At 39.7% G+C, this 125,511-nt stretch overlaps 3 protein-coding genes across 3 annotated transcripts; all 3 read right to left on the bottom strand.

Annotated features, from left to right (window-relative positions):
- Nucleotides 1-4,654: 4,654 nt before the first annotated feature.
- On the bottom strand, nucleotides 4,655-71,287 carry SLC6A2 (solute carrier family 6 member 2). The gene is given in 15 exon segments (XM_051805862.1): nucleotides 4,655-11,904; nucleotides 13,403-13,474; nucleotides 15,935-16,102; nucleotides 18,106-18,206; nucleotides 22,595-22,694; nucleotides 25,230-25,358; nucleotides 28,519-28,631; nucleotides 29,278-29,402; nucleotides 30,143-30,246; nucleotides 33,834-33,968; nucleotides 34,783-34,921; nucleotides 46,734-46,971; nucleotides 50,707-50,838; nucleotides 70,761-71,099; nucleotides 71,102-71,287. Coding segments are annotated over 15 exon segments (2,022 nt in total). The 5' UTR covers nucleotides 71,205-71,287; the 3' UTR covers nucleotides 4,655-11,880.
- Nucleotides 71,288-93,349: 22,062 nt separating this feature from the next.
- Nucleotides 93,350-125,150, bottom strand: LPCAT2 (lysophosphatidylcholine acyltransferase 2). The gene is made up of 14 exons (XM_051805880.1): nucleotides 124,872-125,150; nucleotides 118,844-118,983; nucleotides 117,662-117,879; nucleotides 116,283-116,395; nucleotides 113,847-113,907; nucleotides 112,832-112,890; nucleotides 111,598-111,632; nucleotides 109,240-109,294; nucleotides 105,880-105,962; nucleotides 105,240-105,365; nucleotides 103,959-104,112; nucleotides 97,108-97,206; nucleotides 95,226-95,367; nucleotides 93,350-94,975 (listed from the first exon to the last, which is right to left on the bottom strand). Exons 1-14 carry the CDS (start codon nucleotides 124,989-124,991, stop codon nucleotides 94,731-94,733), a joined length of 1,650 nt encoding a protein of 549 aa, XP_051661840.1. The 5' UTR covers nucleotides 124,992-125,150; the 3' UTR covers nucleotides 93,350-94,730.
- CAPNS2 (calpain small subunit 2) lies at nucleotides 99,819-103,947 on the bottom strand. Its single transcript, XM_051805921.1, has one exon. The coding sequence runs from the start codon at nucleotides 102,390-102,392 to the stop codon at nucleotides 101,643-101,645; it is 750 nt and encodes a 249-aa protein (XP_051661881.1). The 5' UTR covers nucleotides 102,393-103,947; the 3' UTR covers nucleotides 99,819-101,642.
- Nucleotides 125,151-125,511: the final 361 nt, after the last annotated feature.

Genomic DNA, 125,511 nt, shown 5'->3' with positions numbered 1-125,511 from the left:
CTAAACATGTACAGTAAGGATAACACCTTGAAATAAAACCATCCACTGATTTTTTTAAATACTTTACAAGAGACCAACTCCCTTAACATGATTAGCCATTGTGTTGAAACATGAGTTGATGAAGCATATGGCAACAAAAAAAAATATTTTGCTACTTGTGACTCCTTGTGTTCTTTCAGTTCTTTGGATGTTTGAAAACACACTCAGTGTTTCTTTAATTTGCAAGATACATCAAGCTTCTGAATTGCTGAAATACTTGATAAGGAGCTGTCCTTCCTTAGCCACTTATGTTTTTGCTTCCAAAAAAATTCAGGTTTTCAGGCTGGTTTAGGAGCTGTTAGGTATAAAGTCCTGCTGTTTTGAAAATTGTAGCAACTTGTAGTTATTTCAGTTCTGCAAGAAACTTTACGATGTCTCTATATGTTCTGGAATATCTCAATTGTTACCTGTTGTTCTGATTTCATAAGAAGCTGTGCCTTTCGAGTGTTTCACTGCCCAAAATTAGGTGAGGGCAGAGCAGGATTTGTCTTCAGTCTTGTAAGAGCTGAAAGAGCAGTTTCCAAAGGGACCAACACCTGCAGACTGATCTAAAATTGTTTGGTGGTTAAACTTCAAACCTGGTTTATTTTTGCCTTTGATTTGTTTTTAATCTGATTGAATAAAAGGAAAACCCTTTTAATTCTTAAAGGGTGACTATTTTGGTTTTGTTCTTTTACCTCTGCTTGTGGTGCAAGGTAACCAAGCTGGAAATTCTATTTGTTTATTTTATTGTGCATTTATTTTTTGTTTTGAAAGAAAAAAAGGTGTTAAATTTTGCTATGGAAATGTCTGGGCTTACCTTCCATTTTCTGTATTTTTTTACTTTGTCTTCAGCTGTATGAATACACAAATCTGGCCCCCCAGGATGGAGCACTTCCATGTATAAAACCTCAGCTTTTCTTTCCTTATGTGTTTCAAGTCTTTGGAATGGCAATGCCATGAGAATATGAGAATACGAGAATTTCTCAGTATTTTAAAGACATGTAAAACTTAGTGTTTAAGTCAGAAGAAAATAAATTTTCTAGCAAGATTGCCCTGCAAAAATAATTCTGAATATAATCTAGCACAATAATTTATTTAGTTATGACACCTGCTGGGTACATTTCTGTAACATTTCATCACATTCTGTTTGTAAATGTGCCCACGACTGATGCTTTTCAGTCCAAAGCAAAAGGAGCTGTGCAGATTGTGCTTGAATTAGGCATAAGGTTTATTTTTTTTTTTGTAAATATCAACTTTATGCAGCTCTAGACTGTGTCAATTTATTTTAAATGTGTATGTGGAAGATACAATGCCTGTTCCCTTCAGCAATTTACTAGTGTATGTTCATGCAAATGATATTACTTCTTTACCTGGATCCATGCTGGCTCCAGATTTCTGTTGTTGGCTGAGGTGGATAGTTAAATCTTATGAGCTTCTTATAAGACCAGAAGATTGGTTCTTTGACCTGTTACTTTGAAATTTGAGAACTGTGCTAAACATACTCTGCTATTGAGGATAATATGGTGGAAAATACTGAGTATTTGGATGTATGTTCTGCCTGGGCCTATAAATGTATGATATGCTGATATTCCTGTATGTTCTGAAGGAGCATAGTGGGCACTGACTGTTCTGCTGTGCCAAGGAATCATTAATCTTGTAGCAAGAGTATGAAGATGCTTTTATGGGAAATGGTGAGACTTGTGATAGCATAGGGAAAGCTTATATTGATGTAAGGGGAAAATTGAAATGGCCAGTGTCCTTTTTTAAATTCAGCTTCATCTTTTACAGTCACTGCACTTTACAAAGGTGGATACCTGATCTAATTTTTCCTGTCTCAGCTTGCATCTAGAAGCATAATGAGAAATAACAGAATATAACTTGGCAGCTGCAGTGATGCACTGGCTGAAGGGCTGTGACTGCCCTTTCTCTTCTCAGTCTGTGTTACACAATGGTTTTCCAGGTGTGTCACCAGCCTCATGAGAGAAATTCCCTCTTTTGCAACTTTGACCAAATTTGAGGGCAGGACCTGTGAGGGGGCTTGGCTTTCCAAGGCAAAGTTCTTCAGTTCTGGACTCTCAGACTGGAATCCACAGTCCTGAGTTAGGCAGCAACCTTCCTGAAAGTGTCTATGTGTGTGTGTAGAACCTTCTCAGAGAGGACTTGTGGGATTGTGGGCCAAGGCATCTCCAAAATATATCTTATGGATCTGGACCTTTGTCTGCCTGGGTCTTCTGTAAATGCCACTAATAACACGCCTTTAGGAGGATGTTGGGAAGATAAAGGCACTTGGTTGCTTTCAGGAGGGTACTAAAACCCCCACAAAATTCATAGGTAGCCTTGAAAATAGCACTGAAGAAAATAGGAGTGAGAGAAGTGGGGAGGGCTGCAGTGGGAGATGTGGAAGCAGGCAGCAGCAGAGAGTTTTGGCAGAAAAGATTGCTCAGGTTACTCTCAGAACCATGTAAAATACAAACCCTTTCAAAGGCAAAGGGCTTCTGCCACTTGAATGACTTAAAGTCCTTAACTGAAAATAAGTCTTCAATGCAGAAGTCAAAGAAAATTGAGGTACATTTCTTTCCAAACTATAGGAGAGAGTGCAACATTCTGTTTGTTTGTTTGTTTTTCTTGTGGGGGTTGGTTTTGTGCTTTAAAAAGTTTAACAACTGTAGGATTGAAGTGTTCTAATACTTGGCTTGTGTAATGCCATTGCTCTGGTCTGTCCAAGGTCTTTCAAAACTTTATGGAGATAAAGTTTTATTATCACTGTTTTTACAGCTGAGGAAGTGGAGGGCCTTTCTGTTCTCTAGGAATTGCTTTTGATTTATTGCTGGAATTACATGTTGGTGGATTATGCAAGTAGGCATTTCTGGATCTCTTTCAATTATAACAGTGCACTGTTTTAAAAAGGCTAAACCGATTTCTCTGAACTTTTTTAAAGAAGTGTTTGTTACTTTAGTTGCTACTTTTAAACACATCGTTTAATTTCCCTCTTTGTTCTCTTCGCATTTAGAAGAGCATTATATTTAAACTTTTTGGCAGCATTGTTGATTTGTTTTATAATAAGAAACAATCAGTTGTGTTTTGACTTTTCCTAGCCTTCAAATTTCTTTTCAAAGATTATTTTTTGTTACGCTTCTGCATTTTAAACTAACTTAGGTTATAAATATTAGCTTAGGTAAGAGGGCAAATTGAAATTTCATGTTTACTTGTATGAATCTGAGATGCTGAAGAATCAGGGATGCTGACACTGTTGTTGGTACCACTAACAGCACCCAGTACCTAATCTGCTTCTTCTGTTTTGGGTTTTGAAAGAAGTTGTTACTTACATTCCTGATTTTGGGGTAAATTAGGGGAATATCAGATGCAATGATGTAGGTATCCAAAATCAGATAGGAAACTTGGTTCCTCCTCTTTCCAGGAGGACAAAACTATTCTGGTATTTTAGGTAATCCCTGCCTAGTTTTACTTCCATAATAGTGTCCTAATGCTGAGTCTCAAAGACTTACCAGTTGACTGAAGCTTGGTGAAAATGGTTGATAGGAGAATGTCGTGGTAAAATTTTGTAAACAGATTTTTGCTGAACAGCAAATTGATTGAATGTTTCACAGAAGTTTCTTTTAAAGCATTTTGAAATGAATTAACTTTTAATTTTTTTAAAACTAATTTGTGGGTTCAGGTGTTTGACATTATTAAAAACTGACATCCAAAAATTTTGTTATTCAGTTTTTAGATGTATTAAAACAATTTAAACTGTGTTTTTCCTTGCTTGAGGAATATAAACAAGTGATGCTGTACCTTAATAATATTGAGATCTGCTTAAAAAAAAAAGCACTGAGGAAAGTTCAATTAGCTTCGGTACATGCCAAGGATCAAATTTGTATGTAGATAAGAGAGATTGCCTAACAAAATGCACCTTTGGAAATAGTGCTTCTCATAATTTTGTGATGTTCCATGTGGAAATATAAGAAGGTGGTGTAAGTTATAGTGTAAAAAATATAAAATAATCAGTTACCTATTCTTCCTTCATGTTGGATATGAACCTTTTCCTGGCTGATTCATAAATTAAGAATGATGTGCTTATGACTGCTACTACTTAGGGCAAAATTAATGGGCCAAAAGGCATTGCTTGTAAAAAGGAAAACAATGTAGCCTTGGGGAATTATATCTGCTGGGCTATGCATTTTGATTCGTGTTCCTAACAGGTCTTGATTATTTCCTTTCAATATGTGGTTCCCACTGCATTCCTGTAGTTACATTCCTGAGGGCAGTTCAGATGTAGAAATTCATCTGCCCACTGGACACCAAAAGATGTCAATGGGCTCCTGAGGGTTCAGCTACGTGGGTTTCCTCCCTTTTGGGTTTTTGCTTTTAGCTCTCTGCCAGTGTTCAGAGTCAGCTCCAGACTGGCTCCTGGAGGCCCTTTCCCTGCTGCTCTCAGATCCTGCCCCAGAGGTGCCTGTCCCTGGGAGTCAAGCACTCCAGCTCTGGGCAGAGATCAATGCTGAGCCAAGGACCAGCTGCCCCTGCAAAGCTTTAGCTGGGAATAGGATTGACAACAAGGAGAACTTTCATTTCACCTTTTAATTGACTGTCATGAGTAAATTTTTGGTACATAAGACTTTTCTTGATACTCTTTCTATGTGCATATTTGTCAGATTTTATTTAAATAATTTTATACACAATATTGGGATAATCTGTTACATTAATGCACAGCTTAAAACAGTTCTTATTTACACTGATCACAGAAAGACAGAGGTATGAGGACAAATACTTTACATTCACCATCTTTATCAGCATTTTAAGTATAGTTAACCAGCACACATCACACACATCCATATCCATATTTATAAGAAATGTACTTGTTTCTAATTATGCACATGGGCATGTAGGTGTCCCCCTTTGGAAAAAAAAAAAAACAAACAAACAAAAAAAAAGGAAAAAAAATTGTGGAATGCCATTTCCCCAGATAACCAAAGACTTAAAAAAAAAAAAAAATAAAAGGCAAAAAAAAAGTAAAGGTAAATGGCCCTGCAGATTCAGATTGCACAGTTCATGGAATCAGGCATGGACATATCATGTCTATGCTTGGACACTTTTGGTCACTGGGGCACTTTGGAGAGTATTTATACTACTGGCAAATTTTGAGCTCCTATGAAAACTTATTCCTGAAAACTGCAATGTGTTCTCTTGCTTTGGAAGTAGATCTACTGGACACTAACACATTTGGTTTGATGTTAAGTCATCTAACAACACAAAACGGCAGCCAAAGGATACTCTGGATTTTTTGGTTTTTTTTGGAATAGAAATTAAAAACACATGAGTTCATTTTATGAGATTAAGGCAGCAATGGAGAATATTGTGCTACAATGTGCATTAGCTGTAGGTAATATTCTATTCTCCTTTATCACATTTTTACATTTATAATCAAAGGCCAACATGTTATTGAACTAGACTGGCTGACTACAAAATCTTATGATGGAGAGATAGGTCTTGTGTGATACCCTTGTTACATCAAAGTTGAATTTCTCGCCTTACAATATACACATATTCTATGAAAATTAAAAAAAACCTGGTAAAAATATTAAAATAGTTCCTATACAGAGGAACTCTTATCTAAGGTAAATTCTAGTCACTGCTATAAAAAGGCATTAAAAATTAAGTAAAACACTGGTGTAAACCAAGTAAATGCTCACTATAAAGCTTTTATTTGTAAGGCAAATCTTTATCACACCTATTAGAATTTATTTTCCAAATGTACTATTTGGAGGTTCTCCCTTTTTAACTGATATTGCCCATCACAAAAGAGAGTTAAGTCTTGCAGACAGGTTCACAGAATGCAAGGTAAATTACAGATGTGGCTCACCTGCAAGTTTGAGGCCTCTTAGCAGTGACCAAGAAACAACATGACACCTTTAAAAGAGAGCCAGCTTAAGGCTTAGTAATTCTCTTAGTTCACTGCATTTGTTCTATTTCCTTATTAAAGAAATTAAGCAACTTATGTTTAGTATGGCAGCTAAAGAAACACCGAAAGAAAGGAGGAAAGCAAAGCACAGGTGGCTCAATCTTGCTGTCAGTGCTTGGGCAGAAAAGGCCCACAATTCTTCTGGAAACTAATTCAGTGTTAATGGACACGAATGCTGAGCTGCTGGACTGAGACTTAAACCTCTCAGTTTCTCCCTTTCTCTGCCAAACTACTTGGATCTGGACACCCACAGGTCCTTCTGAGCAGGACATTTTCACTGACCACAGCCACGATACCTGTCACTCATATTCTTCTGGTAGTCTTCTGTTTCTCTGCTTATTTCTGCTCCATCAGTCATACAGTGATTGCAGTTTGTCTAAGCAAATTTTCTTTTAAATGCAACTCTAATTACCCTGCTGTGTATTCCTAATGGTTGAAATGTTTGTATTGGCCTCCTAGTTCTCTATAGTAGTCTCTGATGCATGTAGATGCATCTGAATTCGGTCTTGGGCAGTGAAGAGTACCACTGTGCAAATTAATCACCAGCTGAGGATCCTGGTCCTATATTGAATTAATTTTTATTAGGAACAATGTGCAAAAATCTGGAATTTTTTGGTCTAGGAAAAGTTTCTCTGTGCATGGCATGGCTTACAAATCTTGTCATTCCACTGTTAAACTTAATCAGGCAGAACAAATAGGAACACGTGTTCCTGCTTGGTCAGTCTGAGTGCTCTTGGATGGTTGTCAGCAAAAACTGTTCTTTGAGAATATGGATTAGAGAGGGGCAAGTGCTTGGTGAAGTGTTCCAGTTGAGGTCTGAGTTACAACAGACTGAAATGGCTGAACAAAAAACTATTTTCCACGGCACAAAGACACTCAAACATGGATGTTTGACATAGAACAATTCCCTGCATATGATCCCTTCTGAAACTCAGTGATGGAAGGTCACAGATGTAACAGAGCTTAACTGCGTGCATAAATTAAGTTCTAAATTTTTTTTTCAGACTGTTTTGCAGTGTCATGTACTTGTGTACCTTTCTTCAGAAGGAAGCCAGCACATGGCTGGCCTTCTCATGTACCAGAGTAATATTAGTGTAGTAAATGAAGATCTGTAATAGCTCAGGTGTCCAAGCAGCTCAGAGATTCAGTCCTTTATGGTGATTTCTGGCCAGCTTTGTTTAAAATAGTCCATATGCTCCTTTCTGCTTTTATATAGATATGAACCTGGTATGGTCACTCCAAGGTCTGGTTTCTTACTTCATTAAACAGTTTAGCATCATCCTTTAACAGTTTGACTTTCCTCTGGTTAGTGGGGTGAGCCCACAGTCACCAGCAGGAACACTGTGTGAGTCAGAGGAAGGTAGACTGGAAAAGTCTCCCAGGTGATTCAAGGGTCTAATCCCAAACATCATCTTTGCCTTTACATTAAGAAAATTGAGTTCTTACACAAGGTGATCTGTGGACCATAAATATTCTTAGTACTGAGAAAATAAAGTGTGTTAGAACAAAATTATTTAGTGTTATATAAAGTGTGTTAGAACAAAATTTTACTGCTCTGAGAGGCTGAGTTCACAAATAACTTTTGCAGGTAGGCTATACACTGCTGTGTATTGAACTGTGATAACTTGCTAATGTCTGAGTCCTTCAGGTTCATTTTAAAATGTTTTAACAGGGCACTGCAAATAAAACATCTTTATGTCTTATCTCTTTTGAAATTGCTGATCTATGGTTTTAATTTGGTTCTTTGGAAAGAAATTCTTAAGCATTTGCCAATGCCTCATGGAGCTTAATGAAGCAGCCTAGGATATGAATGAAAGCTATCTCCTCCCATAAAAACAAGTATCTGCTATTTAATGCTGTATGAATTGGAAGAACTGCAAAAGAGACATTAACAGCGAAAGAACTTTTGATGTGGCCTCCTACAACCTAACAGTACAAAATGAACTTAATTCATGTCAAAACAATAGCATAAAAAGTTGGATGTATATACAAAATGTTTGGGTTTGACCTTTTTAAATAATAACACTCAAATGGTATTTTGCTGAGAAGAAATGACCAAGTATAGGAAATTTCCTCTGGGAAAATGACATACGACACACATTGCACGTGCAGTCAGGGAACACACACAATAGTAACACCCAAGCACTTCTCCTGCATTCTATATTTAAAATATCGCGTTTGATCCTGGATATCCTGCATTATCCCTCACTGGGGTAAGATGTCTTTCAAGTGTTGCCAGGGTGTGTGTCTCAGGATGTGATGGAACAACGAGAAGGACTGACAAAAAAGATGTGTGTCCAACAGAGGCCAGACACTAAATAGCACTAGTGCTTTTTGAACTATTGTGCATGAAAGACCCACTGTTTCTTCCAGAAATCTAAAACTGTGGAGTTTTAGTAATGTAGCTCTGGAACAATACCAACGACAAGAAGAATTGTCTTGCTGAATGAGAGCAGGGAGGGGTACAAAGAGAGAATGGAGGATCTCCTTCCTTGGTGCTAACTAAGTTTCTGTGGGTTGATGGAACACTGTGGTCACAGGCAGGTCCTTTTCACTCTTTGAAAGAAAGGTCAGAAGAGAGATGCTAATGTATGACAGCTGCTTCCTTTATCAGATTAAGAAAAGGCTTTTAAGGAAATATTTTCTAGAACTGCCAAATGAGCTATTTAATTGCTTCACTGAATTTTTCCCACTGGCTTGTTACCAAAACAACAAACACAATTAACAAGCAGATGATGTTGTGTCTTGAATAAGTTTGTACCAAACGTTTTCTTCTTCTGGAAGCAGGCTGCATACTCAACCAGCATTCACTTGCCATCCCACAGGGATATCTGGGAGAGCACCGTTCTCCAGAGTGGGTCTGTCCCTGTAATAAGTACAGCTGAGGGAGAAGGACTGAGCTGCTGGGTCAAAAATTCAAGACACAGTTAGAGGAAGACTTGCAGTTAAACCACAAGGGTGATAAGAACCTGACTGGGTGGTGTGTTTTTTGGTTTGGTTTTGTTTTGGTTTTTTTTTTTTTTTAAACTACAAACATGTGAACTGAAGGGAGATGAATAACTTAGTGGCATTTGATATTTTCCTACTGACAATGTATTTGGGAGCTCAAAGCAGGTCCCTAAGAGGAGGTGGGTGCCAGTGCTATGGCTTCTTTTTTGGACTGTCTGTACCATATCATTGAGTGGAGTAAAGAAAATACTTCACAAAAGTATTTGTCATTTGAATGGATGATAGTCTGTGTCTATTGGCATCATTTATCATCCAAGAAGCATGAGGTAGTTCATCGTCTTATCCTGTGGAGAACTGAAGACATTGTTCTTTTGTCTCTGGGATAGAAGTTGCATTATTTTGGGGGAGGCTTTCCTTGGGCAACATCCTGAACCTAAAGTCTAGGTATGCAGTCGTGCCCTGTGTATTGTCTTTTTCATTCAGGCCAATTGTGGCAGCAAGATTCCTGCTTTGTCTGATATGACTTCTGTGTTCTGTATAGATTGCAAGTTCTTTACCAACAAAACTTCAGAACAAGGTGGCAATAGTGCAATGGAGTCCTGAGCTATAAATACTACACTAAACCTAAGAGGTTACACAGTAACAGAAATAAAAATAATGTAGTAGCTCATTGCCTTGGGAGTTGGTATTAAAAATACAATCAAACCTGAACATGCTGGGTAAGGCTGACTTCCCTCCCATGCTAAGAGAGCTTTGCTCCTCTTTCAGAGCAGAGTGGTGATGAAATGTACCTTTTCCTACATGGGTTTTGCTGTATGGATTGGGGTGATTGGGTGTGTCACAAGTGAACATTAATGCAGGCTTTCAGCATTTCCAATCATGAACGAAGCAAGCAATGTGTGAAATGACAGACTATTAAAGCTCCAGGTTAAGCAGCCCTCAAGAGTTTCAGAACTTAGTCATCACATCTATGCTAAGAAGCTTTTGAGCCATGCCAAGCCAGTGACCGAAGCAGCTGTATTGTTGAAAAGTAAATTTATAACAATGAAAAGATTCTCATGTAGTTCAGCAAACAATAAAAATGGGATTAACTGTGAAATTGGTGGGATGACTTTTTTGAAGCCCTCAACATATTTTCACTGTTTAGCCTGTTGTGTACTTACAGCCTTAGAACCGTAACATTTGGAATTCCTTAATTATTGAAATATATTTAATAACAGGGTTTAAGCAGCCTTTGGCCAGCAGCTGGGCCAGAAAATATGACTTTCTTTATAATTAGAAGAAAACATTCTTTGAATTTAAAACCCTTTTTAAATAAAACTACTATTTGTCATGGAGACTCTTTAAGAAAAGGACAGTATTTGATACATTCTGAGTATTGAACATGTTGGAGGAAAAGGATCAATAAGGAGAGAAATTTCCCTTTCATTATTTGAACAGAAATCAATATTAGACAGGAAAAGCTAAAATCACTTGGGACTCTTAAACTGGTCTATTTTAAAAAAGAAAAAAACTCAATAAAAACGTTTTATAAATAAAAAAGGCCCATCCTTTTAAAATATCTCTTTAAAAAGAGGAAGCACTACATACATTTAAAAGACAAGCTGAATTGAATGTATAGAGACAAAAAAAATTCAGAGGTGATGTCCAGAGGTAAATGCTGGGTTGGATCCAGCTGAGAAGCTACGGCCTCTGAAAATTACTGTAGATCTAGTGGTAAATAATTACAAGAAATAACTCAGAGCTACCGAATGTAGTGATCACTGGAAAGGTACAACAGTGACAAGTGACCACAGAATAAGAACAGCACCCAAATGCGGAGTTTTTCTGTATCTTCTACTTTGCATAATACTACTAGAAAGAAGAGCTGGAATAGGATTAGAGAGCTGAGTGTGCCTAAAATATCCTTTTAAATTATTCAACGCAATCTTACTATTATTTGGTAGGTGAATTCAGGTTAAATTATAATAACAGCATGTTCATAGCAGGAGAATAAAGCCAGAGTCTGGTATTTTTGTGCCACTGGGTAATTATATAGTTCTAAAAATTATTATCTCTATATATTTTACATTCTTTATTTGGAACAAAATATAAAAAAAGATGAAAGTCTACTTGGATGTAACTTTCCTACTTAGCTGGAAAAGTCTGCGGAGTATGGATCATATGATAAAGCCATTTCATATGACAGAAGGGAATATATTTTTCATGAAGTACAGTGTGGTATTAAGTTGTGTTCTGTACTAGTAGCTGTAACAGGAATTCTGTTCCTGCTACTCTTCAGCTTGTGGAATTAAACTGGGCAGAAAATGGCATGGACATACACAGCAAGGACAAGGTTCTTCACTGAGAACAGAAACTAATAACAAACCACTGAAAATGAAGCACTGAGTCTTCACTTCAGTGGGATGCAAACTCATATCCCAATGGATAGTATGGCAAGAAAGCTAATGACAGGAGTACATAGTTAAAGTTGCTCTTTCCTCATAATTGAGATGTACTCTTTCCTTAGGCCTAAGAATGTCCAGGTGGTGTTTGTTTAAGATAGGTTGTGGCATGAGTGTCTGAAGTTATTATTACTGTCAGAAAAGTTTAATTCACTTCTTCACAATAAGAAAAGCATTTAACTTATGCTGATTGCTTTTTTTTTTTTTTCTCTGCTCCCCCCTCCTCCACTTCTGCCAATAGCAAAACTCACAAGTTTTGGTCATGTAGGGATTTCATGGCACCAAAGGATGCAAGAAAAATTAAACGGAGTCTTTAAAGATCACTTGAAGCCAAGTAATAGAAGGGAGGCATTGACAACAGAGAGCAGGTGTCTTCCCTCAAAGAGTCAGTAGATAAGCTCTGAGCCAGCCTGGGCCAAGCATGATGGAGGGAGCTTTGAACTTGACTTTTCCATATTTTCAGCTTAGCTTAACACGTGAGCTTTTTCCTTGACCTGTTGTCTGTCATATTGTTAGCCAGTGTTGGAGCTGTAAGGAAACAGAAATAGTGGTTAAATAACTTTCTTGACTCAGATGATGATAGTGAGAGATGCATTGGTTGACAAATCTAGAGCTACAAAGAGGTTTCAAAATAAAGGATAGGGTATCCATTATGTAACTAAATTTCTGTGCATTCCACTTTGCAGTGAAAAATATGCTGAATATAAAAGCTGCTTAGTCAGCTCTCAGCTCAGTTTTAGAATTTGGAACTGCTGAACATGTATGGTAATAAAATGTTTGTTCAGTTATGGGTAGGCAATGTTTTGTTTACAAAATGTTTTAAGCACTGCGAACAAAACATTAACTATGCTTTAGCACTAGCAAACCCATTCTTAGCTGTTAACTGAAGATGGCAACAAATTAAAATGCCCTTGTGTTTGGCATGGTTTGAGGTATAATTAGGAGTTTACTTCTGAGGGCAACCTCTTCAAATTTATGTGAAATTAATTTGCTTCCTCTTTGCCATTATAGATTTGGGTTCAGATGACCAGTGCTGCGTAGGAAAGGCTGTTTATAGCCCTCTCACACAGGAACATCTGCCTCTGGAAAAAACGAGTTATGTACAGCTGGAACTGTAAATCATCTGGCAGAAACAGGAGAAGGAGAAGGCAGGAAGAGGTGCTGTGCTATTACATATTCTTGGCCACATCAAATAAATTGTGGTCATGGAACAGGAAACCTTTTCTTCCTGCTTTCATTCTGCATCCCATAAATCCACACTTGGATTATTTCCTTTAAAATTACACTTCAAACAGTATTTTTCAGAATAAGCAAAAGGCAGATTTATTTTTTCAATATCAACATACAAACCACCCCTACAAAATCTGGGTCACGTTTTGCAGAGGTGTGCATAATTCTGGTTGCTTTCAACTTTGAAGACAGAAAGTGGTCCAGCATGAATGCTGATAAGTGTAACAAGCTTCATATTTGCATCCTTTTTATCTTCTACAAAAAAGAGTTTATTTCAATAAGCTCATTTTATTTGCTAAAAGGAAAGCAGTATTTGGAAACCTATAGTGTATTTGTCACAGTTTAAGAAGTCTCCAGCAGTGTTTTCAATCAGCTGCAGGCCTGTGGGGAAAGCCTGTTCCACATAACCTAGCACGTTTTTTCATCATGGCCATTATATGTAAGCTCTGACATTGGATACTTGTTTTGGTGTTTACCATGTGCTGTGGGATGTAACTGCAGTTTTGGAAACATGACTTCAGATTGCTGTGCAGTAACTGAGTGAGAGGCCATGACCTGTTCAAATGCATATGATAGCTTGGAAATACATTTGTCTCTTTGTGAGATCTCTGTATATTCAAATACAGCCCAAAATGATGCATGTGGTACTGAGCCTCAGTAACACAGACTAGTAGACTGTAAGAATACAGACCTGCAAAGGCAGTCACTATGAGGACACTGGTGCAAACCTGCAGTTGTTGCTAAAGACAGGAAAGGGTTGGTATCGGGAGAGGAGGCATGTGAAAGGAGTACAAACCTTAAATTGCCTGACATTTCCTTGGGCCACGAGTTGGTGCTCATTTTCAGGTGTGATGCAGTAAGCTAGTCTCTAAAGGAAGAAAAGGAAAAAGTCAGCCATATGAAGTGGGATTATGTATGTAATCCTCAATCTATAGTGGTAAAGTAGCATGAACTTTATTCAAAATGGTAACTTAAATCTTTAATATCACTGCATCCTGTGCCTTTACCTTAGTCACTGAGAGAATGAGCTTATTATAAGCCCTTGGGTGTTAGCCTTTAATATAAGAAACAACAGTAGAAAGTTTATGCAAATACTAAGTCCAAATATTTAGCAAGTGCATATGGAAAAGAACATCAGGAACAAATTGGTATCACAGGCCTTACATCTCCTAAATTCATGTTTTTCTGTTGGTGCTGTAACAGGGTTGACCAGTCCCAGAGAGGGAGAGGAAGGAGGTACTGGCTTTTCCCCAGCTCATTCCCTTGTCTACCCCATGCTGTGCCCTTTGAGATCATTAGTATTTGGTTTATCAGGGAGTTTTGACCAACTCAGGGAGTTCCCACTAGAATAAGAGCATACCTTTCCCCATACTTTTAAGTGCCACAATTTAGGGCATCATATCTTTTGATAGTTACTTGGCTGTGATATACTAGACTTTTGCTGCAGTTCTCATGGGAAAACTGGAGATTGCTGTTTACAGGAGCAGTAATAGACAAACTCAAACAATACAAAATGATAGAATGGTTTTGGCCAAAGACTTCTGCATCCCCCTACCAGTAAACTTGAGCAATCAGGGAAAAACCTGATGGGTCAGTACAAATTATTCTTTGAGACTTAGATGCTTCTAGAAAATGAGTTTGTAAACCCCCCAGAATGGAACAAAACAAAGGGCTTATAGAATTGCTGGAAATGAGATCCAGAAATTGTGTACAACATTGAGATGGTAGAGGCGATGAAAGCAGGGCAGCTGAAAAGGGGTTCCCACTTTGGGCTGCCTTTCTGAGGTGAACATTAAATGAGGTGACTGTAACGTTTCAGAAACAAGACCTTTGATCCTTTGGGTCTGCCAGGTCAATGTGAGGGGGTTGTGACCTATTTATGTAAAGGCTGAGATCCTATTTTATGCTTAATTATCTGTATGGTGATGGTTCAGTGATTTGCCTGAGTGTCAGTATCTTGCTACACCACTGTGTAACTCCAGCTGTAGGAAAGGAAAGCAATGCAATTAGGTGTAAAACAGGGAGTCTAGATTAGGTTATAAAATTATGACGTGATGGGGAAAAAAATGATGCTGTATAATAGTGAGGAGTCTTCTGAGCACTATTTAAGACTGTAGGTAATTTACTATGACAGTGATGGTGAAATAATTATGATGGTAAAAATGATATGGTTAGTGAACCTTAATCCTGTGCCTTTTTGAACAGATAAAGAAAAGTACAGGGGGGTGAACTTGAAGGAAATATGGATGCATTTTTCCTATAGAAAGAGGTTCTTTTCAATAGAATTAATACATTAATATTACACATAAGCATATAAATGAAATTAAAAGGACACTATTTAGGTTTTCTATGTTAATCCTCTTGCTGCTAGGCAAATCAATAGAATAAGATGATCACAATTTTTTTCCCTCTATTTCTACTTTATTCAGTGCAGAGTAGGCACATTATGCTTGAAGTGGGTTCATGTAGTGCAAGATGCTTCTGTCTGGTACCTTGGCTCTTCTACTGAAGTAGTTAAGAAGCAACAGGCTAGATGAGAACATAAGTGGGGCCTGTATCAGAATTTTCTTGATTTCCAGATCTATTTCACCACCTTGGTCTATACTGAATATTAAGTTTCTTCAAGCATTCTGATATTCAGAATGTTGAAATAATTCCAGTAAAACAGATGATAAGGATAAATATTGGCCAGAGAAAGTAAAATATGATGTCGTTGCTGTTAAAGAGAGAATACTGGGCTAAATGGATCTGTTGCTGTGACCCAGTAAGGCATTTCTTCTGGTTGTGCTGGATGCTCATTAACTGAAAAATGGCCAACCTGAACACAGAGCTACCTCATGGGCATATCTCACTCTCCCAGCGTGTGGATATATGTTTAGAGATTCTTAGAGTGCTAAAATAGGAGAATTCTAAATTAACTTTGTACACATAACAGTTTACATTCCAGTACAGAGTGATAAATCATACCTTGGACTGAACTCTGTTCAGGTAGAACTGTGTGAAGACCATGCCTCAGAGATGAAGACACCCTAATTTGTACGTTTTTTGCTAATAAGCAAAATTTAATCTCACCAATTGGATTAATTACAGGCATCAAAAATAATTTATCAAACTTATAATGGTGCTGTCTGGAAAGCCAATTTCTATCTAGAAACTCAGCCAGCACGCAGTAATCCTACCCCAAAACTCTGATCCGCCTGATGGACGGATTCAAAAGGTCACTCATAAGTAATAAGTTTGGGGAGTAAGAGAAATAAACTGCCAACTTAGATCCGGCCATTTCATTTCCCAGCAACGTTTCCTGACATTTGATTAGTGCTCCACTTACTTCTTTAAAGGTCCCACGCACATTCATAAATTTATAGATGATGTAGGCAGGCACAAGCACCATGGAAGACAATGCTATTCCCCAGCCAATGCGGTTTGCCCAGAGAGGGAAGGTGTAGTCGTCGTAGGTCAGAGGCTTGAAATTTATTATGCTGACTATCACGACAAACTGGGGGGAGAAACAATAACACAGGACATAGTTTTAAGATGAAGAAAGTTACTGGAAAACTGATTCCATGTGTTCTATTAGGTATATTTCAAACCAGCCCTGCTACTTACCTTCAGCCTATTTACTTTGTGCCTCTTACTGCTCAAGTTCTTGATGCACTTACTAGTGTTAACAGCTCACTTTAGTTACCTTAGACACAGACTATTTGAAGTTTTGATGGGAAGATCAGCTGATTGTCTGCTACTGACTCATTTAAACTAGTGTTACAGACATAAAAAAGGGATTCTGTGGTCAAGAAAAATCTCTGCAGGATGTACTGTTTTCCCCTTCTTTGTTTTCCAGGGACATTAGGCTTCATTTAGAAGCTTTGTACCTATTTTTCAATGAGAGGCATAATGCAAATTCCAGGGTGATGCATTTACTGAGGAAAAGCCAAGCAGCCTCAAGGCCTGGAAAACAAAGTTGTTGTTTAATTCCTGTGCTATCCTGTTCAGTGCTAGGTGCAAGAAGGAAAGAGTGGGGTGCCACCCTACTTCCCTCCTGTTAAATCCATATGTAACATGCAGAGTACCTTGATTTGGTTCTCTGGGTCTATACATTCTGCTCCATATATGCAATTTCAAATCAGAGTAATTCGAGCCTAGGGTTTCAAAGACTGCACAAGGAGACCAATGGTGTGGGTTAAAGGAAGCTGATAGTGTCAAATCTGCTTAGAAAAATACTAATTCCATTCAGAAATTTTTTCTTGGGTTTATGTACATAGCTGCAGACAGTATGGGGAAAGAGCTTTGAGCACTTACAGTGGTAAAAAACAAGTGTACATTGTGATGGCTGAAAGATGCATTATCTACTGCAGATAATGCAGTACCTTTATAGGCTTTGCTAGGAAGGTATTTAGGCCATTTCACCAAGAAATCTTAAGCTACCTGAAGGTTAGGCTGACAGACATCCCAACATTCTCTAGATAAATTGCTACAACTCTCTTCATAAAATTCAATTTTTTAAGTGTATCCTTGTGTGCAAAACCCAAGAATGCTTGCTGCAGCATTTTTCCTTTCTACTTAAGTCAGCCTTCTTGAAGTGCTGCAGGATAATATAGTTCCATACAAGTTTCTTTGTACAGCTGTCTTTAAAAGGATAATTAATACATGCTGGGGAGGTGCTTACGGATGAACTGGGGTCATAAGCTTTAATATTTAAAAAAAAAGGCAGACCTGGCATAAAAGCCTGCCCAGTGTATGTTTTCAATACCAGTACTGCTTTAAGAATGCACAGCTTTAATGTAATTAATAGTTTCCCAAAATCATACTGAGGTCAAATTTCCATGTTATTATCCTGACCTTTCATTTAAAAATATGCATAGGAAAAGATTCCAATATAAAACTGTAGTTTAGTGCTGAATCTAACCTTTACACAAAGCAACCAAATTCACACTTTGGGATTTTTTTTTTTCCCAAATGAAATGAAGAACTTGTGATTCACAACAGATAGCTTACAAGGTATATTTAATGTGTCGCTTCAGTGTTTCACAGAGCTAATTACTGGGTGCAGTCACATATTAGTTTTTCTAAGGTGTCATTCCACAATTTGGGGATCTTCGTATTCTCCAACGAAAAATACATTCTTGCTAACACAATCTCTTATCCCTGGCTAGTATATTTTCCCAGTAGAATGGTTTGTGTTTAATGTGTGTAGGAATTTGGGGGACAGGGATGTGTCTGCATAAGTGTTCCATGTTCCCTAAGAAAAGCTACTTTCTTAAAATCACGTTAAAATGAAGGAGCAGAAGAAGACCATAGCCACAATTAGCTTCTCTTTCATAACTGAAATGTATTATACAAAATATGACCAATGCAACTGAAAAGAATTAAATTGGAGTGTCTTCTGTTCCTCCCGACAATATCTGGCACAGCAATGGGTATCCTGCTCTTGGTATCTATTGTATATTCTGGGAAGCAAACCATTAGTATTCTTTCCATGATGAAATAATTCTCAACACTTACCAATAAAAAAGCAGGGCTAACAAATTTCCAGCACAATCTCCAGTAGAGGCCTGGTTTGAAGCCCATCATTTGTTGGATATCTTCACTGAATCTGTCCACACCTAGAATGGATGTGAACATGGGACTGATGTAAATCTCAACTGATGAGATGCTGGCATACCCAAAACATATTCTTTTTCAGAAAGCAGACAAGTATGACTTCCAAATTAGAAGATATATGAAATTCATCTCCTTTCAGTGACTAGATGAGTCTTTGACATCACTATGTCCAAGACTTAAATGCCTTTAAAGGCACTTCAGGCTTGTTGCAGACAAGCATTACTATTGAAAAGAGGCATTTGACAAATATCTAGAATTTAAATTGTAAATGGGACAAAATTTTTTTAATAGTTGTGGACTATTGTAACCTAATTACTCCATGCTATTATGAGTACACTGAAGGAAAATCTAGACCCTCACTCACACAAACTGCTTACTGATAATGAGGTAGATCCATATGATTCTTAATTTATCAAAGGAGATGTTCCACTTAATGGCATACTAACTTTTTGGTGTTTCACTGAATATCACAGAACTTTCATTATATCTATTACAAATAGAGTTTCATACTTTATCACTTTTCCAAGGAACTAGGGCAATGTTTCTTCTGTTCAGTGTAATTATGTACAAAACTACATCATTTTAGAATGGGATGATTATCCCTGATATAAAATGGGGAAGAAAGTTTCCTTCTCTGTTTTCTTTAAGAACAAAATCTCTGACTTTACACCTCTAGAGATGCTGGCTCACAGAGATCTCTAGTGCATTCTGTCATGTCAGACTACTTGTTTATAATTTATTATACTTTATGTGTTTGAGAAGTTTACTTTCAATCCTGAACCCCATCAGGTAAACAGTAGAAATGCAGCTTTTTGCCATGAATATTTCTTTATTAGAGAGGATGTATAATTTTCCATAATGATTGTTTCTCTTCATGTGGATTAGTTCAGTACAATTTATTTAATGTAAATAAATGGGACAGCTCAAGTTAATCCTTTACATGCAACAAGGATGCAAAATATTTACAGGGTCTGGACATCTGAGTGTAAATGTCTCTTTGATTTTTACAGCCCAAATATTACGTGCAGGTGAAGAGAAGTAGCCAAGAGGATCTGCAAATGCTCTTTAAATTTAATCTGATTCTATTTGCAGTGCCTTTTTGTGAACTTTAAAGTGACTGAATTTCTATTGCTATGAATACTGACTGAAATTTATCACTGTGTAGAAGGTCAAAGACAAGGACTAGATATCTAAAAAAATTTTATTCATGTGTTTCCAGACAGATGCAAGCAGAGCTCAAACAGTGCTTGGTGTTTGATTTCTGCTGAAAATGGGGGACAGGGAGGTCATGCTCTCAGACTGCCCTGTCCAACACCAGGATTTTCAGTACTACAGGTCTTCAAATAACTGTTCTAAGAATCAGTAAAGTAGAGCATAGTTATAGCTACAGATGATGGTACCTGTAGGGTTTGTTTTTTTACACTTCTTGAAAGTATTTACTCGGGTTATTTTGTGATTCTATGTGATAAACAAAAACTGTGGGTGATGTTTAGTTACAGGAACAAACTGATGTGACCACAAACAACACTCCAGATTACTTGCTGGAGACCTGGTGGGGAATATGGAAATAATCTCCTTTCTTTTCCAAGGAAAACTAAGTAAAAGATACTTAAAATTTATTGGGAGGTCCTGGTTAAACACACTGAACCCAAAGAGACTTTCAGTGTAATTTCTGAACTAATAAACACTGCAGCTGCCTGAGAATTGTCACCATTCTGTTATGTCGTGGTCTATTAAATGGCACAGAAAATTTGTACATAATATTGTGTTGTCAAGGGAATTAAATCAACATACAAAAAGCAACAGATTAGGAAGAGAATGAAAAGTAGATTTCTATGGCTATAAAGGCAAGTTAGCCTCCTCACATTGGGACAATCTTTTACCTGATGCAGAGATCAGAGCTCAGATAGAATGAAAGCCTACATGTTACCAGTAAGTCCTGCACCTGCTGCCAGCTAGAATTTGGTAAGTTATTCTGCCATACAGGCTCAGCCAGTGGCTTCAGAACCACTCACTTGCACAGAAGCCCTTGAGCAGGTCCTGGCCCTGAGGTGAAAGTGCTTAGTGGCTGCAGCTGAAATAATTTGTGGGCATATTTCCAAGAATTAGGGCATAGCTCCAACAGTCGTTTGGATCTCTGCAAGCAATCTTTGTATGGGTTGTTTTCCCCTCCTGTCTTGTTTAGCTATGTCATATATAGTATTCTTTTATGTGTTTGGAATTATTTTTTTTTTAATTTGGAAAGTAAAAATTAGTAATACTGCCTTTAATGCTATACATATGATTTACCTGGTCTGGTGGCAGGAAGGAAGTAAGCCATACCAGTGCCATTCCCAAAGAATGTGCTAGTGTAAAAGCCAACTGTGCTGATGTAAAAGCAAGCAGAACTGTAGCAAACATATCCCCCCGAGGCAGTGCAGTAAGCTTTCTAAGTTGGTTTGCCCCATCTGTGTTTTCATTTTGTGGAAATGTGCACGTTCATACTCCCTCATGCCAGCCACCCATCCACACAAAACAATCTGTGGGCAGAGGTGAGTATCAGCAGCCAGAGCCTGGTTAAGTTCTTTCCTTTCTGCAAAACCAAACAGCTGACCTTCAGCTGGGGTGGTTGCTTTGTTTGTTGGTTGGGTTTTTTCTGGGTTTTGGTGTTTTGGTTATTTTTTTCCAAATAAATTCAGCTTTTGGTCTGAAATTTCAGTCTGAGGGAAATTTTTTTTTTTTTAAATCATTTAAGTAACTGAAAACAATGAGGTTGCAGATGAGGATGAATATCATTGAGAGCTCATACTGAGCTTGTTCTCATTGTTCAGGGGGGTGTGGGTGTTCACAGTAAGGTCTGATTGAGTAAAGATTTTCCTATTTTCCTGCAACTGAAACCAAAGAGCAGTTTTGTGCCAGTGGGAGAGGTGTCTGGCTGCTTTTTTTTTTTTTTTTAGGATATTCATTAGAAAAATAGTATCAGGGTTACACATGAGGAAAATTGGGAACAAGCTCGCAGACATAACTAAAGTACATCTGCATAGCAGAACAAACTAGTTCTCCCTTCTCTTACATTCACAGTTGGCCTTTGCAAGGAGAAACTTCATAGTAAGTAGTCATAGGTAAAATTTGAACTAAATTTCCATGTTTTTAGTCTGTGCCAAAATGTCAATGCTTGCCTTCAGGCTGGCTTAATATTCAGCTGGGTCATTAAGGCAACTGGGGTCTATCAGAAAAAAGAGGTGGACAAGATCATGCCAGATTTAATCAGTTTAAATAGCACTTGGGGCTGTAATAAGTTCTTTATAAAGCAACAGGTCATGCTGTGTCAGTAAAAACATCTGTCAGTGCCTAAGAAAAACGAATAGATATTTTCCTCATCACAGGGAGGCAAGAGGGAGAAAGGAAAGAATGTTAAAGACAGAGGGTGTAAAATAAAATTTGACTAACCTTGGTTTAGTTTGTGAACCGCATACAAAGCTTAGCTATTGTAAAGTGCAGTAAATCCTGTTTTAATAGTAGCAGAAAATAATTTACCCTTCATAACTGAGGAAGCCTCTGCTGCTAAGCTATGAACACCCTTCTGCATTCAGCTCTTTTATGGGGATTAAAGACAGTTGTCTGTGAAATACAGTGCCTCTACTATTCTGAGAGACAACAGCATATGTACTGCTAGCTCCATGCTGATGTTGGGTGACACAATTAGTACATTAAAGCTAGAAACTCTTTCTTTAGTAGATAGAACAGTTTTATACATTAATGCCATTCTTTCACCTCATTCACTCTTCAATAATTTTTAGCTGCAAGATAAAGCTTGTTTGATTAGAAGAACATGGTGAGGCAAAATGGATGGATAAATAAGTGACTGAGGGAGGCAAATGGTAGTGAGAATCATGAGGTCTAAGAACCTTCTGAATCATACATTCATTATAAACACTACGTCTGAATAGAAATGAAGATGACTTTCAGGGGAAGAACAATCTTGCTGGGAATCAGGGCAGCAAGTTCCGTACAGACTTGAAGGCAAGAAGAAAAGGGGGAACAGGTGATTCTGTCTTTGGGTTAATCTACTTGCTTTGAAAGTACCAGGAATAAACCTGCTACTGCAAGTCATCAGCAATATTAAGAGTTGTTAAATACTGTCAGAAGTAGTAACTTCTCCATCCCATCACAATCTCTTTCACAAGACAAATTTCTTTGGCTCTGTGCAGAGTTTCAAAGCTTGTCCCACTCAAAGTCTGCATTCCTACTGTTCATGAATCAGGTGAAAATCACTCCATGAAACCTGATTTGTCTTGGTTTCAAGTGTACAAGGCTATGCTGTTTTCCCTTAAAACAATGTGTAAGTCTGTCACGAGCACTTGGAATTTTAGAAGAGGTTTATTTAGCACATGCAAAATGGAGTGCTTACCATAAAACCAGGAAACTCCGATTGCCTCCATAAGAACAGCAAACAATATTGAAGTCCCAGCTGCAAATGTGTCCAGAAGTGTGAGAACATAAATTCCACCCTGGCATGGGGGAGTTCAGAGATGCAACAAAACGAAGTTACAGATAGAATAATCCTGGTAGTTTAGTATCAACTTAATAGAAATCTGCTTTACTTGAAACATTATCTTAACCCAAGTCTTTTAATATGGATCTGTTGCTGCAGACACGAGTTCATATTTGCATGCAAAATAGTGGAATCAGGCTTGCAACTCTCCTAAAGAGGCTTCTTTTCATCCATGTCCTCACTTAACTGGCAAACAGAAGCCTTAGCTTAGCCTGATTAATGAGTTCTCTTGGCACTACTGTTCAGTGGGAGCTGAAGGCACTGCCTGTTTGGGGAAATATTCAGCAGCTTGTTGGGCAGGGCTTGTCTAGAGCAGTTAATGTAAAACTTCCTAAATTTATGGCAGGAATGGACCCCTACAAGTTTCCACAAGCCATTATCAGTCAGTTTGTTCCTGGCCATTTGTTCTGTAGTCCAGTGAATCTGCAGTCTTAGACCACTTTTTGCCTTGTTTTACAATGTGCTGTATATTTGTGTCATTGATGTATTTTGCTCATTTTACTGAGTTTGGGCTAACAAGGAATGGAAGACCATGCTATGTGTATTTGTTTTGAAATGAACCTGGGTAAAGTGTTTCAGGACATTCTTTGTCACTTGGAAACAACTGAAATGTTTGTAGTTGCAGGAAATTTTTGTTAAAATCTTCTTTTATAACCAAACTTAATCTGACTATGTCTGTTCAGAAGGAGAGGAACAAAGGAATCATTTTACGTGTTTTTACCCTAATGGTATAATTAACACTTGCACTATTTAGATTTGTAGGTGATTTTAATCTTTGCAATCACTTTCCTTTTTTTTTTTTCTTATAAAAAGATGTTTTTCTGAAACAGCTGTGCATATTTACAAAAATAGAGAGACCAGTACTTAGGCCTTGTCTAGGTTTTTAATTCTGTGGGGACTTGTCCGGAAGCTGAATGAACTTTGGTTGTTGTGTTAGAAAGAAAATGTTGCTCATTGAATGACATTTGAGTTTGACCTCTTGTTTTTGCTCTACACCTGCTCCAAACGAATGTCTTTGCTATCAAACTTGGTAAAGTGAATGACAAATATGACTTTGTAAGAAGCATATTTGTTTCAGAAACAGCTGCTTTTGAATATACAGCCTTAACATTTCAGAGGGCAAAATCAAACGTGAATTTCATGTGATGGTCTCACACCGGTTATTCTTTTTATTTTGTACTCTTTAGAAATGCTGTTCCTCAGTTATGTGTACTAATACATTTGGACAAGTCTGGGCAGTTTTGTGAATTCCAGCTGGAGGGATGAACTTAAATCTTAACAGCTTAAAAGCTGGAGCTAGGTTGTTATCTTGAACTACTTTAGTTCACTTGAAGGCAGAGGAATTGCACCCACTGGCACCTGGTCAGGCTTTTAACACTGAATTTCTTCTGATCTCATACTTCAGGAAATTTTATTTCAGTTGAAACTTAGATAAAGAAGGAGCATGTTCAGTTTTTAGGTATTAATAGAGGTAGCTTGGTATTAAAAGGATAGGTATTTTGCCTGATATATCTACTTTTAGTGTCTTAAATGTTTTTCAGTTTGAGGAAACTAGAGTAAAAATATTGGGGTATTCTTTTAGTGTGAGAAGAACTTTGATATTTATGAACTTATGCCATTTGAGTAGTCTTAGTAATAGATTTGGAAACCACTTCTAGGGATGGAGAGAGGTTCAGCACATCTGCTTTCACAGAGGCTACCTCAAGTTTTAGTTGTTTTCTAACACTTTTGGCATCTTTGCTTACAGGTCTTTCTTTTTTTGCTCAAATAAAGCAAAGTTCTCTCCAACCTAGAATGCTGTGATTCTCATTCCTTAATTAGTTGTCAAAAGCCAGATGAGGCAAATCATTCAGGGTGATGGTAGTGATAAACACAGTTACTAGATGTTCAGGATAAGTTATCTGTGTGTTTTTTTTATGGTGTTCAGAGTAAGAGATAAGATCTAGGTACATGAAGGAACATTAAGAAACATGTGGGTGAGAGAAGATCATTATTCTACACTCCTTTAACAAGGAGTGCTTCTTACTTGCTTCAAGAAGACAGCAGCCAGATGATGAAGGGTAGGGTCACTTGAAATTCTTAGTTCAAAGCAAAACCAAACCAAACAAAAAACCCCAAACAAACACAAAACAAACCACACAGAATCAAACAAAACCAATCGTAGCACAGTCAACTCTTTGGAACAAAGAGTTGGTTTGGTTGATAGCTAGTGATCTTGTGCCAAAAACCAGAGAAGCTTCATATATATATATATATATATATATATATATATATATATATATATATATATATATATATATATATATATATATATATATATATATATATATATATATATATATACACGAGATTAAAAGTGCTGTTCTGACCTTAAGTTAAAGAACTAACATTTATAACAAAAATAGTCACCTGAACCTATCCATAATTCTACCTGATAGGGTTAATTGCATTTTTAAGGTAGGATGTTGATGGCAACTTTTGTTGTACTTACATTGGTGATGCAAAAAAGGGCAAGTAGGAAAGTGCCAAAAGAAACACCAAAGGTGAAGAGCTTCCTGTGCTGCTTCAGAATGTGGAAATCATCTGCCAAGCCAGTGATGACAGCTTCCATTCCCCCCATCTGAGGGAGGGAAGGCAAGAGCTCTGGTTAAACCCTGCTGACTGTTGTAAATACAGACAAAGAATGTAAAGCAGCTGGTCTCATTAATACCCAACCCCTCTATGCTTGCTGACATTTCAGCTGCAAATCACTGCTGTTATGAGGCCTAATTTTCTAACTCTCTTCTTCACACAGGAGAGTGTCAGGGCACTCAAGTGTGATGGTTGTTGCCTCCACAGACATATCCTGTGCAGACTCTTTGCTGACTCAGGACAATAAGTACTTTGGGAAAAATAATATACATTTCAATATACATTGGAGAAAAAGCTGGTAGATTAAGTAACTAAACTCCTTAAGATATTTCTTATAAAAAGACAGGCACAAGAAGCATCTAGAGGAAGTGTGCTGAAGAAAGATTCACTTTAGCCATTTAACCAATTCCAGTTTGATGAAAATCTTTACACACTTGGAGGAATTACTACATAGGAAACTTGATGTAATGTTTTTTTGTTGACAACGTGAAAGAATTTGACTTTGTTTTCTAGAAGTTAATGGTGAACATTAGCCCTTGTTTTGCAACATAGGAAAAGTACTTTCCAAATTTTCACTGAAATTGCTGGGTTATGTATGTGGTTATGAATTTTAATTTCTTTCCATTAATGAAAACATTCTGTCCCCACTCACCAAGAAGCTATGAAAATTAATTTCAGTCTTTTGTCATAATAAATAAATTCATTTAATATTTTGGAGAGGCTGAATTCCATTACTTTTGTGATACTAGAAGACCATGGCAAGACCTGGAGTGCTTGGTGCAATACAATAGCTGGTTAGTAGGTGCTGACATAGCCTGTTCCTTTCCTGTAAGAATTTGATGAAACCAGCAGCTCTGGTTGAAATCAGCAGCAGAGAATTGTTTGTTTAGAATCTGAATAATTCCTACCTAGAGCCATGGAGCTGGGGGCAGTGGACCCAATTTTTCTTTAAAGGTAACTAATGTTTACAAGTAAAATGCCCCAAAACATTGTGTAGGTTTTTATTTCCTAGTGTCTTAGGGGGCATCAGTGGGTGACCTGCAGTTAAGATGGGTTAATGTTTGATCTCTTCAGAAGTTGCTACTGTGTTGGCACTTAATTGATCTTGGAGAAGTTGAAAATGGAAAGAGACAGCTTGAACTATTTCGGCAAAGGGCCATTTCTTAATGTGTCACTATTTACTCCCCTTGTTAATTCCCTATAACAAGCTAGATGCCTACTTCAAAAAATGTTTGCAAATATTTGTTCTGCTTTCTGCCCTTTTCACTGCTGCTTGTTTAAATTTGCATGGTCAGATTTCTCTTTCTTTTGCATTTTGACAGTTCCATTTTTGTACAGACCATTCAATTTTTTTGTATTTCTGTGCCAGTGGAGGCTTATGTGCATGAATAAAAGTAGTCATGTATAATTATTCTTCCCTAGCTTTGGGGTTATTTGATTTTTAGCTTTAAAAATTTTAATTTTCCCTTCAGGGACTTCATCAGTCAGATGTGGGGGGAGAGTTGAGAAGATCACCATAAATAGTATGGCATGACCTGAGTTTTCCTTGGGAAATGATGACAAATCCCTCCTCTTTTAGAAAGAAAGAGATAAACTTGGCCACAGTTCATTAGTTCACAGTATTTAATTAGCTCCACAAGAAAGACCTTTCTCCACTTGTAGGAAAAGTGTGTTCTGCAATTTCAAGCTGTGTCTTTGCCACTCAAATGTTTCTTTACATTGTCTTAAATTTACTGCTGTTGCAACATTAACAGTTTTGGATCTAAACACTTCTGAGCATTTTTTTTCTCCTTAATTCTGTCCTTTTCCTACTGGTCATTCTTGCTCTTTCACTGTGCTAAACTCTTCATTTCCATCCTCCATTTTTGCTTACAGTGGAAAAATGGCCAAGCTACAAACCCAGATATAATCTTCCCTCTAACTTTTGTATAAGGATTCAGATCTTAGTCTATAAAGTTCAAACTTCATTGAACCTGAGCTGGAATCCAAAAATCCAAACATTTCGGAAACATTTAGACTTGAATCTGACCTTTAGAGCTCAGCCCTCACTCCACAAGATCTCATGCAACTATTTGGTAATGAATATCAAAGCTTCCTGCTCCAACCTCATTTTTCTCAGTTTTGCTCTTCTCCTTGTCAACTCATTCTTTCCCTTTCTTGTCCTTGAAAATGAATGAATTTTCCTGAGGTTGTAAGCAATGGGAACACTCTGTTTTGCCATTTCCAGTAAGAAATTCCCAGATCAACTCTGTACGTTCAGAACTACAAAAGAGACTTCTATGCTTTGGAATAGTAAGAAACCCCTACCCTACTAAAGAGGATGAATGTTTGTTCATGGTTCACTATTCCTTAAAGACCCTATTTGGTATTCCCAGAAATTAATCAACCTTTAAGATAAATATAACAGGATGTCTTGATGCCTCTTTAGCAAGAACAAAGCAGAACAACAGTTGTTTGGGGGCTTCGAATATTTTGTGGGACGAAGTCTCTATGATCCTGGATATCATGGTGTAGTAAAACTTAGCACATTATGGAAAGAGCAAATACACTTGTTTGACTGGACATTTTACAGCAAGACTGTAGTAAAATGAAATCACTATGAAATATTTTGGTGGGATTTTTAAATTGTGGTTATATTTACAGGAAATTCTGTATCATTGTTTGTAGAAAAAAATGGGACTACCTTCAGACATTGTGTGTCTTGAGCAGATGGATGGACTTCAGCACATATAAAAATCCCTTCTAGAAACCACTTTACTCAATGTCTTACTGTGTTTTGCAAGCAGGGTTCCAAAACCTTATTGCAGGTTCATAGCAGTAATAGTTCATAGTAGTGTTGTTGGGTTATACCTTTAAACAGTAATAATTGTTGATGAACAGCCCCACTGTAAAAAAAGTAGCAGTGAGTAAATATTTTCTGGCTTGTAAAAGATGAGATATTTTCCTAAATCTCTTAATGATTGTGAGTCTTTAAATATAATACTGGGAGCAATGCTATTGCTATGTTGCCTGTGACTGTGAAAACAGATTCAGGGAATGTACAGAATGTTTATTTGAAATGTAATCCCCTGCTTAAGGTTGATACCTCTCCACTTAAGGAATATAACAGTAAAAGAAAAATGCCAAGGCTAGAAGGAAAAATTACTCACAGAACTGTCGATGCCAAGAGTAAGGAGCATGATGAAGAACACCACAGCCCAAAATGTAGATCCTGAAAGAGTTGAAATTGCCTCTGGGTAAAGGATGAAAACTAAACCAGCTCCTGGAATAGAAAACAGGAAAAAAAAAAGTATTATTAAATGATGTTTCTTATTGTAACAAAAGTGCTCATTTTAGTAAGATAAATTATGAGTAAGTTGACTTTTATTTCACTTCCCCTTATACTCTGAGTAGGTGTTAAAACAAAATTTGCATTTCACCAAAAATATATCCAAAATACTTTAATTATTTACTCATGACAGTTTGGTAATAATAAAAAAAAAAATGCCATTCTTTCTACTTCAAACAACCTTGTATGGGATTCGCAACCTTACTGGCTATTTTTCAGCAATGTGGGGGAGAAGGAACAACGTGGTGTGGACTCCACTGTCTGGCAGGAGAACTGTTGGGTGTGATGAGAGTTACCAGTGAAAGGACAAGAGAGCTGAGCTTACCAGAACCACCAAAACCAGTCAAAGGCCTGTTTGTTGGACAGGCAACACTTGTGGGGGGCCAAGATTTTGGGGAACCTCAGTTCAGTAGTGGTGAGATAAATCAAAGCCATTTAGAGTTTACATTTCAACAAGGCATTTAAAGACAGAGTTCTAGTTCCAAGCAAGTTAATTTGAACTAATATTAATATAAACACACTTGTGAAAAAAATGGTGGGAAAATAAAGGGGTAAAATTAGTATGAAATTAACTTCCTACCTTCAGTAGCTACATCCTCAATTTTAACTTTGTGCTCATGAGCCATGTACCCCAATATGGAGAAAATTGCGAATCCCGAGATGAAGCTTGTGACACAGTTAATGGTACTAGTCAGCAAAGCATCCCTAATTGTGGAAAGAGGAACAGCCCAGTGAGGAAAAAAAAAAAACAAAAACAAAAACACTTTAAGGACTAGATAGGGATTGTCTTTAACTTTTCTTTTTCCTTTCCATCCTTCAGTTCACAATGTATTTATAATACGTGTACTTCTTGAATTTATGTTTCACAGGAAAATTTTAAGTGATGCTTGTTTTCATTCCAAAATGGAATGTTAGCAAAACGTCTAAATGTTGGAATTTCTCAGAAGGTGCAGAGCAGTTCTGTTTGAATTTCCATGGCGGTGATTCAGCAAAGCACTTACCAACTGTCTTGATTTTAAAGTGCATTCCTAAATTTGAACTCAACATGAAATATCAGAAATATAATCCCAAAGCACAGAAACACTTCTGGAAACTGGAATCTTTCTGCTATTAGTTCCTGGACCAATGAGATTTCACCCTGTGCTCACTGTTGTGCTTAATGGTACTTTTGAAAGGCAAACACCAGCACAGTTTACACAGCTGTCTAAAGTCCAGACCTAATCCCATTCTGTTTTTGCAGTGCAGCAGATATCTTGGCAGGTCCCTGTTACTAAAATTTCAATAAGGAAGACAGTGTTACAAGATTTGGGTTGGTTGCTATGCCTATGCAAAACTCACTGTCATTAACAAATGACTGAAGATAAAGATAGCTCAGTACTTATTCCAGCTGCAGTCAGAATAAAACAGTGTAATTTTGCAGTAGTAATGAAAGAATAGGCTCTTACCTGTAACAGTTGTTGTCAAACTTATTGTAACTGGCAAATGCAATTAAAACACCAAACCCAGCTCCTAAGGAGTAAAATATCTGAGTAGCTGCATCAATCCACACCTGCATAACAACACCAACATGGTCAGTGTCAGTTCAGTCCACAGGGATACATCAGGAGAAAAGCAAGAGGAGTACAGAGCAACTGGCTTTTGGAAAACAATTGGCATTCATGCTTGTGGGAGTGTAAGAGCCTCCAGCCCCAGTGAGGTGTCAGATGGAGCATGGTCATGGTCTGGAATGGCTTAACCTCTGGCAAGTTCTTACTCTGTGCACCCTGCTACCTCTGGGGTGGACAGTGGTACCTCTGAGATTTTACTTACTACTGAAATGATTACATGTTTTTTCTCCTGGGTGGCAGAAATACACTTCCAATAGTCCTTGTTCCAAGTTAGTTTGGAATGTACAATCAGAAAACTAAAAATAGTTGATGGGTCAAGAGTTACAGGACATTTTCTTTCCCATAGTAAAGCTTTCTTTGTGTGACTTTATATGATGCTTTCTTGAATCAGACACTGAAGCACAGTTGATGTGCTGTGAACAGAACCAGGCAGGTTATCTGTCAGCTTTCTCACTTAGCTGGAGGAGTTGCAGAAGAAATTGCAGTTCATACAGGACTTCTAGGTATCATGGATTTCTTTCAATAATAGCAAGACAGTCCTGTAACACCAATTCCTTGCTCATTCTTTTTATATACCAGTTACATCTTAATATCATATTTTTGCACAGAGGTTGGTGTCTAATAGGGTTGTGGTCTCTTAAAAGTGTTTCTGTGGATAAGAATGCAGAAGGAGGGGTGCAAAACCTTCATATTTTGTCTTGTTTTTTAAAAACTTCAGATAACCCTTGTTGTTAACAAAATTCCTGAACAATTTTAACATGGATTTTGTTTAAACCATAACTAGGTCTGCATGGTGCCACCATAAAGCTCTTGTTTTTGTGGTTCTCTAGCTCTTTTGTGTCTTGCCAGTGCAATTGCATTCATTGTGCTTCCCCTTTCTTATTATTCAAGCACCCTTAAGCATGTGCTTAAGTCCTATCGATTGAAGTAAGACATTAGCACCTGCTGCCTCCCAAAGGACTTATGCACTGTGTCTGTTGAGTAAGAGTCTTGGCTCTTAGTAGCTGATTAGGAAACAAATTGAGAAGATCAAGGTGAAGGTTACAAAGAGCAGAAACCATAAATTCCTTTACAACTAAGATTAAATGCAAAACCTTCCTTTTGTTCTACCGAAGCAGGATGTGAAGCAGACAGTGGGGCTGGTTCTGCTGTTGATGCTCATGTTCTCTTTCACTGCAGCTGAATCTGATTGATGCATAGTCTAATATATTTTATGGTAGGATATTGCTTTTATACGCATGAAAAATGAAAAAAAAAAAGGCATTTTACAGGAGGCAGCCATCAGTCTTTCCAGCTTTCTTCAGTGTTTGTCATTTAACTTTTGTGCGTATTCTTTCTTGTGTATGTGGATTTAAAAAGTTACTGTACTGTGAGGAGAGGAAACATTGTGTGCAGCACCAGGTGTTATATAATCTTCAGGATATTTGCTAAGGTGAATGAAAGAGTGAGTGTCACCTCCACGTCTGACTTAAGTCCCTAATTAACACTGATGCCTTTAGCAGAACACAGGTTTTGTTTTACACAGATATTTAACATATCCATTTGTGCAGTGCAGATGAGCATTGTGACTTCGTAGCTCTTGGGCTTTCAGCAAGGAATATATGTAGTCGTTGGTCTAGTTAAAAGATCCTCAGCTGAATTTCTTTCTCCTTTTTATAGAGACCCAATTGTGGACTCAATATCCCTGAGAACTGAGGTGTCTTGGGGCTTGCTCAGTGCTGTGCAGGATGTGGCTCCCTAAAATGAGGCACACCTGGACATTGATCTGGGTGCTCTAAGGTCTTCTAGAAGAGCATTGGCAGAGGCCTCTGTATGTCATTACTCTTTGTGACTTACAATGTTTCTTTGTTTTCATTTGGAAGAAAAAAAAATCATAAATCAGATCCAGGGATGCACTGACATAGAACTGAAGTGGGATTCTATTCTTTGAAGCCTGAGAACTAAGATTAAACAAACAGGACTATTGCAGCAGCAGGTATCCCAGTCTCCAAGAGGGGAAAGGCTGACATGGCAAAGCAATTAGTGAAACTTCTCTGTATAACTGCTCTTTAGTCTTTCACTATTCTAGAGCAATTTTTTGTTGTTGTTGTCTGAAAAATTTCGTCTTAGCAACAAGTAACTTTAGGGTCACTTAAATAGCAGCTGCAGAAATAATAAGCTATGAAAGAGCAGTGGACAGAATATCCTTCCAGAAGCAGAGGGCAGCTATGGTCATGGGGGCCTAGATCCTGAGCTGGTGCAAGCAGGCACAGCCCCATAGACATCTAGTTGAACTTGTGATGCTTTTTTCCAAACAGCACTTAAAATATGTAAGAAAAATTTAATCACCTCCTTTGTTCATCCTTGCATCTTCGTATTTAAATGCATGAACTACTGGGGTGGCTACTGCCTTGTGATGAAAGTGCCATATTTGAAGTTTGGTTTCACTATTCCAAAATAGAGTGAGATGGGGTCTGGGTTCTGGTGAAAACTTCTGTTATTGAAGAAATGTCAGTTTTCAAATTTAGTATTAAAAAGCCAGGGAAGTATTGTTCTGCTAAAAGTATTTAAAATAGCTCTGTGTTCTTAACTCTCAAGGTCTTTTTTAATTATTCTGGAAAAATCAAGATAGGATTCACAGGAAAGGTACAGTGCAACTATGGACAGACTGCAGACCCTTCTGCAAATTTTCAAGATGATGCATTTACTTCTAGGAGAATGATGTCATTGCTTTTCAGTTTTATAACCATTTGAATGGTCTTGTGACCCATCCATCGAGATATCACTGTCTTATAAATGATTTATGATCTTTTTAGAATAGTACAGGTAAAATCTCTCTGTAATCACCAGATCTTTGTTTTTTGTAGGTCTGAAATGCCAGTAAATTCATGAGTTAGTGACTATACTTGTAGATCTTGTTTTAAAATGTACGAAATAAGTCTTAGTTCCAAGTTACTCCACAAAGTAAATTGGTATGGATATATTTATGTTGTTAAGTGATACAGTGAAATGTAGATTACTTTCAATAACAGGATAAGAACACCATACTATTGCAAATCTCCTTTGTATGAAGGACCATGGTTTAACAGGTGAGTTAGTCCTGACTTTATATGTTTAGCAAGATTTGCGTAGGCCAGAATTTTTGTTTACCAGGTTAATATTAAGCTAGTGATTAAAATAGCAAGGTTTTCTTCTTGAGGGAATTCTTAGCCTTTTGAGAAATAAGTTTTTGCATGACTCCATTTTCTTGTATAAAGAACACTGTAATTTACTGGGTGCACAGTCAAAACATGGACTTTTTAAAGGGTTTGCCACACCTATAACTGCCTTCAGACAAGTGTTTTGTGACCTGAACTGTTTGGGTTTAGTGTGAGATAGTGCTGTTATGGAGAGAGTGGGAAAGTTAGACTGTCAGAGACAGTGGACTAATGCTTATGCAGAAGCAGAAGTGTGGCTATACAAGTTCAGAAGTTAGCTGTAATATTTTCAGTTTTAATAACAAGGCAGCAGGTTTAATAATAAAGGAATGAGAGCAGAAAAGTACACTTACTGTGGCTTCTTTTAATCTTCTGAAATCTATGTGCAGGTATGCATTTATTCCATTGTATGCACCAGGGAGGGTTATTCCATGTATTAGTAAGACAAATAATACAACATAAGGCAAAGTGGCTGTTATCCAAACAACCTGCAGACAACAGAAATCCCAAAGACTGATGAGCTCTTACAGAAGATGTAAGAATGTGTGATAAGCACAACTGGCATTTTCTTGGTTTGGCCATTCAGTTTGATGGAGAAGCTCTTTACAGGACATCTTGGGGGAAAATGCTGTTATGTATCATGAGTCTTTTCAGATATAAGTTTACAGATGCCAGTAGGAGGCAGTTTTGACAAACAGAAAACATTACCAACACGTGTTAGACTGCCAATGAGCTGCTCAGCTCTGTATCATTTACTAAAAAAGTGCAGTCATCATATTAGGTGATACTGTCATGAAAATGTACAAAAAGCTCTCAGATGTATCCAACCCTAGAATTTCTCTTGAGGTGGTTTTTGAGGGATGTCAAAAAGCAACTTCAAGTGACTTTGACCAAGTCTTTCTCTTGACATGGCATTTTATATAATAAAACCAAAGCATTCAATGCCATTGAAGTATTAGTACATTTGGCTAAGAATAGGATGCACATTTAAGACAATTTTGAGTATTTAAAAATATTTTCTGGATGTGACCACTTTTCACAGTTCAGAGATTTTTGTTGAATTGAAAATAATATGCTAATAAAATCTCCACTTGTAACATCACACAAGCAAAGCTTGCAAATAAAATAAAGGCTGAATTGGGATTGTGTATTTTCATTGTACATATGTGAAGGTCTCTCACATGGTTTGGTCCCTGAGAATCCCTCAGAATCAGTCATTTACTTTCTTGCTTTCTAAAATTAGGGGACTTTTTAAAGGAGACAAAGAATGTAGCTGAGATAGAAGGACAATATTAGCTCTACCTTTCCCGAAGTCTTCACGCCTTTCCACAGACTAAAGAAAAGAATGATTACCACCACCAAGAGGCAGAGGGAAAGCTGCCAGCGAGGCAAGCCAAGGTCATGGATCCCACGGCTTTCGTGCAGGTGCAGAACTCCTCGCCTACACCAGATACACAGAAACAAAGCCAAGTCACTGCAGGAAAAAGGATTTTACATATCTCATGCTGTGGGCAGCAGGAATGGATGCTGCACTGCAGCAGGACTTGCTCTGCTGGCATCACTAGCAGTGAAAGCTGTTTTGTGAAGCCATGTACTGGCTTCTCCCCACAATGCCTTTATGGTCTCATGGCCCCATCACTGTCTGTTTAGCCCCACAGTACCATAATGATACCATGCTCTCCTTCACTGGAAGGAAGTATACTTGGAAGTATCATTGGCTTGTTCTTACTTGAACACTGAACAAGGTCCAGAGAGGGTGCAGAATCTCTGTCCTTGGAGATTTTTAAAACTTGGCCAATGAAGGCCTTTGGCAGACTGATTTACTTTTGAAGTTAGCCTTGTTTTTAGGTAGGGAGTTATATTAGATGACCTTCAGAGATGTCTTTCAATCTAAATTGTTTTGTGATTCTAGATAAGCAAACAACTGGCTTCCTGCAACTTTAGCAGTTCCAACTTTATTTTCGATTTCTTTTTGAAGGGGTTATCTTGAGGGTGCAAAAAAAGTGGATAGGAAAAGCAACAGTTGGTGAATTTAAATTGGATGTAGTGATCTGTGTTATTCACTGAGACAGTGGAGTCATAGCAGAGGAAATTCTGTTTCTTACCAGGGCAGGCTAACTCTTTTGAGACCTACACAGAGAAATGCGGTGTTGAAAAGAGCCTTTGTCCTGGAGACTGGTGATACGTAGTGAAGTTGTCAAACACATTGTGTGCAACAGGCACTGGGATATAGAAGAGATGTTACAGTGGATCTCTCTTCCTGTAACTCAGCTCTATGCTATAAAGTGTCTCTTGCTGCTTTTACAGATCTAAGAAATCCAGGAATATTTTGCTTCACAGAAAGCTGTATTTGCCAGGAGGAATGGCATTGTGGTTGGAGCCCTGGTCCAGAGGTGAACTGCAGAGTAAGCTCCTGGTTCTGATATGAACCTACAGGATATGTCTCAGGGATTCAATTTGTTAGTGTTTCATTGCCCATCCAGAAAAAATGGTCATGACCTTCCTTGTCTCCTTCCTTTCTCTGTCACCCTTTGTTTGCTATGGACTGCTTGGGCAAAATAGAAAGTTCATCTCTGTTGTCTTCTCTTAGGTCCACAACAGTACAAACAAATCAAATCAAAGAAGTCCTTTTCCCTGGAGGACCCTGACATGTTTAATGAAAATAAGTGCATTTTAGAGAAACTGCAGGACTGTGTGATCTGCCCTGCATGACTGCAGGGACTAAAGCCTGAGGAGTCTGATTCCAGGCCCATTGTTGGTCCCTATACAATCTCTCACTAGATATTAGTCCTTCAGAATTAACTTAAGCACTTGTCTTGCCAAGTCAGAGATGGGTGAGACAGTTGCATAAGTTCTAAGACAGGACAAACCTGTGTGCACTTCAGTGAGGAAAACTGAAAAATGTTTCTGTACTACTTAAATTGTGGAAACATGCTGGGAACATCAGAACAACCCTTCTAGTAATATGAAAAAGTTGCATACAATTCCCTTTGGATCCCTGAAGCTTTATGATCAGCTAAGAACTGTAGTGGTTTGGCTTCTATAGTTTCTCCTGTTTAATAAGAAATGCTATATTTTTGACTGTTTCTGTGATTAATTCCCAGTTGGACACAAGACAGTGGTAGAAAGCATCCTCCTAAATTAAGCAGCTGATCTCTTTCTGTTGCTTTGTGAGACTAATAACAAGTGAGGCATTAAAAGTAGTGAACATGTGTTTCTGGCATATATTCAAGAATGTTCCTATTTAGAAAGTATGAGGTGAGTTTAACTCTTATTATGTATACATCAATACAGTTAAATAATAATATAGCTGTTACCTGGGAAGCAGTGAAAGAGAGAGGCAGACTTCTTGATATCTAAAACCCGAATATCTTTAATTAAATGTAAATAAATAGATAGGTTTCACTCCACTTTTGCTTAGAGTCTGAATAAAAGCAACTCGTATTTCTGGTAATGAAGTATAACTTGATAGAGAATCCACAGCATAAGCAAATCCTGGGCAGGGGTGCCTGATTCCAGGCACCAGCTTGGGCAGTGATAAGTACAGCCAGGAAAAGAGTCACAGGTTTCTTATCAGAACATCTGTCCAGGATCTTGGGAGGGTTTTGGCAATCTGTGCTGGGTGTTATAAACAAAGTTCTTTGGAGTACAATATGTAGAGTCCACTCAGAAAAACTGATTCCGGACTTGCATTCTTTGTGCCCATTGTACTTGTGCCCAAGTATTTTTTTTTCTGCTCCCCTGTGTGCTTGCTTTCCAAGAAGCACCTAGCAATGTGTCTTACTGCTTGGAACACTTGTCAGAACTGCCATTTCAAATGTGGGATTCCCGGGATTTTCAGGAGAATCTCCATTCCAAGAGTTCCCCCTTAATCAGGGCAAGAGATCATAAAATAGGAAGAGAAAAATGCTGTTGTAGCCAGTCAAAACAGCTGTGTAACTGGGCAGCTAAGCAAGGAAATCTTTAGAGACAGCTGCTGTTTCTGACATCTAATTCTGGCAGGTCTTGCTTCCTTTTCCTTTTATTCTGGGGCGGGGGGGTTTTTTGTTTGTTTTTTAAATTTTCTTTTTCTTTGTGACTTCTGAAGATAAGTCATAAAAGCTTTCCAAAAGATGCCCTTTTTGAGGATTGCTGGCAAGTAGTTAATGAATGTTTACCTACTAGAACCTACATTTCCATTCCAGTAGCACCATAAAGTATAAGAGACTTAGTGATTTAGGTTAAGGTGTGCTGACATCTGAAGGAAAGAAGCAGTGGCCAAAGTATTAGATGGACTAAGAATTTTTTGATTTAAAGAATAAAGCTCTGTAATGTTGTTTTAAAAACAGTGGTTTGTTTTTGTTTTTTTTTTTGAGGAGGGGCAAATGTGAAAGGAACTCTTGCATTCTTCATCTTCATCCAAGTTAGCATACATCAGCAATGCTACAGAAAATCCAGTTAGCTCAGTTATGCCACAGTTATTTCACATCAAGGAGTGTTTATTTCAGGAACAGCTGAGGCTGTTTTAAACCTGTCTATATTAAAGTAAGTTGAGTGATAAATCCCTGACTGGGTCTTTTAAATTATACTCAGTCACCTCCCTTATACTGGCTACAGTCAGGAAAATATGAAGTAAGACATACTGCAAGATTCCCCATTTGGGAAGCTCTGAGGTCAAAACACCTGAGTTTTCAGCCTTTTGACATTATAGCAGAATAATGCAAGGTGGCCAACATCCACTCCTGAATCGAGGTTGTCTGCACTCATTGCAGGATTGTCCCATCTCCCAGTGCTATGAAGATATGTACAAGTCATAGACAAAATTGCATGAAGTGTTCTCTTAAATCCCCAAGCCAGGGAACCAGAGGAGGTACAGCACCAGTATCAGCCTCTGTTCTGTCAGCTTCTTCAGATTATGTCCAGAGCTACTGGCAACGTCTTAAACTTCTGAAAGCAATCCTTACTTCATAAGTAAAGAGATTTTTGTCCAATTCTGCTAACAAAATACACTTATAATTCAGACCTCTGAGTCAAAGAGAATGGAAAAATCATGGGTAGTAAGACAATTAGAATTAGTGTTTTGTTGTGATTGAGAAAATAATGAAAGTAGATGAGAAATACATGCAAAAAAGAGAAGAGAATGTTATGGGGGAAGAGTCTGAGAAAAAACATTAACAGATGAAGCTGATGGAAAGTAGAAAAGGGATCTATTATTTTATGGTGAGCAAAATACAAGAGAAACTAATAAATTAAGCGTTCTGATATTCTAGTCAAAGCTCTAGAAATATTTAGTGCTGCACAAAGAATCAAACAACATGCACTAGAGAGCAGGGATTTGTGCAAAGGAGCTTGATTTATGCTAAGACTGCATTCCACTTAAGGGAGTGTAAATTAAATTTGCAATGACTTTGAGACTGTACATGTGGGTACCAAAAATCTTTCCACCTGTCTGCAAGAGGAGCAGGAATATGAAGGGGTCTCAGATTGAAGCTGCACTCAGAGGTTCTGGTTTCTCTCTTGGGAAATTTCATCCTGTTCTCTCCTTCCTTATGCTCTCTGCTGGGAAGATTCTCCCAGTTAGCCAATAACTCCAGTTCCTGCCTTACTTCCACACTGCATTCAGCTTAAGGGAGATAGTTCACCTCCGCTGAAATCTGCCAACAGCAATTCATTTGTTAGAACCACAGATTCCTGTTCAGTCTTTGTGCAGCACTTGGGTCCTCTTTAATTTGGTGTCAGATTCTGAACAGCCAACAGGAAGCCCAGCTGTTTGGTGTTTACACATAAACCCTAAAACCAAATTATTAAGGAGGCAGTGGGGCAGCTGCTCAGTGGGACCCAGTAAATGAAGGACCCAGTCATAGTTCTAATAAGAGGTAATGTTGGAACCAATGAATTTTTTTTCTCTGTCTTGGTGTTCCTACCTGTAAAATAAGGATTATTATAAATGTTTGCTTTGTATCTTCTCTGAGCAATTCAGAACATGCTTGTTATGGAAATGGTGAGTGTTTGAGCATAAACAGGGAAGAAATGGGGAGGGTTGTGATCTGAAAATTACTCTGTATCTTGTTCACTCCAAAACATTTAATCTATAATCAGAAAACAGGAGGTAAGAATTTTAGGTGTAGAATACTCTGAGGCATTTTTGTCAGATCAGGAGCTTTTTGTATTATCCATTCCTAGACAGATTTATATGATTGTCTTTTAGAAATTTAGAAGGTTTTGTACTAGCAGATCGAGTTTAAGATCTTGGAGTAGCCTAGTTTTTCCAATCCCAAATTAACTATAATTTTAGTTTTCAGCCCAAATATGATTACACAGCTCTATAGGTTCGTTTTATTTAGTAAAGGCAAAAGTTACTGGCATAAATTTGATGTGATCAGTAGAAGGATGTCATTTATCTAATTTTTTAGATGTCTTGTATCAGATCGGTTCCAATTTTGAAAAATGCCATCACTTGTCAGCAAATTAGTACGTTAACTAACAAATGTATTTTTTAACATATTAAGTAGTTGTAAGAATCACTAAGTTCTTAGAAAGTTAGCAGTTGTATTTATGAGATCAAACTCAAATGGCTTGCATAAACTAAGAATCAGCAAATTGGATAAGGTATAAATAGATGTAGTCCTGGCCTCCAAAGCTATATTCCCTATTCTGGTAGTTAGACCAGGTTTTTATGGTTTCAAACTTAACGCAAATTGTAGATTGAAGATGCTAAAAGGATTGTCAATGTATACAGTGTGCAATCTATAGGAATTAAATTACATACTCAATTTAGAAGGCAATTTAAAGCACAATAATTGTGCTCAATTAAAAGGCTCTCCTACATGCATCTTCTGTGTTATTCATTTGGGCAACCATAGTTCAGTCATCAATGCTGCCAGTTTTCTTCACAGCATGAAATGCAGTTGGTTTTGCCTGTAAAAGGTCAGGCTGTCTGCACCAAGCACATGTGGATAGAGTTCTTGCAGAGTTTGCCAGGCTCCAGGTACTTTTACTTCAGTTATAGCCCTGCCTAGATTCAGCTGTGCTGTGCCCATGGCAGTTTGTGTCCATACAAGTGTGTGGGACAGAGCTCGTGGTACAAAGCCTGTAGAGCCGAGGTGGGACAGCAGTGTCTCCTGCCTGTAATTCTGGGGGTGGGGTGCAGTGCAGAGAGAGCAGAGTGGCTCCACATGAAGTGCAACAGGGCTGGTCTGGCTCAGACTGGCTCTGCCATACCTGCAGCTGCCATCTGAGCTGCTTGGGTGCCTCTGGGTGCTTTGCAAAGAGCTCTGAGTAAGGCAGGGCTGCAGTGCCAGAGGATACACCCGGCTCAGGAGAACAGACTGAGCCACTGGACGTGCAGTGTGTGTGCCCTGTGTTCCCTGCTCCCACCCTGGAGCACTGGGCACGCTCCAGGGGTGTCCAGGGGCTCTGCAGGAGCCAGCTTGGTTTCAGCTGGACGTGCTCTCCCCAGCTGTAGACACCAGCTATACCTGCTCTCTCCAGCTCTGGATACCACACTGTCTTTTGCCAACACCTTCATTGTCTGGGTTTTTCTGTTTCTCAAGATATTTCAGCTCCCTCTGGTGTTGGAGAATGGAGGTGTGTAATGGACTGCAAACTAGATTTTGGGCATCACTTACATAAAGATAATTTGCCAGTGGCACCCTGGCTGGCATGTAATAAATTATTATTTGTATTGAGTGAAATGATATTTCCCAACTCACTGAAATCTTCAGCCACCTTAATTCTCCCGTTAACTTAGCAATTCTGACCTCCCCTGCTATGGTGCCCCACTTGCATGCATTCAGAGCTCTCCAAAGTTGACTGATTTCAGAAGAGCTGCATGGAAAGACACGAAGTTGCCAGAAGGTCAGTCACAGGAATAGGCCCATGCACCACAACCTGAGGACTGCTGACACATTTAAACAAACAAATGCCCGCTTTATGGTTTGCCATTTGTTGTAATGCTGGCTCCTTTACAAAGTTGAGGTTACTTTATCTTTTCATGGAATTAATGCCTAGATGTGATAGTTATGGATGAGCACTTTCCCTACAGGGAGCAACACATAAAACACTAGTGGTGATGTTATGTCACTACTGTCTTGTAGAGATGATTTGAAGAGAAACAGGTGAATACAAATAAATGGATGTTTAGTTGTGTGTGACAATTTTATTGGCTTTGCCTGGAGGGATATGTGCTGGTGGAGATGTTCCACAGAGAAAGGCTCTGCTTCTGCTTGCCCGGATTTCAAATGCAAGATAATATAGGGGAGGTGCTGCAGCACTGACCTCAGCCACTGTAGTGACTGTAAATATTGGTCCTGCTGCCAAACTACATAAGATTCTGTATGTAAGTTAAACATTTAGAATTCCTCCTGCAAGTTAGCACAAAGCAAGCCAACTGCATAATGTGCAACTCCTGACATTTGCAATATCTCATAAAAACCCACTGCAAATTTAAGTTGTCCAAGTGGTCATTCAACAAGTCTTCTGGACTTGCTACATAGGGGCATGTTGTGGTTTAGGAATCATTTCCATAAAGCTCCCCAAAGCCTAAGAATGGGTGTACACATTTACAAGGATTGACTTCCATTGTACTCGCATTTAATTTCTTTTCTCTTTATATAAGTTGATGGTCAACAAATGTGAAGATGTGAACAAATACTGAAAAATACATTTCGAAACTGTGTATTTATTTTATGAACATAAATACTTGTAGCAGAAATTTCCATGCACTGAGTCAAAATGAGAAAGATTGAGTTACTTTTATGAGTCCAAGATGTCAGCAGGGTCAAAATTAAATAGACAATCTGCAGTGATGCAAATATATTAGTCTCCATCTATGGCTGTGTAAGCAATGCAGCCAGACACTTCTTTAATATGCCTGTGCAGTTAATATTGAATTGATATCTAAAACAGTTGGCTTATTGCTATTTCACCAATGTGCCCATGAATCTCTCACACAAAGTATTTAATAATGTACAAGATTCTAAACCCACTGAAATCAGAGGATGTTTTTTCTGTTACATTCAGGGTATTTTCCAGGGGTGAAGGTACAGAACTTGGCTAGAATTCTTAGTCTTGGGTTGTGTGATCTCTATGAAGGTAAACAGATGACTGCTACCCAACTTCAAACCTCTCAGAAACATCTGACAAATTTCCTTTCACTTAAGATGCAAAACACAAGTAAGCCTTAGATGTCTGGAGAGATTCTTAATTTCTCCTTGCTTACAAACTCTAGTTAGTTTATATAGTATGGATGTTGAATAAAGAAAACCCTTTAAGCTTCAGATGTCTGCAGTGGAGGTTTATTGTCCAGAAAAGTGGACATTGGGAGCTGCTGATCATGTTTACCATGAACTTAGAGTCCTTTCTTACCAGGCGTGATTGGCACAATATAGGGCTATCCACTCTACTTAGTTGTTGCTGTCTGATTCAGTTTTCAGAAGCATTTATAGGCAGAATTGCTTATGCTGACTTGTGAAGTGATGTTATGTCTTCTGGGAAAAGTTGTTCCACAGTTGTTTTAAGGGGACAGGTTCCTACATCTTCCTTTGGAGCACACAGTGTTGGTCACTCCATCTGACATGATCCTGAGGTATGTGGACCCTTTGCCTGGGGTGGCATTTCTGGTGAAGAATTGCACCCAAAAGCACAAACCTACTGGTCTATAAAAGTACCCTTTACTGTATGTGGTGAGGTTTTTCTCAGGACATTCCTGGCTCACACTCCTCATAAGTTTATGTTAATTAATATGATAGATGTAGACTGCTGTGACTGAATCTTGTCTTTATTCCTTCTTCTTAGGTAGGTTTTTGCAATTACTCACAGCTGGGCAGACTTGTGAATTCTGTGAATTTCCTTTACTGAATCTGGCATGAAGATTTCCCTGTAAAAGTGTTTTTTATTTTTCATGCAGAAAGAATGTATTACAGCCCTGAGAAAAAGTACTATCAGAGGGAAGTAGTTGTAGCTTAATATATTTGTTGATAATTTCACTGTTTTTTCTTAAAAATTGCCAAGATTTGTTCCTACAACAGATTGTGATTTTTTTGCAGGCACAGTACCTCATGAAAAGAATAGTGGTTTTGTTCTTCCAAACTGGTATTTCTTAATTGTCAGCATAAATGAAAGCAAGGTGGTAGCAGACTTTTCCTGGACACAAGGCTGGAGAGAACAAATGTAAAATATGCCTGTGTTCAGGCAAAGTATTTAAATAGGAGTGATGTGAAGTAGGTAGGGGGACTTTTTTTCCAGTCATGTACTTCTACTTTTCCAAAAAAAAAAAAAAAGGTTTATAATGAATTATTTTAACATACGTGGAAAGGATAAAAGGTTCTTTGCATTTTGTGTTTAATTCCAAACCACTGAAGAGGGAAGTAATTAAAGTGATGTGTGCCTCCACAGAAATGTGGAATTGACATTTTATTCCTAACTGGTTTCTCTTATGTCTGGCTATTACTAGCAGAAAGGCACCAGTTGTTATTAGGCTTGGCTTGCTTTGTTAAGTTTCCAGTGTACAAATACTTTATAATTGATTTTATAATTCATCTCTAATGAAGTATTGTAGAGGTTCCATTCCTTCCTGTTGTAGGAAACTGTCCCTATGACATCAATGGCACCTTGGCCTCAATTAAGCCTGAAAAAATGAAACCAGATTTAGTAAAATGAAACTCTCTGGAAGGCCTCAGTGTAGAACCAGTTCAACCTCAATTACTGTCCAGCTCTTGAGGTTTGAAAACAAAAGCCAAATATGTTTTTAGAACTTCTCCTGTCACTGCCTTGGCATGCAATTTGCAACTTTAAGTGATTTCTTCCAAGTCTGAGGCTTAGATGATTTCCCCTGGTTTCCCTCTCTGTCAAATACTGGACAGCTGAGAGATTTAGATTGCAAGTTTTACCTTTTCTCACTCAATGTAAGTGGTTACAACCAGCATATTTTTGTTGAATTTGAGGTACCTTTCTTGAAGTATTTGATGAACTGTGATGTGACATCACAGTACTCCCACCTCCTCCTACAGTTTATTCCTGTGCTGATGGAGATAGAGGTAGTCAGCTCTGGCAGCTACAGGGTTTTAGGAATTAATTGACTCTAAATTCATGGTCAGGCCAGCTTTGTGTGAAGGAATTATGTCCCAGAGAGAAGAAGTGCCTGTTTCGTTTAGGGGTTATCACACCATCCTTCTGCTTGCAGCCAGTTTTGGAACTACCTCTTTTCAATCACTTTCCAGCTGCAAAAGGAATGTTTGGTGTTTCTGGTCGCCCTGCTCCCCAGTCAGCCTGCCCACCAGAGGGCAAAACTGGGTGTGTGTGTTCTGACCTAAGTAAACAAACTAGAGAACCACGTTTAAGCTGTACCACTTCCCATTCCCTCATCTTGTGGCACAAAATAGGAAACTTTTTCAATCAGAAGATTCAGCTCTTCCTGTTGTGAGAAGACCATGGGCATGAGTCAGGTTATTTGATGTAAGAGAAGCAGCTCTGCTTTCTGACGTGGTTTATTAGGTTGGATCTGAAAACACTAAGACTTTGCACAAGTTTGGGTCTATACCTGAGCTGTACAGCTGGACTTGATGAGCTAATCCAAATACTGGACAGGTAAACATAATGCCCCTTGTGATTCCCTGTTTTTACAGCTGAGGAAACAGATGTTATAGATTGTTTTACTTAAGTGATTATTCTTCTCATTTTTGCAATATAATCTACCTACTAATAAGTACAGGGCCTAGGGACTTAAGTACAGCCCCAAAATTCAGTAATCAAAGCATAATGAAATGTCAAATTCCCTTTTTATTCTTACCTTCTGAAAACTGCACCTCGAATCTATTTTACAGTGAAGAAAGAACCAAAAGATTTCAAGTTTCAGTGTACAGACAATCACAAATAGAGCTGTTCCCCAGATTAGTGGAACTAAATAAAAACATCATGAATCCACTCTACCTCAAGCTCACCCACTACACAATCATCCCCCAAGTGTGATGTGATAACAGAAGATGCACAGAACCACTTTAAATCATAAAAAGGCAAAGCAAGAATATAGGGATTGCATTTTGCTTTACAAAGGCTCAAACCCAAGAAAATGAAAGAAACTCTTTTTAAACGTGTTTAAATGAAAGTTCTGTAATAATACAGTTCTTTGTTTTAAGACTCAGAATTTATAATTTCTTACAGTTCACTTCAAAGTCAGGTTCTCTGACTACCTGCATACATAGGCTTTTGCTATAAGTGATCTACTTTTACATTTGATTTGTGAACACATCATATATTGTAGGGGCAGCAGATTTCATAGCTGTCTTTATTTGCCATTGTAGTGAGTTCCTTTGACCTCAACACCCCATATTGTTTTCAGAGCACTGAATTTAGTTTACCCAAACCCCTGCCAACAGTTTGTGTATCACCGCTGTTCTTTTGCTGTGCTGTCTTCAGAGAAGAAACAGCAGCCACAAATGTTTCAGAGCTATAAACAGAGACCTCAAGATCCTTACTATAGCCAGCCATGGTGTAACCCACATGAGGTTATTTATGGTAACAGTAATGCCCCTTTTTTTCTACAGGGTTGGACTCACTGCTCAGCAGGTGCATGCCCTGATACTCCCAACACAAAAATATTAACTGATTATTCAGATTAATTCAACAGCTGATTCAATTAGTCTGATGCTCATCCCCCTTTCTTTCTCCTAATCAAATCCCATTTTCCCCCAGAGGTCCATAATGCAAATATTTATACACAGATTGATATATTTATTTTCTAGTTCAGTTGTTACCTTTTTGGGGTTGATTCCAACTGTTTGATTTGAGTGTGCCTTTGTCTGTTTTGACTCATGTTGCCTAACGCTCTCTTGCTTAGGAATCAGTAAAAACCTGTCTTTCTATAACCTGGCTCCCTCCTCCTCCTGCTCAGTGCATCTCACTTCATTGAACTATTGAAGTAGTTGAGCAAACAGAGGTCTGGTCTGCTGTCTGCTCTGAAATATTTTGCAAGTAGAGAAACAGTCCTTGTGTTTCCTTGCCCTGGCAATGCTAGTGCAAGCAAAAGTGGTACATAGAGAACATTCGTGTCTTGTCCAACTCCATTTTGCCCAGTAGCAAGTACTGCATTAGTACAGGAGCAACCAAAGCTCACAGAGGCAAGAGAGTCACCCTGGAACACAGATCAACATTACAACTCCATTTTAACCTTACTCTTGGGATGCTCATTCTAGAGGCTAGGTGCTAACTAACCTTCAAGAGGAAACACTCTTAGACATAGAATTTTGAATAAAAGGCAAAGTCAAGTCAACACTTACTCATAAAATTCAGCTGCAGGAGTGAGCTTGTACTTCGAGTATTTAGTACCATTGCCAAGCACTGATGCATTGAAGAGTTTGGGATCTGTACAGTTTGGACTGTTCCAACTGTTGTCACAGTTTGTCCAGGGGAGCTCAAATGTGAATGACGAGAATAGATAATACAGAGACCAAGCTATGATAACGTTGTAGTAGAAACCCACGTAAAGAGCTATGAGTATCACTGCATAGCCTACACCTAAAGACAAAGGAAAACTAGATTACACATTGTGTTTGACATGCAACAGTATATGCAAACACTGTATTTGTACTCAGCCATACATATATGATTGCAAATTCATTTTAGATCATCACAACAGTAAAAGGAGTTTTTGCCATTTACATACACACATGCAGACACCATGTCCCTGACCTTAAAACAAAAAAATTACAGCAATGAATTTGGAAAATGACTGGGTTTTATCAAATCCACTTGTTTGCCAGAAAAAGAAATCAAGCAATGTCAAAATTTGCCCTTGTACAACTCCATTGCTGATTTGCTTCCAATGCAGAAGATTGCAAGCCCATGTTAGGAGTGAAACTCACTTTATCTTCATGATGTCAGAGACCTTGGCAACTTCTCTTGGAAAAGTAAAGCTTGACACTTAAATGAAGTTTCCCTATGCCTCATGTTCCCACCCTGAACTAGTTTGGAACAGACACCAATCCCTCTCTTGTTTCTTTCCCATCATTACTCTCCAGTTTGGCTTCTATCAGCATGTAACTGTCCAAACCATGCATGAAACAGTCTGTGCTATTCCACTGCGGGTCTCCAGGTGGTTTTTGGGCATGCCAATAATCTTGGTGAATATCACGTTGGGGTTAAACTGTGTATGGACATCCAAACGTTTTTATTATCTCCCTGGGATTACAGAATTCCCAGTGTAAACATTCTCTTTTGATTGTGAACATTTGCTTTGTATTTTTTGTGTATTGCAAAGTGTGTTTGGAGGGATCCTTGAGCAAGAAAGGCCCAGAGTGTGCCTGCTCTCCTCCACTGTCCATTGGAAAATGGACATTTTCCAATGGTTTTGCAGGAGGCTTTGGTATTAATGTTGGAGCAGAACAGAAGTTGGTTGCCAGGATTGTTCAGGAAGCTTTCTTTACCTTGACTGCAATCGTTCTTCCTTTAGTATGTGTGCAGCATTGTTCCCTGACTCCTCCCCCCAAGTTGTATGTATTGCATATAACAGACAGAGAGACTACAGCCATTTTATACATCACTGTATTGTCATAGCACCCAAGTATAAACCTGCACTTCTAATTTTCTCAGTTTTGTTTTTTGGGAGTACTGCATAGGAGGCCTAGCAGTTGGAGATTATTAGGCTTTCATATTTCTTTATAAAGTAAGGAAGTAGTACACACTGTGAGTATTAATCCTTGCTTTAAAATTTGCATAAGGAGCAGATGCTGACCCTGAAGGAGCTGGCAGTTCAAAGACTGCTGTGTGTGCAAAAGTTACTCTTTGCTCTTCAGGAGGCTTTTAATCTGTAAAACAGTTTGCTCTTCCCTAACACGGGAAAAACTGTGAAAGTAAAGATGAAACTGTATTTTCAAATCCTTGATGCTTAAATGAATCTAGTACAGGAACACTAGTGATATATTATGATCAATATAATGGAGAGGAGGGGGGAATCACTCAAGGGGATAATTCTTAAGTATTAAGGTGAATGTTAAAATACAAATAATACAAAAAATATGAATACTATGAATAACATATCTTGAGCTGAAATTGGATGATTGCTGTTTAAAAAAAGCGTTCCTGACATTCCTCCAGTTCAGAAGGGCACTGAGAGATGTTTAATATCAAGATTAAAAATTACTGGATCAAATGTGTCCTAAATGGCACTTCCCTGAAATCTTGAGAATGTTCAGGAATGAATTTGTTGTCCTGTTTCTAGGTTTTCTTAAAAGTAATGCTGCTCCACCCACAGTCTAAAATAAACCCTAGAAAAATGCAGAGATGAAAACAGACTGTGTTACAAAGGTTACAGGATATGTTTTTAATTGCATGTGTTATGATAGCATCTCATTAGAAGTCCTTAGAGTTCATAATAATAATATTCACAGCTAAAATTAGTACTATAGTGCTGTTCATTTAGAGAAGCTGTTATAAATTTGTGTAGCCTGCATACTTTTCCTTTGAGTGAGAGATTTGAGTTATCCCAGAAACAACTCCAAAACATTAGCAGTAAAATGTATTTGCGTGCTATCAGAAGTTTTAGTTAAAACTTTAAAAGTACTGAGTTTATGCTGAGGTGCAGATAAAACTGAATGCTTACTATTTTTGAGAATCAAATAACTTATGCTATTCTATATCCTTGTAATAAGAACCCTTAAAAATGAGCAGCAATGTATGTTTAGTCCACCCTGAAAATGTCAGCTTAAAAACACGAATGGAATGTCAACGAGACTATACATGAAATAAGTTCTATTTTCTTTTCTCATAATCTTTTCAATCCTGAAGTCAACACACAGAGTACCTCTGAGCACAGTGGTATTTGGCTCAAACACTTTGAGATCCTGAAGGTCTCATTTTTGCAGTTCAGTCTTGAAAATCCTCATTGTCATACAAAGGCTCTTCAGATTCCTGAGTGCTGAGATGATTTTTTTTCTCCCATGACGGGATTATATAAGGGCTAGGTAAATCTGTATGAATTAATTTTAAAATTTTGGGGCACCTATTTTATTAGCTTGCTAATTTATTTTTTATGTCTCTGATTTTGCTGTGTGTTTTGAGTTTGACTGGTAAGAAAGAAAACTTTCACTTTTCCTATTCTGTGACACTAGATTGCTTGAAGAGGAAAGCTGTATTTTGAGAAAGAAGACTAACATTTACTCAGTGTAACCTATATCCAAGCAGCAGATCCCTCAAGTTTGGATTGCTATTGTTAAGCTCCTCAGCTTTTGTCAGTCACAGGAGGGACATGATCAGAATTTTAAGGTTCTAAGATCAGCTGAGCTTAACTGGTTTCATTTCAGGTAGCTCTGTGTTGAAAAGGCTTTTGTATAAAATTTTAGATATAATCTGGTATAGATATAAGGAAACTTACATTTTTTTGCTGGTAAGCAATGGTTAAGAAAATTCTTGAGGCTCCTTAACAAACTTGTTTCATGTACAGAACACCTATGGCTTCTTTCACACAGGGAGATCCCTTTATCCCTGATCAATGCCAAACACCCTGATCAGCATCCAAACACCTAACTTGGCTATTTTTAACTTGGAGAGTGAATTTAGCTCAGTGCACAAACAACACTCCACAGCCTTTTATTCAGCAACGCTGGAGAGTTAATCCTAGTGGAAAACACTCAGTAGTAATGTTCAGATTTTACTGAGTGCTTTTCACTGCTAGATTTGAAAACCACTTAACAAAGTCTGTCAGAATCATTGCTCCCATTTCCTAGGCAGGAAAACTGAGGCACAGAGATAGCACAGAGAATCGTGTGATGTTACAAATCTAGTGGCTGAACTACAGTCTTCATGTTGTACTGTTGTAGCCTCTGTGGTGTGCTGACTTCTGCAGAGAATTCTCCATGATCCCTGATTGGAGCAGTGGTTATCTTAGTCAATGGGGAAGACAGGGCTGAACTGACCCCCAGGGGATTCGGTATTTCCAATGTTTGCATTGCCAAACCCCTCCCTCCACCCAGAGATCTTCAGTTCCTCCCACTCCCCAGCGTGCAGGGGAAAGGGAGGACAGGGCTGAACTGCTCCTGCTCATGGCTCTCTGTTGCACTCAGCCAGGTGTCACCCTGAAGATGATTTCTGTGGCTCTTCCCATTTCGTGCTTCATCTGTGATAACATAAGGACTTCTAACTCCATGGATTGGGGAAGGGTCACCAAGTACAATGTTGTCTGTGAAAGCTGAGGGACCTTTACTTTGTTTGTGATCACAGGTGTGTGGCACCCTCACGGTGCTGAGGGACACTTACCTTTGAAAACTGGACAGATTTTCCAGACAGTGGCAGCCCCTTCTCGGTTATACTGTCCCAGTGCTAATTCCATATAGAACAGGGGCATTCCCGCAATGATTAAGAAGAGGATATAGGGAATAAGAAAAGCACCTGGAAAGACATTAAGTAGACACTGTAATCTTTGTATTGATTACATTTTGCTTTCTCTGCTGTTTACATTTACTAGCTAAAGACAAAGCCATTGCCTTGGGGAAGTAGAAAGCAAATATTAGGAAGGAAGAACCCATATTTTCTTGTCCTTTTCCTGTATTTTTTTAAGGTCTCAGAGAAGAACCCCTAAAAGAAGCTGTGGGCCAAAGCTCCTATTTCCCCCTAATGTTTCCCCTCTGCTTTTTGTCTTTAAAGGGGAATAAAGTGTCCCTGAGAACTAGTCCCTAACAAAAGAAAAAATGATGCTGAACACACTTGCACAGCTTAAAGGGAAAGGGATCATGAAAAATTTTTTAAGTTTTTTTAGTGTAGTAAAAAAAGTTCAAAATGGGGTATGGAGCCAGCAACAGAGGAGAAAAATGTGAGTTCCTGCAAGTGCAGCTTAAATCATACTGTGTGAGGTGTCTGCAGGAATCTCTGGCTTTAAAATTAATCACTACTAGTCAATCATATGGAATTTGGACTTCCATGGCATATTTTGGTTTTTGCTGTATTAAATTCCTTTATTCTTATGAAATGGGTCAGACAACCCTCCCTGAAACTATTGTTGTGCTTCTAAAAGTCTGAATAGTTGTTCCTTTACCTTTCGTGTTTGCTTTTCACAGATATTACTGGTGTAAGCTGCCTGACATGACTGTTTAGAAAGGGAATTTTGAGTATATACTGGAGAATAAGAGTGGAAAAACAAATTGCTCTCTTAGTCATAGCACCAATCTACTTCTAAAAGTAACGTGCTGTAACATAATGGTAAGGACAATGTATTCAGCGTTCAGTCATAAGTTTAGTCATTTGAAAGTTAAAATCTTGCAACGAAACAGAGACAAGGTATATCAAGAGGAAGAAACAATAGCTTAAAGCTTCGAGAATGTGTGCTAAAATTGAAATATATTGGTTGTACCCCTTTGGGGGCAAGATTCTTTCTATTTGTGGTGTTTGTATGGAGTATAATATAAATGCAGCCTGCATTTGCATAAGCTACTACAGTAGCAGCAATACATGTTTTAATAATATTTTAGTGTTGTTTGTAAGCTGCTTTCTATGATTGTCATGTTGAACTGTTGTATGTTTGAATATTGTACAGAAAAAACATTTGTATTCAACAAACACCTGATACCCTGCAGCTCTGAGCTCTGTATGTTTCAGTGTTGAAACACACTCAGCAAAATCAGTCTGGGATACCACATTTCGCTTTCACTATATCTAGAATCTGGAAAAGCTATTTTAGGTGCTTTTACTGTCAGATTTCCTGTAAGTGAGCCTTTGAAGTGCAGTCCTTGTCTTCCTTCGACAGCGCCACAGTGTGCGGAGCTGACTCACGAACTCAGATTGTTTTTGGGAGGTATGGAGTTTGCACCGAGTGTTGTTTGATTAATGTCATGAGGCTGTGGAAAACACGATGCCTATTCAGGGACATCTATAATTGAGAAGATTAATCCAGGAGGTGCGTAGTGGACATACCTATTAAATGCTAGTTTAAAATACGTGGTTTTTAAGTATGACTAATAGCAAGATGAACTGTGAAGTGTACTGTACTTAGGCATACTTGCTTAAGCGTCATCTATTTGGCTGCGAGTCATTCCAGGCTTTAGTTAAAGGAGTATTCTTTCTTTTTTTTTCCTTCCCCCGCCCTACCCCCGCAAGGGATTAATAAGGTGTGGTGTAATTTTCATCAAAGAGCACTTATACAGTATGGCAGGGTTTCATAGCTGGGTTACTTTTCAGGTACTAAATGATTGAAGTATTTTGAAATTGAGATAAATACCAAAGTAAGGGTGCTTAGTCACATTAGTTTGAATTAATGTTTTGGAGCCTTCTGGAAACTTCTTGTTTAGCAGCTTCTGATTAGGTAAAAAATACGAAAAAATCAGGTATTTTTGTAAGTATCTTTATATTTGCTCTTATCTTCCTTGCCAATATCCAGGATCAAATTTCACGGTGTTCACTCGACCCTTTCAGAGATTATGTCCCCTTCAAAGAAAAATAAATGATGGTCAAAGTATCATTCAAATTTCCACAAAATAGAATGGTCTGCCAGTGCTTGTAAGCAGCATCTGTGTGAGAGCTGTCACTCTGTGACTGCACAGGGGCTCCATCCTAGGGCTGCTTTGGTACAGTGTCTTGTGAATGAAAGCTGTTGTTTGGAAGGAGACTTCCCGTCCTGGAGGTGTGAACATCTTGTGGACCAGGGAGGAGCCAAACCAGCACCCTGGGGGGGCCTCTTGCTTTAGGTCCACTTGTGTGAATTTGAGCATCCTACCAGACTTCTCTGCAGGAGCAACCTTGCTGTTAATGCCTACCGTGTCTATGAAGGCAAAACGTTAGGAAGGGAGACGTGATGTGATGTCACCTGTGTCACTCCTGCCTGTGCCACCAGCCACAGAGACTGCTGTGCTTTAATTGCATGAACCCAAAGTCAGATTTGTATAGGCCAGACAGCTGAACTCTTGGGAAGCACAGTTTGGCTAAGACATCAGACTAGCTTGCCAAGATCTACCTACCTCAGAGAGCTGAGGGAACACAGTCTGTGGGATTGCTGCTTTGGCAGTAACATGCTGATAGCACTCAAGGGGATTCCACTCCCCCACGGTGTGATGGGTTGGGGCTGAGCACACAGCTGCATCCCACCAGGCAACACTAGTTTCAGCAATCCCTAATGGTCCCTAATTTCCTTTTACGACTAAAAATCTGAAGTAATTAACATCTGTAATGCAGCCCTGGCACAAGGGCCATACTTGATTTGCTGCTGAGTCACAAGCATCTCGAAAGAGCCTTAGACTGTTGTGAACTGCTATGTTTCTCTCTTAACAGATTTCACAAGATCCATATATGTCCCTTTAAAGTACCAGTGTAAACATGGAGCTAAGACAGCCTTGTGTCTTATGCAAAACTAGGTTAGGTCAAGCCCTCAGCTTCTACAAGAACCATCTGTGTGAAACTTCAAGTGGAAACTTAGACAGAATTTTTTTTAAAAACTATTGCATTTAATTAATGAAGGACAAAATACAAGACAGGCTTTGCATTCCTGTGTTCAGTGCCAAAACAACTTCTTAATTGTGGTATACCAGAATCCACATGGAGTGTTTCCTCTCTTTGTACCTAAGCATTCCCAGCATTCTAAGGGGTGAGAAAAAAAAGCTCAAAATGCTCCTCTGAATCCTACTAGGAGGTCTCATCTCACTTTTAAATACCAAAAAAAAAAAAAAGAAGCATTAATTTACTAATGGTTGAAAAAAAGATAATTTAAACAGCTGTGGTTATCCTAAAAGGATTTTGGACGCACAGACAAGAAGCAGGCCAGGACAGGGGTAGTTGAAACAACTTTGAACTTTTTGTGCTCATTAGCCTTCTGCATTTGTTACCATGGTTATTTCTGGTCAAAATGTTATACTGGCAGGGTTGTCTGCTAAAACAACAAACTTGGAGCAAATATTGCAGTATATTTTCCGAAAGGAGAGTTTCCAGTATTTGTGCAGGAAAAATCTAAAAACAGAGGTCTCCCCATTGGTGAATTGGAATACAAGCTAATATCTCTATCTGATCAACAGTACTTGTTGGTTTGTTTTTTTTTTTCATACAGAATAAATAGTACTTCAAACAATATCAACAAACAGTTGATAGTAGTAGTACATCGATAGCAGTTTGTTTGCTTAGACAACAAGGAAAATGGGTGGAAACTGTAATCTGTGCAGAGTCTTGTGAATGAAAAACGAAGTCCCTGAAGTAGAGATCTTAAAATTGAGGTTGTACAAGACCCCCATGGGTAGAAAACTAGGTAATTAGAAAGGAAGGCATTTCTTAGCACATGAACTTTACTCTGGCTCTTCAGCAGACAGGCCACCAAGCTTGCACAGCCCCCAAGGGCACCTCTGAGCCTGCTGCTAATGCCTGGGAAGAAGGGGTGAAACGTCTTAAGACCTTACTGACCTGAGGTTAAAAGCAGTAAGAGTTTGTGTGGTACAGCAAAGAGAAGACAGAGAGACATGATGTGTAACCCCAGGTCAAAGACAAGCTGATGATGTTAACAGCAGCTCGATGATGATGTTGAGCCCAGCCAGCAATAGATTATAGTTGTCAAAAATAACATTTTTCTGCAAAACAGATTGCGTGACATACTATAAAAATTTCAGCAGCACTTTACACATATAAAGTTCTCCAAGTATACAATAAAATCTTCCAACTTTTTTCATGGAAAGTATTTCTGAATCGTAAAACCAGTGGAGCTATACCATGGTGAGTGGCATGTTTCTTCTGAAGACTTTATATTTATCTACTCCCTCCAACAAATTGCTGCTAGATTTGAACCTATTTTTATTACTACTCTCAACTTGGGCTCAGAGCCTTCAGTTTTTTCAGAATTGCAATTTTAACAGCGTTCCTTTCACTCAAAAGAAAGTGAAAACAAATAGTTTCCAGAAATGGTTCAGTGCTGTTGGCTGAGGCCAAGTGAAGCCTGCATTTTTTGTCTTGAGCCATTAACCTGCTACTGCCTCAAAATCACTTGAAGTGACTTGAAGCTCAGTGTATTTATAAGCTGGTCACTGGGTAGTAACAGAAAGGGTTACCCAAGCCCTCCCCATGGAAACCCAGTCATCTCTTTGGCTTTTGTTACAAGAGTCATGAGCTCAAGAAACCCATTAGTAGCTATTCTGAACAAATTAGAGTTAAATATACCCAGCCACTCAGAGCAGCATGATTCATTCACAAATAACACCCAAGTCATTGGCCAAGGTCCTATTTATGTAAATTAATGAAATGATCACATTTACAACAGTGTGTAGCTTAAAGATAATTGCAGGCACCTACAAGAACAGAACCCTGGCCTGTGTTGTTTGATAGGAAATTAAAGAATAAATAAAGAGACATGGTAGGTTTGAGAGAATGTGTTGGGTTGATCCCAGGTGGACAGTGTGGCAGTGGGAGCCCTGGAGCTTTGGAGGGGGTTCCTGCTGCTGACCTTCACAACAACATTCTTACTGCAGCTAGCTTAGGAAAAGAACAATTCCCATCACCTACCATGCATGTGACCATAGAAAGTCCAGAAATTTGCTTTCCAGGTCACAGTGACAGCTTTTGTTTTAAAATCCTGCCTTTATTGCAGAGATACTATTGGAGCTGGCCCCTTTGTTTGCAAATAAATGAGTTTTATCTGTAGTTTGTTAAGTAAATAACTTGGAGTTTGTAACAATGTGACAGCCTAGCTACTAATATTCCTGCCCAAATCCATCTTCTTGATTTTGTGCCTTTTTCTTTTTTAACTGGTTTAAACCTGGCTGGTTTAAACAAGAAATGGGAGAGTAAGTGGAGTCAGCTTGTAGACTACTTCGTTATTTATGACATCCCTATTGCTAATATTCAATAAGACAGGGGTTGTAGGAGTGGTAGCATTCTTTCCTGGAACAGACAACACTGTTGGGAACAAAACAGCAACCTTTCTATTTCACAAGCTCTTCAGAAGGTCCCAGCCAGAGGAGATGAGTAGCACTGGACTGCTGGGTCAGTGTGCAGGTGCCTTGCTGGAGAATGTTCCTGCTTCACAATACACATGACTGACTGGAAGCTTAAGAGATGTTAAATTAAGAGGAAATAATACTATTCTATCATTTTATTAATAGGAATGTTCTATTAGTGGCTTTTTTCCCCCAATCTTGCAATTTTTAGGGGTGACACAAGGATATATTCACCTGCAATTGCATATCAACAAAACCACCCATGTAAGGTGTAGGCTGTACTTCAAATGTACAAAAAGCAAGTGTCTGTCAAAATGTACCCTGATTTATTGGTGGCAGAACATCCATGGCTAAAAATACTTTTCAACAAAGACATTAGAAGGTGTTTTCTGTGAGCTTGTGGATCAATATAAGCAGGTTCTTCTGCATTCCAGCACCAGATCCATAATAACATAACCTCAGGTGATAAATTTTCCTTAAATTGTATGTACTGAAAAGATAGTTTTCTGTGATACACAGAATATAGTCATGTATATGAAATGAAATATTACTTCATCTGCTTTAGCTGCCTCTTAAATGTAGGGAAGTCCGTGCCAGGGAGATTTGGCAACTACAGTTTTACTTTGGTTCAGATACAGATTGTTACTTGTAGTTTTCTCTCTCTTAGAGAACTTGTATGTTCATTTGTGCATTTTTTTTTTTGTTTGTCTTTTTTTTCCCCTCAGTCAGCTGTAAACTAAAATGAATGCTTTCAAAATTCATGGATCAATCTGATTTTGATGCCAGATGGCTTGTTAGATACTTTGATGTAGTTTCCTAATTTTCTAATATACACCAGGGTTTCAGACAGAAAAAAAATACAAACCTGACCTGAAGAGAGAAGACAAATCCTTTAGCTTTTTTTTTATTTTATTTTGTTTCATAGGTTAACGACTTTGCTGCTATAAAACATAATTTAAAAAATTCATTATTTCTAATTTGAAGATATATGACATTTGATTTGTGGCAGTGATTTCCCTGATGAATTAGAATACCCTGAAATACTTTCTATTTCCCTCCTGAGAAGATGCTTAAGTGCTGTAATCAAGTGTTTCAGCCTTTTTTTTATAATCTGTAGAGAATAAGCGAACTAAACTAATTAATTACAGTGTAGTAGTGATACCTGCTGTTCTGTCTGAAATTGCCACCTTGCAGGCAGTTCTTGGTGTAGCATGTTGATGTGTTGGCAGGTCGAAGAGCTACGTAGGCACTTTTGGTACTTACATTAAGTTGTGGTACCCACTTTCTGAGCTGCCCACTTGATGCTTTAGGAATGTTAAGTTTATATATCTGAGATGTTCCTCCACCTTATTAGGAAAGAGCCTGGGATGAATCCTCTGGATTTCAGCTCCTCATTTAGGCCAGTATTAGTCCTTGCTTTGGCCTTTCTACTCTAACATTCTCAGGACTGCCCCTGTGGGAGCTGCTCGCTGTCCTGTGTGCTTTGTACAGGTTGCACAGGGGGGATTTACCCCCCAGTTATGCCCTTTGTGTTGGGTGCCTAATTCGAGGGGATGTGACTGCCCTGGCAGAGCTAATCAGAGCCACAGGAGTAGCTCATGGACACAGCAAGGCAAGGGGTGTGAAACGTGCTTTGTTCTGTACACCTAACAGGGCAATTTCTGGTTCACAACACAACCTCAGATGGAGGGTGTTTCTCTTAAACACTGCTTTTAATTTGCAGGTTGTCAAAGTAAAAAACAGCCCCCAAGTTAAGCACCCTCTGGGGAGGATACAGTACCCATTTTAGGCAGTATGAGATTCATAACCGTGCCAGGGTAAAACAAAGTGCCCAAGACATCTTAAATCAGCTCGAGACAAGTGCCAAGCAGCTTTCAAGAGGATTAATGTGCAAAGCAATAGGAGGTAAATGCCTTGAAATTCTGCTAGAAAAGAATCAAGTATAATAATCTGTGGTACACTTAAAACTTCCTTTACCATCTAATGATTAATCCAATTTTAAATTGCAACTTCAATTTTTGGACTCAATGACTAAAGCAAAACATTCCTTTTCCTTCCAGGCCTTATTAGAGATTTATTTGTAATGGTGTAATACTTTCTGTACTATCACAAAAAGGCAAAATCCTGTATTCTTATCAAAGATTATAGTTGCTGTTGGACTGTGCTAATATTTTGGAAGGGCTGGGCAAGGGTAGCTTCCAAATGGCTGTGGCTTCTTTACTTTGTACCTTTCTATTAGCACTGAACACAAGAATTTCATGAAAACCATCACAGGAGTCCAGGATTCTTCATGGAAAACCTTTCCATTTGGAAAAAGTCTGTATTTGGCATAGGGTAGTGCTGATAATACTCTGTGTGCACTGCAGAGCCATCAGGTGGGGTCTCTGAGAATTTGGGCTTGTGAGCACAAAGTAAAACTTCTCAGTAGCATCCCTGCAGCAGGAGGATTGCAAGAACTACTTCTCTTGATATTCTTTTACTAGAAAGGGCAAACTGAGTCTCTTCTGGACCAGTATGAAACCATAACAGTGCTGCATCAACCTACCTGTACTGGCTAGCAACACCCTTCCTTCATTTTCTGTCCTCCAATTACTCTTCCTCTTCTGTGGGAATTAATCAGACAAGAGTTTTTATTTAAGTCTGAAACTTGAGCTCTATGTTTGCTCTTAGAGGGCTATTTTCCTAATAGGCTTCAAGCAACGAAGTAAATTTTCCCCTCAGTCCAAGCTGTCCAGTACATGCTTTATCACTGCCATTCTGCACAGGGCCTCCTAGCTTGAAATGCCATGGAAGAATGTGAAAATGACCTCAGGGCCCATCACAGCTCACTGCCAAGATGAAGCAGAGCTATTAACAATTTGAAGCAAAATCCTTCTTGTTTCATCCCAGTGCAAGCTTTTGCTAGGGCAGATTGCTGGGCAACTTTGTTCACTGATTACTCAGACCTTATGATAAATCAGTGTGGCTGAGCTTGGTGTTTGCAACTTGTCACACAGTAATATTTTTTTTTGTATTTCTAAACAGCTTTAAACACATAATACATCATGTCTGTAAAACAGTATTTAGAAAGAAAAATGTAGGCGATCTTGAAGATCTCCAAATCTCTTACTTCAAAGTTAGAGACAGTGACTTTGTCATCAGCCTCCGTATGAGACCATGAAGGATTAACTGACTGTTTAGGAATAGCCTGGTAACTGTTTTCTGTCTCTTTCTTTTAGAGTAGAGTCAAGAAAGAATAACTGATGCCAGCTGTACTCCTACAACCACCAATTTCAAAAGCTCAAAACCTATGGAATAGGCCCCAGAATACTTTAAAGTGTATGATCTTCTAGTCCAATCCTTTTATTTACCTGCTGGCTTTTAGTCTTGAATTTACTTTGTACTTTCCCAGGTTTTCTCTTTAGCCTTGAAAGCTAGAAAGAGTCTTGCCTAATCATTTCTCCCTATGAAACTATGAGAGTAAAAGGCACTTCTTAAAATAGTATTTTCTTTTATTGCTTGAGCCCGACATAGGAGAATGCTGAGGTCACAGTCTAACTCTCACAGAGTAAATCCATTTTGTGTAATAATGACCATCATCTATGTAATCCTGACAGTTTGCTTTTTAGGGAAAGTACTGAGCAATTGTACTGAGTGAAGATCAGTTATTCCTCAGTAGAAGTTTTCTATATCAGTTTAGTCTGAACAGTTTTTTTTATTACTTTACTCTGTTTTTCTTCTCACATAATTCTTAGTCTGGAAATTCTGTCTACTTAGGAGTCCTTAAAAGAGAGACGTCTGTTATTTGGGTTTAAATCCTGGCCCTGGTGACGTCAATGGAAAAAAATCACCCACTGACTTCAGCTGGGTCAGGATTTCTCCCATGTGGTTTACAAATCTATTGATTTTAACTAAGGCTGTAGAGCCATACATAAATGAGAAACAAACTGCAGACAAGGAGCAAAATGATCAAACTCTTCCCCAAAATAATGTCCTGGACTGTCTTTGATCTCACCAACACCAACCTCGTAATCTCATTGACACATCTGCATTTCTCTTTAGAAAGGAGACAAAGCACAGCACAAGCTATTCCTTAGTTTTGTGATAAACTGTAGAAAGAAGATACCTGTGTACAGCTGTAATCACCCCTCAGCTGAGGGCATGAGCTCTTGAGCTTTCTTCTAGCATCAGTCTTACTGGCCACCAGTAGACAGACACAGTCCTGCATTCTGACGAACAGTCACATAGCAAAGATATTTTTGAGTAGCTTCTAAGCTATGAACTCGATGTTTTGGTAACATTTGGCATTGAACTTTCTAATATTATAGTAAGCCCAATATACTTAATTGTGAAATTATTGTGTTGTGAAATAATGATGCTCTGCCAAGAAGAGAAGATGCTGAGACCTGCTGGAAATGATACCACCTGTATCATTCCTTGGGGGAAGAGAACATATTGCCATTTTAATGTTGCACTCATTTTAAAAAGGTGTGTTCAGGGGGTAACACCTTGTTATCAAAGGATTGTCTCCTTGCTGTCATTGTGGTCATGCTGACAAGTGAGGTCCTTGGTGTGAATTAGGCACCACTAAAAGCTGCCACTCCTGTAATATCCTATTAGAAGAAATGAAGCAGGAAATGCAAGAAGGGTCTCTTTGGGAATTATCATTGCTATTAAGGGACAGCTCTGTATTTGTCATGAGCCACCCTGTCAGGTCCTCCAGAAATTCTTTTTATTTTTCTATAAATGCAGTAGGTTGCTGTGACATTAATTATCAGGTTAGGATCTCCCAAGATCTATAAGGATCTACTGCTCCACCTTGTGGTCTGAATAACGTTTTCCGTTACTGTACACGGTAGAGAGGTGTGCCAGAAAAAGTCCAGCCTCTTCCCCTTTTTTTTATTTAACTGGAGTTTGACTAGAATTAGCATCTTTCTTTTTCCCTGAGATACGGATCTTAAGGGCAAGTAACTAGCTGTCACCTTTGGCATGCTTCAGGATAGACATTGCAGGAGGTCTTTCATTACAGAAGAGAAAAGGAGAAAGAGAAATAAAAGTTAAATCACTGAAGAGTGCTCTACACACTCACACAGTTCAGGAGGTGCAGAATAAATTAAAAATAGCTAGCAAAAAATAAGACGCGCAATTCTCAGCTGCTTTTTTCAGTATGTGCACGGGGCCCAAGGAAACGGCTTGTTTGGATGGTCAGGGATGCAGGCAGAGAGGGTGCATCCTTCCATGCTGCCTATGGGCCAGAAAATCAGCTCATTCCCACAGTTCTGCCATCTTCAGTAAAGATGAAGTCTGTGCAATTGCCCAGCCACAATCCCTCCTCTACATCAGTGACACAAATGCTGTTTCTCAGACTAGCAAGATGTGGCACCCAGTGCTTGGAAATCATGCAATAATTTTCTCCAGCTCTGAAATAAAGGCTGTAAAGCAGTAATACCCTTCTGCTGTTGAAATCACAACTCCTGTGTCCTTCAGAGGGGTGAGACCAAACCAGTACTGTTCTTCAATGCTGGGTTTGTTCCAGGGAAGCAGCATTATAACAAAGCATTCCAAGAAAGGCTTTATGTTTGTGTAGTCTAACACCACTGGTCTGGGAGTGTTGGATCCTATTTTGGACACTTAAATTAACATATATTCTTAGACAATTATAAAAGCCAAACAATAGAAACCAGTTAATACCTACATTAAGAGCACAGCTTCTGCAATCACTTGTGCTTTTGGAAGTGAGTGGTTGTGTTCCTAAAGCCTTAAGGAGTAGGAGAACTAGAAAAATTACCATCTTCTATAAAAAGAGTTATTGTATAATAAGGGCAACTTGTCTTACTACATACCAGCAATCAGAACACTCGTCGTAAAAAAACATTTATGGACTGGCAACAGACAACTGCCTGCCCAATCCTGCCTGTGTTTTGTTTAGTAATATGTTATCACGGAATTCCATGCACTGGAAAGTTGGTAGTGTGCTTTGGATGAATGTGAGTGTGAAGAAGCATGTGGCTTACGTAGCCAGACCTCCCTGCTGATAGTTTCTGCTTCTGAATGGAAGACCCTGGTTCCCACAGTGCTGTACTGTGCTGTCACCTTTGTCATGCTTCAGGAGAGATTGCAAAACTTGTTTAGATATAGAATAGGGGAAAGGAGAAGGAATAAAACAAAGGATAGCTTTGACAAGTAGTTAAGAGGTTCTTTCCTATAGTTTTCTTGAAGAATATGTTGCAAGGCAAGGAACTTAACTGTTTCCCTTCCATTCCTCCCATCTCCTTTCCCCTTTTTATCGATTAAAGGTTTCAAAACCTTTAAAATTAAGTATGTGGAATCTATATAGAAGTTAAGATGCTGAATTATGCTACAGTTATGTCTCCAGAATTTCCATGAGAATGGGGATTATTCAGCAGTACTGAGGATCCAGGCACTTCTGGTGCTGATTTGCTGAAGGACTCAGATATCCATCTTTATGACATTCAAAATTTGACTTTCTAAAGTCTTCCTCTGAAACTATTCTGACTTGGCACCAGTATATCAGGTCTGCACAATCAGGATGAAATCTTGCCATCAGAGGTTCAAGACTTAACTTGAAGGCAGAGAGAAGGAAAGGGAAGATAAAGGGATTATAGTTGGAGAAAGGAATTACAGGTTGTCAAGACATGGGTAATAGGCTACTGACACGAATCCTTTGTCTTCAAATGCCCTGAGGAAGGAAAACTGAAAGTTTATAATCAGTGTGATGTTCCTGGATTCTTTACATACTCTTCACTGAGACTGGATTGGGACAGTGGACTTGTCCTGAATACAACTTATTTCTTTTACAACTTTAATGATGATAATAATAATAACAACAGCAATAATATTTTTTTTTCTTGTTGTCACATTCCAAGTCAAGAAGCTGAGATTCAGTTGTGAGATTCCAGGGACCTAGGTGCTTGGACCTAGGGACCTTCAAGGACCCTTCCAACCCAAATCATTCTATGATTCTGCATGTACATAGAGAATGGGAAGTACTAAGAGCGAGGTAGTAGTGAAAGACCTGGAAATGTTTTACAAAGACACACCATTCAAATTTGTCTCCCACCTTCTGAATTACAATATTTTAATATAAGTATGTCTCCAAGTACAGAATTTATTTTGTTATGGTTTATTATTTTGTAGTACTGCTCAGAGCAGTTAGGTACAAAATCATCTAATAACTACATCTAATAATGACAATGCATGTAAATGCTATGGAGTTTACATGGCAAATTGATATCAGACACTCATACTACAGTTCTTAACTATTTAATCAATTGGTTAACCTGGGACAAAGGCTTTACAACTGGGAGTTGCTGATTTGCTTGCCATTAGACATAGCAAAAATGAAGCCATGAGCTATTTGTTGTTGCTCCTCAGAATTGCTCAAAATTCTTTAAGTCATTCATTTCCATTTTAATTCACAGCAAGAATTTCAGTAATTTATGGAGTGGTTTTAATCATCATTTCCCTCACAGCATATCTAAACACTCACTAAAGCTGTATGTTCCCTCTGATCTTACGTGTAAATAGTTGTATTAACATTCTGTTTCATATTTCTGTTCTAACTATGGGGAGGAAGTATTGGCCTTGAAAATAACATCTTTAGACTGCTGGAGCTGTATTCACATATTCACTGAACTGACAGACAGATTTGTGGTATTTTGCCAAAAGATGAAAGGGAAATTCTGCCCCAAAACCCTATAGACCATGTCTCAGTCTCTTTAGAGATATTTTGGTTTCTTTAGTAAAGAAGAGCTGTTGGCTGCTACACTCCTAATGTGGCCTTTCTATTTTCCATGCTCCCAGCAAATTTAATAAAGAGCTTAAGAAGATGTGAGTGAGAAAGCAGACTAGAAGCACATGAAACTTAAGTGCCTGCTATTTTAGCTTGAATGAGTATCCAAAACCAGAATCCCCAGCCAAACCGTAAGAAATTCCTGTATTTGTTTTAATAGGAGTTAATGTGAGCGTTGAAGGCTTCCTAATGGGACTTTCAAAATTTACTTGTGCAGGAATGGCTTTCTAGGGATATTTCACTACTTCAGTTCCTCTAAAGAATTGAGAAGGGCATACAGGAGTGAAGAGGGGTTAGGGAGGGAGGAGAAGGATGGGAAGACCGTTAGCAGAGATTTTAAATTTCCAAACAACAGACTTAGGTTCACTGTTTGATGTCTTTTCTGCCTTTTAGTTTAGAATAAAGTGCTTCAAGTGGTAATTAAAATGTGCATCCACTGTACTTAGGAAGAGGTATCTTTACTTTTGTCAGAACAGCTCATTTGGATCACATCAGCTCTTTTATTGACAGGAAAGCTGGAAAACAAGCATCCCTTAAATCAGTTCTGAATACTTGCCCTGCCTCAGTCACAGGATGGTCATCTTAAGGTGTAACATCTTGTCTAGAACCTTTCTATGCTGGTGTATCTCTAGAACCTTTGTAAAATTGTCAATATAAGGCTGCTGGAATTGTTCAGGGACACATAACTTCTGCTCAGCCAGGTATTTAGCTGATAGTCTATACAGTGTGACAATTATCCACTATTTCATGGTATCATACCTCAGAGTCAGAAAGAAGAATTTCAGAATTGATGAAAGATTTGGGAGAGAAAGATTCAGTTCTTCCTTCTCAGCTATCCTTTGTTTCATATGTAGTTGGTGTGTGACACAGTAGCTTATAAACCTGCAGACATTACTGTTTTGGAGATTTATTTGGTGGAACCAATAAGACACATAGAGCAGAACAGGGAATTTCAGAGAAGCAACTGGCATGAGAACTCCAGTGCTGATGAGCCTTGGTGAGTCTGTGCTTTGTGTGCACCAGGTGATTAGTGGTTGATCAAGGAAAGGAAAGAGAATAGATGAAGTGGGAAAGGGAAGAGGGCAAGTGTGAACTGGCCACTGAATCTGGCCCTGGGGAAGGAGGTACTGCTGCCCCACACAACTGAGCACTGTCCACAATGCCACAGGATGCCTGGGAACCCAGAGCTCATGGCCACTCTGAGGAGATCAGCATAACCGTTTAACCTATCCGAGGTCACTGGTTTGATGTGCTAATGGGAATTGAAACCCCCTTATTAGGAAATCAAGATCTCTAGATTTGCATCTAAGCTTTGATTGACTGATGAGTCAAACTCTTGGCGTAGGCTTTGCAGTGAGATTACTTCAAAGTTGATTTATTATTATTATCATCATCAATGCTATTTTGGAATATAAACTCCGATATTACAAGGAAAAGGTCATCCACCTTCAAACTGCAAAGTGCCAGGTTATTTTCTTTCCCAAAATAATGGTTAAATTTGGTGGCAGACACTTGGCAAAACAGAGGAGGCAGAATGCAATAGAAAGACAAGGTGCTCTGGTCAGCACCACAGCTTTTGGTGAAGCAGTGCAGTAACCAGGGTCCCACCTCTGTGGGAGGCAATGGCTTCACTGATATTGTTCTCAGTGCATAACAGCTCTTGGCTCCTGACTTTGTGCTGGCCCTATTTGGGAATATTCAAATTTGTTTTTATGCTGCCTTTGATATCTGCTGTGGATTGATCAGTCCTGCATTACAGTTTATGAACATGGGAATAGGAAAGGGATCATCAGAATAAATTGTAAGATACTTCTTAAGTGTATTGATTGCTGGCAAACAATAGCAAACATTTTCTTCTGGAAATACCGTTGTCTAAAAACACTTAAAAATAATGCTGCAGAGGAGATTAAAAGTGTGTATTATGATAGAATACTGTTAAAATATTTATCTGTAGCTATTCTTAAATTCATTAAAAACTTAATCTGATTCTTATGATACAGTAAGTCTCCAGTGACTAATCCAACAATTACATGCTTCCTAATGAGTAGTCTGAACATCACTGACCTTGCAAATCCTTTGGCTCACAAAAAAGTACTTTATGTTGGTAAATTCTTTTTCCTCAAATTTAAGTGGGAAATATCAATTTTGCCTATGACTATGCAGGAAAAGGAAACAAAAATGAACATTAATACTGAAAGTATCTTGTACAAAAACTACAATAGCTCTGTTAACTAAGACTGAGCATCATCCTCCCCCACTGTGAGCACATCAGTTAATAATAGTAGGCATTACTCAACTTCATTTGGCATCAGTAAAATTTAAGATGTAATCCAAATATCAGGTTAAATCTTTCCCTAATTTGATGAGACTATAGCTTTAATAGTAGTCCTATCCTTTAATTCACCATAACCTCTTACATAGTCAGAGAGCAATTAAAAGGTTGGATGTGTTATAAAGCATTCTTTTTAATATACTGATGTTGATCACTTACAGAGAGAGCTATACAGCTAAGGAGTCTCTTTTTTTTAGAAAAAAAGAAAAATGTGCTTTTGCCAGAAATGAGTTATAATGAGGGTACAGCAGCTGTGAGCCTAGCCAATAGAAATGACCATAGTTGCTGATTTCTCCAGTGATGTGCCCTGCTCCTTGAAACTCTCACAAATGCACTGTACAAAAAGTATTCGATTTGCTGCCAACAAGTGCTTTTCCTTGGTGCTGTGAGAAGCAGTCCAATACATGTAAGTCATGGTGTTCGTTGATCAGCCAGACTGACAAGGTGATGCTTGAGAATTCCCTCTTTTGGAGTGTTGTCTGATCTGCTTCATGGGAGCTTGCAGATTTCTCCCATCTCTACAGAGCCTCCCTGTCACCTGATAAATACTTTAGAGCACATAGTGGACTTATCCTTCTTCCAAGAAGTTGGTGAGTGCAAGATCTCATCTAGTCTGTTCACATTAAACTGTCCTGTAAGGTTTCTGTGCCTGTTTCATATTACAACACAGCCACTGGATCTGTCTCTGCCCTTGTAAGGCAGGCAAGTCCCGTAAAAAGTAGGTAAGAGAGATAAAAAATTAAATGCTTTTTAGATCTTACTAGAGATTGGGGATTTTTTTTTTTTAATAACAGAAGAACGATTCCAAAAATTCCAGTTGTTCACAGAAGGGTTACATTCTGCCATCTATCCTTGTGCAGAAGTCCCATTGGGGTCTCTCAGCAGGCTACTCCCAAAACACAGATGTTTCTGGCTATTCATTCAGTGTTTTAATTCTGCTGGATGCTTCTTACTCTCCAGCTTTTTGTTACTGGAAGCTTTTTAAAATATAAATGTTTCTTTTTGTTGACAGTGCTGTCTGCAAAGTTATCTAACATAAAAGGTCTGTATAGCAGCCACTGGGGGGTGTGAAACTCACTGAAGTAAACTTTTTTGTATAAGTGGAACTTCCAGATCTAACCCAAAAGCCTCTATGTCTGGTTTTTTTTCTATGAACTTTCCCTAGAGTTTGCTAAAGAAAGAAACTCAAGGACTTGCCTAGTAAAAAAAAGAGGGTGTAAATGTATCCATGTCCTTGTAAAATTCAGCTTTGAATTAGGGAATACAGTGTGTATTTATACTTTCCTTCTGAGTTCTTGTAAGTTCTCATGCCTTATTGAGAGTCACCTATTTTTATAAGCATCGAAAGGCCCTTAATGTGTGTGCAGGCATCTTAAATTAATCACAGCCAACCTTGGGAACATAGCAGTCCATATGTCACCCACCTCACTTTTTTCATACGTAAAGGGAGATGCCATTTTCCACCACTTCCATGTGTTTGACATTGTTTTTTGACTTCTAGGAACATCTGTAGAACCCCTGTGAGTGTAGCTTTTGGTAGGGTTACAGAATTTCTTTTAGATAGCACAACCTATGCTGACCTGGGATTTAGGGCATTGCAACACACTTCCATTTCACTGCCTATTTTGTATCAATCTGTTGAAGATATACAAGTTCATAACCCGCAATTGACTGTCTGAAGTCAGCTCTAGTTAAATCCCTGAGGCTGAGTAATTGCTGAGGCTTTCAGAATAAAAAGAAACTGAGGGAGGAAGAGGAAAGGAAACCCTTTACCTTCCACTGATTTACTTTATACATACCATCCAATTCAAGTTTAATCTGTTGTGTTGGTTTTTCCTGTATCTAGTAGTGCCTTATAAATATCAAAAGACAAACTGTAATCCTATTATGAGCATCTTGTAAATTTTTTTTTTTAAGGGTAAGTCTGGAACATGCTATACAAGTACAGAAACACCTTCTGAATTCATCCTTTTAGTTTACTCAACAGTCCAGAAAAACTACAAAGACAATGAAATTAAATTTTCTCCATGTCTATATCCATGTACCTTTATTACATCTTCAGTATGGGGATACATAGCAATTACATGGAACCCATTGTATCATCCTTTTGAGGCAGCAAAAGTTAGGCTAGTGCTAGAAAGGTTCCCTCCTGCAATAGTACTGTGGGGAAAATAAATAAATAAATAAATAAATGTGTGTTTATATATATATATCTATCTAAGAATATCAGTCATTTATGACTGGAAAGATATCAAAATAATCCAGTGATATTCCACAGCTCTGCCCATTGCCTGATGATCTATGGTCTTGAAGGAAAATTTACTCATAAAGCAAACAAGTTCCCAAACCCAGTTTGAAAGAATGAAGGGGACTGAGTTGGCTTGAAATTCAGTAAAGTACTTTTAGAGCCTGAATATCCTACAAGAGTTCTATTAACCAAAACTGATGTCTATGTCCAACATGAGAGGCAACGGATGGAAAATTTTTAAGACACCACAGTGTTTGATCTCTGTAGCCATAAACAGTTCTCAGTCATTCTATAGACTCTGATAGCACAGGGCCTCTCTACCTTTGCTTGTAAGGGTCCAATTTTACTTTGATATTGAAGAATTGGTGCAAACTTTTCACTGAAAGGTGCCTCTTGTAGCTGTATCAGCTTTCTCTCCACTGCCCTTTGGAAGTCTTTGAATCAGAAGGTGCTAAGGAAAACTCAGGTTTCTCTAGCTGAAATGACACAGAATAATACACAGCGACCAAACAAAATGCAAGGGACTTGCAGACTGTTACTTCCTGAGCCTGAGCTGGCAATAAATTATAAAGGAAGCAGGTTAAGAAACTTAGTGACCCAAGAGACAACAGAAAAGAGGTCAGGCACTCTGGGTGTCACCTTGGGCAATGTGAGATAGGGGAATATATCTGTTTTCCTAAAAATTGCCAGATGACCTGGAGATCTGGAAATGGTGCATATATACTGAGTGGTATGAATGATGCTGCTGCCACACCTGCACCTGACACTGTGGAAACCTGCTGGGTTCATGATGCATTGTGCTGCTACAGTGTGAGTGGCTAGAACTATTTTTGGACATAACGAAATAAGGATGGAGGTTATTTTTCTCCACTAACTACTTTCTTCAGCCTGTCTGAGTGGTGAGCAGAGAGATTTTCTGACTCCTCTCAGAAGTTTTGGAGGTTCCAAACTTGACTGAGTGTTTCAGTAGCACTAGTAACCTGTTAAGGATAATTCCATGTTATTTGATAGGGATTTTCCCATCCATCCTGCATTCCTATTTTCACAGGAAGCAAGTATTTTATGCCACAAGTGACCCATTAGCCTTTATCACCAGGCAACCACGTTATCACTATATACATACATAACTATCTCACAGAACGTGCTTTCTATCTATCAGTTCTTCTATCTGCATCATTCACCGTTCACACAAACAGTCCTCCATCTGCCAGGCAGGGTCTGTTCTTCCTATGTGTGATTTGAAAGCACCCCAGGCACCTGCCCGGCTTGCAGATGGTGTTACTCCATCACAGTCTGGAGTCATCACTGACAACACAGCGTATTTCAGGGAGATGAAAGGGGCTGATGAGTTAAGGTCTTACTGAAGACAATCTGAGCCAACCGTAGTTGTTGCGTGTAATTTTTTTGTTGTTGTCATTGCCAAACTGTGCAGGAGGTGAGGTTTTGTTTGTAACAAGTCTCCTATCTACTTGGGAGAGGGGGAGAACACCCACGCTGCAGAACGGAGGGCAGAAATCCCGATTCCACGTTAAAACTACCCCCACAAAACCGTTCAGTGGTCCGGCGCTAGCTCTTCTAGATGCTGTTTTTCTGCTTGAGTGTTTTTGGTTTGGGTCTTTTTTTTTTTTAGTTTTTTCTTTCCCCTTTTGGTGCTATTTTTTGCGAACGAAAAAAAAAAAGTGTTAACAGGCTGAAGAGGCACCAGAAGGGAAATTACGCCCGTGCTCGAAACTAAGTTAAACTTCGAGGGGTGTGCGAGCAATCCTTCCCGCGAGTGGGGGGGTCGAGCGGCGCCCCGAGCGCTCCCGGGGCCGGGGCCGCGGCGGGTCCCCCCGGCCGGGAGGCGAAGGGAGGAGCGGGGGAGCGCCGGGGCAGTGCCGCCGCTCCTCCCTGCGCCCTCCGGCACCGCGCCCGGGCACCGCGGGGTGTGAGCCTCGGCTTTCTCCCAGAAACTCCGGGGAGAAGAGAGGGGGATGCTGCCCTTGCGGCGGTGCGGGGTGTGGGGGACGGGGGAAAAGAAGACCTCGCAAGCGGTGCTCTTACCCCCTCCATTTTTGTAGCAGAGGTATGGGAATCGCCAGACGTTGGCCAGGTCCACGGCGAAGCCGATGACGGAGAGGAGGAAGTCGATTTTCTTGCCCCAGGTCTCCCTGTCCTGGGCGCCGTAGCGCGGCGCGGGGGCGGCGGGCAGGAGGCTGCTGCTGGTGTACTGCACCCCGTTGTGCTCCTTCACCAGGATCAGCTCCACGTCCTTCTTCGGGGGCGGCGGCCCCGCGCGGTCCGGCAGGGGGGCCACCACCGACACTTTGCGCTCGGGCTGGACCTGTTTGTTCATCCTCGTCTTAAACATCCAGGGAGAGAGAGAGCGGGGCTGAGGAGGGGGCGCGGGCGCAGATAACGGAAGTGCCTTCCCGCTGGAGGCGACTCCGCGCTCAGCCCGGCGGTGTCAGCGCGGCGGGAGCGAGGCACGGCCGTAATAAGAGCCATGCAAATGAGGCGGGAGAGGGGGGACCGGGGCGCCCCCGGGGAGCGGGGCTGCCCGCGCCCTTCCTCCGCCGGGGAGCGGCGGAGCCGCGCCCGCACCTGGGGCGGCACCGGCGGCTCCCGACCCCGCACCGGCCGGCGGCTCCCCCCGAGCCGGACGGTTCGGGTTCGTCCTGCCGCTGGCTGCGGAGTGGCTCCTTCCCGCCGGCCAAAACGCGCATCCCCGGGCGGGCAAGCTGGAAGTGCCGCTAGCAGGCAACAGGTAGAGCCTGTTTGGATCGCCCGCTTCCCTCCTTTGGCGGCTGAGCTACGCTACAGCGGCTCTGCCCTGTCCGCTAGAGTGGCTTTAGCTAAACAGTAGAATTTGGCTTTTGGTATCGGAACGCGGTAGGGTGCAGGCTGAATAGCAGAGCCGGACTCTGCTAATGCTCCTATGCTAGGACTGATGGATGGCCAGCTTTTTCTGTCATGGCAAGCGTGAGGCTGGTAGAATTCAGTTGTCAGGTTGAGGTATTTGTAGGGCATTAACTATTTGCCGCTATTTCAAATGGAATGTGAGTCTTTTACATGTAAACAATTATCTGGCAGAGCAGTGATTGGTGCCAAAAGTTGGCAATACAGCAAATACAGCTGCAGAAAGGGGTTTGCAGGAACTCTTCTTGTAACAGCTGTGAATGGTAACTCTACATTCAGTGTCAGTTAAGGGAATAAAATTTGAACACAAAAGGCAGAAACTGGCTTCCTCTCCCCAACACTAAGCAGCTTCCCTTCTGCTTGGCATCAGTGAGAACAGGTCAAACCGCAGAGTATTCTCAGAGGTGTTGCAGCCTACCATTCTATTCACTCTGCTGGGATTGATAATGCAGTGTTGTAATATATAAAGAGGCACTAGTCAGAGTTCACAAGGAATATGAGCTTTCTCTGCAAACTCGTAATGTTAAAAAGAATCCCAACTCAGAATTAAAGTTCACTTATTGGCATCCTCCCCTCCTCTCTTTAGGCCACAGATTACCAAGACACTAGTAAGACAGCAGCTGAAAATTTGGGGGTGTTCTGCCCTCACAAAAAACACTTGGTTCAAGCTCCAGGATCTCGGTGAAGTATTTGAGCAGTAGCTATGCTGCTTCAGAGCAATGGGGTGCTTAGAACATACAGCTCGTGTGGTCTCCTTTGGTTGCTCTGTGATTTCCTGTGCTCATCTTCTTCAAATACACCACATAAGACTTTTCTCTCTATTCTTTTTGACACTTCATGCCATACGTGCTGCAAGTCCTTCCCCTGTCCATAGTCATGGACGTGCTCTGCCCTATAAACACTTGCTGTTTGCCTGTGCAGCACAGCCCATGGGACCATGCTCATGTGCAGCTACACTGCTGCCCAGTCCTCACAGCATCCCTCACTCCTTCCACCACATCCCTCCAACACATACCCATGTTAGGTGCAGTGCCCCCAAACATGCCCCTGCTCCCCTGCATTTAAGTGACCCTGCACACCCATTCTCCCACAGCACATAAAGGACATGGTCTGTTTCGGACAAAAAGGGAGCCCCTGCTCTGCAGAGCCCTAAAACCATCTTGATGACAGACTCACCAGGTAGCACTGAGGATGTCTCTGTCCCATTCCCTGGTACCTATGGGGAGGGGGAAGACGGCTGAAGGGGGATTCCTCCTTCTTGGTTCCACCACACAGGGACTGCAGTCTCCCTGGGAGCTGAAGCTGTAGCCTAGCCAGTAAGGAGCTTTTTAAACCTGGTTCCCCTCTCTCCACGTGACTATTACTGCCTTAATGATCTGCACGGACTTTCTATGCTAGACAACAGCACTCCTGTATGGCTTCTGGAAAAATAAGGCCTTGCTAAGGAACACCCTTTTCCCCACAAGGTCTCAATTAGCTGAGCCTGATCATGATGTCTATGGTGGGAGGAATCTAGAAAACCCCCTCTTATTTCCTAAGAGAATTAAGTCACTCTGCATATATATACATGTACATATATATATATATATGTGCCTTTAATTCTTGCATGGAAAGTGTGCACAATCTGGTTAATGCAATATCTGCTGCACCCTCAAGGTAAGAAAGTCCTCAATTGGATTTTATAGAAAAGTTGCTTAATCTTGAATATGTCTGGATCTTGTTATGCCTAATGGAGGCTGACAGTGGGTGAAGTTGAAGTCAGAGAAGGGAATATTGTATTTAGAAACCTCAGTGTAGCCAGGCAAGATGGCAGGGTGTTAGTGATATTCCACTGTCAGCTGGGAAAAAGGCTGTAATTTACTTCAGAAAATAGTCATTAATTATTCAAATTTCTGTCTATCATTCTCTCAATGTATTGGAGAATATACTATATGCTCTAACAGTAAACTGAGGTTGTCACTCTCACACATTAGTGTCTATGAAGAAAAAAACCTCCAGTGAACAACAATTTAGTTTGTACTTCCAGATCTCCATTTGCTGGTGGTGTGAAGGCTTACTGTGCTTGTTGGCAGCTTGTTGGGTTTGAATTCTCCAGCTTGGCAGCACAGCCCTCTGCCACTGATATTACAGAACTACAGAGGCTGGCTATTGTCCTTCCTGTGAACCATCTTTTGAGAAGGGTAGTATCAAACAGTGTTTAAATATGCTGAAACTTGCACTTTACAGTTGGTGAATCTGAAAAGAGTCTTGCTTCATGTGATGTCTGATACACTTGGTGCAAGAGCTTGACAGCTGAGCCAAACAAAACAGTGACTGAGCAGGGATATGATTGCTTTATAAATAAAATGAGGTAAATGTCAGGAGAAAAAAATACACTACCACCATTTAAACCAAAAGACAACCGAATCATGATAAATTTAGTTGGGTAGTGAGAAAAATTCTAACTGTAAAAGCAGTGAATGCAGTGGGAACTAGAGACCTGGAGTTTAGGATATTGTTTTATGAGTTAGGATGTTGTTGTATGATGAAGTTGCTTGTGAGAACTGGGATTTGGGCTTGCAGACTCAGGACAACAGTTTCTTATTCTAATCTAAGATATAATGAAAAGAGGAAAAGGGGCAAGGGTTATATACACCAAGTATTTAACTTCACGTCCTGGTACATCCACAGAAACTCTGAGCTCATTTGGGCCTTGGGGCTCACCAGCACTAAAAGAATAAACATTTTTCAAACAAAGTGTAGAAGTTGAATAAAGTTAAGTTTGGTTGTTCTGTGATAGAAAAAACTTGGGGAATAGCCAGTTGCTGTGGGAACTGGGAACAAAGCCTTCTGACTAAATCAATGTTAAAACAATTTCACAGTGATAGGAACATGGCATTGGCAGGGGTGCCCATCTTTCTAGGTTAGCAGGTAAAGGATACCATGCTGCAGACCATATTGGACATCTTTTGATGACAGTCAATATATCAGCTCCAGCTACTCGGAATTTTACGAGTGGGTTGGGCAGGTTTGCTTCATAGTGTCTCTAAAATCATAATACCATTCCAAATCTAGTGTTTACTCAGTATTTAAAAGCCCTGTACTGTATTGTTAGTAGGCTGTTGTCATAGTATCTCTTCCTTAGAGCTAAAGAGAGGCCTTTCTTTCACTGAGAAGGGCCTGTTTGGGTTGGTCCAACCCTGCATTTTGACAGTGCCTGTCATGCTACAAACTGTTTTCAGATTGAAAATAAATATTACAAAATCACTCCACAGTGTTTTAGTATTCTGTTTATGCAAACATGCCAAGTTGTAGAGGAAGACTAGGCCTCTCCCTGTTTCTTGTGATAGTAACATTTGTATCTTCCTTATCAAGTTGCTTGAGATTGTCAGGAATACACACCTCCAAAGCTAATTTTACCCGTTACCTCTGGCATCAGATGACTTTCTTCATGAGGGTCACCAGTGTCATCCCAGAAAGCTATCCCATGACATCTTTATCATTTTATAACATATATCATTTTATAACAGTCATAACATGACTGTGCATGAGATGCACTCCATCCTCCTCCCTTCCTCTTGACTTGTGCAGTGTCCAAAAGGGACCCAGGGCACACACTGATCTAGTCTCTGCTTTGAACAGTAAGAGAACCAGTACCCTTGGGTTCTCTGTAGTGCTTCCTCCAAGTTCACCATCTCATGTCTGTGTAATCTTTCTTTTTTTTCTGGTTGAAATAAACCTTTCCTGAGGGAACATGGCCTAGGTTTCAGTTGGAGTCTTATGAACCTTTAGTGAAATAGTAATGATTCCCAGGACTATCAGCCAAGACTTCAATGAGAAGGGGATCTCACTTGCCTTTTTCAAACCTGTATTAAATGTTTGTCCATAGATAAGTTATAAACACCCAAGTCATTCTGCTCCATCACTTCTTTAATTCTTAAAGGCCAGGTTTAACATTTTACTCTGTCCGCTTCCATTAATTTCTGTTATGCTATGTTTCCTTTTTTTTCCCCATGCGAGTCCCATTCTTCACTAATTCAATATTTCCTGCCAACTTCATCATCTCCAAATTTCATTATCAAACACAAACTTTTGGGTGCATATTATTAATGCAAATATTTAATAAGATCATTCCCGTTAACAGATCTTTCAGGATGGGTAATCTCACTCCAAGCCTATAATTATCCTTATAGCACAACATAGTATTATATCCTCTTTAGTCAGTTCTTTTCCTGTCTTAACAATTCTATTTATCTCCACGTCTTCTGCTCAGACTAACAATTATAAGTGTCATTGTAGCAGTTACTTTTGTAAAGTCGTGATAGATTAATATCTACCACGTTTTCCTTGCTTTTATAAAAGGCAGTTATCAGAACAAGGTGCCAGATTTATCTGTCTTCCTTTGGGAAGCTCATTTCACATGTAGGAGTTTTCTGTGCTTATGCACCTATGGATAGAATTTGTGAAAAGTATTTTAACTTGGGAGCTCTGTGTGGTCATAGGATTATTTGCATCTCCCTAAATCAAGGCTTTTGCAAGACACCTTGTAATTTCTGTCATTTGCAGACCCAGAGGACCCAAAAGATCTCATGAGATGAAAATTCCTTGAATTCAGAAGGTCTTGAGATTAGATTTTTTTACTGCAGCACTGATGGCAAGGTGCTGGGTATTATTTTCCTCCTGTTGAAAAGACTAAACAAAAACCCAGAAGCAATCTGTCCTTGCTTGCTGGGAGGACCTGTCCTTTCTCTTGGTGCCAGTCTCTTGCTGATATCTCTGCTTGTACAGCAAGTAAAACATGTCCAATTGTGCAGGCTGCAAAAAAGACTGAGGATGAGTCTGATATCCTGCTTAATTTGAAACAGGTACCTTAATACAGGCTTCTGATTTTAAGTTTATCGTTTACTATACTGATTGCTGAACATTCAAAGCCAATCTTTGTGTAACCTCGTTCAGTTTAAGAGAAATCATGCACATGTACCTGATGACACAATAGAACTGATTCTTTTGCCAAATGAAAAACAGCTGATTTCACTGATCACACTAAAGTCCAAACAGTGAAAACATTTAACTTATTGATGGTTGGTGTTTTCTACTAGGCCTAATATTAATATTTGGTACCGAGTTACTTCCTATGGTACAGGAACGAAACTCTCTTTGTGGCCAGTGAGAACGGTATGCACAGATCTGGAGAGGAGATGTGGAAATGAAAGCCTCATTATCTTAACTCTGTTTCTCATTTTTTACTTTTCTAAAAGTACTCAGAGAAAATTGAATTATGCTAAATAAACTTGCCTTTTCAATAAGGGAAGGTGTGCTTCCTATTTCTCTAGCTTGAGCTTTCCATTGCTCTAACTCAGAGAAAGGATCATTGCAACTGTCAGTGGTCTTGAGACAACTCACTTCCTTAAGCTTTTGAGACTGTGATTCCACCTTCTTGAGACAGGAGACAAAAAATCCAGTAGCTAATTGAAAATAGTCTTTTCCAAAACACTGAACAAGACCAGTTCTTTTATTTCTTTTAAAGATATAGCTAATCTTTAAAAATATAAACATTCCAAAGGCTCCAAGTCTCACAGTGGGTATTAGTCAAAGAGCCAAAAATAATTTCTACTCAAAGTTTAAGAACTTTTTTTGTATTTTTTGCCTTATTAATGTTTACATGTTCATCTGACAGGTGTATTCATGTGGTCACCTCATGTGTAGGTTTGAATGGTTTTTACTTGTTTTTACTGTCCAAAGCCTTTGCAGTTCTATAGCAACAGGCACATCAGGTTGTGCACTGATTTAGTACTTGGAAACCTCCACTTGCCCTCAGTTGTAGCATTTATCCAAGTGCAGCACCAAGTAGCAAATTAGCTTCCCGGCTAACATTGAGTAGTTTGGACAGTTCTAAGTAAATTGTTTTTGTTGAGCTGATTGTTTTAAAATTAAGCCTCCAAGCACCAAAAGAATCAGCAATGCCAAAGGAGACTCAGAGCCTGTCTTCAAAGTTATGACAAGTCAGGCAGTTGGCAGTTTTCACAATGACCTATATTTTAATATGGGCTATTGGATTATTTCTAAAGAGGCTTCTTAGCCATAAAAGAATTATGCTCATTGGCTGGGCTGTGGCAAAAATACAATTGAATTAAGGATTGAAATAATTTAGGATCCAGCTGGACAAGTTGTCCCTGCGGCTGAGAAGTAACAGATGTATTAAGCATTGGAAATTGCACAGAAAAAAAGGTATAATTGATCTAAGGTAACCTCACTACTTTATATTAAATAAATCAATGCTGATAAGCTGAAAGGTTAGAAGCAAGAGGCTGAATTGAAGGAAGGTGGACCTGGGAAAAAGCAACTCTAGGTAAAACAAGTTAACTTTTAGGTCCTAAATATGGTAGGGACTATGGACTTTTGATTTCTCTCAGTACAGTGGCTACAAGTTTCCAAAGCAGCAAAACCCTGGGGAGTGTTGGGGCAGGAGGAAGGAAGGGATGCATTTTCTAAGTGAGAAACAGATAATTATAATTAACCACCTCTGTATTAATTTGTGCATCTGCAGCCATTCATTACTGGAAGCCATAGGTGGCCCACAACACTTGCTCTCTCACCCATATGTAGTTGTACCTATCACTGATTTTCAGCTTAGGGATTCCAAGGGAAGGCTACACTATAACAACCACTTTAACAAAGCAGCTGATGTTTTTGGAGTGCAGTCTGGGTGTACATGTATGTTAAAAGAAGCAGGTAAGCCCAAAATGTTGGCCAGTAATGTAGGAGACAGTAAATTCCTTCAGGAGATATCCAGTGCCTACACACTAGCAAATGGAGAGGTACTAGAGGGGGAGGCTATAAAATGAAGAAAAAAAATACTTTTCTATTTATATGTGTTCCTTGTAAAGTCAGGGTCAAACTTTACAAGGTGAGAGCAACTTCAAATAAACTTGTGTATGTATTTAACGTAGCTGGAAATACTGCAGGGTAGTAGAAGACAAGATTTCCCTGTTGTTACTCCCTTCTAATTCCTTCTCTGCGTTTCCAGACAAAGCATAAACAGTTTCATAGGAATTAACCCTGTTTTGCAAAGAATGAGATGATACATAAAAAACAAATATTTGCGGTATTGCTCTGAGTGTACCTGCAGTGAGCTTAAACCTGCCTGCCTGTCCCAGCTCTGGGCGTGCCTGTTGGAGCGAACACAAAGGGCTCTGCCGAGGCTGAGGAAGGGGCACACGAGCTGGCAGAGGCAGCGGTGCCACGGGCCGGCTGCTGAGGCCGGGTGTGCTCCGTGTGTCCCGCCGGGCAGATGCAGCAGGTGCCCGGGTGGAGCTGTGTTCGTGCAGACTGTCCAGCTCCTTGGCGAGCTGGCCAGAAGGATGACAGCGCTCGGGCTTTGGCTCTGAGCGGCTCCGCTCCTCTGGCGTGGCCGGCTGTGGGGATGCGGTGAGGAGCAACTTTCTCGTCAATGCTGTGTTTTTTTGGATAACCCTGAAGCTCCACCTGCTGGCTGTCCTGTCCTCCAGCCTCGGGAATGAACGGGAGCTCCGGCCTGCGGGCAGCAGGGTGCGCAGCAGCTGGGCTTTGTCCTGCTGCTGGACGTGGGACTGCAGAGAAGTCCTTTAAGGGACGCTGGGTCTTGGCTTGTGGTCCTCTTCTGTCATTCCTGTCTACTGTAGACCTCTGAACAGACTCGAGCTCGGTAGTTTTCTACAGAAATTAAAGACATCTGCTTTGAAAATAAGGAAGGTCCAAACTTCCTTAATGATGCAGCAAATATGCTGATTTAAAGCATGTATTTGAGACATTGTGAATGACAACATTAAAAGCCAGTCCTGGATGCAAAGTCAAGCAATCAGAATTTAGGAAATGTTTTTAAGATAATGTTTTATTTAAGATTTTGCTGTGACATAAACAAAAAGAAGAGCTGGTATTAGAGCGTGGCTGTGCCTTTGACGTTCCTCTGACCACCCCTCTCACATGCCAGACATCTTCTGCCATTTAGAGGAATTGAAATTTTTATGGAATTCTAATTCCATGGAGGTCTCCTGAAGCTAACACCAAATTTTGCTTGATTGTGCCTTGTCCTCAGCAGGCAAGAGTCTTTAATGTAAAAGCAAGGAGAGTGAAAATTCTGATTTTGAAGTCAGACATAGATTTGAAGAATCAGTTGTTTCTTACTTCATTTCAAATAAACGAGCTGAGATGTAACCAGCAGGTAAACATGCAGTCATCCCTCCTTGCTGTGATTATTTAGTTTTCAAAGTGCTCTTAATCAAAGTATGTTTCTTGCATCTCAGCAAAACATAAGCATAAAATGGTTAAACGTAAAATTATGTAATTAAAAATATAATGATTCCTTGCCAAGCTAAATCTTCAGTTTTTATTCATGTACTGAAACCAGTAGATTAACCAGAAGGTTAATCAACATGAGAGATTTTTGGTGAGACATTACACTCTGAAGGGAAGATGGAACACTCAGGTGTACCCTCAATATTGGACAATATCTCTTTGCTTTCTGAAGATTTGCATATTGCAATCTCTCAGTGTCCAAGTTATGACAAGAGAGTGTATAATTCCTTGTGGTCAAGGTCAAAAATTATCATTCACTGGGAAAGTATGATTGAGAGGTTGAATATACTCAGCTCTATACTGTCATTAACAAATTTTGTACTGTTTCTGAGAGAATATTGTGACTTGTTTGAAAGTAGCATCTAGAACCCTGTTGTAATAGCAAATCTACAATGGACTTTATCCTGTGCTCATGCCCTGTTAGAGACAGGGACAGAAAACTATGGTGGCAACAGATTAGAGGAAGAGAAGAATATGTATATATATATATATATATATAGTGCCTCAGACTGTTCTATAGAAAAGACCATCTGCCAGTCCATGGACAGAATCAGGCCCTCTCACTGTGAATTCTTATCTTTTCTCTAGACTGAAGATACATCTGCAGGCTGTACAATCTCTATACAGCTGTTCTGCTGAAATGCACCTCCTGGGCAGTTTGATATTGGGGTAACTTCTTTTCTGATACAGATTAGAATACACAGATTTTAGCATTCCCTGGAGGGATCGTGGTGTAAGCATGGTAAAAGTGGGTGATTGCAGTCCCATTGCACTTCATGAGAACTCACCCTGATAAAAATAGCTGACAGTTATGCTCCTTTGCTTTCTTAGTGAATACCTGCATTTGCAGGCTCCCTATTCTCTGTCCCACTTGTGGTCACTCATATCCCTTCACAGATCATGGTGATTAGCTGATTAGTCCCTGTAGCATCAGCAAAAGAATATTCTTCCTACCTTCCCTGTGTCTGCAATATGGATTTTTCAAATTTAGGCATAGACAATGTGTCTGTGCACTGGGAAGGCAAACACAGCTTCTCTCCAAGCACGGCAGAACATTTTGCCGTGTACCCGCCTACCCTTCATCTGTGCTTTTGTCTCTGGTGGACAGTGACCACTGCTCTTTTAGGATTTGGGTACAGAATGGGAACCCAAATAGCAGCCTTTTACTCCTGTTTTAAGTGACACCATTCTTACACTAAGGGCAGTGCAGCAGGAAAGGGATGGGACCTGGGCCTGCCTTCACTCTGCAAGGGGAGAAACTGGATGATACAACAACAGTCGTGCTTCCGAGCACAGAGATGAACCCAGACAAATGAGCACGGGGTGGAACAGCAGAGCATGCTCTGAAAGGATCTACAGCAGGAGGAAATCAGGAAATCTCTTTTAAAAGAGACTCTGAGAGAGTGCCAGCCTCAGGGAGTGCCTGGCAGCGAGACTGAGTTGGAACAGAGCTGGGGAGGGCTGGTGGATGGTGTGGCCTGGTGCAGATGGACGGCTATACCACAGCTCCCCAGGGATCCTCAGTCTTTGTGGGTGGCCCCAGGGCTGCCAAGTTGCCCAAACCTTACAATATTTAGGGTATTTTCATAAAGTCCCATCTTTTGTTTTCACGTGATTCTATCTAGCTTCCGTTTGAGGAAGAGAAGTTACGTTTCTAGCTCACATTTTCAAATGTGAACCATAAGGGCTCAAAAGTGAAAGGATAATAAAATTAAATGCCTCACTTTTTTGTTGAAGAAAAACAAAGACTGATTTGTGAGGGTTTTTTACTATGATTTTTAATGGCACTTACCAGAGGGAGACCACTTGAGCCTCTTTCTGTGCATTCAGGGAGACATCTCAGAACCTTTTTTAAGATGCTTCACATTCTGCAGGTCTGTCATAGAGATGGGAACACAAATGGGATCAGGCCCTAAGTTCATAATGCTCCACTCAGTTGTGCTGTCATGCACATGTATAGTGCTGAAACTCTCTGCACAAGGGAGCACAAAGAGATTTTAAAAATAAAAATTTTAAAAAGGGAGAGGGAAGTGTGAGCTGAACGTGTGTGAAAGGATGTCAAACCAAAAGCAGACTACAGAAAATCAGGATACACTAGAATAAATGGTATGAGCTACTGAGCAGCATAAAACAATGAGTTATACACCATCACTCCTAATTCTTCAGAGAAGCTTTTAGGTTAATGGCAGGCTGCTGTTAAATATTAGTTTGGGCAATGATCAACGTGAGCTTCCATGCGTGCTGCAGAAGGAAATCAAAGGGCCTGTCTCATTCCCAGCTTCTGCATCTCATTAGTTTGCAGATTTTCTGGAGAAGGGAATGTTGCATTCAGTACCCCTTTATGAGAGGCTCAGACTCCTGCTGGGCCACACAAGAGAGTGGTTTGCCTTGAGTTCAGCTCCAACCAGGAGCTGAGAGTCCTTCCAGCGAGGGCTCTGAGCTAAAGCAGTCTGATGCAGATCGGTTGAGTTAGACTCAAAACTTTCAGAGGAAGTTGAGAAATGTGGTTCTCCTTTTTTTTTTTTTTTTTTTTCCCCATTATGAAAGAGAAAAAAAGGAAAAAAATAATATAGGGGTAGGTACTGCTTGGCTAGGACTTGTACATGCTGACAGCTAAGAGCTGGCTTGTTTATTTAGGCTGCAAGAAGGAATAGGCCAGTGTATTTGCTGGACTCTGATCCTCTGATCTCTGGTTAGCACAGGAGCCCTTTCAATAAATTAACAAGTAGGGAGGAAATTATGAGAGAGTTTGAGGATGGGAGGTTGAGTTGATTGAAAGAGGGAAGCTTCTTCCTACATCTTTTTTTTTTTCATCAGTGCTGTGTCCTAGTAGACCCTAGGTCAAATTTAAAGGCAAACTCTACATCAAAGAAATATTGTGTACGCAGTTATGCCTGTATATGCTGACTTAGAAAGACTAGAAGAGAAAAAAAAAAAGATAGAACCAAATGAAGTTGGTATAGTCAATAATTTCATTAAGGACAAGAGTACTGAAGGCAAAACTACCCATATTTTACTACATCTAGATCAGTTACTGGTTTCTCTGCTTTTTCTTTTGATACAGAATTGCTGCAGTTGTCTTCAACATCTCCCTTTCCTATGGGCTTCAACTCCTGAAACTCTTGATCTGTGTGTCTATAAGGAGGCATAAGCAGGGCTTAATGCAGCAACAGCATTTCATTATTCTCTTTCTCAATCAATTAATAATTAACATTGGCCACTGATGACTCCCATATTTCTTAATTTACACTTTTCCCTATTTTCTCTTACCCTCATTCTTTTTTTTCCTCTCCCCAGTTGATCTCAGTGAAACTTTGTTCCAGACCCTACAGGGAGAAGAAGAAAATGGGTCAGAGCTATAGAGGCAGCAGCAGGGCACAGTCTTCTTACTGGAACGAGTCTGAGGCCAGGAACAGAGAAGTGCTGGAAGCTTCGTGCTGTGTTTCTGTGGTATAATAACACAGCTCTGATGGCAAACTAATTCAGTTTTTTTACTTTTAGGAACCACTAAGGCATTATTGATGCTTCCTTAACTGTGCTGGTTCATTATCATACAATGTAATTATCTGATTCTGGTATACAGTTTGTAGGACCTATTTTCTGGGTTCTGTTTCTTGGCAGATCTACCTGATAACGCAGTTTCCAAAAATGTTCATGAAAAGGTCAGATTTCTGGGCTGAATAAATTATTTGTATTTTTGTGGTATTTTGGGCCCTATTGTTATAGGCTCTATAAAAAGCTTAACATAAAGGCCAGTCCAAACCCTAAAAAATTCAAGTTAAAAAAAATAATAAATCAGATAAGACTGTGTAATAAGCTCACTTCAAAATCCTAAGCTTTTGGGAGGAATTTGGATGTAAATGGGACCTTGGAAGCTCTGGATGATTTATAATTAATAATGCCAAATAAAGCTCTGGTAGAAGTCTTACCATCTCGCTGCTGGCATTAACACTGGGCTGCCTTACTGGGAGTGATAGACTCTTTCTTCTTTCTTGTTTATTAATATATTTCCTCTTGGAGGAAGACTGTGGTAGTAAAACTCAGCAAAGCCAACAATGTGTCTCATAAACAAATGAATTTCCTTCTTCAAACATTGTTTCATTCAAGAGCAATACATTCAAAATTCCTTTTAGTGCTGGGTCTTTAATTGGTTCCTTTTGTAGAGGAGTGAAGCAGTCATTCTTTGAATCTCCCTTGAAGTTTGTGGAATTTGTTAAAATCTGCTATGTTATCTCGTGTTGGGAATGCAGCCTTTACTGAATAGCAGTAGGCAATGATCTTGATAACATACTTTATGTGTGACTTAATTTGAAGCTTCTTAGGGAAAAGCCCACTTATCTCACATGGTGAGCATTTGCCTGTTGTACATAAAGAAAAAAAATCACCCTTAACTTTTCCTTCGAGGGATGCAGTCGAGTTTCAGGTTTGCTTAATGACATCTGAAACAAAGAAATGAGGGATACCTGTTCCTGGAGCAATGAGATCTTGTTCCTTCTGTCTCTGAGAAAGCCTCAGTTGCTCTGTTTCTCCCAGAAACTTGTTTAGTAATGCCCAAGGAAGGGGTAATAGGGCACTCTCATGTGTTTAGTGTTAGGCATAGCTTTTGCTGCACTTCTTTATTTGTTCAGTGTTTGGTTGTCACACACTGCTGTGATGTACAGGTGTTATTTGAATACAGGGTTTTTTGTGGAGACTATAGAGTCTGTTTGCCTCCAGTTAGTAAGTGTACTTATTTGAAATGCAAATGTGTCTGTGTTACTTCCAATGTTTAATGTTCTGTACCGAAGACACAGGAAAGGAGAGAGGGAAGGTGAAGGAGAATCTATATGATCGAAGTTATTTTGTGGCTTAAAACTGAGTGCTGATTATATCTTGGAGGAATAAGCACCCATTTGGGAAAGTGTTTCAGCCATTAAAAGGAGTAAGTTCAGTTTATTTTATTTGGTAGGGACAAATTAAATTCAGATTACTAGTTGCCAGACGTTGATCGAAATAGTTATGCAAGTAAGGTTACCTTGATTTTAGCATTAATATTGCTGGAAGAGCATTAATATTTCCTGGAAGGTTGTGGTTTGGATTAGTGGTTTGTAGTTCCTCTTTTTGGGGAGGGGATAGTCTGGGATCTTTTAAAATATTTTTATCCAACCAAGGAGCAGGGGAAACAGCATGTGATTGCAGCTATGTAGCAAGGCTGGTAAGTAAGGCTTAAGCTGGGGAAGACTGTGGTGTGACCCAGGGCTGAATGTATTCAATTAAAGCTATTCATTAGATGTTCTCTCATGATGAGTGGATTCAGGGATCAGCAGCACTGGCTTTTGAACCATTTATCAATTAATGAGAATTTGTTGTAATGAGTACAGTGATGAACATGGACTAGTTACAGTAGAAGCCTGTAAGCAAGAGGTCAAAGCAAAATATGGCACAGTGGCACTGTTCCCTCACCCAGCCTTGAATAATGAAAGAATTGAACAGAAGTTGCTATTGTTGGAAAAAAAGCCAACACACACGGACCTGCCTCGTGAGCCAACATGGGCTTTCTGTAGCAATAACTAACTCTGTGCTGCTGTGCCATATGAACCAGAGGAGCTTCCTCCTGCCTGAATGAGGCTTTCAGCAAAGAAAATACACTGGGTGTGTTGCACTGGGTGCCAGACACCTTCCATTATCCCCATAGCAGTGCTGACTGGAAATTACTGTAAGCCAAGAAGTCTGTGTTGTGCTGCTGCTGTGCCTCTGGTTTTAGCTGCCTAATTACCAGGATGAGAGTTGTTCTTCCACCACTACTGTGAGTGCTGCCCTGGCTTCTCATCAGTCTTTGTTTGCTCTAAGAAAGCAATGGAGGAAGAGTGGTTTGGACTTTTTTACCAGTCCTGTGCTTAGGTCCTCCAGAAAGCTTATTTTCCCATTTGAAATAGAGTTATTATGGAATTTCTTCTCTTCTATCCCCACCATCTTTGTGCCCTGTGCTTATCTGGGCTGTGTTTTCTGAAGAAAGACTGAAAAATGTATGTTAATGATACTTAGTCCTCTAACTTTTGCAACATGGTACCTTAGGCACAGAGGCACCTTTGACCTTTAAGCAGTACAACCTCCTGTCTCTGGATACTTCCACACAGCATTTGTCTAGAGATGGAGGTAAACTTTTACCTATCTGAGATGCTTCCTCTGAAGTAACTGCTTCTGAAAAAAACAAAAATAAAAGCTCTTGATTTTTTTTTAATCATTCCCCACTGTTTGAAAGTGGGTACCACCAGTGGGTTACTGGCATCTGTCTAGTGGCAAACTTCTAACCCGAAGTGAGTTTTCTCTTTTGATGGTTCATTTCACCACTAAGAACCTGAGCTATGGAGTTCTAGTAACTGAATACTCCACAACTGTAGGTGTTTCATTCCTTAGAGTTTGGGTGACCTGATTGCAAAGCACTCATTTTAGGAGAGAAGAGATGCTAACCTTATCATCCTGGCTTTATTACAGTTAAGATTGCATCTGAAACAATGGCCAAGGCAGTTTCTTTACTGTTGTTTTTAGTTAGGAGGCATCAAAATAAATTGGGTTCAGTTTTGCTGTATCAGTATCATTTATTATGGAGAGCATGGTGAGCTGAAATATCCTGATGTAGGCCTGATGTAGGATCAGACTAGGATTAGCACATATTTTTCATCTAAGAAAAGTGTGGTAGTTTTCAATATTTTAAACAAAGGGGTGAAATACTTAATATTTATTGCACTTATAGAACAAATTACTTTCAGAGAAACATCCAGTGTTTAGGAATGATTCAGTCTTGATGAATTACCCTGCCATATGAAGTGATATAGCTAAAGGACACTTCCAGCTGGCTTTGTTCTTTATGACCAGTGTGATATATTCCCAAGAGACTGAAGCACTTTCTAAGGAGGGAATACATTGTCCTGGTTGCATCAACAGTCCTTTCTTGGGTACATTGTGACATCCTTTTTGTGGGATGTGTTTTGTCACTGTGCTGTATGAGAGGTGTGTGCGTAATGAATCCACTGGAAATAAACAGTATTTCCCCCCCTATGAATATTTGATCTATGATTTATTTATCCACCCAGCCCTAGACTAATAACATGTCAAATGCTGCCTGTTTGTTTTCCTGTTGACATATTTCTATCAGCAGTGTCTTCTGTATTATGGATAGGAAGAATATTAGGAGACTTATAAAACAATGGCATAACGAGACCAGTCCTTTGATGTAAGCTAGATGGACTCCACTTGGGGACAATAATAAGAGATTAAGTGGTGGGGAGGGGTTTTTTGTCTACTGTGAAATTGTTTGCATTAAGCTGGAAGAAGAGTAATTGAGACTGACTGACTCCAGCAGAAGGTCAGACACTGCCCAGTGCTGGCAGGCTGGTGTCTGCTAGGGCAGAGCTTGCTGGTGTCCCCCTGTGTAACTGAATAGAGACCTGACATCTCTTCCTTTTCACCTTGGCATGCACTGAGTCATGGTGGAAAGAGTCAGACTTGGTGTCATGAAAATGCCTAGTGACAGCAAGCAAGACAGAGATAGCTGCAGGTAAGAGGTACAAGTATTTTGATAGGGGAAAAAGATGCTAGAAGAGTCTAAATGCACCATCTTGCCATAAATTACCAAATCTGTTCAATCTGTGCTTTTCATGGTATAATGCTGAGTTCTCCTTCTTGCATCTAAAAAAAAAAATAATTAGTGGGAGTGTTAAAGGAAAGAATGTCAAATTGGACTATGGGATTTGAGACACCACGAGTACCCATGGGTAATTCATGTAATCAGGAGCCAGAACTCTTGTATTTCTATGTCTGCTATGCTGGTACCCTCCTGGGTAATTTTTGGTGTGGTAGGTGCTTTCCTTTTGTCTTTCTCTTTATAAACTGTTAAATATCTGGAACAGTAGAAATTCCTACTATGCACTTCATAAAATACTTTGTTCAATGTTGTTTCTTCTCCTAGAGCCACAAAGTCCACTGTAATAAAATGAGTAATATTGGAGAGTTTTGTCAAAGGTATCTCCTAGTACTTGTTGTTGTCCAAGGGGCTGCTTCTCTTTGGTCCACAAAGTATATTTCTACTAAAAGAGAAATTTCCACTATATAAAGCATAGACTTTTCCCTCTAAAATTGGCAATAGCAAATCCTGCTTGTTTTATTTCAAAGGTTGTTTTAGGTTTAGTGCAGCTTTGAGTTAAACCTGCACTCAAATTGTAAAGGTGAAAATGCCACTGTTTTCTCTCTCCCTGGTGTATAGTAGCAGTAAAATTTTCTGCTTACAAGAGATGGGCTGTCCAAGACATGCAATTAAACAACATTATGGAGGTTGGCATGCTTTCATTTGAAAGGCCAATGTACAAAATGTAAACATTTTAAATGATTTCTGCTTTGAATGGCTGCTGCAGTTCATGGCTGGTTATCTCCTGTTTCAAAGACTTCCGGCATGGAGGAAAACAGCTTTTCCAAAAGCTGCTGACAGTTCTGGTATGACTCCTTCTAGTCTCCTACACTTTTTCCTGTTCGTTTCTTTTTTACGTTTTAAGAAAGCACTTTGAATTTTCCTGCAATCTTTGATATCAGGAGATATGAGCAGAAACACAGGCTTGTGTATCTAATTGTGCACTTGGCCTTATCTTTGTCTGCAAGGCTGATGTTTACCTTTGAAAAGGAAATTATTCTTTTTGAACAATTATAGCCTCTAAGCTTTCATCATGTCTCTCTAATCTGTAGTGCTTTGCTTCTAGTGCACTGTCTGATGCTTAGTGAACTTTTAGGAAGATAATATCCTTAACAAAAAGGATATAAAGGCATTCTTTTAAGTAAGAAAGCTCTTTTTAACAATAATTTAAACTGATCAAAATGTTCTTGATAAATTGGTCTTTTAAATTCAGTAAGGATAAAGCTAAGACACTGTAGTAGGTAGGAATGAGCAATTGTAGGAAGAGAGAAAGGGGGAAGCTGGTTACAGAACAGTTTTTTAGACTGAACATGTCTCTATAGTTGGCAACACTGAGTGTGTATGAGCAGGAATATTGACTGCAAAAAAAGTCTGCTGAGATTTGGAGCTAAAGTTCTCTCTCCAGAGAATCTAAGTGAAAACAACCAGTAGCATAGAAAGTACAACCTATGAATAAAAAAAGAAACAGGTTTTGGTTTTTGACTTAAGAAAGGTAGGCTGGGAGATGCAAGAGTGAAACAGGTGTGATGATAAACTCTGGACAGAGGTATGTGCAGATATAAATAGTTACTCTGCAGAGAAATAGAAACAAATCAATTCTCCTTAAGCAAGGTGAACACAAGACTTCAGCTGCAGAAGTATTCAGGCTAGACCAGGAGAAAAACTTTCTAACAGCAGAAATTGTTAAGCAATGGTCTGATTGTCTGGAAAGGCTGTGCAGTCTCTCTCTGCAGAGACCTTTAATGGCAGGTTTAAGCAAGTGAATTCTTACTGCTACAAACAAATGCTCTTCTTACCTATGCCCTGTTTGGAACAAAGCAATGCATGTGCAGGTGTAGCTTTAGAGATGAGCCTCACCAGAACCTCATTTTAACACACAAAAGAAGATTTTAAATAGACTATTTTCTATAACAAAAAAGTTAACTGATGAAAAAAGTTGTTTGATTTAGTATAAGTACAGTAACACATGTAAGAGCATGAAAACCTAGAATAATCATGATGTGAGAATGGGGGGGAAGGGGGCATATATTTACCTTTGACCTGTTGCAGCAGGAAGAGGCTTAAAAAGTAGTGCCTATCTAAGGTAATGAAGTATTTGCCATTATAACATTGTCATGTGTCTCTGAAGTCTTACCAGTCCAGTTGTTACAAAATATCCTAAAATAAGAAGATGGTACAATAAATAAAATTTAATCAGTTGTGATATTTTGTTTCTTGGTGAGGGTGATGCAATTCTTACCACTGTTCCAATAACCAGCCATGGAAATTTTTTCTGTTTTCTTATTATTAGTATTGTTGTCTGCTTTTAATAAGTACAAAGTATCTGGTTGATACCTACAGGATTAAGCATACACTTAAGTGCTTAGCAGAAGTTAGGTCCTTAAATGACCCTTCTGTATTTCCTTTGTCATGGCACTAAACCTGCTGTGCTTCTTGAACTTTATCTGAGTAAGTGCTGCATACTGTATTTATATCAGACACATTTTATTGTTTGCATTTTGGCTTTATGAAATGTCAGAATCAATCTTATACTAATGAAATGTTCAAATTTCATCTCAGCTATGAACATAGCTGCTAATCCTATAAGATGTTTACTTTCTGCCACTCTGGCTATGTATAGTAACAGAGAGTCTGCCAACTTAAGCACTGCTGACAAATGTCTCCCTACTGCTTCTCAGTCTAATAAATGTTATTTCATTGAGCAAAGATTTAAAATTCATTAATTCAATGTCATTAAAATCCCTTGCAACCTTTGACAAGTTTACTCTTACTGCAGGCCAGTACAAGTAGTTACCTGAATAAGCATGTGCCCCCAAAACCCACCCAATTCAGTAATTTTTATATTTTAATCTTACAATTTAACTTTAATCATTGTGGAATACAACTTCTAACGGCAGTAGCTATGTTTTAGGTGGAAATGTGGAAGGAGAAAGTAGAGAAAAAGGTAGGCTGTATCAAATGATGAAAAACTGATAGGGAAGAGGTAAGCCAAAGGGCACTCACCAGAGTCCAACCTTCCTAGGAAATGAGAGAGCGTAGGAAGGGAAGTAAAAACTTCCCAAGCCCTTCTTTAAAATTAATTTTAAAATTTCTCCTATGGCATTCTCCAAGTGAGAGCTGTGTGATTCCCCCCATGAAATCTCAGGCTGCATTCCTCGTTGAAGGCTGTTGTCAAACAGTTCACAGCAGACTGTCCAGAGCGTTGGTGTGTTTGTGTGCACAGGGACATTTTTCACTTTTAGTTTCTAAACTTCAGGCCCCGATTTTCCACATCCATGGCTCCTGAGTAGCTCTTGGCACCTATGCAAACACCACCAAAAGCGTGCTCAGGCAGAATGGTGTATTTATTTGCTCTGGCACAGTGCCTGAGGAATTACCCAAGAATAGGGCCCTGGTGTGCTGACCACCATAGAAAAAAGATCTCAACAAATGTTTCTCAGACTTCTGATGCCCAGGGAATACTTTGTTTTAGATGAGAATTGCTAGGGAGATGACAGATGGGGCCAAGCAGCCCTTACCCTGTGCAGCAGTCCTAAGAATGGTCATTAGACCTGTCACAAAACATGACCCTTCATTGGACTCCCAGGGCTCTCAGTCCTGACAGGATCCTGAGTGGGATTGAACAGGTTGAACAGCACACAACTGCCTTGCAAAATTTCCCTTGCAAACCATTTAGGAATCACTGAACTTTCCCCTCCTCCCCATCCCCATGCTAGGGAGCAAGTTGATGAGGAAGAGGACTTAACACTCACAGGAACATTGTGGGAATATGATTTGGCACCTGTCTTGTTCTGATGCAGATGAGAACAAAAGCTCAGAAGCAGCAGCCACTGCATGACTTGGTGCCTCTGACTGGTGCTGCACAGCTATTGACTGTGAAAAGAGGAGACCCATTTTCAGATGCTTTCCATAGAAGAGTTACTATTCCTCATAGTTCTACTGAGGGACAGCAACCAGCCAGGAATTATGTGATTTTTGCAGTTTAGGACCAGATTATAGCAGTATGATCTGATGTGAAACCTGGATGTGTTATATCTATTTCTGCACTTACTTAGGCAGTGACACTGACGCAGCAAAAGTACAAACATATTTTTAATTTTCTTGGATTTGAAGATCTTCGGCTCAGAAACCAACCTCTGGTGTGGCCAGTGGAAACCCTGTTAATTCACCTCCCTTAAACTGATCAGGATTTACAGTATTTGTGTCTTCCTTGTTCCAGGGTGAACAAGGAAGGTTCACTTTTCTAGGTGACCCTACACTGCCTTTCATGTTTTCAGAAAGAGGAGCCTAGATTTAGAAAATGTGAGATTTATTCATAGTGTATGTCCATAGTTATCAAACTCCATGAATAACAGCAGCCCATGGACCTGTGTTCCTGTGAATTAGTTGTGTTTTCCTCTTGTGATAGACTTGTCCTCATCTGATTCTCACCCCTGTTGAGACTGGTGGAGTTTCTATAAACTTTAAAGTGTCTTATTTTGGTATCCCTGAAGGATTTATCATCAAATCCATGTCAAAGCATGACAGAGAAGTGCTGATCAAGTAAATGATGTTTCCTGTGATGACATGGGACCAAATATACCTTTCTACTCTGCAGAACTCAAAATGATCCTTAAGCAGCCCGTAGACTTATGAACTCATACCACAGGGTCTCAGGCAGAAAGGTGTCATCCCTCAATGCCCAGTTGAGATCCATTTTCTGTTTAGCATTTTTAACCTTCTCCTTCTGTTTAGTTCCTGCTCTGCCACTTAATGTAATGCCTGTTTATTGCAGACTGCTTTTAGTTTGGTCCTTTTAAAAGCTCCCTGAGGCACGATGATGCCTAGAAATTAATGTATTCCCTTCCTGCACATCAAGCAGATGTGTGTATATTGAGTTAGTGTCTCTAGTGTTTAGCTAATTCCTTTTCAGAGCATAGTTGAATCACTGCTACATACCAAACCCATTTGTGGCCTTTCCTCAAACTATTGGGCTAGGTAGATTTATGTACACAGTATTTTTAGCTTTAACCGCAAAGCACTTGTGTGACTTGCAGATTTTTATAAAATCACTAGTCCTAAATATGCTACAGTACTGGACAGCAGTGCTCCAGGTGCTGAATGTGGCTGGATTCAACAGGAGTGTGCATAAGGCAGCCTTTGCATTCCGAGACCTTGAAGGGGTTTTCTCTGTCATCTTTGCCCACCCATCTTTTTCTCACTGGTTAGAATGGAAGTTGTCTTTGAAAAGATTATTGTTGGTTGAAAAGCTGAGGACTTTGGTTAAGCATCCTTGCCAAGGAAGTAACATGTATTCCAGCTAACTGTACAGCCAGGTTAGGGTAACTCTTGTTTCTCCTTCTCTAAGTGAAAGAAAATACTCTCCTAATGTTTACACTACACAAAGCCAAGATTGTTACTTCTAAACTGTGGTTGAGGTCACTCATTTTACCTGTAAATGGCAATGCCTTATTTTCCATCAGAAAATGGAAGTCTCTCTCCACATATCTGCAGATCTTCTTTGTATCAGATCCCCTTTTGCTGAGGCAGTCACCAGAAGTAACTCTTTGGAAGAGCATTAGTCATGTCCTACTCCTCCAGCCTTACCATAAAGTAAAGTGCCATCATATGCAGAACTTAAAACACCAACTTCAGGTTTCATTGTGTTTATCAAGGTAAGACATCACAAGCATGATTTCCTGAAAATCCCCCCAGCCCCTTGTGATAGACAGAGTACCCTTTCCCACTGTACCAAAAAGACTCAGCTGTTCAAGTAAAGTCTTTTAAAAAATATAGATTTATTTTAAGCACATGAAACATAAAGATAGGCACAATTATATACAGAGAAAGATTAAACATGGCAATGAGCTTATGGCCAGATAATGCAAGCAATACTTAGAGGCAGAGGTTATCATTTCACATATGAAAACCTGCTGAAAACTGGTTATTATTGGTACTAGACTCTCTAAGCTTTGCTCATCTCTGTTTTAATTTGAAAATATCTCGTCTTTTCATACCTTCCAAATTTTTATTTAGAAGTATTTGCATAACTACCTATATATTTTAAATACTGTATAAAGTGCATTCAGATGAAGGATGGAAAAAGGTAAAGAAAGACCCAATTTCCAGTGCACTAGAGAGGACTGAGGCAAAACATACTCAAATCATTGACTGGAAAGAGCTTGGTTTTGAACCAAACCCTAAAAACACACTGAGTAATGGCACAGTAATGCAAACATGGTTTCTAGGAGACAACTTTAGAGTAGATACTAAGTAATAGAACTATGGCTTGACAGCATATTTGCCTTTTAAATTTTGCAGAGCAAGGTCACATTCCTCTCTTGATAATTGCTAGAAGAAAAAATATGCTGGAGTTTGAAATGTTCCTCCTACTGTGATCCTGAACAGTTGTTACTGTAAACAACATTCTATTTATTTTGAAATAGTCCATTAATTCTTAAGTCTTACTGTCTGCATTTTCCTGTAGACTGAGCTGCTATCTTGGAAACCCAATTAGTTTTCTGTTGTTAGAAGTGCAGCCATTTCCACCTTTACCTAGCCTTTAAGCCTAAAGTTGTTTCTGCTAACATCAGTGAATCAGCATGTCTTGTTCAGAAGCTTAAGTTTGCCGGTTCACAAGTAGTTAAGGGAAATCTAAGGATAGCCAAAACCCACCAGCTTCAGCTCTCAGCTTCCTGTAACTCATTTCTGTATCTCAGAAACCTGAGAAAGGCTAATGGATATTGCAAATTAAAACACTTTGGCATAATTTTTTTCCCTTAAGTCATACTGGGTACGTAGAGGAATTGAGCAGCACCAAAAATTCCATTTGTTTTTAGACAAGTGGACTCCTCAGTCTCCATTCTGAGAGGCCACTGCAGTGCTGGAGCTTCTTATCCCCCTTAGCACAGCTAAGAAGATAAGTTACTTTTGTGGAAGCGTGAACTTGGAAGACACTGAACAACATTGCCAGTGTTGTGATATGGACATTAAGGATAGAACAGTGGTTTTTCCCTTACACTCAAACAGGAATAACTCCTCCTGATAGGAAAGTAAAAAAAGAAACTTTTTTTTTTAAACTGTAACTTCCATCTCAATTTTACATCAATTGTGCTTATGAACAGCTAGGGAAAAAATCTTGCAGAATTCAAAAGCTGAATTCAGTCATCCTTTTTGTCAGAGGTACTTGAGCTATCCTCTTCATTGCTTTCAGGACAGACTTTATTTCTTGCAGTTGGTGTTATTTCTGAGACCAGGGTTGTGCTCCTGACTGGGTTGTGTTTGCTTTCGAGTGACTCACTGTCCTGCTCATCTGACAGATCTACCTGGTGTCTCTGCAGATCCAGGTATGTAGTAAACAGTGAGGCATATTCTGGATGCTTGAGTGCAAAACTCTTGAACTCATCTGAAAAACATTTAAAAATTAGATCGTACAGTGTAGAATCAGAGAAAATTTCAGTGCCTGCTTCTTTTACTGAAGCTAATCTCCAGTTTGTTTCCTCTGAAGAATCTCATGAGTATCACACAAGTATCTAGGTCTGTGCTTCAACAGTTCTCCCCGGGAACAAGGTATGAGAACCATCAGAGAATTCCGGGGAGGAAGAAAAGGAAACTCACTATCAAAGTATTCTCCATTACAAAAGGGCTTAACTTACCATAGGACAACTTCCCGGTTTCATCTGCATCTATCTCTTTAAAGAGCACAGAAACATCAAGCTCAGGCAGCCCCAGTGCTGACTGAATGATAGAAGCAAACTCCTTTTCCGTTATAGTGCCATCGTCATCCATGTCAAAGAGCTGGAAAAGACACAAGGTGTACAAATACTTCAGCATCAGTTTGCCTGTGCACATCAGCCACCCACACTGGCTTTCCAGTATTCAAGAGGTTATCTGTAAAGAATGCCTGGGATTTCAGGAGACCTGCTGCATCCCTGCTACTTTCTCTTCCAAAAGATTTTACGTGTTTTCTCTGGAACAAGATTAAGCAGACACTTAGCAGAGCAATATTCATGCTACAGCTGGGATTTGAACATTCTGCAAAAACAAACAAACCTCACAGCATTAGTTCAGTGATAAAACTAATACAAAACTGATAAAAAATAAGCAAAGGTTTATGTTTATGGTCACCATGAGCTATGCTAAGGCTCCACTGGATTCAGCCTCTCTATACTGGAATATCTTGGGTTTTAGTCCTCATTTTCATTAGGTTATGGCACATCCCTTATCAGATTAAACTTACCATAGTTTATGTTCTGACATAAAATACCTAAAATTTACTATATGTGATTGGTCACCCACTAAGGAATTATTGTAGTTAACAAGGAATTTTGGTTCCTGGAATGCAGGCAGTGGATGCACGCTGATCATCCCATCCTTCCCAGCACAGTGACAGCAAACATCTGCTATGAATCACCCCTTGAGAAACACAAGGGATGGATGGCTGTAATTCTCAAGTACTTGCTACAGGCAAACTTCCCCATTGTGAAGGAAAGAACATTTAATGGCAAAGAAAAAAAAGTAGCAAAAGGAAACCCATAGTTCCATCTCAGACTGAAACAGGCTTTTACCAGCTGAACCAGTTGCTTCCTGCTGAAACTGGATATTAAAACAAATTACTAATTTTATAATCGGTGCACCTGTTAAGATACTGGACAGTATAGTCTGGAGTCTGGAAAACAAAACAATGAAACAGCAATAATAGCTGCTATTCCTGCAATAATTTCTTCTTCATAGGAATCTGTACTGATAAAACATCCCTAAAAAAGCATAAATCACTTTTAACAGTTGTAGTGCTTATCTAAAAAGAAGCCAGTGGATATAATGGATTGCCATAAAAATTCTAGTACTTCCCAAGTACACATCAATGCTAAAAAGTGCCCAGTTTAAGATGAACATGACCCATATCTCAATATATTGCTCCATATGGTTCATAAGACCAGATTAATGGGTAAAGTAACTGAATCTGTGTCAAAGAGCTACTAAAAAATAAGGCAAGGATGCACAGCCTGGCCATCCCTGGTCATGTATTGCCTCCCTGTACCTGAGATGTGAAAGGAGCTATTGCACCATGTCAAGACACCATAGTACAAGCCACCAGTTCTGAGATGCAGCTCAATTTTGGATGTGCCAGTCCCGAATTTTTTTTTTCCTTGATTTTTTTTTCCCTCCTCTTTGTTAAGAATAACGACTCTAGTGAGGCTTGACCCACAAGAGGATATTACTCCATCTATTGTGACTTTGAAGAATCACAGGAGAAAAAAACCTCAGGCAAAAAAACCACAAGTGCTGCTGAATCATTTTTGGAGTTAGGCTGCCAAGTTACATATTCATTAGTGCCTTCACACGGCTTTTGAAACCCTTTTCTATGATGCCTGCAATTCTTCCCCTCTCCTTTACACTCTAAATGTCAATTGGTTTAAGAGTATTACTCACATTTGCATAACAGATTGAAGCTATAAACTTATGATTTGAAAGGTAACAGACTTACAGTCAGTCTTGATTTGTCAGGTTTGCAGATTTACACTAAATTGAACTTACCTTAAATGCCATCTGAATAGTCTCCTCTGTGTTGGCTGGGTTACAAAGAATAGACAAACCAATTACATATTCTCTGAAGTCAATGGTGCCATCTCCATTCTGTAACCAAAACATGCATGGCAGTAGTTACAGTTAATACTGCAAATCCCTTTAAAAGCTGTTGTGTAAATCAAATACACAACATGCACCAATACAGTTTACAACACCCACCAGAGGTATTTGTTCTTCCTGGAAAAAATACTAACAGCTCACTGAATACGTAATACTAAGGCTGGAGGGGCAATATATTTATTTTCAGTAGCTAGAAATTGGGTATCCATTTCTATCTTATAAACATACAAACAAAAAAAAATGAAATCAACTCAAAAGTTTTTCTTCACCATATGACCTTCAGGAAGGCTCTAGGATGAACTGGAATACATGTGTTTAAGGTGACTGTAAGAGTGCATGCAGCACTTGCACTTGCTGAAGTTCAGAGACCAATGCAACGTCTCAGAATAAACAGGCCAACAGAGAGGCTGTTGTTTTGAGTTCAAACCTTCAGCAATAACATATATGCCAGTGAAAGGACAAACAAATCTACTTGGTCTACCTTAAACTTTTCTTTGAAGCAAATGCACTGCCCCACATGCTATTTTGAAGCCAATAAACTCTCCTACCTTTTAAGCCAGAAAGGCAAGGAATTCATTGGAACAGCTTCTCTGATAATTCCAGTTTTGATGTGGATGAACATTTCAATGTGATAACTACAAAGCTACATCAACAGAACATTTGAAGTTTGCTTTGATGGGATGTGTGAATAATTTTATGTAAGCTGCATTATATTTGCAAATAGGGAAAATGGCAGATGCCTGTTGAAATCTCTGCATATGTCAGTAGTGTTCCTGTCACCACACTGAAAGTTTCTTGAGTGTTTTGGGAAACATCTGTCTGGGGAAAAGCCATCTATAAGTGTTACATGGTGGGACAGAGAGCAGTTAATGACAGCATAGCAGAGATGACTTGTAGCTCATCATTTGGAACCTTCACAATAAGGGCATTCATCAAAAATGTTTTAAAAACAAACTGAAGTATAAAGCAGAGTTCCCTTTGTGGATAATGTGCTGTGCACTTCAAGAGGAAAAACATTTTTTTAAAAAGTGGAGTCCCTACGTCTGAGAACAGCACAGAACTTTTTTAGCCAAGTGAGAGAGGGGTGGTCTCCTGGGTAAATCTGTAGCAAACAGCCAGATCTGGATTCTATTTCTGGCTCTCCTACCAACTTCTACTGCCCACTTGAGCATACCAGCCTTAACCTTTCTGTTCTGGGTTTCCTGCTGCTGGCAGTGCAATGTGACAGGGGAGAATACTAAGGCTGCTCTGTAGAGTGCTTTGAAAATCCTGGGTGCTATGAAACAGGGATTTTAGTAATTGAATTTAGCTTTTAAGATAGTTCTTCATTAACAAAATACGTGTAATTTTCATCATCAAGCTGTACATTTAACAGGATTTAAAACTGTTAAGGTACAATTTTATTTAGCCTTCAAAACCAATGCAAGACTTTTGCACAGACAACTGTTATCTTCTTTATACTGATGGTCTTACCAATCTTTGAACATCTTGTACTTTAAAAACCTCTGAATTTCAAGGAAACTTTTTAGCAAACATATGAATAAGATATGAACTTTTAAGTTACTTGCATATGTGTCTACAGGATATAATTTTGACAGTTTTTAATCATTAGAAAGGACAATGTTCTCTCATAAATGCCGTTTTATTTACAAATCTGCTGTCATTGTGGTGCAGAGCTGGACTTTAAGTATTTTGGCTACATTGTAGTTCTCAGAGATAACAGATCTAACTTTAAAGTGTAACATTACAAACATAAACTTTTAAAACAACTGAAGAAAGAGTGTAAATAATAATTGTTCAAAGTTCCATAGAATATTATTTTTGGAGAGTTTTGTAGAATGTATTCTTAGCAAAGGATTGTTTGATGTGACTAGAATATTTTTTTAAAATTTATTTTTAAAGTTAAGAATATGTATCACAGGAAAAGAACGGGGAAGTAAACTTTAACTAAAATAATCTAATTAAAAACAACTTCTGAAAGAAATTAGCACAGCTGTGGCTGCACATGGAAAAATGACAAGAAAAATGACAAAATAAGGGTTATATTATTTTCATTAAAGTGCTAAAACCCAATAATCAAAACTGAGTGCAGTTTGACGCATAGAACTCAGCCATTTTAGAAGGAAATAAAGTTACTACGCTTGCAAGATCATGTTGTGACTAGCTTTACTAAGCCCTAGGATGCTGGCTAACTCTCAAATGCTCTGGCATTTTGGTTAAGGAGAAATGATGGGGTTGTAGCTTGTAAAAAGGGATGGGAGTTGAACTGAAAATGCAGGAAAACCTTCAGTGCTTGTGGAACACCACAGCAAAAAAGCACTTGCAACTGTCTTTCTACACACATCTAGTAGCTGTGTTTGCAGCCTATGTACCCAATCATATGTTAAGGAAGCAACATGTTAGCTGAGCTCCAATTCTCTGAATGGCAAAGTGGAACATCAGAATTTAGGTATTTGTATTTATGTTACATAAAATAATCAAAACATAGAGTAACCTTAACAACTCTTGTTTCTTTTAAGCAAATTAGTTTCCTGCTACTCTTTTCACTATAGCATGCTATGGTAACTAGGATTTTGTTGTTGTGTTTTTATATAAGTAAATCTAAGAAAAACAAGAAAGTTGCATTGTCATAAGCATACTCCACTTAGATCTGCAACGAGGACTGCAAGACAGATACAGTACAAAGTACTACTGCATCAATACTTTTTTCTCTACTATGTAAGGCAACAGGAAAAATCAAGTGTGTACTGTGTGTGTGCCTGCCATTCATGGCAGGTAAATAAATTATTAGTAAATAAACCCTCAGTCACTTACAGGGTTACCACAGAGAAGCTAAAACTAACTGGACCATTTGGGGAGGAACTGCAGATGCAGCTCTTGTGTTCATATCCAGGTTCATCATGTAAGAGGCTATTGCTGTAACTTCCATATTTCCACCACCTGTTGCTACTTGCAAGTTCTAACCAGTCAGAAAGGGAAATTCTGAAACCAACCTGGTAGGATGGTGCTCACCTGGAGGTATCACACTTTACCTCGTGCTCACTTTTCTATTACTCAGAGCCCAAATGGCACTATGTGTTTTTCCACTGGATAACTGGGAGTGGGGTGAATGCCATTAGGAAGGAACTGACCTCTTTCATCACAGCTTGGGCCAATATCAATCTTTTTCTTTTACCCAGCTTGCTATTAAACAAAGTGCAGGAGGAAAAGAAGTCTGGGCAAAAATTGTAAGTTATTTTCTCCTAAGTTTCAAGTAAAAGGCTTCTCTAAGTAGACCAGGGAAGACATCATCAATCTGGAAAATACTATTTGCTAAGTGTAACTGCAAGATTTAGAAATCAAAGCGAAGGAAGTTTCCAAACAAAACCAAACCACATACTCCATTAACATGCAGATGCCCTGCAGGTTTTGTGTGGTGTTTCTCAGTGAGTCACCCCAGACAATTTTCATTTAAAGCAGCAGTGCCTGCTGAGAAATTTTCCTTGTGCAAGAGCTGTTTTGATCAACTGTGTAATCCTTAATTCAAAGAAATGTAACTTTGAGAGTTCATGTTATTCCATTTTTTTTTCTCAAAAGTTGACATCTTAGCCAGAACTACATAACAAGAAAGAGTGGGATGCTGTACCCTGATGAAATTTAACTTGGATAGCCAGAGGTTGATTTGGGCTAGCTGTCTGCTATGTCACTGCATCATTACAGCAAATTTCTCTAAATATAAATGTAGTACTTTAAGTTGTTTGCATTATAACTATAGCTTGAAGGAAAGACAGAAAAGACTAGTTTCTAGAATTGTAGGAAGGAGAAAATTGTTGTAAAAGTAGCCTCAGACAAGCTTTCAATTTTGCCCTGGCCAGCAGGTAGAACTGACAATACAACTCAGGTTTTGCTTCAGCAGCCAAGCATGAAAAGCAGCAGTAGGAAGGAAATTAAATGATTATGTAAATTCCCTGGTCATTACAGTTATTGCAGCTCTAATGTTTTTTCCTCGTTAGAAATAACTACATGACTCTACCACTGATTGCCTTCAGGCAAACAGACTTTTATTCAAGCTTAGTGACTGCTGACAAATCAGAACAGCAACATCAACACCAAATTTAGGAGCTTTTTATATAATAGTTATATTCATACACAAGCCACTTTACGTAAAGAAATAGCCAAGCTTTGATCCTTTCAATATATTCCCTCACTTTAAAAGTCCAGAGTTAGTTTTCTGAGACAGGCTTATGCCCAGATGACAACTTACACAAACCCTTCAGAAAAGCAGAGTAATGCATGCACAAGAGGAGTCACAACACTTGAAGCTGAGCCATCTGCCACTAGCTCCATCTGCCTTAGAACAAGGAAAAGACTACGGTTCTACAGCCCAGGATTGTAGCCTTCCCTGTGTATCTTCCAGACGAAGCTTGTTCTTCTCTGCTATGCCTTCAGGAATACATGGTCAGCTGCAGCCAGTCCTCAATGGTCACCTGGATCTGCCCACTTCCATCTCGGTCCAGGGACTTGAAGGTGCGGAACATGCCGTCCAGCCGCACCAGGCAGCTGATGAAGCTGTTGAAGTCCATGCTGCCGTCCTCGTCGGCGTATCTGCGCACGATCACCCGGAGGAGTTCTTCTTTCAGGTGGAACCCTGCAGCCTTCAAGGCGTTTGGCAGCTGAGCTCTCCCAAGAGTGCCTGACTGATCAGTGTCATACTGCTTGTACACACACTGCCATTTCTTGATGTTGTTCCACAGGTACTTAAACTCTTCAAAGCCCAGTTTGCCGTTTGTGTCACAGTCCATGACGGCTACCATGCTACGGCATGTGTCTAAGCTGAAGCCATCTGTCTTCAAGTCTTGATGTCTGGAAAGAACTTTGTTCAGGATGTTCCTCAGCTCTGTGGCACACACTTCCATATCATCTCCAGCCAGCTGGGCAAAAAGGCGACGGAACTGCCTGATCTCGTCGCTCTCATAAGCTTCCACATTTGTAAAGTGATTGCGAGGAGGTGGAGGTGGCTCTGGATTATACTGAGCTGCTGCTTCACTTATAAGATTGACAATACCTCCGACGAGTCCTCCAATATTCCCTCCGTGTCCACCCCCTCCTGTTAGGAGACCTCCAAGGCCACGTGCAAGGCTCCCTCCACGACCACTGCCACTTCCTCCGCTCAGCAAAGCTTTAGCAAGGAACATTGTGAAGATTTACTGAAGGGAGTCAGAGATCCAGGGCTTCTGTAACTCTCCGAAGCTGTATCGTGTCTGACTTGGGCGTGGGCAAAACACAGCTTATCTGCAGGCTTAGACTTCACCAGGTCTGTGCATGTCTCTGGCTGCCAGTTAGGTTTCGTTGGTTTCTGTCAGGTGATACACCTGTTTTTCTTCTTTTCTTCTTTGCATGGTTAGCTTTATATGATTTAAGGAATCATTTTAGAGAAAAGAATGATGAGGCTGAAAGCCACAGAGCGGAAGTCTCAAAATGCCTGTGCTCATACCTGAAGCAATTTGAAAGGAGTCCTGCAACATGAGCGTGACTGATCCTCAGGTACACTGATCTCCTTAAAGATGAATGCAGCCTTGCACCTGTCCTTGCAATCTTTCATCCCTTCAACTTTTTAGTGAATTGAGCCTTACTTTGTTAGTTCTAGTCACTGGTGCTGTTGTGCCACATAAGGAAAATGAAGGGAGTCTTCTTTGTTCTTATTCTGGTTGCCACACCACATTTCTGATGTATGTACTGTCCTTCAGGACTCCAACTGCAGGCTCAAAGGAGCCAATGGTCCAAGATGAGGAGGTAAGGATGATGAAAAGATGAGGACCCAGCTCTGCTAGAGCTTCAATGCACTCAGCAATTCAGGAAATACATTTGACTCTTCCCTATTTTAAAGCTTGTAAAAACTTTCTATCTGGAAAAATCCTGAAACGGTTTTAATGGGCATTTACAACACAATGACCTGCTAAGGACAGGTGTGCTGCTAAAGGTAACTTGATCAGCAAGAGTGATGCTGAGTTGGGAAAGCTGCTATGGTAAGAGAAAACCCCCAGTTCATAAGTGCTTGCAGGACAACATGCTGCTTGCACTGCAGCACATGCTGAGTGCCTAGAAGATGAATTCTGTGCCTGCTCTAGTCACTGATGCTTCTGGTATAGTCAGAAGGGCATCCACAGAGCAATTTTTGTCATCCTCAGAGAGAAGCAGAAAATGGGAGAGATTGGCACTGACCATGGGAGAAAGCCTAAATGATCACATTAATGCACGGGCCCCTTCATGGCTGCAGGAGGCCACAGGAGTTAGACTCTTTAGGCAAGAGGAGTCCCTCTGAACTCTAACAGCACCCTTCACAAATACAGCAGGAACACTAGTGTTCTATTTAACATTGTAGTTAGATTCACTCTGCCTTAAATTATCTACTTACAACTATATCAGTTAATTAAGCTGTCATAAGTACATAACTACACACATGAATATGTAAGCTCAAAATCTGGGCTAGGCAAAAAGAAATATTCAGCCACTACCAGCATGGAGATTATTGTCTGATACTGGTGCAGCAACTTGGTCCAAGAGATGGTTGCCATGTCCCAAGATACAAACTGACCACTGTTTTTACATCAAAACTTACGAAGGAAACTCTAAGAGTCACCTATCTTCCCTAAAGGAACTGTTAACCAAGAAGCATTTACTGGACATAGTGAATTAAATATCCTTTTGGGATGTGATTTCTAACAAAATATTGTCAACAAGTCAGTTAACCAGCTACTCACCCTGTCAAAGAGTAGAAACAGCTCTTTGAGGACATCTGTAACAGGCAGCTTCAAGTAGTCCGCGAACTCTTCAATTCCAATTCTTCCCCCTTTGGAAGCACTTGCAATAGCAGCAAAAGTATCCAACTGCTCCCTGACATGTTTCCATTTTAGGCTATGCAAACATGAGGGAGAGAAGATATTTCTATACAGCAGTTCTCGGACAGATGGAATTTCAGTAGGAGTGATCACAGTGTTCAAAGACAAAAGACTGCCAAACAGAGCATGTGTGCACTGCATCTCTAATGCTGTACTTCAGACTGGATATTTTATATTAAATCAGCAATTAAGGACTGATCCCCCTGGTTATTAATATTAAAAGCAGGCAGTTCTATGCTTGGATATGTCAGACTTCCATAGAGTAACTTCCCAAACCTAGAATCATCTGTTCAATTACCGGGCTACTCTAGCAGAGAGCTTTTCATTACCATAAATTCAGGCGTAGCATCACTTTGCAGCATCATGCTCTAGGGGGAGTATTTCCCTAAGAGGAAGCAGATCTCAGCTCTATTAGCAGACTCTCTACCCTAACACCAGCATCACAACAGCCTCAGAAGTATCTGGTCTCTGCAGAAATACACCACTGCACCTCAGTAAGAATGATTAGTATTGCCAAGTAACTCTCCCAAACAGTTTGACATTATTTATGATTTAGCACATAAATAGTAAGTCAAGATTCACTGCACTCATAATTCAGATTTGCCCACAGCCATGCCAGGTTATTTGATGGAGTTACTGTATGGTTATGTGGTTCAGCCCTCAAATTCCACTGTATCCAGTCAGAAAAAGTTGACATCACTAGTGACACATGGCTGCACAATACAACTAAGAGCAGTAAACCACTGGTTGAAACCTCAGGCTGGAGAGGGTTTTTACTTCCTGCCACATGCTGTCAGTGCCTCTCCACTAAAGCAATTTAAATTTGCATCAAGTGCTTCAAATAGGTACTGCTCTACCTTCCTCGCCCTCTGGTGAGATAATTCCATAAAAGATTAGAAAAATGTATTTTTCCTCTTGCTACATTGCCCACAAAAATTACTTGGGATTAATTCTTACTGGGATTTTTCTCATCTCTGATTGCCACGTAATTTATATATGTAAATGTATATATGTATGCATAAATACACAATATTACACAAGGCCAAGTCAGTTGTCAGGTAATTTATCCTTTTGTTGATACCTGCAGCACTGTAGTAATTATCTGCAGTAATTAGCTGCTACCAACAGCTAAACTTCCCTTACTTGAGTTTCTTGCTAATTTTGGTGAACTCCACCAGCCCAGCTTCCATGGGTAAAGTCAGCTGTCCTGCTGAAATCATCAGTCTGCAATCTTCAAAAGTGTGATCAGTGACTGGCACATTCAAAGCACTGAAACAAAATTCAGGAAAAAGAAAAATCAATTTCTTCAACGAAGATAACTTTTTGTCAACTGCTTCCCTTCTCTAACATGCAAAACAAATGATAATTCATTCTTTCACTGCTTCAAGTAGGACAAAGCAATACATCCTATTCTGTGTAACTGTGAAACCGAGTTATGGCAGTGTCATGATGTTTCACGATTTACGACCTTGTAAATGCAGCCCTGTAACCTTAAAGAACGAACCACCTACTTAGTCTTACCAAGCAAAAAGAGAGAAATTTATTCCAGTTTTCTATGAATTGAACATACTCTGTTTCAATGTAAGACAACCTCCCTTATGCTCCATGTAAAAACGATCAGGTTGTTCTAGTATAGAAATTTGACACCTTTTAGTGAAAATCTAGAGCAATTTCTACATATAGTACCTGGGCCTTGAATAAATGTCACTTTATGGCTAGGATATATATGGAATTTCTGGATATAAAGGAACAATTCTCAGAGATTTAACTGATGACTGCTTACGTTGCCATGGTTTGTCGGACTCTGTAGGCAAAAAGAATGGGATCGTTCTTTTCTTCCTCAGTAGGAACGTGAACAGGCAGAAACTGAAAGGGATGAGTTATCCAGTCAATTCAATAGTTCCCACTTTATTAGCAACATGAACAGTTTCTTATTATTGTTTGATGGGGGAAAAACAGGAGAAAAAAATTAGCCATGCAATGAAGGAACTGGGCGCTAGAGGTCTCAGCCGCCTTAGGAACAGCTCTGGCTCTTCCACCCTCACCACACAAATGAGATTTAGTCCAAAACTACCTCTAAGGGATTGGTAGGAGTTTCTTAAATATGAAAAATCAACCCCCCAGGGAAGTAAAGTATAATAAATGCATACTTTGTTAGAAGACTAAATGATGCACTGGTAAGAATGTGAGTTTGAAATTCTACCACTCCTTTTCAAAGATCTTTTGTAAGTGGTATTATATTGCAGAGTTACATACACTGCAATAGTGTATGTAAGAGTTTTAACGTTTTTAAATACACACTGCAGTCCCAACTCCTACCTGTTAATTGTATCTGTCAGCATGTGACTGATAAGTTTTCTGTACATTTTTCCTCCATGACAAAAACGTTAAGGAATCAGAGTTCTGAGTTGTAAGGAGCACATTAAATGGATATAATAGTGTAAAATTTCGGAACTCCAAGAAGAGAGTAAAAAATCCCAACCACTTCTCTCCTCCTACACCTAGAAAACACCCCAGATATCTAAGTAGCAACATGTTTACTGTTCAGGATTTATTCAATATTAATATGTAAGAAGTTCAAGTACCTTTTCACTAAATTATCCTATAGAGGAACTACTCTCTATTGCAGTGTGAACCAGAATCTGTTTGCTAAGCAGTGTGTGTGAAGGAGTATTTTGCTCTTTCTACTTCAGTCTAAAGTGTTTGCTCACAGCTCTGTTTACTGTGCCTCTTCTCAGCTATGGTTATCATTTATCTGAGTTCTGCTGCTCCCCACCCTGCAGTCTGACCCTGAATTCCTAGAATACAGCAATTCCAAAATTAGATGTTGCTCATGAATCACTGGAAGACACAACTGCCAATTATGTGTCAATATGTTTCTTCAGTTATATTGCAGCTGCTTGTGATGCACTAATATTGTGGTAACTGTCTCATATAAATGCAGGCCATCCTGAACAGCCTTTTAATGTTTGTTTTTAAGGAATGCTTCCTCTTCCTGATTAAAACCAGTAAGTTTATGGAATTGGTTATCTGTCAAATAGCCATAACAATTTTCTGTTTATACTTAAAAGTTGTCTCCCCTGTAAGGAAAGCAGGGCTCCTGCTGTTCACATGAATGCTTGAGATTTCATTCCTTCTGCAAGCAGTTGCCAGCTCTGTTCAAGCTCTGACACAGGTCCCTGCTTATCACAATTCTCCTTCAGAAGTCACATAACTCTTAAATTGTGAAGGCACAGGCACAATGTACAGACACAAAAAACTGTTGTCACTGGGTGAGATGAAGTCAACTCTAAGAAGTTTATGCAACTGTGGGTCATGGTCTTGAAAGTGGTCATTACATCACTTGAGGCTGAGGTCTTGCTCAGAGAGCAATGTAACTTTCTGGCAGGTTAAACACCACCTCCATCCCCTTCAGAAAACCCACCTACAATTATTCACAAAACCTGTTTGCCAGAAACCACAGCTGGGGAGGAAGAATTTTGCTTCTTGACGTCCTGTGGTGGCATGATCTCACACACACACCCAGTTGCTTATCTGCTGAGGAGTAGTAAGTAAACCTTCCCTGTCAAATCACAGTCCTGTAAGAAAAATTCCTCACAGCTCCTTCAGGAGCACAAATACTTCTCTGATCTGCTTTTGAACTAGTCTCTCTTGCTATAGAATTTGCTAAATGCTGCATCTTCTGCAGACCAAAAACTCACTGCCAGGTTCACTGCTTGATTTTCAATATCTACAGTTTGTTAGTTTGACTAAACATGCAAACACACACCCCTCTGGACTGCAGGAGTCCATCACTGCTTATGCACAGCAGGCAGGGGCAGTGCAAGACTGCTGGGAGTGGAGAAGCTACTTCCTCACAGCATGGGACAGCAACAGAAATGTGCACTCCTAAAAGGAGTAGCTGGATTCCCTCCTTCCCCAGGAAATCCTCCTTCTCCTTTTAGAAATTGAAAGACTTTTGCACTGATGCCAGGGAATCTGTTCCACTTTGGGGACACATGTTCTGTGAAAGCTGCAATTCTTTAAATGTTTCATTTTTTGGAACACGAAATTTATTTTCTAACAGACAAGTTTGAGTTCTGAAGTAGGGGAAAATGTAGCCCTTCCTTCTACTGGAAGGGCTACATTAACTATTTCTTGCTCCCACGTATATAAATTATGTTCTTCTGTACAAAATTATCAGGAGAATGATCTCCTTACTACAACTTCTAAAAATATGTGTCTATTGCACATATTATACAGTAACAAGATGCTCCCTTACAATGAATTTCATTTTTTCACAACACAGACTATATGGCTAATTGTTAGTAGTAACAACACTGCTTGTATTCACAAGGCTTTGGACAACTTTGCTGAATTCTGTGCTTTGCAAATAAACAGCAAAACCCATCAATTTCTCCCCTTCCTCAGGTCCCTAAACCAACTTAGTCCACACTGACAATCCTTTTGGTCTGGTAAGGAATGTGAAATACACACTTAACTGAGGTTTGAACAATTCACCTGGCTCCTCACTACTGTGTTTTGAATGTTGCCTCTCTGACAGGGAGCAGGTTGAGTGTGTGTGCCCATGTTATGAAGTGTGTGTGTTGTTTCAGTGGTCATTCATCTGCCATCCTGTGCTGTGCAGCAGATTTTAATGATCAAGGGAACTGGTTCATTATACAAGGCTCATACAAGTAGGTGAGTCCTTAAGTAAGCTCTTAGTTGAAGAAAACTGTAAGAGTTCAGTCTGGGAAGATGGTGAGGAAGACGAGGATACTTTGAAGGGATCAGAGAAATAAGAAGGTGGGGAAAAGAAGCTGTTACCTTTAACAGAATGTGCTCTAATTCTTAGTTTTAACATCTGTAAAATGCACGTGCTGATAATTAACAATGATTTTACAATGCTATAAAGACATTTCTGACAATTTTCTTTTACAAGCTCATCAGTTTCTAACAGAAAATAGAGTTTCTAACTCAACAGTTTCCAACATACACGTGGACAACAAATTAAATTTATTACCCCCTGTGATTCTTTTTCTTGTTTCTAAGATATTTGTTTATTGTTCACCAATGGTGACTAATAATGTGAATAATGCATTTATATTTAAGCAGAAATGCCCTGCTTGCTGCATCTTAGTACAAAAATATTTCCAGTTCTTACCTCAACTTCTACTCTTGTGAAGAGCTGACACATTGTCAGTAAGCACAGCACTTTACTGCAGGCAAAGAGGAAGAAAAACACATTTTACTTATTTACAACCAAAGCATTTGCATGTCAGTAGATGAAACTTTTTAAAGCACAGAAAAAGCAAAGCCAATATTGGGCAAGATTTTTAAGTACCTTGCAGCGAAGTCCCCTGAAAAGTTGTTTTTGACAATTTTTCTACAGGACTTCTGAATACACCTGCTGCTTGCTCACTGAGGGGGCAACTTGTTGTGGGCTGTCATGCACATTTACCATTCTGTACAGCTCCTTGGCCATGTCCTCTCTCTTTAAAGAGGTGAACACATACTGGATTTTAAGCTTTAAGAGCTTTGATTCTGAGAAGTAGCTTTAATTTATCTCTTATTCTCTCAGCTGCAAAATGGGACCAGTAACTTCCTTATGCGGAACTGAAGTAAGGATTTATTAGTATTTGCTAGTAATTTTGCAAATAACAGTAGTGTTTACACAGATGGGTTAATGAAGTGTCAGTATGTTTGGGGCCTTCAGTGCTTTTAGAAAAAGTCACAAATTTTAGCATCAACAGGTAGAGTAGGGGGAGGAAGAAACTGCTAAAGCACATAATCATTCTACTTCTGAGTTGTTCTTTTCACTATGATTTTTAAGCAGAAATTCATATTTGCTCCTTACTTTCCATCAGGTACATTATAACAGAAAAACTTCAAGCAGTTTTCTGTTCTTTTTTTGGACAAAAAAAAAAGGATAAGAATCCTTTCAACCTTCTGCAGGAATCCATTCGTAATGCTTGATTTTCTAACACATAAGATCAGGTATTCCTCCCAGTAAGGCCCAAAAGTAAGAAAGAAGTAGTAAGTGAAAGCAGAACTGGGTCAGCAGGTTTTTGAGAAGGAGACTGGTACTGTCCCATCCTGGCTGCAACATCCAGGAAGTTTTACAAAGAGTGTGACAGTTCTGCATTTTGTGATCTGCAGGTTTGTAGGGGGGGGTGTTCTTCTCCTTGCTCCAGTTATTTTTGTTAAGAATCTCTAGATTCTTCTCCATCCACCCATTCCCCTCCCATGGGTTTGCCAAGCAGTTCCTTTCATCTTCTCACAGGTTTCAATTTGAGCCTTCACCATCCAGCCCCCAGGCTTAGAGCATTCCTCAGTTCTGAGTGACTGGGCAGCCTCCTCCCTCCCACAGGAATACCTCGGACTACATTTTTCCTTCACCCATTCCTACACCATCTCTCATAGCTGAAGACACAGCTCCATTTAAACTTCCAGTGTAAATCCTTTATAAAGGAAATCTGTAGTATGTCCTGTATTTGCAGTGTTCATTACTCTCAGTATGCTGATAAATATAACAGCAGTAATAATAACAGCAAAAGATTCTTGGGAAACTGAAATGAACATTTTCATCGTGTCCATTCTGGAAGTGTGCAGCTGTTAGGATTAACTAATGATAGCTTAAAAGGTGCTTGTGGTCTACTCCACTAGTTCAGACATGTTTCAGAATTAGTTGCCTTAAAAATGTTACTCACTTAGTAAATCAGTACTACTGTACTTAGATATATTACATATTCCACATGAAAATTTGGTATATGGATACTGCAAATGCACATTTGAATGAATGTTTGTAAGGTGAAAAGTAATTCCCAAACATATTTTCAGTACAGTTGTGAAGTTTTTTTAATACTTTAGTAGTTTTTTAGCATATTAGAAGGCCACCTGTGTTGAGAAATAAACACAGATCCACTGCCTGATTTATTAAAGTATTTTTCATTATTTGAATGTCAAATAATATACACAGAGCCTTTTCACTGAGATCTTAAAACAATTGCTTTTCTTGTCAAAAATAAAAGTCTGAAGAGGAATCCTTGATGTTTCAATGGGGAATTATGGGGAAAATGAATACTTATTTTGCCCATCTTCATTTACTCTCATATGACAGCAAATGATATGGAGGAATGAATAAACTGAAATAACATTTATTTTTTCTTGTTTGTATACCATATAGGAATCTGTAAGCACCTATGGGTTTTGATGACTATGAGTGTTTCCCAAAGAAAAAAAAGAATTTAAATCTTTTGCTCCAGTGTAACATGCAAAACAGGAGAAAATTAGAAAAAAAAGGTTGTCAGAGCAGGAAATAATGCTTTCCTTTGCAAACCCTTTCCCTGGCCATTCAGATATGAAACCTACTGCATGAGAGCATTATCCCCAAGTATTTCCCCCTCATAAAAACAGGTCTAGAAGAACATGTGTCTCAGCTCAGCAGAATCTGTTTGGCAGAATGTTTAGGAACAGGAGCAAAAATTCTGTATGTAATTTTCAATAGGATTAAGAAACTTACAATGAATAGCCCTGCCATGTCCAGGTCACAGTATCCTAAGGAAAAAACAAAACACAGAAATGTATGACAGAACCAGATGCAAGTTAGAGAGCAGATAAGTTACAATTTAAAACAGGTACCAGTTTAGTAAAAGCGGATGATGGTTTCATAGTCCTGTAGTGAAAATAAATACAGGTGTTATGGCAAATAGGATTCCTTGCTTTAAAAAATTGGAAATAAGCATGGCAGACTTTTATCAACAATTGGGAATAACGTTTACACAGTTACTTAGATATTGTAAATCATTCACTCTGATCCAAACAGCAGAAAGTGGGAAACAAAAACACTGGTAAGACTTTTTAAGTGAGCTTCACCAGTCCCTTTAGAAAGGCACCCTCATTAATATGTCTGATTTAGGTTTTAAGGACATTTCTGCATAATCTATCATGCTTTTTCTTTGCTTTTTTTGCTTTCCTTTTTTTTTCTCACTCTATTACTTTTATACATAATTTTTACAATATATACTGTCAGAACCTTAAATCCTATCAGTGAATGTGGTACCAATCCCCTCGAGTGGTTTACTTTTGAAATTCATTTGTAAAAGTATTATACAAAGGAATTTTCATAACTAACAATAACAGCAATTATGTTTTTAATCCTAAAAAACATTATGAATTAAAAGTTTGGTCTTTTCTGGATTGGTTGGATGACCAGATAATTAAAAAAAAGTTAAAAAGGTCCCAGACTTACACATGTCAGTGAAGCAGAGCCACACAAGGACTGCTGCATGAAAAGAAAATCTGCAAAGCTGCCCTCCTGAGGTACCTGAAGGAAGGGTGTTGGATGTTCAGGGATCAGCTTTGTTCTTGTTCAGAAACTTTGAAAGTCCCTTTGCAGTAAGACTATCTTGAGCTTAAACAAAAAGGATGACTAGTAGGGAAATTGTGTCCATTTTAGACCGCGAAGTACAGACTCTGTGGCACTGCAGGAAGTTTCTAACTCCTGCTGCAATACTTTCCTGCCTTCCCTCTCCCTTCAGCTGAGAAGCCCAGCAGTAAGTGGTTCACACTCAGAACAGCAACTACACCATGGGGACACTTGGGAAGCCTGGCTGCTTTCAGGAGCTCTTCAATGCTAAAGCTCAGGACAATACATTCTTAGTGACAATGCAAAACATTTATCGTGTAAAGTACCATGTAAGTCAGGATTTTGACTTCTGTATTACTGGTTAGTGACAGAAGAATGTTCTGCTTACCAGCTTGTTGGGGTATCGGAGTAACACAGGTTGTACAGGGACTCGTGAAACAAAGGCACCTGCAGCCACAAATTAGAACTGATTGTTATGACTGAGCTTAATGCAGCAATTGAGAGTCTCAAGTGGTTCATTTTAGACCTAGTATCTAGCAGAAGACATTTTTAAAAAGGCAAGGAGAATGAGAAGTATTATTATTCTTGTTTGGGTTTTTTTGTTGTTGGTTGGTTTGATTTTTTGTTTGTTTATTTGTTTTTAGATCAGCTAAAGACTTTTAGACTAGCAAGGTGTCAGGACAGAAAAGGGTTAGGCTCCATTTCAAGGAGAAAGCTGCCTAAGATTCCTGGATTGCTCAAAGTAATTTTCTGTGTATTATCTCCCCATTGACTGGCATTCATTTCAAAGGATTAGATGCTCACAAGGCTGTTGAGCATTTCCTGACTCCTTCTCTGTTCTGTTATGTTCATAAGTGACAGGGATCTGAGCACACAGCAGTGGTTTGTAACTTTGCTACCTAAACAGTTAAGAAAGGAGAGCAACATGGCTCTAACTGTGCAGCACAACAATCTAGTGATCACTGATGCTATTTTTAACACCTTCCTATGTTAAAAATCTATTGTCCTGGCTCACTGAGCACTAGGAAAAGACATTTCATAACCTGATTGCATGGCAAAATTTACAGGAATCTAAGATTGCACAACTGTAAGCTGAGTTCATACATTCATTTCATAATAATCACAGTTACCTTTATGAGTAAATAAATTAGATGAAAACTGTACCCATGAAAAACCCCAACCAACTAATTATATATGTCATAGATATTTTGCATCCTATACAAATCAGAAAAGTAAGCTGTCTAGTATAAAAGAGGGGGTTTAGTGCTACTGAAACTTTAATAATGTAAGGGATTACTATAGTGCTGTTGTGGATGATGTACCTGCAGAAGTACATCCTTACTACAACTACAAACTAATAATCACAGATTATTTTCCAACAACAATGTGACAAAATATCTCACCTTGTTTAAATGTGATCAGGCAAGATCGGTTTGTGCAGGTGCCTTCTGGGAAAATCAGTATCTTGGATTTAAAGAGAGAGAAATATATATATATATACATCCACATATTTCATGAAAAGATTACACTTTAGCTTCTGTTATGCACAGGCTGACTTTATGCAAGCTCTGTGACCTGTTGTACTGTATCACAAGAATATCATCACTGTTTCAAAAGGAAATGAACAAATAAATGAAGGATGCTCACAATATTATTAACCTGGCCCATCTTAATTTGAAAAAAAATGCTTTATAGGAGAGGGGAATGGCCTTTGTCGTACAAAAGACTTTAAGTGTTTCACTTGAAATTTTAGTGTTGGTAATGATAGGAGAATTGCTCCTCTCCTGCTGCCAGCAGCTCCTTATATAACTGGGCTGACAGGAAGTGCATGAGGTACTTGAGCATTTACAGGCACAGATGCCATCAACACCAGTGAGATTCCAGCTGGGATGAGATGTCAGCTTGAGCAGCAGCAAAAGGCACAGACAGCATGTGTGTCTGTGAGGCAGAGCTCTGGAGGCATCACACCCCACAGCAGCCTCTGAACCTGAATGACTCACACACTCCAATACCCAGAAGGTTTCTGAACTAGTGCACACGAGGTGCACTGTGAGCTGCAGTGGGACACACTGAACCCAGTCCCCTGTGGAATATGGGAAAGCTTTGTATTTCTCATATCACCACAGGATCATGAGCAGCATTCCAAAACACCTCAGGACAAAAACTGGTCTGGATTGAGAGTGTTCAAGGTGTGCTTCCAATTCAGTCCAAATGAACAGGTCAAGGCTAGATGAGAAAGGGCCTCAGTAGGTCACACCCAAGAGACACAGACTGTTCTAAGGTTATGACAGAGGCAGCTGCACACACTGATTTACAATTAGTCCTCTAGAGATTCTGTCATCAGAAATCATTCACTGGGGCTATGGACACAAACATAGGTATGATTCTGCTTAGCCTATGTCCTAATCCCCAGAAAACAGGTTAGTGACTGATCAAAGAGTAAGTAATCGTTCCCTCCTTCCTCTTTGTTGTGGTACAGGGTTGGAGAAGCCCTAATCAGAACCTCATGCTATTAATAAGGGTGCCTAGCCTTTTGTGTTTGGGTTTTAAGAGGAGGGAAGAGGGAATCCAGCTGCTCTTTCTTTTCTATCATGCTAAGAGAATGCAGCCCAGGCACGCTGAAGATGGTATGACAGACATCATCTTGTGGTCACGTTTCTCAAGAAAAAGAGAAAAAAAAAGAATAGGAGGAAGGTGTGGCCAGGGCACAGGACTAGGAATTACCCAGTGACACCCTCAGTTGTACTGCTGACTCTGTCCTGGAGATTCCCAGATTACTTGACTCATGGGCTATTTATGCCATAATATATATGTAGGTTTTATCCCAAGTGCAGCACTGGTGTGGAGCCCATTTCCCTTTCCTCCCCATTCTGCTTTCAGCAAAGATTAGGTCTACCAGGGCATTCATCCATAACAGTTTAGCAAATCTTAAGCATCAGTGTAGTTTGTAAGCACAGTATTAAAAAAAAAAAAAAGTCTTCTTAGCTTTGACATGTGAATATTTAAAATCCTCCATATAACTGACAAATTGAAAAAGATAATGGAGGCTCAAACAGTATTTACAGCAGCTTAGAAAAATGCATTTATGAGTCAAATTAATGTAGCCAAAATGCTAAAAAGCTTTTTGTAAGGTGTTTATGAAGTGTCTAAACAATGCCATTACAAAAAAAAACTGGCAAGTGTTGGTCTTCCCTACTTGAATGGTCTCTGTTTCTGGAGACTGTTCAGAAAGTAGAGCAGCAGACAGCAGGTCTAGCTGTCACAGAGATACCTGCTACTGACATCTATTATTTTCACTTGCATCTTTTACTTTTCTTCAAAAGCCGTTCAGTGGAACAACAGTGAAGGAAAAGTTAACATTTCTTACTTAGTCATTTAGGAGGTATCCAGCTATGACTAAAGACACCTTGTGACTTTAGCTACTGAACCAGTCACTTTCAGTTTTTATTTTAAGGAAGTTAACCCTCAAGAAATCAAGAACTAATTCAAAACACAGAGCATGACTTTATACACAAATATGCAGAGGATATCTTTGGAGAAAGGCCTTGTGTCAATGACTATATTTTTTCAGCAGCTTGGCATGACAGTGTATTTGTAGGTTTAGAGCATTATTAACCTAAAGAGCAAACTGAGCTCCACCTCAGCTATTCTCTATGTGAAGAATGCTGTTTTGAGCTCTCTGTGCTGGAGCTTGGACAGTCTGGGTTACCCATTTCACCAACTGCTCGTCCCCTGACTGTTGTGAGCACAGCTTTCCAACCTGGCTTCTCCCCCGTGAGTTGCCTTCAGAATACTGACTCACATCCACCAAGGCAGGTCACCTGCTGTTTATTTATTACCTGTGGCCACTGGCCCCTGGATAATGCCCGTTTAGTTATCTCAGCAACCGTGTTCTTCCGGGAATCAGGGTCTTGACGAGAAACTGCTACAGGCTGAAGGGAACTCAAAATTGCTGGGAAAGAGATAAAAAATATGTGTCTCAAACTGGTGTTTAGAAAACACATGGGTTCAAGGCTTCCTTGTAGCAAAAACTTGTACTAGGAGACAGACTCCACATAAACAACTTTTAGACTAAACTGATAAGAGTATTATTATTCTCCTCCTTCTGTAAAATGGGAAGTAAGACACAGAAGACACAGCTACACTGCCAGCTGAGGAGCTTTACAGTAATTATAAACATCTGAAATTCAGCCAAACACATTCTAATAATATTGCTGTTATTTTTCACTGAGCATTTCCACACAATTCTAAGAGAGGGACCTGACAGGGTCTCTACTCATGGGCCACACTCAGGCCTAACTCATGCAGACTGCACCCAACAAGTAGTTTGAGCCTTCCATTTTCAGTTACATAGTATGCACAACTTCTGTGTTAATTATAGAAAAAAAACCCCTCATTTAATCAGCAGTCTGCATCATAATGAGTGGATCTACTAAAATGTGATGAGACCTGATGAAGAATTATTTTCTATGTCCCAGTCCTGTGCTTTTAAGCTAAAATCCATATATTATCTGTTAGCTAATTTTTTACAAAGACACTTTGCTATGTTGCCTGCTGAGTTTAGTTCTGGGTTACTGTATAGCCAGCAGGAAGTCTACAGCTGATTCCAGCAATAATGCAAACAGAGATTCTTTTTGTGCCAAAAGGAGGAGAAAATAATAGGAGCATGAGTCATCTGATCTTTTCCATTCTCTGCATTTCCTTTTTGAGTAACTCCTCTCTTCTTCCTTCCTGGTCTTGCTCCCATTAAAAAAATCCATAACAGTGCCTGCAAGTTTAAACTTATAAATGTGGTATTTTCCAGACTGCTGTAGTTTGGGTCTATTTTTGAAATAACCTTCACCAATTTGTGTTCTACATTTATGGGCCACACTGTTAAAAGACAGCAGTCAAAAATTTCTTGAGCTACCTACTGGGAGAACTAAAGAGAAAGCTTCTAGCCTGAGCAGTTGTAAAACATGCTTTCAGTATAAAGCCAAGTTTAAAGTGATATTAGATTTCATACCTGAAAAGAAACAGCACACTTCTAGACACATTTACCAATTCAGAAAGATAACATCACAGGAATTTCACTGGAAATAATTTGTCAGTATCTTTGGAATCTAAGGACTTTAAAGTCTGCCTCTAAATCACTTTAAGAGGTTAAATTTTTGGCCCAGTGTCAAGTTGCTGACTTGTAACTTTTTTGTTTTGCTTTGTTTTTTTCATAAATACTTACTGCCAAATACTGGAGTGGACAGGTTCTCTGCTCTAGACACTATTGATGGCATTCCAGTTAGGGCACAAACAATGGCATCAAAAAAGCTTGAATGAGGAGCTGCAACGAAGATTGGGGCTTCTGGGAGACTTGCTACTTTCCCTTTTACTTTAACCTGGAAACCCATTATGAAGAAGGCGGTTCGAGTTAGGCCTGACAGGGTTGTCCGGATCATCCTCCTTGTAAACAGAAACACAAAAATATCATCCATCTTACACTCAGTATTTCTTCTGTACTTTAAAAGAAAAGCCCATAACAGATTTCATAGTTCTAACCAGCACTGGGGCCTGACACAGGGCAGCAGGAAATGTAGGGCTAAAGGGGAAGTAGGGAAGGGAACATCACCTTTTCCTGATGAAACACAAGGCAACGTGCAGCACCTTGTGAAATCCTCCTCCCAGGTACACTATTTTTCTTGCCATACATATCATTGCAGCATAACATTATTGTGAGGGGAGTAATTAGCAGATTCAGTGGGGTTTTTTTGTAAGAACTTAGGTAACTGATATGGTTCTTTTACCAACCATTTTAAACACGTAAGATTAAATGACAGTGTTCCCTTACTGGAACATGTTCCCACCACAAGGGACATGTTCCTTTCATGGGACTCTCTGTAATCTCTTGGACTTGTAAGAATTCATTTCCTGTGTCTCCTCCTCCTCCTGCAGCTACAATGCACTGTAGCTAAAAGAGAACTTCATTACTCTGAGGTCATAAGCTGAGTGACTGAAACCCAGAACCCACAGAAGCAGCTGTAAAATACCACTTCAAGGGCAATGCAGCTAGCAGAGGAGCTGTCAAAGCTAATTTTGTCATAGCAGAAATTACAAAAGCTACACAGAAACTCAACCTACATAATGTTACCAAATACTTTTCTTAATGAGTTTATTTTCTCAAATATTTCTATTAGTATTACTAGTAAAATAAGTTCTGGCTTACAAACAGCCTATAAAGATTTTAATACAAATCTCTTTTTAGCCTCAGGACAACTGAAAATCTACCTATTTAAAAAGCTCCACTATTGTTGTAAAATACACTCATTAAAAAGCTGCTTCATCTAAACGGGTAAAACTGAGATGTCATTGAGGAATCCTCTTTAATCAAAAGAAGGAGTGAGAGGGAAGAATGCTTTAGACCTTTTACCTTCTCCATCCTTTCAGTGGCACAGATCCTCTTCCACGCTGACAGAACATTGCAATTGATGCAAACAGCCAGGCTAGCAGTAAAATGAATGTGATGCATGTGGCACGGAGGGGTAACAAAATAATCCCCAGCAGAACACTCTGGAAAAGGAGAGGGGAAAAATCTTAAGAAATGGTATCAGCAGGAATGACACTATTTTCTGTGTAGTTACTTTATAAGGACTTTAAAATACTGACATTATTGCTACGTGATTCAGTAAGGAAAGCATCAAAGACTAAAGGTTCTTATGGGAAGTAATTTCTGGTATTTCATTTTCACTTTTGAGTTCCCATTTCAGGTAGAACTGGAATACCTGAGTATTTAGGTTTTTGGCTTGGATGTTGTTAAACACAAAGGGTAAACAACATTTGTTGGCTCTAGTTTATGTTTGGTCTCAGTCTGCAGCACACAACCAGCTTGGATGAGCCTGCCCAGCTGACACATATCTCCACTCCAGAGTCTTCTGCCACTAGCTGCCTGTCTAGAAGCCAAGTGGGATTGTTAAGATGACTAAATTGTACTCTTGCCCTTTCAAATGACAAATCTCATGTTGAGTCACAATATTGCTGAAAGTGATCCTCACTACTGCTTCTGGGAGCTGTGCACACACAACACATCATTTCCCCTAGCTGGGACTTAAGCAAAATGGAGTTTTCAGCTGCCCTGGTTGCAAATAATCCTCAAATATCATACTCAGCACCTCTCAAAGGAATTTTTAGCTTGCATTTTTTCATGCACAGCTCCAGAAAACAGGTGTACTGGCACAATGTTGCACCACAGGCAGCTTTGGTGCAGGCAGAAATTCTTAATTGTTTTATCCCAGCACGTTAGGTTAGAAACTATATCCTGAAGGTTGGCTTTTATGGTGCAACACATCACTGTGCAGATTGAGCAAGCCCAGGTCTCTGGGAGGCAGGTGAGCTGTGTTAGCAGGTGCAAGTCTTAGCTGAGCATTCCTGGTAAACCAGTAAAGGGTTCAACTCCCTTTGGCACCTAATCCAGCTCAGCTCCCACTCACTGATGAGGACCAGCTCATGTGCAAACATATGCACAAAACAATACATACCCAAGCAGAACTGTAATAGTGATTTTTTTTTTAAATTTATTTGGGCTATGTTTCTAAAAGTCCCCCAAAACTTGCATGAGAGTGTATCACTGGTCACAGACTGACAGCTCTACCATTTCAGATATGTGGGAGAAGTTACTGAAGGAGAGTTATGTGAGTTTAACTTCTGCTTGTGAGCTTATGATTTTTTATGCTTTACTATTTTTTAAGAAAGTCTACAACTGAACAACAGTGTTACTTTCTCAAAATCAGACTTTCTAGTCAGCTCTTTAACAATGGCCTCTTACTCGAGAGAAAAAGCAAGGTTTTTAATAAGTCAGTTTTACAAAACATTTTGCAACTTCCTAGAGTTGTGATTAATAAGCAACACATTGGATTTTAATTTACATATTTTCTTTAAAAAGGAACAAGTGTTTGTAGTATTTTTGGAGAATAAGCATCTTAGTGTATTATTTATCCAAGTCCTTGATTTAGTCAGTTGCTTCCAATTTTCCTTTCACCAGCATGATCCTTTCCCTCCCCACCAAATCCCTTCCACCTTCATGTAACATCCTCTTATTGTCCTCTTGTCAATATTCAGGAGAGGCTTTGCCATCTGGCTCTAAACCCTCTGACATGGATGAGGATTAAAATGAATTTAGGCCCTTGGGACTCAGTTCTGTAACAACAGACCAAACAAGACAGGGGGTACATGTGGATAAGCATGTGAAGCAGGTACACTTTATGTTCTGCAAGCACTGCCATATCATGTGTTTCCAGGAGAGATCTGAACACTCAGGTGTGGTTATTTCCTTCTTTTATATAACAGTTGTATATAGGTAGCTATGGAATTTTAACCATAGCTTAATGGACAAGAGGAAAAGGACTGCTCTGGATCATGAAATGGGTTTGATAGCTGGGCACAACAGATGTGACCCTGGAGATCTATTGCTCCCACTTGCTCTGGTGCCAGTTGTGGTGAATCTGAAAAAGTCAGGTAGGAAGTTAAACCAACCAAGACTCCTTGCTTCCCCCCCAAAATTAGATGTGCCTTTTTTTCTCTACATGCATCTTCCTGTACTATGATCTATAGTCCCAGTTCAACATTTCAGCTGCATTCAGTTATCCAAAATGGGCAACATAAGCATAAATCTGTGTGTTTTGAATTAAAGTAATTTTTTTCTTTATGGAAAAAAGAATATATATGCACTGAACTACAATGAAAAATAAAGGATGCAATAGCAAAAGCAAAACAATTCCTTCCTCAAAACTTTAATAAATTCATTAATCTATTTCAGGCAGATGCACAGGTGGTACTGATTTGCTGATGCAAGCTATTGGCTTTCTAGGTCAGTGAAATGAGGCAGAGTTGGTTTCTGCTTCATCAGCTACAGACTAGGGTAAGAAAAGGACAGAAAAGAGAAAGGTCAAGGTAGGCTAGAAAAGAGAAAGCATAGGAAAAAAACATACAAAAGAAAATACAGAGTTTAGTAACTACTAAGTAGGATCGGAGCCACTCCAGTTTCTGTGTACAGTAATCACAAAGAGAAAAATTCTGAGTCATTCAAAGAACCTCTTCCTGCATATTGAATCACCTGTGTACTTTCTGTTTACTGTGTCTGCAGTAACTGCATATCCTGTCACTGCAATTCTTGCAGACAGTCCTGGCAGCCCAGGTCCCACTCCCATAGCTGACTAACCCTTGATCAATACATGGGATTATGCTGTCACTGATGGCAGGAACCTGGGAAGGGGAAAAGCAGGTCTACCAGAAAGCCACAGAATTCAGTTTGAAATTCAGCTGCTGTCAAGTTGCCTAGGAAGCAGCAGCAGAGCAGGTTGGGGACCAGAACAAAGCCCAACTCCAACTGAACTCCTCTGACATCTGTGGTCATATGGACAGTCCCCCACTGCAGCATATGCAGAGCTAGGCAGGGTCTTCTGTGAGTGCCCAGAGGATGTCACAGCTCTCAGGCAGTCTAGCTGCTTGCTTCCAAGCATGGGGTTAAAAATACTGCTTTTAGGATGCTGGTTGTGCCATTACATAGTTGCAGAAATCCACTGAGCATCTCTTAGAATAAAGTGGAATCCAGTAATGACTTAACTAGAATTTGTGCTTTGCAGTCGCAGTTCAGAAGTTAGGATGGCACATGAACAATCAGGATGAACAGAACTAAAACTAAAAACCAGAAAAAAATCTCAATGATGAATTGCAGCCAACTTCAGTCAGAGGATGGAGACCAGAAGTCTTTGAACAACTGTTTTAAGATCTTGTTTGGCACATGTAGATGTTTAGCACAGCAAAACTGATCTTTGCTTTGCATATTCCAAAGAATGGCAGAAGTCTCATTGGTTGGTAAACTATCAGCAGTTCAGGGACTGGCAAGAAATTGTAAAATATTCTCACTCCACTTTTCAGTCTGGCTACAACCTGTTCGTACATTTGAAGCTGAATGAAATGCAAACAGCTAGCCTGTCTCACGTTCAAGCACTGTTCCTCAGCCACACAACAGCCTTCACACTGAACGAGTTCACCAATGTATGGAAATCCTGTTTTGGGGTCCCATAGAGGGTTTTGAAATGGTATGTTTTCATTGGTATATGTTAAAGGAATAGTATAGAACAGGGAGGATATAACAAAACTGTCCTTTAACATGCAAGAATGGAGAAACACTACACTTGACATAAATGGAAAGAGAAGGGACACTTCCCTTTTTCGGAATTTATAGTAACACTCTCTGGTAAAGCCCTGATTCCCAGCTGGTCTGACTGACACTGCTGGGCAATAGAGGAGCAGACAGGACAAAGCAGTCAGTAGGAAGTATCCCAGTCTTTATGACTGTAGGGGGGAAAGAACAGAAGGGAGCAACCCACAACATGAGAAGGTTCTCTGTCTTGTGATTTTCTGCTTTGCAATTCTGGGACTACTACAGTTTTGCTCCTAAGCTCACTAGCACCAGGCCCTGACCCGGCCAGGTTCTTTTCCTTCCAGGTGCATTATGGAGCTCCATATGGAATGCATTTTGCTTGAAGACATAATTATATTTTTCAACCCTACCTCCTGAAGGAAAAAAGTAGAATATATTTATTACAGCTAAAACGGTAATTGTAGCTTAAAAATGCAAGCTTTCGAAAGTAGTCTGTGCATCCTCTAGAAAGAACAGCCAGTATGGAAAGCTGTCCATGTCTGGAACCTCATTAAGAAACTGGTTTCCTTACCTCAGGGTTCATGCCTAAAGCTACTGATTCAGATGCACTTGAAGTGTGTTCCAGGCTGCTAGTAAAACATAGGGGATAAAAGGATTTGAAATTGTTTTCCAGGTTTCTCACATTTCCTCCACCCAGTTACCTTCAGGGCAAACATTGTTTATAACTTGAAGAGCTATATGAAACATAAAATATTTAGTTGTACATCAGCCTCAGATATTTACAAGGATCAGCAGAAAATGCTGCAATTCCACTTACATGTTGATGTCCTCATTGTCCTCACTGATATGTCAGTTTATGTTTGGTTCATCAGCTAATTTTTAGAGTCTGTTTTTAAAAATTAAAGCCCAGGAATACTTTTTGCTTTCTTAATTGCATGAGTATCCTTTAAGTCTTGTGTGTGCTTGTACACAAGCCATACTGGGACAGCATTCAGGTCAGATCGCCCAGTGATGCCAGTCAGTAACCCAGTGGAATTTGTGGACCCTTTTTTGTTGTACAATATATGTATGGAACCAACCTCCCCAACCCCAAATCAGCCTAAAGAAAGCTAAGCATCTGAAACAGGACGACTGAAAAAAAGTTACTTTCTATTTTAGCTTTTCATATCAGAGAGAAGTTATCATCTTTATTCTAGAGCTGAAGCACCTGATGTGATGGATTGATGGACAGTATTTCATTCTTGAAACAGGACTCCTGTTTTCTCTAGGAATGATGTGTTATTGGCAACGACTGTGCAAATATTTTCAAAAGCTTGTTGTAAATCTTGTGCCAAAAGTTTTAAGTCAATCAGCCTCTGAGTGTGTGTGTCGAGCAAGCATTCAGTTTGTAGACTCTGGAGAGTGCTGGCTTGAAGAACTTAATTTCAAAAAACAGTGACTTTTTTTAAAAAAGTGCATCTTCGACCCTTTACAAAACTTCTTCATGTATGTGCTCTCTATCTCTAGACTAGATCAGGAAGCAAACTAGAGGGGAAGGAAGTATTCTTAGTCGCTGTCTGCTCGCGGCCAAGCCAGGAGCGGTAGATGTGTGACAGTGTCGGGGTTGCTGCCCTTCCCTGCGGGCTCGGGGGTCGCGGCGGCGCCGGGCCCCGGCAGCGGGACTTTCAAACCGCGACCGCTCACACGGCCGCGTCCTCCCCTCGCAAGGGCGGCTCTGTACAGCGGACAGTGGCCCCCACCCCGTGGAGTGACCTGCACCCCGTGGAGTGACCTCCACCCCGCACCGGGGACAGCCCCGCGATGGGTCGGAGCGCGGAACGCGCCGCTGGTTTAGAGCCGCGCCCGGGCAGCACTGCCGGGGGTGACAGCACGGCCAGGAGTGCGGGCACGGCCGGGAGTGACAGCACTGCCGGTGTTCCGGGCACGGCCGGGGGTGCCAGCACTGCCGGGGGTGACAGCACTCCCGGGGGTGCCGGCACTGCCGGTGTTGCGGGCACTGCCGAGGCTGACAGCACTGCCGGGGGTGACAGCACTGCCGGGGGTGACAGCACTGCCGGTGTTCCGGGCACGGCCGGGGGTGACAGCACTGCCGGGGGTGCCAGCACTCCCGGGGGTGACAGCACTGCCGGGGGTGCCAGCACTGCCGGTGTTCCGGGCACTGCCGAGGCTGACAGCACCGCCGGAGGTGCCGTGCCCGCCCCGCCCGCCGCGCTCCGTTCGCTCAGATGCGCATCCCAGCCCCGGGCAGTCCCGGCCCGGCCCCGGAGGCCCTTCCCGCCCGCGCCGCCAGCCTTACCCGCAGCTTGTCGCCGGCGCCGAGGCGGCCCGGGTGCACGAAGGGGTTGGGGACGGTGGGCGGGCCGAAGCTCTGCTGCCTGGGCAGCGGCAGCACCCGCGGCGCCATCTCCGCCGCCATCCCGGGCGGCTGCGCATGAGCCGCCGGCGGCGCCCGGGGCCGGCCCTGCCCACGGGCCGCGGGAGCCCCGCCTCGGGCAGGTGAGCCCGGGCGGGCCGGGACCGGCTGCTCTGCGGGACCGAGGGGCACCCTCGGCTCAGGCGGGGCTGCCCGGCGATCTCTGCCCGCCCCCTGCCCCTGCCCGAGCCCGGTGTGCGGTGCGGTGTCGCTCGGGGATGTTCATAAACACTGGGATCTACGCGAGAGAGGAGAGGGGCGAGCGCAGTCACGGCGCGGGACAGACAGAGGTCGTTTCTAGGAGAATGGTGCATTTCCAGCACTGCATAGGGCTGGTACAGAGATTGTGGTCCGGAGTAGCTGAGGGCTGTAGATCCGCTGCAGCCGTGCCCTTGCCATCTCTTGCCGCACGCCTGCCCTTAGGGCTGCCACACGAGCAGCCTCTGCAGGGCTCGCAGTGCCATAAAACACCGCCCCCGGCGCCTTCTGACAGCCAGCCCGGCGGGGTAAATGCCGCTGCTGC

This window comes from Manacus candei, unplaced genomic scaffold (genome assembly GCF_025592945.1).
Source record: "Manacus candei isolate 608988 ecotype Guabito, Panama unplaced genomic scaffold, ASM2559294v1 h1tg000065l, whole genome shotgun sequence".
Classification (NCBI taxonomy): domain Eukaryota; kingdom Metazoa; phylum Chordata; class Aves; order Passeriformes; family Pipridae; genus Manacus; species Manacus candei.
This window is presented reverse-complemented; position numbering and strand designations above follow the sequence as displayed.

Bases quoted from the DNA above. Each gene is read 5' to 3' on its own strand.
- LPCAT2 (XM_051805880.1), bottom strand. From the start codon at position 124,991: ATGGCGGCGGAGATGGCGCCGCGGGTGCTGCCGCTGCCCAGGCAGCAG. The intron at 116,396-117,661 runs GTAAGTATTTAT...TCTCTTTCCCAG, and splicing joins GTCCACTCCAGTATTTGGCA to CAATTTTGAGTTCCCTTCAG. The intron at 105,366-105,879 runs GTAAGCAGTCAT...ATTTTGTTTCAG, and splicing joins GTCCGACAAACCATGGCAAC to TGCTTTGAATGTGCCAGTCA.
- CAPNS2 (XM_051805921.1), bottom strand. From the start codon at position 102,392: ATGTTCCTTGCTAAAGCTTTGCTGAGCGGAGGAAGTGGCAGTGGTCGT.